General features: G+C 41.1%; 1 protein-coding gene across 1 annotated transcript; it reads right to left on the bottom strand.

Annotated features, from left to right (window-relative positions):
* Positions 1-65,806: 65,806 nt before the first annotated feature.
* Positions 65,807-133,430, bottom strand: oprd1a (opioid receptor, delta 1a; the record flags this gene model as incomplete). Its single annotated transcript, XM_079828288.1, has 3 exons — positions 65,807-69,514; positions 69,635-69,990; positions 133,192-133,430. 3 exons carry the CDS (start codon positions 133,428-133,430, stop codon positions 68,985-68,987), a joined length of 1,125 nt encoding a protein of 374 aa, XP_079684414.1. The 3' UTR covers positions 65,807-68,984.
* Positions 133,431-144,179: the final 10,749 nt, after the last annotated feature.

Genomic DNA, 144,179 nt, shown 5'->3' with positions numbered 1-144,179 from the left:
GGTTATTGATAACATGCCTCTGAATTTTGACTTTTTGCTCAGTAGTACACATATGGTTCTTTAATGTATTTGCATTGTCCTAAAATGCGTTGATTTTCAATGGGAATATATGCAGCTGAAACGGGTAGCCTATGCATCTAAAAAATTTCAACATTAACTTTTTAATATAACATTATAGTCATTATGGCCTTTAGAAAAATTTTTTTTGAGGAGGTGGGGTATGCACTGTGGCGCGGCCTAATCTTTTGTCCTTAAAGGGATACTTCACCCAAAAATGAAAATTCAGTCATCATTTACTCACCCTCAAGTTGTTCCAAACCTGTATGAGTTTCTTTGTTCTGAAGATATTTTGAAGAATGTTTGTAACCAAGCAGATTATATGCAACCATTGATTGCCATAGCATTTTGCCCCTACTATGCCAGTCAATGGTTGCTCTATCTGCTTGGTTACAAACATTCTTCAAAATATCTTCCAAACTCATACCGGTTAGAAGTACTTGAGGGTGAGTAAATGATGACAGAATTTTCATTTTTGGGTGAACAACCCCTTTAATGGCATTTTTTTCCCTTTACATTACTTTTACTTTTATACTTTAAGTAGTTTTGAAACCAGTACTTTTACACTTTTACTTGAGTAATAAGCTTGAGTTGATACTTCAACTTCTACAGAAGTCTTTTTAAACCCTAGTATCTATACTTCTACTTGAGTAATGAATGCAAATACTTTTGACACCTCTGATGAGCAATAATGAATTGGCATAAATTCGAGGTTGTGATAAAACTGAGTCAACTAAAAGTTTAATTGGAGTTAAATTAGCCTACTTTATGACGCTGAAAAGACCAAACACGCAGAAACCTTCACCTACTTCGGAAACCGCTGTTGGGCCGAGTGGGCGAGCCTTACACAGCAAGAAGATTTTTTTTCTTTCAGTTTTGGTAAATAAGCAGTTTTTCTGTGTCTCATTCAGTTTTTTTTTCACTGATAGATCTATCCAATCAGTGTATATACATATTGTTCTTGAACCATTGATTACAGTTTTGTTTATCATTGCACTCATATTTGAATCTCTGAATAGTTTCTGATGCGTTTACCTTCTGTCGTAATGTTTTATGAGGTACATTGTTTGCATTTGCCTACTGGATGACATCTTGTGGTTACATTCTCTGTTCTTATGAGATTTAGAGCAGTTGAATGATTTTCCGGTAACACTTTAGAATAATGGTCATTTGTTAACATTAGTTAACTACATTAGTTAACATTAACTAATAATGAACTGCACTTATAAAGCATTTATTAATATTTGTTAATATTAATTTCAACATTTACTAATGCATTATTAAAATCTTGTTAACATTAGTTAATGCACTGTGAACTAACATGACCATGAACAGCTGGATTTATATTAACTAACGTTAACAACGATGAACAAATACAGTAACAAATGAACTGCTCATGGTTAGTTTGTGTTAGTTAATACATTAACTAATGTTAACTAATGACCATTATTCTAAAGTGTTACCGATTTTCCTTGTGGGAAATATTGCGGAGATTGGGACACTTATTATTTAATTTCATTTTCAGCTAACAGCATTGAAGCGGGCTGATGTGGAAGCAGTGATTCCTCGATATAAGGCTGTGCTGAATGCCATTTCCTCAGAATCTTTCGAATGAATAGAGCAAATGTGCGTGTAAGTACCACAACATGAACATAATGTCTCATGCAGACTGACACGAGCATGTTTGTTAATCTCAACAGACACGACAGACTGGAGGTCGAGTTGCTGTGTAGGCCTAATTGTGTTTGTGTGTCGCCGGGGTGTGTCCCAAATGTATCGGTTGTCCTCCTTCCTGCCTTTGCCCTAGCTGCACATCCTTTCCATCTGTCACACAGAGCTTGTACATCACAGATAGCTGGGATCAAAATTGCTTCTCACTGTGCAGCGTGTGTCCAACATATTCTCATTTTCTATTCTATACTCACCTGTGTCTGATTTGAATAACAGCTTTTCAATTTCAAATTTGCACTTTGAGTGTAAACAAGTGTGCTGACAGGAAATGATCAGATGAGTATGAAACTTTTGCATTTTGAGTTTAATATAATCAAGATAACTGTCTTTCCATGAAAAACAATGGTTACTGCTTGATTCCACATTTGGTAATTTTTTCTTTGTTGTTTTTGATCCACCAGAGCGAAAGAAGCAGATTTTTTTTTGTCCTCGTATAAACATACCAAAAGCAATGAGTCTTCTGGTTTGGTAGGACAATAGACAATTTCACAGTGGAATAATTTAAACTTTCACAAACAAAAAGTATTTTTTTTTTAGGATAGTGTATTTTAATCCCCCCAAAAAATCCAGCTTTACGGATATATATATATATATATATATATATATATATATATATATATATATATATATATATATATATATATATATATATATATATATATATATATATATGTGATGCGATCTGGGAAAACCCATCGGATGTCGCGCTGGAACGGTTTCAGCAAGGTCGAAGAATAGGTTGAATGTCCATTTTTTGGATTTTCATTAAATTATTATTCTATAACATCTTGTCAATCATTTCTAAAAAAATATCTTGGCAAGTGAAGAAAAATAGCAATTTATATCAGCAAGCTGAAAAGACAGTGTCTTTCTCTAATGTTTTAGAACACACCCCGCGGAGGTGCAAAAAAAAACGACCATAGTTTTCGCTCTGTGAAAAAAATTCTAGTTTTCATGCTTTGTTTACATCTAGCTACCACAATTCCTTGCGCTCAGGCAGTTTGGCATTACTTTGCCTGGAACGCTACAAAGTCGTGAGTCGTGGTTTGAGCTCAAAAACCTACCTGGAACACAGCATTAATCAAACAAATGTGGTATCATGGGGAAAAACCATTGAATTATGGTTGCTAGGTGATTTTGTTTCGAAACCTTCAGAAAACGTTTTCTCAAAATTGACTTTGCTGACTCTATCGACTTCAAACAGGTGTAGCTCAGTCCGATTTAAACCAATCATACCTCATTTTGAAGGTTTTTTTTATTAGAGAACGTGAAAATAACAATTTTTAAAAAAAGATTTGCTAAATTGCAACTCATTGCCAGCACGTGTCACATATAATAAGACGTGATGATGTCACTGTTTTTATATTACTCAGCAACAAGGTGGCACCTCCTGTTTGTCTCCACATTGTGCATTAAAATCATGTAATGCACACCTAGCAATGGATTATCCTTTATATATACAATTAAAAGTACTTTAAAATTTATTTGAAATTACATTGGAAGTCAGTGTGATATGCTTCATTTTCTTGGTATTGGTTCGGAGCCTGGCAGCAGTGTTTTGTATTAGCATTTTGTATTTTGGGAAGGCCCATGAGGAGTCTACTGCAGTAATCTGCCCTGCTGGTAATGAATGGATGAATAAACTTCTTTTGTTCTTGTTTAGACACAAATGATCTAATTCATGCTGCTTTTTTATATGGTTATAGGCTGATTTAGTCATTGCTTTAGTTATTAATTTATTGCTAAAAATATCTAACCAGCTTATTTAATTATAATTTTCAGAACTGCTCAGCAGATAAAACATGTGGATCGAAGCCAGCATCTCTTCTTGCCCAGAATGCAAACACATCTGCAAATGTTTCAGGGTAATCAAGTTGACATCACTATTGGTTATTTCTGCATTAATTTTTCTATCGATGAAGCCATCCCACGCTAAGTATGTTTTCTTACATCCAACTCCACTCTGGCAAATGATTTGTGCAATGCTGAAGAGCTCCATTACCTTCTCTGTTTGCATGGGGAGGAGCGCGTCGCATAATCACACAAGCTCTCTTGCTAATGCTAATTCAGTGCCGGTGAATGATGGCCTTTCAGGTGGAGTGCTCTGAAGTAGCCCACTATCTATTAAGTCTTCACCTTGCCGCATAAACTGGGTTCATAATGAAAAACAAAGAAGTGAAAACAAGAACAGGAGCTGCATGGGGAATGGCTGCTTCAGGAATAAGGATGGGGTTGCTGCTGGTCACAAATGGATGCTGGGTGATTGACTGATGTGCCTTAGGCTAAAAATACCCTGTGCTGTTCTTCAGAGAGGCTTCATATGGGAAGTTAATAGGGACCCTTTTTAGGTTCCATCTGTTAGTTTACACTACTTATTACTTCCAAAGAACATAATTGTGCGCTGTAAACCCTGTGAATTCTGTGTACTCTGTGAACTGTGATAGAGGTGCATCACAACTGTAATGCGTTGACATGTTTAATACATATAGAGTGTATTTGAAGCATCAAAAAAGGCAATGCCATTTGAAGTAGTGGACATTGTGTTTTAATACTTTGTGACTGGACAACTAGTCAACATTGTATTTCAACAGAGCTCAAAGAAATTGTACCATGACTAATACTTGTACAAATACCCACCCCCAAATATCTGCAGGAAATACCAGTTTCCACACAGATATTTAATGGTTTAACTGTCTTCCCAAATTAAAGCATTGCTTGGAGGGTGCTCTTTTATGGCTCAGGACACTTAATTGTTTACTCAATTGGGTTTCACTTAGAAGTATTAACTTAGTCTCAGAGGAGCGTTTTTTTTTTTTAAATCTAGAAATAAAACTAACACTAACACATCCAAGCTCCTCCGTGAGAGATATGAGACCAGTGTAGTGTGCAGCTGGCGCTCATTATCAATAATGCCACCGGCCTTGTGCCGTTCTCTCACGGTCCCTCTACCTCAACTGATTGCCACATACCCCCATCACCCCTCGCAGGCCAGTGGGTACTCCCAAGACTGCGCTCTACTCCCCCCCTCCGGGGGACCGATCACGGTGGCCATGAGGTTCTCACTTGCGTTGCCATGCGATGGTACTGGATGCTCGGTGGACGGCTCGACACTCCTCCGCCTCCTAGTGGTGGCCGGCAATGGCTGCTCCAATTGAGGGCATTGAGTCCCCCGTCTCCTGCTCCTCCCCAAACATGGCAGATGGCAGCAGGCTCCGACCCACGGTGAACAGCGGTGACTCCTCCACTCCCTCTCGTATGGCAGCCACCCCACATCGACACAGGAGTGCAGCGGTGAGCTCTCTGTCCCACCTGGTCTTCACTTGCTCCAGCACCCACTCGCAATCTCCTCTCCTCCATGCTGCCTGACCTTCTCAGCTCCGCGATCCCCCTCAACAGCGATGGCTCTCTGATAGCATGTCCCTCCTTCCTTCCGGGTTACGGCACCAATGTAACACTGTTCGTTGTTATGGGCAGGAGGAGGCAGGAACCGGCGAACATTCAAAGACTTTAATAAATAAATAAACACAAACTGAAAGTAATGCAGGCAGACAACATAAAACACAACGTAAAGTCCAGGCCTGGCCCTCTCTCATCACTGTCGTCGCTTTTATGCATCCAAGCTCCTCCGTGAGAGATACGAGATCGATGCATCGCGCAGCTGGCACTCATTATCAATCATGCCACCGGGATCTCTCACGGCCCTCAGCCTCGACTGCTTGCCACAATTTTCTTAAAGCTGCATTCCGTAACTTTTTCAAAATGTATATAATGAGACAATACATCATGAATCCATTTTCCAAACCTTTTTTTTGTCTTATCCTGAATCGCTACAATACACCTATAATAAGTGTTTATATTCTGACTATAGACCAGTCGGGTCATCACCGCTGCGGAGTAGCCCAGTAGCCAGTCAATGTATAGAAAAATAATGTAGGAACTACATTTTCTACTAGATCTGAAACATGTGCAGTCAATTTAAACAACAGGAAAACAATGGATAACAGTGACATTTGTTGTTTTTTTTTGTTTAGTTTTTTTATTGAGCAAAATTGCACATTAACAAAACAGTAGCTTATACAAGGTAAGAGATCAATGACACACATACACATACAGAAGAGAGAAAAACAAAAACAAAACAAAAACAAAGAGAAAGAAAATAGTAATAGAGTTGTAGAAGAAGTAGTAATCATTCTAATAATAATAACAATAATAATGGTAGTAGTGGTAGTAGTAACAACAATAATATCCATGATAATGATAGTAGGAGTAGTGGTAGCATTAGTAATTTATAATAATAATAATAATAATAATAATAATACATTTAGACCAGTCAATACAATTATTGTAGATATACACTATTCTCTAGGTCTGGGAGCCGCTCCACAACTGCTGGTGACCACAAACAAAAGACCTTCCCGACATAGACACCAGTTTAGCAAAATTAGGATTTCTAGTTTAGCAAAATTATACTGTCTTGGCGATAGTTAGTGAAATGAGGAGGGTTTTTTTATATTTGACTGGGAGATTATCGAATTCTATGCTGTTACTGAGTGACACTAGCCGCCTTTCCATTACCCTTCAAATTGTGAAAATTGAAATTGCGAATTGAAAATACGCCCAATGGAAACGCGTAAATTTCGCAAAAACTCCCATATATCGCAAAAAAAGTTTTTAAGCTTGCATGAGGTGATATTTCAGGCAATTCGAAAAAGGAAATTTTCGCAAAACTGCAATGGAAACAGTTTTTTTGCATTTACAGGTCACCTGGTACGGTCACGCATTGCTCTCACATAGGGCCTACATATAATTTTTTTCCCACTCAAGTATGTACGAGATCTTATGTCGTTAAAACGACCTATATTTTCTCCTAATAAGGAAAGTGGCGTAACTTTATAATGACGGACCCCGGTGCAACCACAAATATATAACTACATATAGGCCTACTGTAATTATGACATATATTCAAGAAATGTATTAAAACAGAAAGACGCTATAGTTTCAGCCTTGCTCAAAGACTAGGTCTATCCATTCCCGACGATCTTGGTTTGCTTCTTAAATATAGGCTACAGCCAAATAGTTGATTAAACATTGATCAAAATTAAAATACAATTTATACAAAACAAAATTAATTTTAAAGAAAGACTTTCTAGAAAACAATTCAATTGTGCTCAAAATCCATGTCTCCAGACATATGCGCATCTGATTATGTGCTTTACTCATGCTGCTCACTTTTCATAATCAACATATTAAATTAAAAGATTATAATATTTAGACATAGCCTAACTATATGAAACTAAATAGGCTACGTTTTCTTTAACCCTCTTTCCGACGAAGTCGTTGTCGCCTTTTGATGATTTTTTTCCTTAGGCTATTCCAGCGGAAACCCTTTTTTTTTGCCATACAGATAAGTGCAAGACATAATTATAAACTATAAACTGTCTACTTTTATTTACCCCTTATTACTCACTAACTTATTACTCCCTTTTATTACTCACGATAACAGCAAAGGCCGTGGACTCAGGGAACAGATTATTTTGCACTCCACTCCAAACGCTGTCTTCATTTCAAAAATATATTTTGTTTATTAAACGCAAAGTTTTTCATTTCAAAAGCATTTCTAAATTCAGTTTATATTTCCAAAAAACGAAATTCCGAGCCAAAATAACGAAGTGGTAAAAAAAACGTTGAGTTACCACCATGCAAATTCAAACTTTTCGCTCGTCTCTGTATGTGGCAATGCGTCACAATAACCTGGCGTATGTAAAAGTCGATCATTCTTTACAGATGATGGTATGTTTGGACAGAAGACGATTTCTTTATTAAACTCATAAAAAAACAATAGAATATAAAATGCCACAATTTATCATAACACCTCATATGTGCTCAAGTATAAGGTGCTTTCCTTGCCTATAACACGCACGTCCCTTTCCATTAATAATAATGCCGTGCGGTGGCTGGGATATACATAAACCTAACAAGAACCAACATAAACCTAACAAGAACCAACATACGTAGCATGATTTTTGGAATGATTTATCACGAGAGGAAAAAAAATGTTTTAGTCGCATAACAGCAGTTAATGGAAACGCTGTCATTTCGCAAAATTTTTTTGTCGACTTTTAGAAAATATCGCAAAAGTTTTGCGCAAATCTGTAATGGAAACGCGGCTAGAGATGGAGGGATTCTATAGCCCATGATAATGGAGAGTTTTGTGGTCACTAGGGGTGTGAACGAATAGCCAAATATTTGAATATTTTATCTGTAATTGATATCACATGAAACATCATGGCGAATGAGGAAAGACAGCTGTCCATCACTGCGTTCACAAGTGAGATGATAACTTATATAATAGCAAAATGAGACAAATGCTTCCTTTAAGATTCGTTGAGGGTTTAAGAACAAAAAACTCAATGTTCTGTAAACTTAATTTAACCGTTATCTTTGTGTCTGCAACGTCTGTCAGTGGGGCACGTTTTTCACCCGAGAATATCACCCACATGATAGTATTGCTTTTCTCAACATAAAAATGTGAAACAATATAAACACAACAACCATATTCTGACTCGAGTGTACGTTCTGCACGATGACTGGCGTTCTCTGCTTTACTAGCGTTTTTTTCGTGCTGACGCTGCTTAACCTTATAATACTTTTGTTCTCTGGGCCTATATTTTTTGTTTATACACATTGTTTAATGTTTTAAATTGAAAGAAAACCTTAAGATGTAACGTAAACTTGTTATGTACACTAACCTAAAGGATTATTAGGAACAGCATACTAATACTGTGTTTGACCCCCTTTCGCCTTCAGAACTGCCTTAATTTTATGTGGCATTGATTCAACAAGGTGCTGAAAGCATTCTTTAGAAATGTTGGCCCATATTGATAGGATAGCATCTTGCAGTTGATGGAGATTTGTGGGATGCACATCCAGGGCACGAAGTTCCCGTTCCACCACATCCCAAAGATGCTCTATTGGGTTGAGATCTGGTGACTGTGGGGGCCATTTTTGTACAGTGAACTCATTGTCATGTTCAAGAAACCAATTTGAAATGAGTCGAGCTTTGTGACATGGTGCATTATCCTGCTTATCCTGCTGGTTATTTCAGTCAAAGTTGCTCTTGATCAACTTGAATCAGTGGGCCCATTCTCCTCTGACCTCTAGCATCAACAAGGCATTTTTGCCCACAGGACTGCCGCATACTGGATGTTTTTCCCTTTTCACACCATTCTTTGTAAACCCTAGAAATGGTTGTGCGTGAAAATCCCAGTAACTGAGCAGATTGTGAAATACTCAGACCGGCCCGTCTGGCACCAACAATCATGCCACACTCAAATTGCTTAAATCACCTTTCTTTCCCACTCTGACATTCAGTTTGGAGTTCAGGAGATTATCTTGACCAGGACCACACCCCTAAATGCATTGAAGCAACTGCCATGCGATTGGTTGATTAGATAATTGCATTAATGAGAAATTTAACAGGTGTTCCTAATAATCCTTTAGGTGAGTGTATATTGCCTAATCGTAAGCTTGTTCAGAAATGGTGACAAAAACTTTCTCAAAATAACATCATTTAAATAAATTAATATTCAATTTTTATGAGTCCAAATATTCAAATACAATATTTTGGGAAAATGCCCATCCCTAGTGGTCACTGATATCCAAATTAAGTGAACTGGTTGACAGGTCCATGTGGCATGAAAGTAGTTGTCTGTGCTCCCCAATGTGCACTGTAAACAAATATCTGTGTCCCTCAAGCCCACTATAAATGTCTTTCTTTCGGTGATGCGAGTCCTGTGAATAATCTTGAACTGTATGAGTTGGAGGTTTGTATTGTTAGTTATTGAAAATGTATTGTTACAGATTTCCTTCCAGAGGTCAGTGTTGAGGGAGAAGGCTAAATCTTTTTCCCGTTTGGTCATGGGTATTATAATTGTTGCATCATTATTTTATATAAGTTTATGTAGTTTGAATATTAATTTGTTGGAGTTAGTCATTTTCATTGTGTCTTCCATTAACTGAGAGGGATGAAGTGAGTTATTGATTATGTTGATCTTGGATTTAACTATGGATTTTATTTGTTGATTGGAGAAACTGCTCTCCCCAAGACCATACCTCTGGGCTAGTGTTTTTAATGATGCAAATTGGTTATTTTGAAAAGTGATGGTTACTCCATCAAGTGATGGAGGTGAGTATTTCCTTTTTGTTGCCATGATGGAAAATTGACAGGTTTATTGCATAGTTGGAATACAGGGTTGGACCAGATGGGGGTGTGTCTACATGGTTGGTGTTAGTAGTGTATTGTTAGTGGTGTGTTGGTGTCAGAGTGGATGCAGTTGTAATATTCTTGAAAAAGTGCATTTTCTTAATTAATTTTGGTTGGAAGGCGAGGTCTGAAACTAAAGTATTTTTGCACTGTTTTTTTTTTTCATCCATAAATTATTATGACTGTTTTTATAAATCCATTTATATAAATATTGTAGCTGGTTTGCTAAAAAGTAGCAATATTTTAGGTGTTTTGTTCTTCCAATAGAAGTGAGAGGTTAGTGAATTAAGTGATTTTAACCATTTATCAGTGGGTGTTGTTGGAAGCATGGAGACCAGATAGTTGACTTGCAATGACATTTTGGACGCTGAGGAAATAGTCTATTAATACTTGTATGACGGACCACAGCCATACAATTATGAGCCTGCTATGCAGCCAAGAGAGCAGGGACAGGACAGAATTAGACAGAATAACGGTCAGAGGAGAAAAATTGAGTTGTGGCGTGAGGAGAACCATTGGAGAACAGGGCAGGTGACTTGGTGAGAGACCAGTGTTAGCTAAGAATATTTAACATTGTGCAGCACACAGTTAAGTGTTGGTTAAAATGTTCAGGAACAGTGTTAAAAATTTTAACCACTGTTTTCTAAGTTTGTCCATCTTAGTAAGGCCAAACAAAAGGGTGTTGGAACCGTGGTGGAAAAAATAGCATCTCTTCGACATGGCAACAACACGCTACTAAAGCAGGTCTTCTTTTTCGTCTTCTCAAGCGCAGCTCAATCTTTTTTGCATATTCTGTGGGCAATGATTATTTAAATGAGTGACATTGTGACTGTGCAAGATCCTGAAGAAGCGTGGTATAGTCCCAACAAGCCGTTTGTTGTAGTTCTAGAAAAGTGTTTGCTGTTAAAGGGAATATCTCCCTTTGGAGTGTACTTTGAGCTTTGTAACCTTGCAGATATTTTGTATGCTTAAATAGCAACTTTACACAGTAACGTTGAAAGCGAGAAAAGCATAATAGGACACCTTTAATATAAAGAACATCTCGGCCCTATCATACACCCTGCGCAATGCGACGCCAGGTGCGACGCAAGTATTTTTTGCTAGTTTCAACCTGACACAGTTACCCCCGATAATAAAGTTTTAGAAGCAGCCATACCCCTAGTAGAATGCGCCCGAACAGCCAAAGGAGACAGCTGTCCGGCCGCCTCATAAGCAAGTGAGATGGCCTCGACCACCCACTTACTCATTCTCTGCTTAGGTGCAGGGTAACCCTTCCTAGGTGACCCAAAGCACATAAACAATTGTTCAGCTTTTCTCCACAGGGAAGCTCTGTGAACATAAGCAGCCAAAGCCCTAACCGGGCACAGCAGATTCAGTTTCTCTTGGTCTGATGTCCGAAAAGGCGGAGGACAAAAAGCCTGAAGTACAATAGGACTCACAAACCCTTATGTTGACAATTACACCAAGTGCCGTGACGTCGCCCAGCATGGCGCAGCCGGGGCCCCACCCTGGAGCCAGGCCCGGGGTTGGGGGTCGTATGTGAGCGCCTGGTGGCCGGGCCTCCCCCCATGGGGTCCGGCCGGGCTCGGCCCGAAGGAGTGACGTGGGGCCAGGCCAGGCCAGGCCCCCGACGACCCGATCTCTGGACACGGAATCTGGCTTTAGGGACGTGGAATGTCACCTCGTTGGCGGGGAAGGAGCCGGAGCTTGTGCAGGAGGTCGAGAGGTACCGACTAGAGATAGTCGGGCTCACCTCCACGCACAGCTTGGGCTCTGGAACCACACTTCTTGAGAGAGGCTGGACTCTCTACCACTCTGGAGTTGCCCATGGCGAGAGGCGGAGGGAAACTTATGAGAAACTAAGCATATTGTATTATTTCTGTTTATTGATTGAGGAATTGGCATTGAAAAGGCAGCAACTCAACCTCCATCCTTGCGTTTAATCCATTACAATCTGACCAATCACATCGCCGAATCTGCCGTTTTGTCCAAACTTTTTTGTATTGTACAATTACTCACACTAAACTTACTCTTTAAAAAATACTTCAGTAACGTTCTTTTGACGGTTTTAATTTTTTCTGGGGTGGCATTATGCTGAAATGAGATGACAGAACATTTTACTTTTGCTAAGGTTACTTAACAGAGATATCGATTGCCAGCTATAGTATCTTTGTGGCTAGCTATCTAACGTAAAGTTAGTTAGCACCTCTCGCAAAGCATAAAACACATGCCATTCAAAATTCCATTGTTGATTTAATCGTCCATAATTCAATTTTAAAAAGCTTGCTAATTTCAACCGCTTGACTGAGACTAATTTACCTCATACAAAGTTGAGTCGTATTCCAGTTCAAAGCTGGTGCGCACCGGTAACGTATGTTGCTAGTGTAATGTTAACTTCTCTCTACCAATAAGATGCTCCGAGTCCGACAATAGGTGAAAAGTGAAGAATATGAAGCTGGTGATTGGCGAATGGTGATTAATCAAACATAGCATGAAATGGGAAGGTTTGACCCATCACTCTGGGTTTGTCTTGCTGGCAAAACCAAATATCTTCTTTGTTGCGCTTTCAAAATAAAAGTTCCACATGTACAGTTTTTGTCCCTGCGGTATAGGCTAATTTTTGGGTGGGACACATGCAGCATTTTACAAAATTGGGGGGGACATGTCGGGTGCTTTATAGTTTCCAGGTCTATGACGTCACCCACATATGACGTTCCATCTTGCCATTGGACTGATTTCACACGTGCTTCATCTTGAAAGGGAACTCGTTCTGCGCTTTCGCTGCGCTATTGAAGTGATAATAAGTGCCAGGCAGTCGCTTTATCCATTTGAATACAAGCGCAACATCATGTGCATAGTAAAGGCTCTGTGGCGAAACTAGCTGAACCAGACTGAACACCTCCAACCATGTAAACTGAAGTGTTTAATGTTACCTGAAGAGGTAAACGAGGCTGCCTACACGACTGTAAAGGCCAATTTATACTTCTGCGTCGAGTGCACGCAGAGGGTACGGCGTACCCTACGCATAGACGCGTTGGATACGCCGTACCCTACGCCGTAGCCTGACGCGCACCTCTCCAAAAATGTAACAACGCGTCAATTCTACGCGGACCGCAAGCGCTGTGATTGGTCTGCCAGAACCCTTCCCTCAGGTCAATAAATAAATAAAAAATCTGCGATAGGAGTGTGTGTGTGTCCAGAAATTGGATGATAGTTCCTTACGTCTGCTATAACACACTATTTTGCAGTCCAGCGATTCTTTATGGTAGTAAATAAATACATAGATCCGCTGAATATAGTTTATTTATTTTCTCATTAAAACCAAAGATGTTAATCAGTAATTGTATATCAAGAACAGGGACACATTAGGGTATATTTCGTGAATGAAGTCTCCGCAACAACAATCGCTTGCTGAGCCACCGCTGCTGAAAACAGCGGCCACGAGCTCCGCATGGTTTCACAAATGCATTCCAGCGCCAGATCGCCTTATTTAACTTTACTAATCAACTAGAGGTGCTTAATTTGTATTAGATACAACAACTCAAGCTGCAAGAAAAGCCGCTCTCTCACTGCTGCTGATATTCCGACATGAATGTACAGATTCTACACATCAAGCTGCTTCTTCTTCGGCCGTTCTCTTGATTACACCAACATGCCCGAGGACACTGCCTTCTAGTGTCTGCATGTGGAATTGCACATTGACGCAGACAACAGCGCAGAAGTATAAATGCTCACGACGGCGTCGGCTACGCGCGTAGCCTACGGCGTAGCCTACGGCGTACACTCGACGCAGAAGTATAAATGGGCCTTAAGTGTAATCATGGCCGTAGCCAGCTATAGGTTACCAAGGATCCGGCCTTGGTGCTTCAGATGTAAGTAGCTTAACGAAACATTTCATATTTGAAAGTTGTTTTAGGATAGAAATGTTAAGCAACCGACAAAAATAATAAGGCAAACTTTTTTTTTGTCTAATTTCACCATTTTGAATTAAAAAAGGACATACACAAAGCCGATTTCATCAGATAGGATAATGAATGTGTGTGTATATTGTGAATTAATTTATTAAATGTATTTATGTATTTAATGTATAATGTTCGTAGCCTTCAGTGAATTAACTTGTCTAAGAAAATGCTTAATAAAATATAGGCTAAATATCAGTTGACCCTATGTTTACTTTCTTCTCTGACACAGTCGAAAAGACTGTATGACTATCAGTCAGAGCTCAGCTTTTGGAGGGGAAGAGACAGGGCAAGAGAAGGAGACTGAGAGAAAAAGAAAGAGTGAAAGAGTGATGGAAATGAGGAAAGTGATATAAATGAGAGAGTGATGAAATGAGGAGAGAGCAGATATGACAGATAATCTACTGCCCACTAACATGATTTTGAAAGCTATTTATAATTATTTTTTTTAGCCTTCAAACATCCTAAAATGCACATATGTAGATTAGAGAAATAAAATGTTCAGCTGAAAAGTTGTTGCTGTTTCTTGAAACTTTTTTGCTTTTGCTTTGACCTCATATCTGGAGTTGATGCATTTATGCTGTTAATGTGTTGCAGCCTGGAATATTTAGGCCTACTTTATATTAAAATTGAATATTCAGACAGTATATACTCATTGTATCTCTGTGCTTTGAAGATTTTGTTTTTTAAAAATACTAATTATTTCTGTGGTAGAAGACGTTGTGGCACCAAGATTGGCAACTATGGGGCCCCTGGGTTTGTTATAGGGCCCTACGTGTTCTTAATCCGGGCCTGTGAGTTAAAAGGACAAATCAAGTCACAGAACCAGTCAATATGGGAGCTATTATGACTGGATGTGAGAATAGCCACAACATTTGGACCATCGTACATTGTTGTTTTGTTGTTTCCTATGTTTCTGATACAGCAAAACTTCTGCATTTTGACATTGACTCTGCAATAGGTCTATCTAGGCTGTGATTTTTATTTAATTTTTTTGTAGTTTTGTCTTCAGCCATTTTGGTGAGTACAATTTTAATCAGTTTTGGACTTCCCATTTTTATGTTTGAATTTACATTGTGAAAAACAAGGTTGTGTTCCATATTGTGGTGCTCAGCAATTTTAACGTAGTATCGTCATCATATCCGTGTAGATGTAGATGGACCAAAATAAAACCATTAAAATATAAAGTAAATAAGTATTGCTATAACGGCTAAAAAATGTTGTTTTAACACGTTACTCAATATGTTGTCCCACAGTGAGTCATTTTCCCCTGTTACACCTACACAACATTTTAGGGTTCCGCCACCTGCCAAATCCCACTTTAACCACTGAATAACATGCATACACTCTGTTTATTACACAAACAGTGACGCATAGCAGCACACAAACATGCCAAATATTAAAAATAAATGGATTATAATGTAACAGATTATTATTGTGTACATACAGATACAAATGCCAATTTATCATGATGGATTGTCATTGCATGTATCAGAATTACCTATTTGCAGTAATTAAATTGGCTACTTATTTAACCAATCGTGGCAATACATGCATGTATTTAAACTGATTTGTCAGGTTGAGGGTGTCTATATTCCGCCATGTAAATAGTGAATCCACCATGGCGCGAACACAACTGGCTTTTAAAAGGAATGGGAAATGAGACTCTGATTGGTTTGTTGCACGTTACCGCGAAAACACACCCAGTGAATAGGGACAAACCGTTTAGACCTGTTTAGACCATGTACCGTGCGTGCCGACCATTTTTCCTGTCGTTAAACTAGCAAAAGTGGATTCCCTAAGTGCGCTTTAGACCATGCACTCAGATCGTTAAAATAGGGCCTCTCATGTTTAAGATGACTAGAAAAAGCAAAATAGGACACCTTTAATATAAAGAATATGTCATGTTTAAGACAACTTGAATCGTGCAACAGCTCATTCTGTGTCTTTCTTTATGTTTCAGATGTGTTCACGCAAAGATAAATATTTATGCTCATATTGAGCTTTTTAATTGCAGACTTTTGTGTCTTGGCAAATCTGGGCATAGTTTGAGACTTTGTTGAAATCTCTTCTGAAACTCTAGAGAGACAGGTGACACTACAGGAGAAGCAGGAAACATAAACAAAAGTCTTAAAGTCTTCTCCATTTAGTCTTAAACTGCTGTCTAGGAGAAACAACGGAGATATTAAAAAGATATTTCTTTCCTCTGGGTGTATATTTTTTAATATCTTCTGAAGCATTAACAGAATTCTCCAGTAAACTGTTAACCATTACAATGCTACCGGGTTTTGGCTTTCATCTGTGAATATTGCTGTCCACACTTTAACAAGTAGATTAATTAGAAACCCCCTCCATCTCAGGGGTCTATCACTCATGCCACCAACATCTTCTGCCCGCCCACAAGTCTCGCAGATGCAGCCGTTACCAATGGCAACATTTTTAATTGGTTTGCAGAGACGGTTAGCAACAATCAGGATCTGTGCAGCTAATGTGAGATTTACTGGAGCATGTGAACATAGTGTATCTGTTATCAAAGGTACTGCCTGCTTGAACTTTATGAACACATATGTTTCTCATTGGCAGTTTAATATCAGGGAGGCTCTGAATACTTAATCTTCTGATTTAAACTAATTCAATTTGATCCGCCACAGCTATTTTTCATCCACTGTAGCAATGCTTGAATCATTGCACAGCAGGAATCATTACACCATACAACATAAAACAGAATTAGTTGCTCCCAGTAAAACATTAAGCCACTGAAATCCCCTTTGAGGGATATTACTGACTGAGTTTGTCCAACAGTGGTCTAATTGTTTGGACTGTTATAATGGAAAAGTACCATATTAAATGACCACATATTCAAAAAGAGAGGAGAAGTGGTAATAAACAACAGCTATATTATTATTATTATTGTTATTGTTATTATTATTATTATAAGGCTTTACAATCTTATGTGCAATAACACATTTTTTGTTTCATATTTGCACCATACTGAGGCCTTTCCAAACATAATTTACCTATCAGTATTTTTGTCTTGTTATATCCTTGATACAACTGAATTATAAAACTCACTAAAATGTATTAGATTTTTTTTTAATTGTTAATTGGGTAAGAAAATAAACCTATTTTCTAAAATTATTTAGATTCTCTGAAAACAATTCTTCATAGTTTCCCTTCTAGCTAGGGCACACTTGGAATAGTTAATGGAGAGGTGGTGGTCCAGTGGGTTAAACCACTTAACTGATATGCAGAAGGTTGCTGGTTCTATCCCAGCGGTCACCACCAGTGTGTCCTTGAGCAAGGCACTTTACTCCACGTTGCTCCAGGGGGATTGTCCCTGTAATAAGTGCACTGTAAGTCGCTTTGGATAAAAGCGTCTGCCAAATGCATAAATGTAATAAATGTAATGGTGAGACCCGCCTCCTGAATTCGATTCAATACCTCCTTCAGATGTTGGAGATGTTGCTCCCAGGATAAACTATACACAATAATGTCATCCAAGTATGCAGCTGTGTAATCAGAAAGTGAATCAGAATCAGAAAGGCCAGACAACACATGATTCATAAGTCCCTGAAATGAAGCAGGAGCCCCATGTAGCCCAAAGGGCATAACAAAAAAATGAGTCCCCAAGGAGTGCGAAATGCGGTCAGCTCTTTTGACTACACAGTCAAGGGGACCTGCCAATAACCTTTACATGGGTCAATTGTGGTTATCCATTTAGCTTGACCTAGTCGATCAATCAGTTCATCAATCCTGGGTGTTGGATAGGAGTCGAATCTAGAGACGGAATTAAGATAACGAAAGTCCACACAAAAATGGAAACCAATATCCTTCTTTGGAACCAACACCACAGGACTACACCAATCACTTCAAGAGGGTTCAAGGATGTTTATGGTCAGCATTTGATCCAGTTCTCTTTGATCCAGTTTGATCTTCAGTCCTCTTTTAGAGAGGTTAAAAGCCGTTCAGGTACAAGATAACTCCTATGTCGAGGGACTGCTCCATTACAAAGTACTATGTCATGCTGTACCAAACTGGTTCTTCCAGGTGTCTATTTAAACACCTCTTGGTTACAGAGATCTTGAACCTCAGCATGTTGATGTAATGTAAATATCTAAATAACAATCTAAATAACCTTAGAAGGAATGGGCAAGTACTGTTCACAAGCCTCTTCTTCATCTTCCACCCAAAGAAGCATTAGGACCTCTACTTCTGTATCTGCCCTCTCATGCCACTCTTTTTATAAGTTGATATGGAGTACCCATTTGGATCGACTCTGCCCTGGTAAGGCAGTCTCATAGGTGGTACCCCAGCTTCTGAATCACCTCAAAGGGTCCCTCCCATTTAGCCAGTAGCTTACTGTTGTCACTAGGCAGCATCACCAATACCTTAGCTCCTGGCTGAAAACTTCTGGCTCTGGCCTTTTGGTCTGCCTGTCCGCTGTCGATTTTGAGCTTCAATAAAATTCCTGTGAGTAAGTTGTGTCATACTCTCCAGCTTTTCCCTCATTTGGAGGACATAGGAAACAACACTATCGGAGCCAGTGATCATGTGGTCGCCTTTCCAGGCTTCCTGCAGAAGGGCCAGGGGTCCTTGGACATCCCAGCCATACAACAATTCAAAAGGGGAAAACCCCAACGAAGCCTGCGGTACATCCCGGTATGCAAATAATAGATAAGGGAGCCTCTGTTTCCAATGGGCCAAAATATCATCAACAAATGTGTGTAGCGTTTGCTTAAGGGTCTGGTTGAATCTTTCCACCAACCTGTCTGTCTGTGGATGCTAGGGTGTAGTTCTTATGCCTTTTATCCTTAACAACTGATAGACTTTTTTGTAATAGTTTGGACATGAAGTTGGACCTTGATCAGTCACTATGGCCCTAGGGAAACCCACTCTAGAAAACAGCTGAACAAGGCACAGATTTCTGGCCCTTACTGTCTTAAGAGGAAACACCTCAGGAAACCTAGTGGCATAATCAGTGATAACCAACATGTACCGGTTCCCTGTCTTAATACGCTCAAGGTGCCCTACCACATCCATTCCCAGCTATTCAATGGTATGCCTACCACAGGAAGTGGTTCTAAAGGAGCTTTAGGGGGACCTCTACTGGCTGTATATTGGCACTCGGGACAACTCCTACAAAATTCACCCATATATTTTCTCAGATTGGACCAAAAGAAATGTTGGCCAATACAAGGTCTTAATATGGTCTTTTGTCTCCCTAAATGACCCGCCAATGGGACCGAATGGCCTTACTGAAGCACCACATCTCTTGCCTTCTGTGGTACTACCATCTTTGCAGTTAATCTGTACGAACCAATAACTGCATGTTACATGTATTCACTAAGGCTCTTACTTCCTGACCATTAAGGATTACAACAGCATAGTGCAAAGGGACAACTCTCAGGACAGGTCGTGGCACACAACACAAATATGTATTGGTAGCCGGATTGTTGGGACACTTAGGTTTAGTGTGACCCACCTGACCACACTAATAACACACCACAACCTTCCTACTATTAAACTTCTGGTTAGGGCTTTGATTGACAGGACCACCCCGATCACCCACAGACTTACCCTCACTGGTGGACTTGGTCATCTTCGCTTGACTTTTTGATTAGTCACTGATGGTAAGTCCATACTGGGTTCTTCCGTCGAGCTGACAAATAGAAATACGCCAAAGCTGTAGCCTCAGAAGCAGGTTTTGAGGGCATTTCTCTATTTTCATGTGTTGTGGACTTTTTTAGCACATTTCTCTATTTGCACGTGTTGTGAGTATTTGCAGCACGTTTCTGTATATGCATGTGTTGTGAACTTTTGTAGCGCATGTGTTGTCAAACTGATGAAGATGTTTTCTTTATTTGCTGGTGTTTTTTCTATTTGCATGTGTTTTCTTAAGTTGCAGCACGTTGAGCTCTCTTGGCCATATGTAATCTACCTCTAACAGCTGTTGCAAGTGTGGCTCTTTTTGTATTGCAGGTTGTCTTAACCCGGGGTAGACATTTTGAGGAGGAATTGGTGATGCGGCTGGCTGTCTGCTACTAGAACTCTGCAGGAACACTTGAAGTTTGTTCGGCAGAGTTATCATAAGTTCTAGTGTCGAGCCCTGGATTAGGTACAGGAGTGGTGCGGCCATGTACTTCTTGTTGAAGCAGGCTGAACTGGTGGTGCAGGACTTTCCATCGGCCTTCCTGATGAGCTGCTTCTTGATCCATATGGCTGTCTCGTGCCTGTTGCATGGTAATGTGTGTCTGAAACAGATCTTTGAGCTCTTGGAGAGAAACATCGTGAGGAAGGTTACCCATTTCCATTTCAAAACCTTCCCGTTCTCCTGAAGAAAAGAAAATGAAAAAAAGACTCACTTCTGCCCCTAGTGGCATCCTACCGCTGCCACCAGTTGTGATAGATCTGCCATGAGCTCAGCAAATCACAACAACAACAACAACAAAAAGTTCTTAGCCATAAACAGGGAGCAGAGTGATCTTCAATTGTGAGTCTTTATTGAATCATGCTTAGGCAAAAAAAGGGGGATCTCAAGCCACCTTGGAGGAAAAAAGATTCATGGGGCATGAATGACATACCCAAAATAAAAAGGCTGCTGTTCATAAGTTATTCTGAATAGACACATAACCAACATATATTTAGAAAGCCAAAACTTGAGAGTTTACAGTTCAAGACTCAGAATTACTAAGACTGTTATTAATGTGATCCAATCGAAGAATAGGTCGAAGAATAGGTTAAATATCCATTTTTTTCCAGAGTTCAGAACAGCCAGCCGCATCACCAATTCCTCCTCAAAATGTTAGGACAACCTGCAATACAAAAGGAGCCACACTTGCAACAGCTGTAAGAGGTAGATAACATACAGTATATACTGTGGCCGAGAGAGCTCAACGCGCTGCCATATGTGACTATGTTGTTGTGGCGAGGGGGCGTGGTGTAGTGAGGTCTGTGACGGGAGAGAGAGCGTGCGTCTAAATCAGCTCCCTAGTTCAGTAGTCAGGGCACGGATCAGGACATAAGTCAATGGACTGACTCCCTGATCAGTGCCCTGACTTCGGAACTAGGGAGCTGATTGAGACGCACCCATAGTCAGAGGATGAGTGGCACGTAAGTGAATCAAGTGCAAATTATGAACACCCGTCTCTTGTTTCAGTAATTGGTGTGGAGAGACAGGTTATAAGCCATGCAGGAAACAAGGACCAGAGAGAGAGAAGCTGGACACACGCTGGGACTCGAGCTGGAACACTGCAGAGAGGTACTGCTTAAAGAGAAACCGGAGAAGTTGCTGAGAAATTGAGTTTATGATTTGTGCGATGTGCACCCCAATGTAGCAAAGTTTGTGTGTGGGTAGGGAAGAAGACAAGGGGTCAGCTTGCTGGAACTCGAACAGGTTTATTATCTCAATAACTCTGGTAACAACAGGGTGCACATCGCACAAATCATTTTAAAAGAAACACAATTTAAAAGATTTAAATTACACTTTCACTCACAACTCACTTTAAACCACCACTGAGTGTTTGTATTACCTTCCGACTGGATATAATGTGGATTTCAGTCATATAATGATGTTAAAATATGTTATTTAGCCTTTTATATGTAGCTAATTGCTACACCTGCTTAGCATTTATAATGTAAATATCCATTATTGATATAAAAATAGCAGAAGTCGCATGAAATCACACACAAAACATTTGCCATAGTTATCTGTGTTTATTAGCTTCTTATTTCACATGTAGAAATATAGAATGGGTTCGTTCTTCACTGAGCACAGGATGAGGAAGTGTGCAGAGGACAGCGTCATGCATGAAGGCAGGATTATGCTCACGTTGACTCCCGTAAAAGATGATTGACAGCTGGAGAGATCGAATGAGCGCATGATGACTCATATGAAGCAAATCAGGAAGAAGAGATGCACCGCTCACTGTGAACACTGTTTTAGCTCTTCAGATCGGATAATTCAGTGGGAAATTAATAGAAATGGTATTCTGTATGACAAAATATTTTGCTAACGTGATAAATCATTATTTCTCAAAATATGCATACTTTTGAACTAAGAGCCCCAACGAACGCTGTTCATTGCAGCTGTGTGGACACAATGAAACCGCAGCAGAGGTGACTGACTTCATATGCGTGTGCAAAATAGCATACATTACAGATTTATTATTGATCACTCCTCACATAAATTAATAAATGAATGTCACTGAAACCTAGTTTTATCATTAACTGTGGTCAAATATCGAGTCTTTAATGTTTCTAATGATACACAGTTTGTCCAGATCAAGTAAGAGTGTGATGTTTTAATGTGAGATGAATGTTTAACAATAATCTGGGGCCGTCAGCAATCTTTGACTGGAAAGGGGTTAAAGATCCAGAATCTTAGTCCATTCAGGTTTAATCACAGAAAAAATATATTCCAAGGGACATACAGTGAGGAAAATAAGTATTTGAACACCCTGCTATTTTGCAAGTTCTCCCACTTAGAAATCATGGAGGGGTCTGAAATTGTCATCGTAGGTGCATGTCCACTGTGAGAGACATAATCTAAAAAAAAAAATCCAGAAATCACAATGTATGATTTTTTAACTATTTATTTGTATGATACATCTGCAAATAAGTATTTGAACACCTGAGAAAATCAATGTTAATATTTGGTACAGTAGCCTTTGTTTGCAATTACAGAGGTCAAACGTTTCCTGTAGTTTTTCACCAGGTTTGCACACACTGCAGGAGGGATTTTGGCCCACTCCTCAACACAGATCTTCTCTAGATCAGTCAGGTTTCTGGCCTGTCGCTGAGAAACACGGAGTTTGAGCTCCCTTCAAAGATTCTTTATTGGGTTTAGGTCTGGAGACTGGCTAGGCCACGCCAGAACCTTGATGTGCTTCTTACAGAGCCACTTCTTGGTTATCCTGGCTGTGTGCTTCGTGTCATTGTCATGTTGGAAGACCCAGCCTCGACCCATCTTCAATGCTCTAACAAAATCCTGCAATACATCCTCTCCTTAATACAGTGCAGTCGCCCTGTCCCATGCTCAGAAAAACACCCCCAAAGCATGATGCTACCATCCCCATGTTTCACAATAGGGATGGTGTTCTTGGGATGGTACTCCTCATTCTTCTTCCTCCAAACACGTTTAGTGGAATTATGACCAAAAAGTTCTATTTTGGTCTCATCTGACCACATGACTTTCTCCCATGACTCCTCTGGATCATCCAAATGGTCATTGGCAAACTTAAGACGGGCCTGGACATGTGCTGGTTAAAGCAGGGGAACCTTCCGTGCCATGCATGATTTCAAACCATGACGTCTTAGTGTATTACCAACAGTAACCTTGGAAACGGTGGTCCCAGCTCTTTTCAGGTCATTGACCAGCTCCTCCTGTGTAGTTCTGGGCTGATTTCTCACCTTTCTTAGGATCATTGAGACCCCACGAGGTGAGATCTTGCATGGAGCCCCAGTCCGAGGGAGATTGACAGTCATGTTTAGCTTCTTCCATTTTCTAATGATTGCTCCAACAGTGGACCTTTTTTCACCAAGCTGCTTGGCAATTTCCCCGTAGCCCTTTCCAGCATTGTGGAGGTGTAAAATTTTTTCTCTAGTGTCTTTGGACAGCTCTTTGGTCTTGGCCATGTTAGTAGTTGGATTCTAACTGATTGTATGGGGTGGACAGGTGTCTTTATGCAGCTAACGACCTCAAACAGGTGCATCTAATTTAGGATAATAAATGGAGTGGAGGTGGACATTTTAAAGGCAGACTAACAGGTCTTTGAGGGTCAGAATTCTAGCTGATAGACAGGTGTTCAAATACTTATTTGCAGCTGTATCATACAAATAAATAGTTAAAAAATCATACATTGTGATTTCTGGATTTTTTTTTTAGATTATGTCTCTCACAGTGGACATGCACCTACTATGAAAATTTCAGACCCCTCCATGATTTCTAAGTGGGATAACTTGCAAAATAGCAGGGTGTTCAAATACTTATTTTCCTCACTGTAAATGTGCTTAAGCCTCTCAAACTGACAGAGGACAAAAAACAGCACCACCTTTCCAGGGTACAATAAGTCAAGGCCGTAACCATGTCTTGAACATTGGGGGGACCAATATTTTAAAAAAAATTATAAAACATAAAGAAACAGAACAGTTAACGAAATTCTAGGTCTAATTCTGGTTGGGACTATTTCCAGGTTCTAATCCGCCCTCAAATAGTTTTTTTAATTTTTTTATCCTTCATTAAAATCAAACATGTTCATCAATGATTGTATATTAAGAGCAGGGACAGACTGTGCACGAGCCAAAAGAGAACGTAAACCCTGCCTACTATGATTTGATTGGCCAGCTCAATCATTTTGACATTGACGAGTGCTATTAGACCACTGAGGCAAACCAGGCTAAAACTGTAACTTTTAAACCTTTTTTGTCATCATAACATAAAGAGTGCTGCATTATGAAGTGCAGCAGAGCAGTGCAAAAATGTCCTCAATGTCTATGGTGGTTACGGTCCTGCAATAAGTAACAAGACTCTGAGTGCACTGACTCAGTACAATGACAAATAAAGATTTTAACAAACCAATGAAGTAATATATTTGTATTTATTTATTGATCAATGCAATGATGATAATTAAATAAAAACTGGCTATCACAGTAAAGCCCTATTCGGACGGTGGGACAGTTGCAACGTGTGGCAGTTGCAACATTGCTGACTTCTCCAATCAGGAATGAGCTGGAGTCATGACACTCCTACTGCACATGCTCAGTATGCCCCTCCTTCTTTCTGGAAGTTAACAGCCACATATTAAACTTCCTTACGGGAGAACTGAAAAGTAACTTTTTTTACAACTAGATTTTTTGTCATTCTGTCTAAACTGTCTTGTCTTTATAGTTTCATAGTTTCAATGTGCAGTTTCTTAGCTCTTAACAGATTTAGGTACAATTTGTTCAAGCTAATGTGTAAAGCTAAGATGGCTGCCAGGGGGTGGGACAGTTGCAACGTATTGTCCCCACATGGTTTTGCAACTGTCCCTCATGACAATAATAATGACAATTAGATAAAATTGATATAAAATGCAATTCAGTGGTTTGATAAAGAACATATTTCAATAGCCAGGTGTCTCCTCTTTGTATTTCAGCAAATTGCTTTATTAAAAGTCAAACTAGGCTGCAGTGTATCCTACATTTTCTGTTCTGTTTTTTTCAGTATGCCACGAGACAAGAAAAGGACAACAGATAGGGGTTTCCCTCTACCTATTTTGTCCTTAGCTGCTGCTGTAGTGAGCAATGACGGCAGGACACTGAGGTCTGTGGCAAAACAGTATTCATTTTGCCACACAACCCTCTACCGCTTTATTAAAAAGAGAGAGGCTGAGTCCAGGAGAGGAGATGAGGACAGGTTACTGGACCCCGAGGAGGGTCTTCTCAGTCCAACAGGAAGATAGCCAGGCAGAATACCTAAAAATACTTTTTACCTTTTCTATGGTCTCAGCACTAAATAGGTAGGCATGAGGAAGGTATTAAAGCAGAGTGTAGGCTTAAAGCGAGGGCTGGTAGTGATAATTATATAGGAATATGGAGACTGCGAAATAATAAGATAAGATAAATTACCATTCTACCTCCATTTTCATTTACCATCCATTCACAGGCTCGTCGATTGGCCTTCCAACTGGCTGTCTACTACAGGTGCCCCTACCCTGAAACCTAGTGCTCCCTGGCTGGCTGGGATTGGTTTATGGGGTTCATGAAAATACAGCCCAGTCTGTCTATATGGTGCTCTCAAGCTACCAGTCTCACATGGAACACAAGCTTCAACCGTCACAATGTATCCTTGTTTTACGACAATCTTGCCAATGTGCTCGACAAAAACAAATGTGAAGGGAAGGACATCTGGAATATGGATGAGACCAGGGTCACAACTGTCCAAGAACCAAAAAATGTTTTTGCTGGCGCAACGTCAGACAGGTGGGGGCAGTAACCTTCGGGGAGAGAGGAACATCAGTAACAGTTGCATCTGCAGGCAATGCATTAGGGTACATGATTCCACCCGTGTTCATATTCCCACGGGTTAACTTCAAGGACCATTTCAACCACGATGGCCCACCTGGATGCATTGGAGCCGCCAATAAATCAGGGTGGATGATGGAGGACCATTTCCTTCAGTTCCTTAAACATTTCCACCACCACACAAGGGCCTCATTGGATGCCAAAGTCCTCTTGATCCTTGATAATCATTCTTCGCATTTTTCTGTAAGAGGAATATATTTCTGCAGAGAAAATGGCATTGTCATGCTATCGTTTCCACCCCATTGTGCCCACAAATTACAACCACTGGATCGTACCATTTATGGCCCCCTAAAACGTTATGTCAACACATTTTGCGATACCTGGATGAGAAGTCACCCAGGCCTGACGATGTCCCTCTAGGACATTCCTGGAATTGTTAGGTTGGCCCTCCCATTGGCTTGAAAACCAGGCAATGTGCAGAATGGGTTTAGCAGCACTGGAATTTGGCCTTATAACCGTGATAAATTCAAAGACAGTGACTTTGCACCATCTTTGGTGACAGACCGGCCGCCACAACCAGTTCTTCCAGAGCAAGCTGGGACATCTGCTTCTTCTGCAGTTCCTCCAGTGCAAGCTGGGTCTTCTGCTTCTTCTGCAGTTCCTCCAGTACATGCTGAGACTTCTGCTTCTACTACAGTTCCTCCAGTGCAAGCTGAGTTCTCACCTGAGACTGTTAGACCTCACCTCAGAGCAGGACCACGGAAGATAACGAAAGCAAACGGTAGGACAAAATGCAAATCCGCCATCTTGACAGACACCCCCAAAAAGGAGGCTTTGGAGAGGGAGAAAGCAAAAGTTAAGAGAAAGCCAACAAAAGTTAAGAGAAAACTGACAAAAAACACACTGGAAACAAGCCAACAAACCAAAACTGAGAAGAAAAAGTGTATCCCCTCCTGTTCGAACCGCCCGCTCCAAGCGGGACTCGAACCCGGATCCGCCAGCATGAAAGTCGATGCTCTAACAAGGAGGCTAAAGGCTGCAACCTCCAGCATCAGTTGCTAGAGCGTCTCTTGAGATCAGATTAGTGAGGTTTACTCGCACAGCACTACTAGCTGGCCTCCGTTACAAAAGCATACAGAGAAGGACAGTGACTCTGAGAAAGAAGAAGATTTTTGCATTGTCTGTTTGGAGAGCTACTCCAGACCGGGAGAGGTGTGGCTTCAATGTTGCCAGTGCAAGGCATGGGCTCATGAAGCCTGCACTGATGGTTCCATTTACATTTGCCACAATTGTGAGTCAGATGGGGAGTTGACCTATCGGTAAGCCCCTCCCCTCGAACGCAGTTGAGCCAATAGCAGTTGAGTATCAGTTGCGCTGGGACCGGAACTTGGACATCTTTAGGTGTCAGCGCCACAGAGAAACATTGGAAAATCCGAAGCTCTCATTGGTTTGATAATGTTTATGCTACAAAAATGCTAAAATGTCGTGCCTGAGGTACTGTAACACTGATTCCAGGTATCCTGAGAGGATTTTCTGTTTGTCATACTCTCGTCAAGTTACGATTAAAGTCCCTGCTAACATACAAACCGAAATAACTAACTGTTCTTACGTCATGTAACACTGTAGGTCAAAAACACGAAGGTCTACATTTCAGTGCCTTATTAAACTCCATATTAAACTGGTTATATGTAAATTAATTTCATTTTAGATATGTCTACATTATCTGTCCTACTAAGGAGGACTCCTATTTTGATGGGTATTATAGTCTACGGGTAACGTAGTGAAAGGAAGAGCTCGCACGTAGTTTATCGGAGTTGTTTTGCAGATACAAAGTTTACCAGTTATTAACTGCACCCTCGAAAAGGCATAAGTCACGGTCTGTGTATATGTTTGTTTACTGTTAGTTGTATGAGAGTTTTTGTGTAATTTGCTCTGTATGTTAATGGTAATGCAACGGAGAGAGATAGTTTGTGAATGAGACGTTAATGCGCACTTCGTATGCTTTGTTTGCTTGTTTGTTTTTTGGAGTGAAAAAGGACATAATAAACTTGATAAACCATCAGTAAAGTTTGGCCATCATTCGGACGGGATATACGTTACATTCTGTGTCCAACAACATCTAGGGATAAGGTTTTCACACTGACAGCTGTCATTGTAAGATAAAGCAACTCTGTTTGTTTGTCCGTGTTAGCAACAGTAACTAAGGGGGGCGGGGCTTACCGATATGTCAATTGTGGATACTTGATGCTATGAAATAATCTGTTTGTGTGCTTTTGGAGGTGTTATGAAATTGTTACTGCTTGTTACTACAGTTGGGCCTATATAAATCAGTTTGTGGGATTTTGACAAAGGTGTTACATGGTTGTGTACTTGTTTTTTACTTTAATGAGTTAACTCAATGAACGGTTTCAAATAAACTAAAAAAAGATTTGAAAAATGATGGCGAAGTATTAGTTTTATTACATCTAATGACTGTTGCAACTGCCCCTCGGTACTGGGGACAGCTGCAACATTTTTCAGGGTCCATTTAAGTACAAATTACTTTCATATTATCATATGTACATATGCTGCAACAGTATGGACAGGTAGGTGACATATATGGGTTTAATAAATAAATAAATAAATAAATATATATATTTGTCTTTCTAATACAAACAGTCGCTGATAAACTGAAGGAAATGTAAAAAGTGTTGCAACCGCCCCCACTCTGTTTCTCACATGGAAGTCCATAAAACTAAATTTACATGCCACCTCAGTGGTAAAACATTTGGATGGTGATTTATTCACCGTGGAGCAGCGAGTTTTGTGATCCTGCGCACCTGGGAACGCGCAGCTCACGTTGTCAATAACATGATTGTATGCTGTAAATAAAATGGCATATGCTTGGTATAATAAGAAAAATTTATAATGCATATTATATTTAATAAAATAGTAAGATATATAGCGTCACATTATAGTTAAAATGGTTTTCTGTCTTTTTTTATCTCAAAATAAATGATGTCATTTTATTTCACATGGAAATGAGCCAAAATAAGTTTATACGGCCTCTTATTTACATGAGGAAACATAATGCTGCTTGGTTATTTTAACATATAATTGCTGCCATAATAATGGCCCATTTCAAAAATTTACGTCCTTTTTTTCTTTTTATCTTTTGAGTGGTGATAAAATATATTGCTCTTGTAAAATACTTGCCAGCATTTCAGTAATAAAAGTCTAGATCTTTCTTCCAAATTATTGCATCCAAATTAGAGCGAAGCTCAACCGTATGGGGCTCTGCAGTGGTCAAAAAGGATATAAACAGTGAATTTTGAAGTGATATATTCTTGAAAATTCAGAGATGTGGATTCTGACAGCAATTAAATGACCACACAACCTTGGTGTTTGTCAAAAAACTGTGGGTAATTTGTCCGGGGACTTTTACACGGGTGGTGGGAGAAAAACACTGACATCCTGGATTCAGATGGCATAAACCTGAATAATACCTGACTAGCCCCTGTCAATGATGAAATATCTTATGACCCCACGAGAAACAATTACTGTCCGAATAGGGCTTAAGACACCAGTTTTTCTCAGTGTCTGTTCACCCATTGATTATTATACGATTTTGATTTGTATGCTAAATCCTAATTGTTTAAAGGGTTAGTTCACCCAAAAATGAAAATTCTGTCAGTAATTACTCACCCTCATGTTGTTCCAACCATGTAAGACCTTCGTTCATCTTCGGAACATAATTTAGTATATTTTTGATGAAATCTGAGAGCTGTCTCACTCCTCCATAGGCTTTCAGAGGGACTGAAACTTGATGGCCCAGAATAGTAAGTAAAAACGTCATTTAAGGAGTCCAAATGACTACAGTGGCTCTGTATTAAGTCTATCATGCGACGAAAATACTTTTTGAGCGGAAAAACAACAAAAATAACGACTTTATCACACTATTATTGTTGTTCAATTTGAGCCTCTGACGAGAGTTCGCGGGAGTGCCACGACGCATGCGCGAGAACTGAGATTACGGCGTTCTTCTTCTACTACTACTTGACTGGCTGCTCACTCTTTCGGAGTAGGGTTAATCTCAGTTCTCGCGCATGCGTCGTGGCACTCCCGCGAACTCTCGTCAGAGGCTCAAATTGAACAACAATAATAGTGTGATAAAGTCGTTATTTTTGTTGTTTTTCCGCTCAAAAAGTATTTTCGTCGCATGATAGACTTAATACAGAGCCACTGTAGTCACCTTAAATGACGTTTTTACTTACTACTAGTATTTCATTTTTGGGTGAACTAACCCTTTAAATAGCCATAACTATTCATATTTTCTGCTTGCAATTTAAATGAACTAATGTAAGTGTGGTTGACAAAAGGAACAATTTCCATCATTCAGTTTGTTATTGTTTAAAAACCTCAAACACAATATGAATATTCTGTAAAAGACTTACATGTATGCAACCAGTTGTACTTATTTCTCTATTTTAAAAAATGGAATAAAGAAAATGCAGTGATTAGGCTATTCTTATTGTTCAAAGGGAAAATTAGCATTGCAAACTAAGCAGTGTCTGATCAAAGCCTTAGTTCTGTCAACTCAAAGTTTGGTAAAGTCTGACAATTTTCCTTTTAAGAAGTTTTTTTCTCCAAGTTTATGCCTTAGTCTGATATTTTGAAGCTATATTATGGATTGGCTAACCCTTGAAGAGACAGCTATCAACACTAGTTCATTAGTGGGTCTGCATTGATTCAGACTGAACAGAAGTATAGCCTTTTTGTGTATGCTGCAAGAAGACTCATAGAGTTTTGTTATAATGAGGGTGACTGAGAAGACAAAGTGTGAGTCGAGGAAATAACTTTATGTATGAATCCCAATTATCTGCTGCACACATTAGAAATGCTGTAGCCAACACTTTGTTCACATTTGCTAGTTCATCACATATTTTGATGCTCATATATGCAAAATGTATGACAAATATGAATCCGGTACTGCCTCTATGCGCTCCTCATTTGTAGGTCACTTTGGATAAAAGTGTCTGCTAAATGATTAAATGTTAAAAAAAAAAAAATCTTTATACTTTGCTAATATCCCTCAAACCACAAGGTTTTACCCATTTGTCAGCAAGAAGTTTTTGTAAAGAAGTGAAAATCATTTCAAATAAAAACATTTAGTATGATCATATATTCTTTAATATATAAGTACAGGTCAGAATAAGTATACCATTTCGTTTTTACATAAATATATCTGTTATGCTGAATGACCATGGTTTGTTACTCTGAATGATGTTTTTCCAAAAAGGGAGATAAAATTGTCATTGTTCCTAAAATTATTATTTTTTTAGTATTAGTCTGTATCATTAAATTAGTTTTAATAATATTCCTGAGTAAATGATGGCAGAAGCAGTGTCACAGACACGTCAGGTTCCACCCTCCACCAATCACAGCGCACTCCTTCCCCAGAGTACTGATCACCATCACCTGCACCTCATCACCACACTCATCACCAGCACTATAAGACTCACAACCACACAGCACTCCACGTCCGGTCTCGTTCGCATATACTACAGGCTATGCTTACCTCAAGGACTCCTCTACAGATACTTACCTGTCTCCAGCGTGTCTCCCTCCTTCCATGTTCCTAGTCTGCTGTGTGGGTGTGCTCCTGTCCGTCCCTCAGTTCTCCAGCGATCTCCAGGCTCCGGCGTCCGTCCATCTACTAAACAAAAGACAGTAACTCTCTCTCTCGTATCACCTTCAAATCTACCAACAACCGGTTAACTCACCTGTTCCACAACACCTGCTCTACTGTGGTCTAATAAACTACCCTTGCCTGCTAACATCTGTGTCTGCCTCCTGTGTACTTGTAACAGAAGACCGGACCTTACCGAAGACCCAGTATGAGCCAACTGGATCCGTTCCAGGAATTGGTAGATGCGCTTCGGCGTACATTTCCTCCACCATCCACTCCAGTTACTGTTCATTCACCTGCACCAGCGAACACAAACCACTCTGTCAACAACCCTCCTTCACTACCTCCGTATGCAAGTCCCATGGCCAAACTGGCACCCTACTCAGGATCGGCAGAGAATTGCAGCAGGCTTCCTGCTGCAATGCACACTGGTCCTGGAGATGCAGCCGCACTTGTACCCGAGCGACACTTCCAAGATCGCCTTCATAATCTCTCAGCTCAGCGGCAAAGCATTAATGTGGGCCGATTCCATCTGGTCACAACAGGGTGCGGTAACGCAATCATACGCAGCGTTTATTTCCCACTTCCGCGAAGTGTTTGGAAAACCGATCACAGATTCTTCAGCTGGTGAGAAACTTTATAATTTAAAACAGGGATCCATGTCTATTTACGATTATGCTTTGCAATTCAGAACGCTTGCAGCAGTCAGCGGATGGAACGAACAGGCGCTGATAACTACATTTCGGCAAGGATTGGAACCTCGGGTACGGCTGCATCTCGCTGCATGCGAGGACTCCATCGGCCTTGAGAAGATCATCCAGCATTCCATTCGCTGCGCCACTTGCATGCAAGCGTGCATCCAAGAGCACCAGGACCAGTATCCCTTCAACGTGCCCTTCCGCCAATCCGAGCCCGTCAGCACTCCAGAACCAGCCCACGAACCCATGGAGTTAGAGAACTCCCGCCTAACCTCTGAAGAACGCCACCGTCGGCTGACCCTTCGTCTCTGCCTCTATTGTGGTGAGCCTGGACATGTCATTGCTGCATGCCCCACACGACCCCCGCGACCCATGGTGAGTGCCATTATTCCTGCTGATCATAAAATGAAACCACTCACCACTGTCGTCACCCTTACTGCCGCTAATGTCTCCCTTTCAGTGGTCGCGCTCCTCGACTTGGGTTCAGCCGGCAACTTCCTCTCCGGTGCCATCTGCCGCCAGTTACGCCTCAAGACCACTCCGTCTCCGACCACCTACAGGATCAGCTCCATAACCGGCAGACCCCTCAGTCGCAAGCACGTCCGTACCGTGGCTGGACCAGTCACTCTCCAAGTAGGGCTATTACACCGGGAAGAGGTTCACATGCTGGTTCTGGAGGATTCGACTGCTGACGTGGTACTGGGGCGCCCCTGGTTGGAGCAGCACAACCCTACCATCTCCTGGAAGACGGGCGAAATCCTGAAGTGGGGCGACACTTGCTTCTCTCGATGTCTAACTGAACTTCCTCGTCTCCGCCTGATCTGACTCTCTGTGCCACATCCATCGAAAGTCCAGTTGAACAACGCTCTGTTGATGTCCCCAAGTGTTACGCCCCCTTCAGCGATGTCTTCTGCCCGCAACGGGCTTCCAAGCTGCCTCCACACCGGCCATGGGACTGTGCCATCGACCTGCTTCCGGGTGAACCAGTACCAAAGGGTAAGATATACCCACTATCCATCCCGGAGGAGAGGGCCATGGAGGAATACATCAAGGAAGCCCTCGCCCAAGGTTACATCAGGCCGTCTACTTCCCCTGCTGCATCCAGCTTCTTCTTCGTGGCAAAAAAGGACGGAGGCTTGCGGCCATGCATCGATTATCGTTCACTCAACAAAATCACTGTTAAGTTCCGGTATCCCCTTCCTCTCGTCCCAGCAGCCCTCGAACATCTCCGTGGTGCCACTGTGTTCACCAAGCTGGACCTCCGCAGCGCCTACAACCTCATCCGGATACGTGAGGGGGACGAGTGGAAGACTGCCTTTATTACCCCTACTGGACACTATGAATACCTCGTCATGCCGTATGGATTGGTAAACACCCCCTCCGTATTCCAGGATTTCATCCATGAGGTGCTCCGGGAGTTTCTCCATCGATTCGTCCTAGTCTACATCGACGACATCCTCATAAACTCCCGGAGCCAGGCCGAACATTGCCAACACGTTGCGGAGGTCCTCAACCGTCTACGTCAGTTCCACCTGTTCCTCAAGGCCGAAAAGTGTTCTTTCCACCAAGCATCAGTTTCCTTCCTGGGTTACCACATAGATCACAGTGGCATCCGGATGGACGAGAGGAAGGTGGAATCCATCACAACCTGGCCAGAACCCACTACCATAAAAGAACTCCAACGCTTCCTAGGCTTCTCCAATTTCTACAGACGGTTCATCAAAGGTTACAGCTCTATCACTCATCCACTCACCAGTATGTTACGCAATAAGCCCAAGTCTCTGTCCTGGAACCCGGCAGCCACCAACGCCTTCAGCCAACTCAAGAAAGCCTTCACCACCGCTCCCTTACTAGTCCATCCAGACCCGGAAAGGCCCTTCGTCGTGGAGGTGGATGCTTCCACAACCGGAGTGGGAGCGGTGTTGTCACAGCAGCAGGGGACGCCCAGTAGACTCCATCCATGCGCCTTCTCCCGCAAGCTCAGCCCGGCGGAAGTCAACTACTCCATCAGTGACAGGGAACTTCTTGCAGTCAAGCAAGATCACCAAAACCTAGAGTATCTTCGATCAGCCAAGAGACTAAACCCCAGACAAGCCCGTTGGGCTATGTTTTTCTCCTGTTTCAATTACACCATCTCCTATCGTCCCGGTACCAAGAATCTTAAAGCTGATGCTCTCTCCCGTCTCCATGCTCCTGACGAACAAACCGAAGAACCAGAACCCATTATTCCAAGTTCCCTCATCGTAAGTCCTATTACCTGGTCCGAAGAAACTATCCCCTCCTCCAATGCCTCCACAAACCCTCCGCCGGGCTGTCCACCAGGCTTGCTCTACCTCACTCGGACACGACGCACTCCCACCATTCACTCAGCTCACACGTCACTTGGTACTGGTCACCCGAGGGTCAATGAAACCCTCTCGTTGCTAAAAGAACGCTTCTGGTGGCCAGGGATGGCTAAGGATGTCAGAAGGTACGTACAAGGCTGTAGGGAGTGTGCCATTTCCAAGTCTCCGCGTCATCTTCCAGCTGGTAAACTCCTTCCTCTGCCCGTTCCAAAACGCCCATGGTCACACCTAGGAGTGGATTTAATCACTGACCTGCCGGTCTCAGACGGTAATACCACCATTCTAGTAGTGGTAGATCGTTTCTCTAAACATTGTCGTCTGATCCCACTCCCAGGTCTGCCTACTGCCATGGAAACAGCTGAAACACTCTTCAACCAAGTTTTTAGATACTTCGGAGTACCAGAGGACATTGTATCAGACCGAGGTCCCCAGTTCATATCCAGAGTATGGAGATCGTTCTTCTCACTCCTAGGTGTGGCCGTTAGCCTGACGTCGGGGTATCATCCACAGTCAAACGGGCAGACGGAAAGGAAGGTACAGGAAATTGGCCGCTTCCTACGTACCTTCTGTCATGACCACCAGGACTCTTGGAACCAGTTCCTGGGTTGGGCCGAGTACGCCCAAAACTCTCTGAAACAGTCGACCACAGGACTCACCCCGTTCCAGTGCGTACTCGGCTTTCAACCTCCACTGTTCCCCTGGGATGGGGAACCCTCCGACGTTCCTGCAGTGGACTACTGGTTCTGAGAGAGCGAGAGGGTCTGGGACTCATTCCACCATCAGTTGCAACGGGCCCTGCGCAGACGCAGGATGGTAGCTGATCTCCGACGTTCTGACACCCCTGTCTTCCAGCCTGGTCAGCTGGTGTGGCTATCTACCAGAGATATCAGAATGCGTCTGCCTTGCAAAAAGCTAAGTCCCAGGTTCATTGGCCCATTCCCCATCACCAAGCAGGTCAATCCAGTCACCTATCAACTCCGTCTGCCACAAGGGTATCGTATACATCCCACTTTCCATGTTTCACTGCTGAAAGCTCACCACCCCTCTGTTTCTCCCACAGGACCTGACGTAGTTCCCGCCGAACCCCCCCTTCCACTCATCCTGGAGGACGGTACGGCCTACAAGGTTAATGAAATCTTGAACTCCCGACGTCGTGGTGGACACCTGGAATATTTAGTGGATTGGGAAGATTATGGTCCCGAGGAATGCTCCTGGGTCCCAAGGAACAACATTTTAGATCCCAGTTTACTCCAGACCTTTCACGACAGTCATCCTGAGAAGCCAGCTCTGCGGGGTAGAGGACGTCCACCACGGCGTCGGGGTTCTCGGCCCTCTGGAGCTGGCCATGGAGGGGGGGTACTGTCACAGACACGTCAGGTTCCACCCTCCACCAATCACAGCGCACTCCTTCCCCAGAGTACTGATCACCATCACCTGCACCTCATCACCACACTCATCACCAGCACTATAAGACTCACAACCACACAGCACTCCACGTCCAGTCTCGTTCACATATACTACAGGCTATGCTTACCTCAAGGACTCCTCTACAGATACTTGCGTGTCTCCCTCCTTCCATGTTCCTAGTCTGCTGTGTGGGTGTGTTCCTGTCCGTCCCTCAGTTCTCCAGCGATCTCCAGGCTCCAGCGTCCGTCCATCTACTAAACAAAAGACAGTAACTCTCTCTCTCGTATCACCTTCAAATCTACCAACAACCGGTTAACTCACCTGTTCCTCAACACCTGCTCTACTATGGTCTAATAAACTACCCGTGCCTGCTAACATCTGTGTCTGCCTCCTGTGTACTTGTAACAAGCAGATGCTGAAAAATAATAAGCCTTTTATTCTACTGTTCTGATGCTCTCTGCCATGCTTGGTTGTCACTTTGTTTCTGACAAGCTGTGCCCCAAAACTGCCGCTTGCAGCTATATTTACGAATATGTTTTGTTTGCCAAAATAAATTACATTATTTTGGGGTGGAGAAGCCCCTCAATGGCCTCTCTTGAACTTGTGACATAGTAAGGGGGACTCTGTGCAGAAATTTTGATAAGGTATTATTCTGACAATTGCAATACTCAATACCTTTCTTGTTAAAGGCCCGTTCACACCAAGAACATTAATAAACTAAAAACATAAAATAAGCATAATGAACTATACAAAAATCATTTAGAAATCTCCATGTTTTATAATTACTTAAAAATCAAATATAGTGCACCCCTTATGCACGTTATCATGTCTGTCATAAACTAGGGCTGGCTTTCCGGTGGAATATTACAGAACACACTCATGGGCATCAATCACTTCACTAAATACTTGTCGACTAAGAAATAATTCTTACAATCCATCGGTTTTCAAATCCACATCATTTGAATATAACTACATCCGGTGTCTGTCAAAAAATAACATACACAATACCTGGCAGTATTTACGAGAAGCAGAGGTCCAGCGAGTACACATTTCCTGGAAAATATCCAGCAGTTACTGGACGTTTTGAATGTGTCATCGCTTTCCGAGAAGAGGGAGAAAATGGCGTTCTGTACGGCTTCAACATGCTGTCTGTCAGAGACGATAACGTTCGTAATACATAACACGTGAGTATAAATTTGTTGGTAACACTTTACAAAAAGGTTCATTAGTTAACGTTAGTTAACTACATTAGTAAACATGAACTAATAATGAACTGCACTTATAAAGCATTTATTTATCTTTGTTAATGTTAATTTCAACATTTACTAATACTTTATGAAAATCTTGTTAACATTAGTTAATGCATTGTGAACTAACATGAACAAACCAAAAATAGCTGTATTTTTATTAACGTTAACAAAGATGAACCAACAATAACAAATGTATTGCTCATGTTAGTTTAACTAACATTAACTAATGAAACCTTATTGTAAAGTGTTACCAGTTTGTTCTTCACTCACTGTAATTGAATCAGAATGATCAGGAAACTGAGTGAAATACTTCACACTGCATGCTGGGAGAAATGCTGCTTGTCTAGAACACACAGAGAGAATAAGCGGAGTGATAAAAACGATAAACAGTCCTAGTGCTGATACTGGTGAAATTTTGGAGGACTATTTAGATGCTGTATTTTCATACTTCGTTTATTTTACTCATATGCCCCTTTCATTGTAGCCTGACCTTACCAGACTATCGTACATTCAAATAACGGCCCAATTCAAATGTTTACGTGCTTTTCTTCTTTTTATTTTTTTAACGGTGATGAAATATATTGCTCTTGTAAACACTTGCCTGCATTTAAAGAAATACAAGTCTAGAAAAGCATCCAAATTACAGCGCACACGACCGCAAGGTGGTCTGCAGTGGTCAAAAAGGTTATATTCTGGTCAAATATATAGATAAGATATAAGATATATTCTTAAAAACTCAGAGATGTATATTCGGAGAGCATTTAAATTACCACACGACCTTGGTGTTTGTCTAAAACAGTAGGTAATTCAGCCGGGGATTTTAACGTGGGTGGTGGGAGATGGACGGCTTCAGCCAACTCCTTCACCACTAACGGAACGAGCTGGAAAATCAAACTTTTCCCGGGCCACAACATCATGGCCACCAATAAAACTCAGCAAAGATTGTTCTTGCTCTGGCTTTAACTTCTGGATATTCGGCAGCGGTGCCAGGAATGAATGGCTTCACTCGCATCTTTCTCCGCCGCCATTACTGAACTTCAACTCAAACTAGCGCAAGACATCAACGTCATCGTTTTCAGTCACTCCCTCTGTTCGCTGACTGGACCGGTAAAAAATTGTTTGGAGAAAACCTAAGCATATACAGCAGTCCCAGATGGAGTACTGAAGGAAAATGAAAATTGAGCGGAAGTACGTAGGAGGGTGGAGCCAGGCTACTTTCATTGGCCATGACATTCATATATTTTTATCATCACATTGGATTTAAGTCTAATCATCATGTTGTCGTCATGCAATTTTTTAAATCATGTGATCAAAAGACTGTGAATATGTCTTGGGTAATATTGGGTAATTTCTATAATTACCGGTGGTGTAGTATAATTACCATCTCTACAATGTGCATTCCTACCAGGACTCATCTAACTTACAACAATGACAAACCGTGGTTCACTGCAAAACTCAGACAGCTCCGTCAGGCCAAAGAAGATTCCTACAGGAATGGGGACAGAGTCTTGTATAAACAGGCCAAATACACACTAAAAAAGGAGATAAAATTGGCAAAGAGGAACTATTCCGAAATACTAAGGAACCAGTTCTATTCCAACGACTCCTCATCAGTGTGGAAAGGTCTGAAAGCCATCACCAACTACAAGTCACCATCCCCCAGCACTGTGGTGAATCAACAACTGGCAGACGAACTGAACGAGTTCTATTGCAGGTTTGAAAGAACACCATTAACACCTCCAACAACCCCCCTCTCCCCCACTCCTCCACTTCAGATCAGTGAAGATGACGTGCGCCAGGTCTTCAGGAAGAACAAAAGGAAAAAAGCACCAGGCCCAGATGGTGTAACACCAGCCTGTCTGAAAACCTGTGCTGATCAGCTGGCCCCCATCTTTTCACAGATCTTCAATAGATCTCTGGAGTTGTGCGAGGTTCCCTCCTGCTTCAAACGCTCCACCATCATCCCGGTTCCAAAGAACTCCAAGACAACAGGACTTAATGACTACAGACCTGTGGCGCTAACGTCTGTCGTCATGAAGTCATTCGAAAAACTGGTTCTGGCTTATCTGAAGGACATCACCGGACCCTTACTGGACCCCCTGCAGTTTGCTTACAGAGCAAACAGGTCTGTGGATGATGCAGTAAACATGGGTCTGCACTTCATCCTGCAACATCTGGATAAACCAGGGACTTATGTAAGGATCCTGTTTGTGGACTTCAGCTCGGCTTTCAACACTATCATCCCAAACCTCCTCCTGCCCAAACTAACTCAGCTCTCCGTGCCCACCTCTGTCTGTCAGTGGATCACCAGCTTCCTGACAGACCGGCAGCAGCTTGTGAGGCTGGGTAAATTCTCATCCAGCACCCGCACCATCAGCACTGGAGCTCCTCAAGGCTGTGTTCTCTCCCCACTGCTCTTCTCCTTCTACACCAACGACTGCACCTCTAAAGACCCCTCTGTCAAGCTCCTGAAGTTTGCGGATGACACCACAGTCATCGGCCTCATCCGGGACGGTGACGAGTCTGCTTACAGACAGGAGGCTAAAGAGCTGGCTGTCTGGTGTAGTCAGAACAACTTGGAGCTTAACACGCTCAAAACAATGGAGATGATCGTGGACTTCAGGAGAAACCCCCCTGCTCTCCCCCCACTCACCATCATGGACAGTACTGTGAAAACAGTGGAGTCATTCAGGTTCCTGGGCACCACCATCTCTCAGGACCTGAAGTGGGACATTCACATTGCCTCCATTGGGAAAAAGGCCCAACAGAGGTTGTACTTCCTCCGCCAACTGAGGAAGTTCAATCTGCCACAGGAACTGCTGAAACGGTTTTATTCTGCCATCATTGAATCCATCCTATGCACTTCAATTACCGTCTGGTACAGCTCAGCTACCAGATCTGACCTCAGGAGACTACAGAGGGTAGTGCGGTCTGCTGAGCGAATCACTGGTACAACCCTCCCTACTCTCCAAGATCTGTACTTATCCAGAGTACGTAAAAGGGCTGGAAAAATCACTCTGGACCGCTCTCATCCAGCACACTCCCTCTTCCAACTGTTGCCATCCGGTCGACGCTACAGAGCACTGAGCACCAGAACGACCAGGCACAGGAACAGTTTCTACCCTCAGGCAATCCATCTCATGAACACTTCACAATAAACAAGAAACTCACACACGTATACACACACACACACACACACACACACACACACACACACACACACACACACACACACACACACACACACACACACACACACACACACACAATTGTACATTCCTTTTATTCACTTATTTTTAACACACTTATTTACATTTCTAATTTAAACCTAAAATACGTGTACATAGTATGTTGCTTATTTAATTTCTTTTTAATTTTTATATTGGGTCTATGCTATTTTGTACATTGTCTGTATATTTGTATATTGTAATTTTTATTTTTTATTTTTATTATCTGTGTCTTGTCACTGTCATTCTGTGCACTGTGGAGCTTCTGTCACTACAACAAATTCCTAGTTTGTGTAAACATACCTGGCAATAAAGCTCATTCTGATTCTGATTCTGATTCTGATTCTGATAAAAGGTCATTAAGAAAAAAAAAATTCCTCACACTCATCCATTTCCTCATTACTCATCCACGTATCATTCTCCATTAAGCCTTGTTTTTTTTTTAACTGATGGCAGCTGTCAATCAAAAACCTCCCACAAGAGAAGCCTGTGGAGATTAATGAGATGGTGTCAGACAGTGTTCACATAAAGAAAAGATGAAATGTTTCACTATGAAGCCCCTGCATAACAAGTGACTTCTCTGAGATGCCTTTATCAGGTCTCCTCATTCATGGCTAAATGTGGATGATGGCCACAGGACCAATTACCAATGAACAGATATTAAAAAATGGGAAGCAACGAATTTATATGAATCTTGTTAGTTGTGGAATAGAAAAAAAGAATGTATAAAGAAAAGAATGTATAAATTGTGTTAGGATAGATCCAAAATGAATGTCTAAAATAATGAAGAGCTGGGTGATAGTACCTCTGAAAAAAGAAAAAAGCACAAAAAAAGTAATAATAATAATTTATAATATTTCCTTACAACCCTGCACACTGTCACTGGATCCGTACAGTATGTAATCAGTGAATATGATTCTACACTACATTTGAGGATTTTACAACTGAACAATTATATCATTGTATTTTTTAAATTGCTTTTGCAATTTTTTTTTCATTGGTATTGTCAGTAAAGTGGTATTGTCAATGATTGCATTCACTTTACATGCTAAAAACATGCATCCAGTAAAACATTACTTATTTAAACCTAATCTATACTGGTGAAATCAAGCATTATGAGTACTAATATAAATTATATTTACTATTATATAGTAGTTTAATAGTATCATCACCACTAGAAACTTTCATTCCACCTTTTGGAATAGGATGGCAAGACAATAGAAAAATGTAGGCCATGAATGAAGGATTTGGAGAGATTACTTGGAAATATTAAATTATATTGTCTCTTATTGGCTTGCCTCATAGTCAATCTGACTTTGTCAAAGTTCCGGTGCTCTGTCCGTCTCTGCTGACTTTTAAATACAACACAGCAGCAGAACCAACACAATCTCATGGCAATTCATAAATATTTTAAATTTCAGCGAATTGTTGGCTATTTGTATGATTTCAAATGATCTCATTCTTACGTTTTCGTATTACCTGCCCACACCCCAGTGATTCTGCAGGTAAATCAACATCTATTAAAAGAGTTATGACATGAAAAATATAATTGTACTTATGTTTAACATGTACATTTGACAGTTTAGTTGTCTGTTTCTTGTATTTTAGTTTATTTAGTTGCCATGGTTACTGATTAGTTTCACCTGTATCTTGTCTAGTTTTGTTTTCCCTGTGGATTTCAGTTTCATCCTGTGTTTCAGTTACACCTGTTCAGTTCTCGTTTGTTCATGTGTGGTATGCAATTTCCTAAATTCCTGTTATTGATTTTGCTGGATCCTGGTCTGATGGCAATATTTGATGACATCATCCTTTGGATGAGACGTTAAATCAAGGTCCTGACACTCTGTGGTCATTAAAAATCCCATTATACTTCTCTAAAAAAGAATTTGTCCTGGCTAAATTCCCTCCATTGGCCTTTATCAATCATAGCCTCCTAATAATCCCTGTAGACTTAAAAAAAAAACAAAAAAAAACAAGCTTTTCCCCTGTGGTTTAATTCACAGGACCAGACACCAGTTATTTTGCCAAGAGATTTTCTTTTTTATTATTTTATATGTCATCATAGGAGAGAAAGACAATTTTTTCTTCATTCCAGCTTTCTCTGTGTTCCTGGATACTTTGGATGTGATTTGGATTTTATAGGTTGCATAAACAGAGAAATTAATTACATTACCAGAAAACAGGTTGTTTACGCTATACCCCGTGGCACAATATACCCTTGAACATATGCATAGAGAAACTTGTTCATTGTTCAAAATAGATGTCTTACAGAGAAATGAAGCTAGCGCAAGTTCTGCCAGGAAGACTCAATCGTTACGTCACTAATTACCTTTTCTTCTATCCAATCATATCCTTTTCTGTAGCATAAAAAGGTAGTAATTACTCATGTCTGAGTTCGCAGATACTGTCGCTTCAGCACCACCATCCTCCCCACCACCACCAAGATGGGACCTTTCCTCCATCCCCCCCTACACCACCAGTCGGGCCCTCCTATCATCCTCAACACCACCAGATAGGCTCTCCCCTCTTCCCCGAAGACTTCACGATGTTCTTTTCCTCCATCTACCCCACCACCACCAGATGGCCCCCTTCCTTACTTCGCGGGGGTGGGCTGCGCCCATGCCTTCGTCTTCAGGCAGGATACGCAGATTCCGTACCCTCGGAATGCGAATTACGAACGGGGCTTATGCCAGAGAACTTGATTGCTTGCTGAGCTCCTAAATAAATGTTTATTGTTACAGCATTAATTCTCCCGAGTCTTTCTGGTAGAACATGTGACATGTGTCATATGCACTGGTAGGAAAACAACATCATGCTACACAATTCTTCCTGATAGAGAATTTCAGTTACATGTGCATAATTGGAAAACTTATGCTACATATTCATGTGTTCAAAATTATCTCCTCTCTGTGTCTCTCACACTCATGTGCTCAGACTCATCACACTCATGTGCTCAGACTAAATAATAATGATAATATAAATGATAATTAATATTGAAAAAGAATTATACTGAAAATTCTATTAAATAATAAAATCTTAGTCTTCAATCCCAATCAATTTAACAAAAAAACTTTGTTAACAGTATAAGTGAAACCCAAGGAATTTTTTTAAATAATAAAAAAACATGTGTCCCCTAAGATTTAAGAGATTACTGATGGTAAATATATATATATATATATATATATATATATATATATATATATATATATATATATATATATATATATATATATATATATATATATATATATATATATATATATATATATATATATATATATATATATATATATATATATATATATATAAACATTTTCAAAGGGGCCAGACCTGCAACGTTTTCAGAGATGTAAAGGTTACTCAGCTTCATCCTCACAGATCATAGGACTGTTTCATTAAGATTCTGTCAGGCTGCTCACATCCCAAGAGTAACGTTCATCCCAGTCTATTACTTGTCAAGCAATAGAGTAGTGGTTCCCAACCTTTTTTACTCAAAGGCCCACCAACCCCCCCGACCCCCCCACCCACCCTTATTTATTTTTTTAAACAAAAGAAATTCAAGATATATTAATCTTCAGGGTTTTTTTTTTTTTTGCAAACATACTTTGCAAACATTCTTTACAACTTAGAAGTACTTACTCTGCTCAGTTATACAGTACAATAAGTGAAAATAAGCACAAGTCAATCTGCCATACAAGACCACAGGGAGATACTAAAGGGCCGCATATAACTACTATACGGATCCATTCATAATTAATAAACACACTAAAATACAAATGAAAAATACAATAATTCTGAATGTGCGGAAACTTAGCCATCTGAAGTCGATGTCATCAGTGAACAGTTCCTCTGTCAGAACAAGCAATCACGTCTATGTAGCTGATGCCCATGTGTAAACACCACTGATACTCACAAACTTCTCCAAAACACACTTCGGCGAGCATCCGTTATAAAACACTCACAGTACATTCATTTTGACAACTACGTGAATATATTGAACTGTGTTCATGCAGAAATAGGATGTTATAGCGATCAGTGAGCTGAGAGCGCACATACACGGTTTGTATGGGCATCAATAATAACATACTTGCACATGCCTATATAATGGATGACTCCTGCATGCCACTGTAATCGTCTTTACCTTCATTACAATCCTCATCCAAACAAAACTTTATTCAGTGAGCCGAGAGCGCACATACACATTTGCACATCAATTATAACGTACACGCACGTGCCTAGTATTTCACTGCAATCGTCTTTACCTTCAAACCGTCATCCATCAAAACTTGTTAGCGATACTGGTTTGCTTTATCCAACTGATCAATGTGTAGATTGCGTATCCTGTGTTCATGAAGTGTTTGCGTGTTTTGAGCCGCCGTTCAGTCTGTATTTCATCACAGAGTGATTAGAAATGCCTTGGGCTGCTCCGAATCCAAAACAATCACAGAATACGTATGAGAGAGGTGGTTCTTTGTTGTAATTTATATTTTTAATTGATATCATTTATCTTTTATTATTTAACATATCAATAATAAAATTAATTAATTATATTAATATATTAAAATTAATTTTAAGTTATCTCACGGCCCACCCGAGGATCACTGAGGCCCCCTAGTGGGCCGTGGTTCACAGGTTGGGAACTGCCTTAGAGGATTATATTAATGAGCCAATTGCTTTAGGTTTTATTCTGCCATTTATTTATATGATAAAACATGTAGCAGATTTTAATTAAATTATTATTATTATTTTACTGTGCTCATCGCCACTACTGTAAATAACTATTCACATTTCCCATTAGTCACATTAGTAACACGGTAGTCTGCCGCTTCCAAGCCCTCTAAAGCAATACAATCACTTTGCATGATATACAGAGCCAGATTTAAGTGTTTATTCACTTTCAGCTCAAATCAGTTAATCAATTTATGTTTACTCATGGCCAAATCAAATATGGTGGCATGTCAATAATATAGAATTCCTCTTATCAAATTTGTTCTAAAAAAGAGATTCTTGTGTTAATTTTGACAGTTGCGTGGTATCCAGCTGCTTTCAAAACGTTTCCTTTGTGAACATCTGATTACTCATCCGTTCTCCGCTGCTTCTCTCAGTTAGTGTGGTTTAGTGAGGTATGGAGCTGTGTTGATTCAGAGCTCGCCAAAACATGAAGGTGGTATTTCAAGCTTGAAATGCTCACATATAGGGAAATTCCTGGTTTTTATTTATTGGTCAAAGGGCATGAATAATAGTGTTTTTTTTATTTTTATGAATTAATCAGAATATTAACACGTCTTATTCTACAAATTAGTGTAAATGAGAGGATGTTCTTCAGAGAATTTGGCAGCACGAGCACAAAAATATGACTATCCATTGATAATAGCAAGTGCTCACATATGAGAACACACATTTTTCATGAATATGGGCCTGTCTTCCTCCTGAGAGATAAGTTCTCTTTGAGCAAAACAACACGCTGGCTTTCTTTGATGCGTTCCCCACTCTTGCTCGCTTTCAGATTTTGTGTATGTGCCAGATGTGGAGTGTGGCATGTTTTTATTTGGTCTCGCTCACAGCTTCTCCTTATCCCTGGTAGACAGCAGCTCAACATTTCTTCCCTTTCATTCTCCCTTTCTCCCTAGTGTCCTGGCTGCGTAACCCTCATAAATGATGCATACAGCTTTTTTTTGAATAGGGACCTGATGTGGATCCAGAAGTAAAAAAATGGCAAAGTAAAAACACCTCTATGGTAGTCAGGAGGAGCAGCTTTAATGTTTCTTGTTTCCATTTAGATCTTTTGGATTTTTTTAAAAGATTTTTCCTTGTTAGATTTGGGGGATGAAATATCAATGTACATGGTTATAAATTAGGCTTATAATCATAGGCCTATACAAATTTGATGGCAGTGTATATGGGAAGTTAATTTTTGATATCTGTTATCATAATAGGGTTGTTACTGTTATGCAGTACAGTTTCAGTAATAATATATATATATATATAAGCTCCTCAAGCGGAGCACTTTAGACATTCCAATTGGTTGCCGCCTGGTTACCGCCGAATCGCGTCATAGCTCATTACCATTAAGTTGACCTGATTTCAACTCTCAACGCCCAAATCGTCCAAAACACACCCCACCACACCGCGCTGCTCTCGCCGGAGCTCGCCACCGGCTCCCATTGAAAATGAATGACTTCCGGTCACTTTGACGTTCTCGCCGCCGGCAGGTTAGAGACCCCAGTGGGTCAATGTAAAGAAAACTAATGTAGGAACTAGATTTTCTTTCAAATTGAGCATCAGCGTCAGTTCTGGCAGGCCAAGTAGTCAAGACGATGCTAACGCTATTGGTAACAACACTGTCTCATCAGCTGTTTCAACTCCCCTCGCTACTAATGGCTACGCTAAAAGCAGGGCGCCTATTTAAAGCAGATCCAGTTCGCTCTTACTACTAGCTGCTCGCTGCTTTGCAACCAGGATAAGAATTTATTGGTTTTCCTTTGCTTATCACTATGCATTTTGTGTGGTCTGCTTTAACAAATCATCGAACATACACAAGGCTCTTTTAAAGTGCATTGCCTTTCACTCTGTGTTCTATGGAGTGAGATAAGTATGTGTTGGCTAATGATTCAATCATGCAATGTGAGCATTATTTTTGCAAATAATGTATTCAATATTACATACAAACGCCAGCAGCTGCATTTTCAGCAGAATTATATCAGGACTATTTCATAACTATGGGAGCAGCAACAATTATGACCATGTGTTGGATACTTTCGTCAGCTTATTTCTAGACTAAATGCTGTCTCGTAAGAATGATTTTTTTTCTTCTCCTCCAGCTTGTCCGAGTGTGTCGGTTCAAGTTCTAACGTTACAAGCTATTTTCTCAACGAAAGCAACCCCGCTTGAAGAGCTGTAATTATATAATTTGGCAAATGTTTCACTGGGTTCTGTGTCTCGGGCTCTGGGATACATTGGGTGTTCTATTTGCGGCGTGTTTAGCAGCTATGGGCGGCGGCCGATCATCACGGACGTGATCCTGAGAGGTGGCCGTCAGAGAGGTATTTATTAGTTCAAATCACTCACTGCTCAAGTGCATGTTTTGCTTTAATACAAGATTTGTCAGGAGCTAATTTAATGGGGAATACGGCAGGCAAAACAGAATCATATCACAAGGATTTGTGCAGTGCGAAATATAGCGAGAGCAATTTGCCCCCACACGGTTCACCTCTCATTCATTGAGGTTGTAAACTTGAACTTGCGATTTTGTCGCATGGTTCATAAACTGTCTAATTTGGAGTTTGCATCGCTGCATTATTTTCATGGACTCTCTGAAGTTATACTTAAAACTTTGTGACTGACTCAAGAACAATTTCAGAAAAATCTGCACTCCACAAGTTAAGTATATCAAGCATATGTCTCAGCTGGCAATTTTCACTCTCATTCATCTGCGTCTTCATGAAGCTAACTTCGTTTTAAAACCCTGTTAAAAATTATCAGGTAATTGGCAACGTAATTGACAATGGTATCTGCATTGCTTAAGCTAGTCGTTTTCAGTAAATGCTAGGCTTATGGATATTGTTCTTATCTCTATAGTTGTATTTGTAAATGTGTAACTCATTTGAAGCTAAAGTTGCTATTGGATATTGTCTTAAGCTATAGTTGAGATTGGGAATGCACTTGTTCTTAAAGCTATAATTGATATCTGAAGTGCTCGTTATTAAAGCTATAATTAATATTGGAAGCATTGTATTAAAAAGCTAATATTGGAAATGCTTGTTCTTAAAGCTGTAGCTAATATTGAAATGCTTGTTCTTAAAGCTTTAGCTAATATTGAAATGCTTGTTCTTAAAGCTTTAGCTAATATTGAAATGCTTGTTCTCAAAGCTTTAGCTAATATTGAAATGCTTGTTCTCAAAGCTTTAGCTAATATTGAAATAATTGTTCTCAAAGCTTTAGCTAATATTGAAATGCTGTTCTCAAAGCTTTAGCTAATATTGAAATGCTTGTTCTTAAAGCTTTAGCTAATATTGAAATGCTTGTTCTTAAAGCTTTAGCTAATATTGAAATGCTTGTTCATAAAGCTATAATTAATATTCGAAGTGCTTGTTCTTAAAGCTAGCTTATATTGAAATGCTTGTTCTTAAAGCTTTAGCTAATATTGAAATGCTTGTTCTTAAAGCTTTAGCTAATATTGGAAGTGCTTGTTCTTAAAGCTATAGCTAATATTGGAAATGCTTGTTCTTAAAACTATAGCTAATATCGAAAGTGCTTGTTATTAAAGCTATAATTAATATTGGAAGCGCTGGTTCTTAAAGCTATAGCTACTATTGGAAGTGCTCGTTCTTAAAGTTCTAATTAAAAGTGAAAGTGCTTGTTCTTAAAGCTATAGTAAGATTGAAAATCGCGTGTTCTTAAAACTATAATCAATATTAAAGCTATAACTAATATTGGAAGTGCTCGTTCTTAAAGCTATAATTAATATTGGAAGTGCTTGTAGTTTAATTAATAGTTGATATCGGGAACATGCTTGTTTAAAGCTATAATTAATATTGGAAATCGCTTGTTGTTAAAGGTATAGTGTCTGATGCATGCTTGGCTTAAAGCGATATAGCTACTGGAAAACAACTTTTTCTTGAGCTATAGATGTTGGAAATGTGCTTGTCTTAAAGTGATATCGTAAGCTATAGTAGAGTTTGGAAACATGCTTGTTTTAAAAGCTGTAGGTGCTATTAGAAACACACTTGTTCTTAAGTTATAACTAACTTTAGAGTAGAACTTTAGAGTTAGAAGTTACTTTTCAGATTTGATTAAAGATTCTTTCAGAAATTCTTTCTTCAAGCTAAAGTCGCTATTGGAAATTTGGAAATATGCGTTTTCTTAAAGCTATAGGCACAATTGGGAATATGCTTTTCTTAAAGCTATAGGCACTATGGGAATTTGATATTATTAAAGCTGATAGAGGTGTTTTGGGCCTTATCCTGATATATTGCTAAGATACGTTTTACTTGCGGTAACATGACCTCACATTTCTTATGTATCAATTTGTTCCTAGCACTTCAGCATAATTCTAAGCACACTAAACTGATAGGAAAGGGGATGAATGGCGTTTTATCTCTGAATCTGACTCTGCTTTTATGTCATCTATGTTAGCCTACCTGAGGAGTCATCCACAAGCTGGTCAGCAGGATCCATTATTTGCCTTGGAGTACGGAAAGCTCGTGTCCAGAGCCTGGCTTGCCTCCTGTCTCCGCCGCTATGCATACCGCAAGCTTCCCTCAGAGCGTTATACGGCTCATTCTTTGTGCATAATGGCTGCTACAACTGCAGCTTCCTCCACTCTTGTCTCTACATTTGAAGGCCATTCATGCGATTGTCTTCAGCTGCTTATGAACGTTTTATCTGGCCCGATGCTCGAGCCATCCATTAGAAAAGCTATGAGTGCTGCTCTCTGATCGTTGCATGAGAAATTTTATATTATAGCTTCAGTAGCTGTCGACGTATATAAATTACTTCTATCAATTAGCTGGTTACATTCATCATGCTAGCTTCACGTAGATCGATTGGATCTTTACAATTAAATTCAGTTCGATTGCCTTCTCTCGAAACACTCTTTTGGATCCTCCGTGGCTCTTCGATTTAGAAGGAAGAGCCTGGGAGGATTGCCGGTTATGGTCTATTGGGGGGATTTATGCTACTCTCCAGTCTATAAAATAGGATGATTGCCCCTAGAAGCTGCTGCTGTTCCCTGTTTTGGATTTCGTGGAGCTCCCCATGATAATGAAGGGGAATTTAGAACAGAGCCATATCGCCTTTTTACTATTTATTTACTCATATCAATAACCGTAGCTACATCCTCGTGCTAGATGAAATTGCTTTTTATCCTCTGCTGTCTCTTCAACTAGCTGGAAGAGCCAGGGAGGATTGCCTGGTATGGTCTTAGTTCAGCTCCCCTAGTCCTAATTCATGTGAGCGTCCACTAATGCTGCTGCTGTCCCCTGACTCAATGCTATTTCATGGTGCTCATGAAAGGTCAGGAGACTCATCTGAACAAAACCATATTGCACTAATTCGTAATTCATTCATAAGACGTCTAAGAATTTGAATTGTCTAATTCCATCCTCTTGTTTTATTCTCAAGAGGATTGCCAGGTGTGGTTTGTTTGGGGGGAATAGTTAAGCTCCCCTAGTCCTAATTCATGTGAGCGTCGACTAATGCTGCTTCTGTCCCCTGACTCTCTGCTATTTGATGGTGCTCATGAAAGGTCAGGAGACTCATCTGAACAAAACCATATTGCACTAATTCGTAATTCATTCATAAGACGTCTAAGCATTTTAATTGTCTAATTCCATCCTCTTGTTTTATTCTCAAGAGGATTGCCAGGTATGGTTTGTTGGGGGGGAATAGTTAAGCTCTCCCAGTCCTAAACTGTGTGAGCGTTCCCTAATGCTGCTGCTGTCCTGTGACTCTCTGCTATTTCATGGTGCTCATGAAAGTTCAGAGGACTCCCTGAACAGAGCCATACCGCCAAAAACAAATTTAATTCAGAATTCATCAACTGATTGCAATTCAATAAAAATTTCTAAATAATCTTTATTGTCATGCGTGTTCTTGACTTAATGGACCTGACAGAAATATAGTTATAAACACGCTAATAAGGCTTCTGGGATCGTTTTTGTGAGAAAATTTTACTTCCGCATCTGAAAACCGCTAAACCGGACATAACGTAACGAGAGGGAGTCTGGGCAATTTGAGCAATAGGAAAACAATGGATCGCAATGAGGACACTGAGGAAATTGTTCATTTATACTCGTATGATGGACCACAGACGAACCCCGACGCTACGTCATATTCTCGCGCATGCGTCGTGGAGGCACACACGGAAGGCAATAACAAGTTGGATAAAGGTGTTATTTTGATTTTTTTTTGCGCACAAAAACTATTGTCGTCGCATCGTAAAATGATTGTAGAGTCACTGTGGTGAGATGGACTTTGTAACGACGTTTTAAGTGCCTTTTCTGGGTCTTGGTAGTATTAATGTACTGAATGCCGATGGAGGCCTATCTGAAGCCTTTCTCAGCCATCAGCTTTCAACTAAAATATCTTCATTTGTGTTCCGAATATGAACGGAGGACTTACGGGTGTCGAACGACATGAGGGTGAGTAATTAATGACAGATTTTTCATTTTTGGGTGAACTAACCCTTTAAGCACCGTAGCGCAGCAAGCCGACAAGAGCCGGGGCCTCTAAGTGCTTCTACCCGTTTGAGGTAAGAACACAGGAGGAAACCGGCTCTACAGGTAGGCTATTGAATCTAGCGCAGCTCTACAGATGTATGACAGCGAGGCACCACGTGCCAGCGCCCAGGAGGATGCAACACTTCTAGTAGAGTGTGCTCGCATCCTGAGCAGACAGGGCACACCTTGTGCTTGTTAAGCCAAGGTGATGGCATCCACTATCCAGGGGGCTATCCTCTGCTTGGAGACAGCCTTTCCCTTTTGCTGGCCTCCGTGACAGACAAAGAGCTGATCTAAGGTCCTGAAGCTTTGAGTTCTATCCACGTAGATCCGCAGAGCACAGACGGGACAGAGCAAAGCTAGGCCTGGGTCTGCCTCCTCCGGGTACAGTGCTTGCAGGTTCACCACCTGGTCCCTGAAGGGAGTGGTAGGAACCTTGGGCACATAGCCAGGCTGGGGTCTCAGTACCACGTGGGTGTCACCCGGCCCAAACTCTAGGCACGATTCGTTGACCGAAAATGCCTGCAGGTCCCCTACCCTCTTGATGGAGGCCAGTGTAGCCAACAGAAAAGTCTTCATAGACAGAATCTTTAGCTCTGCTGACTGCAAGACTCAAATGGGGCATTCTGAAGTGCTCGGAGAACCAGAGCAAGATCCCAAAAGGGTATGGAGGGAGGTCGAGGAAGATTTAACCGTCTCGCCCCCCTAAGGAACCTGACGACCAGGTTGTGCTTCCCAACCGTCTTACCTTCTATGTGGTCGTGATAGGTGGATATTGCAGCAACATAGACCTTGAGGGTGGAGGGTGACAGCCTACGCTCCAACCCTTGATGTAAGATGGAAAGCACAGACGCAATCGAACATCTTCGGGGGTCTTCTCGGCGAGAAGAACACCACTCGACGAACAGGTTCCACTTCAAGGCATAAGCCTGTCTCATAGACGGTGCTCGTGCCAAAGTGATGGTTTTACCTCTTGGGGTAAGTCACCTAGAAGCTCCGCATCCCGTCCAGGGGCCAGACATGAAGCTTCCACTGGTCTGGACACGGGTGCCACAGGGTGCCCCGTCTCTGAGTCAGAAGGTCCTTCCTCAAAAGAATCGGCCAAGGAGGGGCTGTCGCGAAGAGCATCAGTTCTGGGAACCAGGTCCGGTTGGGCCAGTACGGCGCCACCAAGAGGACCTGCTCCTCGCCCTCCCTGACCTTGCACAGTGTCTGTGCAAGTAGGCTCTCTGGGGGAAACCCATATTTGCGCAGGCCCTGGGGCCAGCTGTGCGCAAGTGCATCCGTGCCAAGTGTGCCCTTGGTCAGAGAATAAAACCACTGGCAGTGGGACGTTTCTGGTGAGGCAAACAGATCAACCTGTGCCACCCCGAACTGTCTCCAAATCAGCTGGACCACCTGGGGATGGAGTTGCCACTCCCCTGGGAGCGCTGCTCGTGAAAGCTCGTCGGCCACACGGTTGCACACACCAGGGACATGAATGGCCCGAAGCTGACAAATGTGTCTACAGCTGTCCAAACCCCCTTGGGACCCAGAGATAGGAGGAACTGTTCTTTTTTTTTTTTGAGAGAGAGAATTTGGGTACCACTGGTTGTGACACCAGCGGCAGAACAGAATTTTGTGCCACCTTGTGAGATGGGAGCATCAAGAAAGCTTACTTTGACGACCACTCACACCTCAGCAAGGCAAGCCAGGAGGTTTTTCTGGACCACTGAGGTGGACATCGTCTGGCCGAGGGTCTGCTCCATGACTTTGATCATGGTTAGTCAACATGCGCAGCTCAACCTCGACTCAAAACTACCCTCGTGCAATTAAGAGTGCAGGGCGGAGGTGGCCTGCGCACAGCCTCCCCACCGTTAAGGGTAGTGTGAGGGGAAAAACTTATGCAATGTTGGCCCCTTTGGCGTTCCATATCGAAAGTAATGCCATACTGCCAAGTTTTCCATGCACATCCGGGAATGATCCTGGGAAAGCATGGCTGTTAACTCTGAATCTGATTCAGCAAAGCACACACCATTATAGTTGGCTCAGCATCATCCTCATTTTCAGAGCACAACAGCCCTCTCTTCGATGCAGCGATTGACATCTGATCCTCAGCTGGAGCCCTGAATGAAACGCTAGGTTCCCCTATAAGAAGGACAACAATTCCATCCAGAAGCTGCAAAGCTTGCAGTGTGCTAGAGGGGGCGGGGCCCTAGGGGGTTGGTTCCCCCAAGGAGAAGCCCTCCTCTCCTCAGGTCACCCCACCTATTTCACAAAAATTAGACCTCTCCTGTTGCCAGGGAGGGGGCTACAATGAGAAATAGGCAAGGGGACAGCGCACCTAGAGCGCAGCCCTGCAGCTTGACGGCACACGACACGCAGAGAAGCGAGAGGTCCGTCCAGGGTTCCCCCGGCAGCCACTCTTGCTGATTGCCGCGGTCTCCCAGAGTGTTGAGCAGACCCGCGGCTGTGCTTTTACACACGAGCGGCGGCTAGCCAACCACAAATGGGACTCAAGCTTCCCGGAGAAAGATGAGTCGCGACCACCGTGCCAACGTGGTCATATTCTCAGTAGAAAACATGAACCACCAATGACCGCCGTATCAGAATGCATACGCCCAGACATGTGAAACAGTGTTCATGGTCGTCAGTGAGGACAGGAAACAACCGCATCCAGAAACACACAGATAGAATGTCATCTTTAAATCTAAAAAGAAAGAGAGAAAATTGACCCTGCTGCAGTGCCATCACTCCAACACCAAACGAGAAGAGGTCCACCGAAGAGGATGACTCGTTATAATGTTAACACACGTTTTGTAGAGAGGGATTTCAGGACAACCCATCCACCACTCAGCTCTGAAGCAAAAAGCTGATTTTATGCAAACACCTGTGTCTCATTTATACCCACGCTGCGTGGCTTGAGAACCTGGTGCAATCATTGAATGCCACTGTGCATTGGCTCATTTACACTCAAAGTAGATTGGCTTGTCGGTACTCTGACGTGGCGTCGAGAGTGACCGACTGAATGGGAACATATGGTTACATACAGTACTTGCTCACTTAATAATTGAATTTCCTTTATAAAAAAATATTAAACATATATATATATATATATATATATATATATATATATACATATTAAAATATGTGGATTCAGCTACGCTATGTGGATGCTATTTTAAATAACTGTAGAATATGTGACAGGACAGCATATGGGTTTTTAGAGACTTTAGTACCTTGTAAAATATACAAATGCTGAGCAAAAACGACTTTCAGTCAAATCAGCCAATCATTGTGTATGTACTGAAGCTCTGAATATAGCAGCTCTAATGTTGTCACATAATAGACCGGCAGGGACTCTGTGGACCTTGGGAGCAAAAGCACTTAATGGAGCAAGCTGCATCATTAAGAGGGCTGGGGTCAAGGTCTTGCTGTTCAGTTCTGTATGCCTCTGTGGATTTAAAAAAGAATCAAAAGTGCTCCTCAACAATTATCATTAATATAATTGTGGTCAATAAAATAAAATGCATTTGAATTTTAATTAATGTGACAACGTGCACAAAATAGTAACTTTTCATTTAAAAGTCATACAATTCCTTGTACTGATCTGCCGTCAGACAGTCATGCAGGACTGAATGTAATTGTTAAATAACCATTTAACAAGTATAGATATAATAATGTACACTACACACACAAAATGGTGCTAAATAACACTGAAAGTAGTTCATTGGCTTGCAATCATAGGGGAACCACCATCTTTGTCAAATGGTGCTATGTAGAACCATAGAACCACCCCATTCTGCCCCATATGTTACTCCACTCTCATATGTGTACTATGAATGGGAATTTACTACAATGGCAAAAGCTGTTTTTAATCACTTTTATGCTTTTCTGAGCTCAAAATGTCTTGTGTGGGGGCCCTGGAATATTTCTTTATACGGGGACCTTGGCAAAATGTATTTCCTGAAGATAACATGGTTTTCAACACTATTTTAATGTTGTTTTTTAATCCTTTCCCCAACTAAACTAGGCGATCTGAACCGTGCCTAGTGTGTGTGCTCCGCCATGCCCGGGCGCGGTTCGTTTAGCCGGCCCTGGTCTGCTTGGAAGACGTGGGCCAGAAAACAATCGCGCTCGGGCAAAGTACAAGGCAACCGTGCCTAATGTGTACACCCTAATGGTGCGTTCAAACCAGATGCGAATGAAGCAAATAACATTTGAACATTTTGAATTTATTCGCGTGTGACATTCACTACACAATAGACGCGAATTTGCATCATGGGAGGGGTTTCTGCCAGCTGGCTCGTCTCGTTGCGAAATGGCTGACATGACATGTCACGAATAAGCTCAATTTGCCGGCTTTAACTAACTTGTAGTCTCATTAGGGTGAATTCAGGGTGATTGGGACACTTTTTCCAATTCATCTCAATGGCAAAAAGTGTCCCAATCACCCTGAAATCACCCTATGTATAGCTCAAATTGAGTAAAGAGTGTTTTTTTACAACTTACCAGATTGTCCGACCTCCTCACTCACTTTCTTCCAAGCAAGATCATTTTTATTCCTGTTTCTATAAAGTACGTTACAGCTCCGGGTATCCACATATGATTTTGTCCTCATTGTTGTCACTACTAGAGCAAGCTCCTGATTGGTTAATGCGGCACGAATATCCGCCAAAGTTCAGATTTTTCAAATCGGCTGGAACTTTACTTTATAAAGTTTTAAATATGGATATTTTTCTTACACAAATGCATCGATTCGCTTCAGATGGCCTTTATTAAAGCACCTCAACCACCCCAGAGAACCCCTGAAGAATACATTTTTGGTGTGTGTATCATTACTGTTTAGCTAAAAAAATGGAAGTTGAAAATTTAACCGTTAAAGCATGAAATAAAGTACCACGAATCAGTGAATTTGTGTTTGATGTGGGTATATTGTCAGTAATAAAATAATCATGAAAAAATGTGTAGTCATTCCAAAAAACTATCAGCCATTTATATCAATGCGATTCAGAGATGAATACTAATGTTGGGAGCCACATGATAGCAAATCAGTTTAAAGACTATGAAGATTGTTCAATAAATTGACTTATAGTAAGCATAGCATATAAATGCACTATATAGTTTAATAAGGTTTAATAAAGCCCAATATAATACGTTTGCAAAAACTGTGATCTCCAAAATACTTATAGACCATTAATTTCGTTATCTTTAATGATATTGACAACATATTTGTCAAGTTGCAGACATGACTTTATGTATGTCCAATTGAAGAAGAGACTGTATTTTTTTGTCTATTTTTAAATAGTACATATAATAATACTCTGAGGGTCTGTTGGGAATGTTTGGCTGAGCCCCCTGTCAGAGAGATCTTCAACTCCCACCTCCGGCGGAGCTTCGACCGGATCCCGAGGGAGTCTGGAGATATTGAGTCCGAGTGGACCATGTTCTCCACCTCCATTGTCGATTGGGCCGCTCGGAGCTGTGGCCGCAAGGTCTCCAGTGCCTGTCGAGGCGGCAATCCCCAAACCCGGTGGTGGACACCGGAAGTAAGGGATGCCGTCAAGCTGAAGAAGGAGTCCTATCGGGCCTGGCTGGCTTGTGGGACTCCTGATTCAGCTGACAGGTACCGGCAGGCCAAGCGGACTGCAGCCCGGGTAGTCATGGAGGCAAAAAATCAGGCCTGGGAGGAGTTCGGTGAGGCCATGGAGAAAGACTATTGGTTGGCCTCGAAGAGATTCTGGCAAACCATTCGACGCCTCAGGAGAGGGAAGCGGTGCCCTACCAACACTGTTTACAGTGGAGATGGGCAGCTGTTGACCTCAACTGGGGATATCGTCGGGCGGTGGAAGGAATACTTCAAGGATCTCCTCAATCCCACCGACATGTCTTCCATTGAGGAAGCAGGGGCTGAGGGCTCAGAGGTGGACTCGTTCATCACCCGGGCTGAAGTCATCGAGGTGGTTAAAAAGCTCCTCTGTGGCAAGGCACCGGGGGTGGATGAGATCTGCCCCGAGTACCTCAAGTCTCTGGATGTTGTGGGGCTGTCTTGGCTGACACGCCTCTGCAACATCGCATGGCGGTTGGGGACAGTACCTCTGGACTGGCAGACCGGGGTGGTGGTCTCTCTTTTCAAGAAGGGGGACCAGAGAGTGTGTTCCAACTACAGGGGGATCACACTTCTCAGCCTCCTCCGGAAAGTCTATGCCAGGGTACTAGAGAGGAGAATTTGGCCGATGATGGAACCTCGGATTCAGAAGGAACAGTGTGGTTTTCGTCCCGCTCGTGGAGCACTGGACCAGCTCTATACCCTTTCCAGGGTGCTGGAGGGTTCATGGGAGTTTGCCCAACCAGTCCACATGTGTTTTGTGGATTTGGAGAAGGCATTCGACTGTGTTCCTCGTGGCATCCTGTGGAGGGTGCTCTGGGAGTATGGGGTCGGCGGCCCCCTGCTTAGGGCTGTTCGGTCCCTGTACGAATGGAGCAAGAGCTTAAGAGCTTGGTTTGCATTGTCGGCAGTAAGTCAGACCTGTTCCCGGTGCATGTTGGACTCCGGCAGGGCTGCCCTTTGTCACCGGTTCTGTTCATAATTTTTATGGACAGAATTTCTAGGCGCAGCCAAGGACCGGAGAGTGTCCGGTTTGGGGACCATACAATTTTGTCGCTGCTTTTTGCGGATGATGTTGTCGTGTTGGCCTCCTCAGACCAGGACCTTCAGCATGCACTGGGGCAGTTTGCAGCTGAGTGTGAAGCGGCTGGGATGAGAATCAGCACCTCCAAGTCCGAGGCCATGGTTCTCAGTCGGAAAAGGGTGGATTGCCCACTTCAGGTTGGTGGAGAGTTCCTGCCTCAAGTGGAGGAGTTCAGGTATCTTGGGGTCTTGTTCACGAGTGAGGGAAGGATGGAACGGGAGATTGACAGACGGATCGGTGCAGCTTCAGCAGAAATGCAGTCGCTGTACCGGTCTGTCGTGGTAAAGAAGGAGCTGAGCTGTGAGGCAAAGCTCTCGATTTACCGGTCGATCTACGTTCCTATTCTCACCTATGGTCATGAGCTGTGGATCATGACCGAAAGGACAAGATCCTGGATACAGGCGGCCGAAATGAGCTTTCTCCGTAGAGTGGCTGGGCGCTCCCTTAGAGATAGGGTGAGAAGCTCGGTCACTCGGGAGGAGCTCAGAGTAGAGCCGTTGCTCCTCCACATCGAGAGGAGCCAGTTGAGGTGGCTCGGGCATCTATTTCGGATGCCTCCTGGACGCCTTCCCAGGGAGGTGTTCCGGGCACGTCCCACCGGGAGGAGGCCCCGGGGAAGACCTAGGACACGCTGGAGGGATTATGTCTCCCGGCTGGCCTGGGAACGCCTCGGGGTTCCCCCTGAAGAGCTGGAGGAAGTTGCTAGGGAGAGGGAAGTCTGGGCGTCTCTGCTTAGACTGTTGCCCCCGCTACCCGGCCCCGGATAAGCGGAAGATGATGTATGGATGGATAATACTCATCATAAAGAGACACTTAAAGAAGATATTTTATTTGAAAAGAGACATGTCCATTGTATAACTATATCATCTACACAAGCCATTGTGCTTGGACCCCGATAATTGCCTCAAGTTAACCTGCTTTGTTTTATTTACTATCTGAGCCATTGCCCACAATGCTTCAGTGACAGGACTAAAAAAGCCTGACTTACATCGCATCCAGCTAGCCAAATCCATCCATGATCCTTATTTTCTTAATTTGAATGCTTTGTGAAAGGATTTTTTGTAAAGATAAAACAGAATTAAAATTAATCTAAATAGAGATATTGCATCTACTTGAAAGTCGAGAACAATATTGATTCACTAAAAATAAAAGTGGAAGGGTCTACAAGCATGTCTGCACTTGGGTTTTGTTAACTTTGATAGTTTCATGAAATAGTAAACGGTGTATCACTATACATACATACAAGTGAATTTAACACTTACCATTAATGCGACTTTTACTGCTGCATGGTTTTGTGCAGGGATTTGTTTGTTGTCAGTTAAAATCCATTTATTCAGTGATGCAATTAATAAAATGAGACAAACCGCTGGAAGTCGTTCCACAAATGTTAGTTCGTCTGTCCATGTAATTTTCAACCGATTTATGAATAAGAACAGAAAATTACCGCTCCACTTCACATCGCCCAATGGCATTTGAACTTGCTTTGCCAGATCACGATTGGTTGGTGTATATACATGACAAACGGGCATTGGTGAATTGTGTAATACTTTAAAATATATAATATATAGATTTGTAATTAAATCAACACATTAGCTCTGATTATGGTTGAAAAAAAAAAATTTGGTTTACTTTTTTCCCGTGATGCCACACACTCTGAATGGATCATATTTGGCTCGAGAGCCTTTTACGAACAGTGGAAAATCATCAGTCAATCAAAATGCACGCAACGCAACCCATAGCAACGCGTTATGGCAACGCCTCAACAGAAATTGTCCGACTTTTGGGCCGTTCGTTACTATTGTATACATTGTCATATTATTATAATCACATTTATACATTTATTTAGTTTTATTGACCACAATATTATCATTGATATTTGTCTGAGAGGGGCACTTTTGATTCAGCACCCAATTTGTCATTACATAATGTACAGTTAAGACATGCTGTAAATGTTCTTTTTAGGAAATCCAGGGTGCCAACCAATATAGCAAGAAAATACATACATGTGACAATATTTCAGGTGGGGATCATCAACATTTGCTTATTAGACATCTTACAGACTGTAAAAATACAAAAGTTAGAAAACATATATCAATAAGGTCCATAGGGGAGGAGTTCCAGTGATCCAATGTCACCATTTTGTTTAAAATTTTTTGTTGTTTATTTGAGTTTTTTTATGCACTATACATCATCTAATCATGACAATCATATCTATCAATTCCTCATGCAAAGATGAAGAGAAAATGGGGCTGGATTGTGTCTGTAGGATGTATTGTTCAGATTTTATGTAGATTTAAAGTTTTCATTTTTCACACCCGAAAATCAAGCACGGACACAAACGATGATACAAAAAAATCACATATGGGACAATAATTTGCGTGGGGAACATCAAAATTCCTTTTCTAGACACCTTAAAGATTACAAAAAAATAGGTTAAAAAAATATAGCTTTCGGGTGCAGGTGAACCCCCCCCCCCCCTCCTCCTACCCTACTAAATGGGGTATACTGTGTTAACAGGTTAATAAATCAAGATTTTTGGTCTTTAGTGCTTTTTGCTTTCATAATATCCCACCTAAAACATAACTTAACCCTTTAACTGACATCTCTACGGTACAGTAGACCTTAATTAGATAGGGGAAAATATCATATTTTATAAATATCTTAAATATCTTATGCAAAAATATTGAGGACCCTTCATCCAGTTTGGAATGGATGAGTTTCATTCTAATCGGTCAAGGACCCTTTAAATAGACCCTTTATGGACTTTAAAGAAGAGGAGAATTTTATTATCTATATTTCATCATAAGTATGTCTCATTTACATTCGGTTAATGATGTGTCCCTTCTTGGGTATATTAGACATGTTTTTTGAAGTGTTTCTGGATTATGAACATAGCTGCATGTTGCTAATGATGCTACACTGTAAAATCCAACAGTTGTTCTTACTGACTTTTGTTCTACTTGTTCTAAGACTTTTTTAGTAAACTTTACTTAATGTCCAATAATTTGTTGACCTTACTTAAAACAAGTAAGTAATCTGAACTATTTGCATGCTATGCCTTCGTTACTTAGAAAACTCAAGTAAACATTACTTGACTGGTTTGAGTACCATTTTGCCAAAGCAAAAAAACAAGCGGGTGGACGGGCAAAGTGTTTTTGAGGCGGGGCAATTTTTTCTAGACTTATCACTCATTTCCTCCACTTCTTCTCACCATAATTGTAATTAGTGTTCCCTTTGGTTGGACACTTGGAACTTCATTCATATTATAGTAATTAACTTCCTATTAATGCAGCAATGCAACAAGAAATTGATTTCAAAACAAGGGAAGTAATATATATATATATATGTATATATATATATATATATATATATATATATATATATATATATATATATATATATATATATATATATATATGTATATATATATATATATATATATATATATATATATATGTATATGTATATATATATATATATATATATATATATATATATATATATATATATATATATGTATATATATATATGTATATATATATATGTATATATATATATATATATATATATATATATATATATATATATATATATATATATGTATATATATATATGTATATGTATATATATATATGTATATGTATATATGTATATGTATATATATATATGTATATGTATATATGTATATATATATGTATATATATATATATATATATATATATATATGTATATATATATATATATATATATGTATATATATATATATGTATATGTATATATATATACATATATGTATATATATATATATATATATATATGTATATATATATATATATATATATATATATATATATATATATATATATATATATATATATATATATATATATATATATATATATGTAATATTTGTCCATTAATGATATAGAACATAACTATTTTTCATGTCAAATAATGACCTTTTAACATTTGTTTTGCTAATATTTATGGCATAACCTTTTAATTGAGTTGATATAATCCCTCTATGTTTGTCACAATATCATTTGACCATGCTCGAGTGTGTCACACACACACTTCAACATTCAGCATGCAAAACACAACAATGGTAACAAGGATTTTTTTTTTTTTTTTTTTTTTTTTATTATTAATACGACCTTTACTATTTTACTTGCTGTCATTATTGGGGTTATACTGACAAAAGACAAATAGTAAAATAAAGGCAAAAATAGTAAAACGAAGCAATTAATTTATTCATGCCACAATGCACTCTGGGAGTACACTTCCTCAGATCCCAGATAGAATTAAGTTGAAAAAACTTAAACGGTTTAAAAACTTAAAATGTTTGATTTTAAAACTCTGATATCATGTTTTTATGTGTGAATATTCCTAAACTCTCTAACAAAGGCGATCTCTCTGTGGGTTATGTGATTGTTGTCATATTTATAAAAATATATATATAAAAACATGTATGTAGGCCTAATTAAAGTAAAAATTATTGATAAACACGTCTTTCGAATGGAAATAAGTTAAAAAACCTTATTAAAGGGGTGGTAAACCACGATTTCACTATTCTAACTTTAGCTAGCATGTAATGTTGCTGCTTGAGCATAAACAACATCTGCAAAGTTACAACGTTCAAAGTTTAAAGCAAAGGGAGATATTTGCTTTTAAAGAAATCAGTTTCTAAGAACTACAGCAAACGGCCAGTAGGCGACTACACACATTCCTCCAGGGCTTGCTGACATCACCAGGCCCAATATTTACATAAACCCCTCCTCCGAGAATATTAAATAAGGGGGGGTGAGGCCATTTTGTATCGCGGCGCTGTTGTGGTATAGTTAGGCTGGAGTGTTGTTGCCGCGATGCCGAGGAAACGCTGTTATATTCATCCGTATTGCAGGTCTGGGGTACTTGCTCTGTTCAGCCTTCATAGGGACGGGGGTGCGTTGCAGAGCGTTTAACATACAGCATGTTATATGCACATATGTGTTTGAGTCAGCGGGGAATCAGGCGCGCGCAGGGCTCCCTGCAGAGGAGTTCTAACATCTAAGCACATCTAACAGAGGAAAACATCCACCGTCTTCGCGATTTCAATGCCAGATTTGCACAACGTCAGCTGCGTGAAAAAAACACTGCCGGTGCGTGGATGCAGGACGCGCGCGCTGCACATTTCACGGAGGACAACACAAACTTCCACAAACTTCGCGAGTTCAATACAGGATATGCACAACGGCTTGTCCTGAAAGCTGGATTTACAAACAGAAGCTGTTCACGGGCCACAACCTGTAAGTCTGATTTATTTTTCATCGATGTGTTTTCCTGTAATAGGTTGTAGCAAGGAAGTAAACAGATGACAACACTGTTCTGCAAACCAGTCTGTTAAATGCTCATTCATACTTAACGATATCCGACGAACATCTAACGTTACAAAGACTAACGTTAAAATCTCAACAGCGAACCTGGCATTAGTGTAAATGATTCTTTGATTAGAGCTTTTATGTATTGTTTATCTTCAGGCATGCTAAACATGGTTCTGTGTGTGATTTGGCTAACTTACTAAAGTCAGTGCTTAGTGTTCGTTTTGGGTTAACGTTAGTTCTTGCGACAGATATTTGGCTATAATCGTTCTAAAAATACAAAAGTTAAAGTGCCATTCAGTAGCAATCATTATAGATCCGCAGTCTTTACTCTCGAGGACTGAACAGGTTCTGCTCGATCATCTTCACTCAAATGTTCTGGGTCTGATTCGAGCTCATATGGTTTTATTGACGCCGTTGTTTCTAACACTGAACAGCCTCCGGTAAGGGGCGTGACGTTTCCGACGTGCACTGCGGTTAGCGAATCAGAACACACTAGGCCAGCTAACCAATCTGAGCCCATCGCGTATTTTTGAGGGACTGGCTTCATACAACCCGGAAAGCATCAGACCGTTTTACAAGGAGGGACAGAGCAGTGTAGAATAAAGGTCAAATATATGACAAATAAGGCAATTTTTTTTAAAACGAAGCATGAACACATGTTACAGTGCACCCCACAAACACAGCCAAACCTTCAAAAGAATGTGTTTTACCACCCCTTTAAGCATCAAACAAATTGATGAAAGATTATTTATTATTAACTAGCATCGCCTATATTACCTCTAATGTAAATATAATATCATATACTGCTTATATACAACAATGCCAAAGTCTCTGGAAAAAGGTTTGATAAAGTGATATCCACATGGTTGAGTGAGCAGTTCGATGGCAGTGAAGTCTTCCACTGGTTATGCTGTGTGACAATGCAGTGGGGAAAGGAGCCATAATCCATTTCAACAGCCTTGAACATAAAGATCTGTGGGATGCTGATCTCCTGGAGCACCAAAGGGTCCTAAAAATCTGGAACACACAGATGATGGAACCTTGAAGTGAAGGTTTGCACTCCTGAGCTTAACCTCGTTGCAAATATCACTGTGTGTCTTCTGCCTCTCTGGGCCAGACACTCAGACTTGGTCAATCCGCTTTTCTCTCTCTGGCATCTGGTCGTTACTGTCTCGCTGGATGAAAACTCTGAACGTAGTGTTTGTCTCTTTCCTCACATACTGGAGGCTCAGAACGTGATCATATCTGACGCTGCCTCACAAGCTATAGACCCAGATCATAGAATCTGTTGTTGTCTCTCTGGATGAACTAGTCTCAGAACGGTGTATCTGTCATGTCTCACCTGATGGGAGACTCAGAACTTATATCTGTTGCTGCCTTCCCAGAAATGGGGCGCAGACTCAGAACGTTGTTGAATATGTTACAGTCTCAGACTTGCAGGCCGGAACTCAGAACATGGTATCTGTTTCTGTCTATCCCCTTACAGGACAGATTCAGAATAAGAATGAATCTGTTAATTTCTCACTGGATGAACCATACACTAGGCCCTGGAATTTGGTGTTCACCACACATTCATAATTTTTTTTTTAATTAATTAGTTAATATTAGTTTTGGAATGTTCAAAGAACATTCAAAAGTAATATTCGCAAAATGATCAAATGTAACGTTCCCTTATGTTCGCATTACCAAGATGTTTTTTTTTTTTTTTTTTTTTTAAACAAACAGAAAACATTCAGAAATATGAACATTCATAACTTAATGGAAACCTTAGCAAAATGTTCTTGGAGCACATTTTTGTTAGCTGGGCTATAATTAGTCATAACAACTTATACTTGAAGCAGGAAAGTAAGCAATGTTAGGGTTAATCAACCAATATATTTCTAGTCAATCATTCACACAGAAAGCCCTGTCGAAAGAGTTGTCAATTATCAATTATTAGTGAAAATATAATCATAGGAACATATGCTTTTATTTGATTGAATATTAGCTTTTCAAAGTTTTACAGTATGAGCAGTTGTTCAAGCTAATGAGAAATTCTACAATTATTCCCTGCTGACTGAAGCAATTATACACTGAGCACTGCAGCACGACCAGTCTAGAGATATGCAAACAACACAAATATACCTTATGTTCTGCCACATATAAACAACCAGCAAAGATAACAGGAAGCAGACTCTTTGCTATCTTTTGATAATAATAATAATAATAATTTGATAAGAATCTTATCAAAAATTTAGCAAATGCAGAAAAAAGGCTGAATATTCTGTTAAATGGCATTGTGTAAAGACAAATGAAGGCTTTTCACACCCTGATTTTAACCCTGGGTAAAGTAGTTTCACACTTGTAATTTTATAATCAAGGTTAGCACCCCGGGATGTGAAACCCCAGCAGGATTAGCACTGCTAACCAACATTGGCATTCAGTCAGCATTGACAACGTGTACTGTTTGAAATGATGTAAGAATGTTACATGTTGCCTGACAAACAACAACCAATCTTGTGCCTCATATTCATGTGTTTGAACAGTCATAAATTGCATGTTATATGGGGAAAAAAAAGTCAAGTGGTGACGGAAAACATGTCAATTGGAGTGAAGAAGAGACTTTATTTATACATGTCAATAACCTAACCCTAACCCTAACCCTTTTGTTCTTATCTGTATAGTCCAAAAAATCCCATTAAGAAAAAAAATTATAAAATAAAACACTTGTCAATACAGTCTGCAGTGTAATATGAGGATGCACAATGTTTTTATATAAACAGGTTGTGTGCTGCGTTTGTTCAATCACTGACATTGCAAATATGCAAATAAGGACGTTGAACCAGGGTTTAGGAATGCACAGTGTGAAACATCAGTTTATGAATACCCAGGATAATTGTTAACCCCAGGTAAATTATGAACAATGTGAAACATGAAACAAGATTACCCAGGATTCAGTTTTCTTGGGGTTAGAATGACCCAGGGTTAACTATTTCAAGTGTGAAAAGCCCTTTGGAGTAAAGTATCACAATTTCAAATACATCCCCTTATGATTACTATTCCAATACAGATTATGCTGTCTTTATGGTGAGTGTATAGAGCTGTTCAGTTTGCAGTCCAAAAGAAGACATTTAGCATTGAATTTTGATACATACCAACTTGCATTTTTTGAATGCACACAATGCTTTAAGAGATAGGACTGTAAAAAATGTATGTTGTGGAACAAAACATGCATATCTTTCCTAGTAATGTTAACTACAATCCTACAAATTGATACCTGAACAGCTCTATTGGCAGTTTAACACCATATTAAATTGAACATCATGTACATTATCCTGCAGACCTTTACAATCTTTCAAAAAACCTCCTTATTCAAAAACTGCAACACAAATACTAAAAAATGCAACAATTTCACTAAAATCACTTATCATCAACAAAATGACAGCTCAGTACAATTATCAGTCTCATAACAGTAAAACAAGTGACTCAATGAGCTAGTACAACTAGAAAATATCCAGAGGCAAGGCATCAAAAACACATACTCTTTAGTTGTGAGTCATCTAGTCCTATGTTATTTTTGGTTAAGATCAAAATCAATCAATTTAGTCGACTAAATTACTAGTATGGGTTGCAATTCATATTCATCAAGCATTTATGAGGTATTTTCAATTCAAATGGCAGAACCATCTCTTGAAATTTTGAATGGAACTTAACAAAATTGAACTGCCAACCACAATAAAAGATCCCAAATAACAGAATGTACTTATCTATGCACGTTCTCTTATGACACTTTTGACTGAGCACAGTGATAAGGTAATATAAGCTATAACACTGATCAAATTGCTCATTGCATTTATTACAGGTCAAAATCAAGACGTTCAAAAATTATTGTAGGGTCCAAGGGATATATTAAGTTCCACAAATACTCAAAAAGTCAGTAATGTATATCAAGAACTCCAGTGAAAAACAGTACTTGTAAATTTTGACTTTACTTTGTGGACACAATATCTTCCAAAGTAAAGCCAAGCAGTTTTTGGTATGACATTTAATGGATTATATATTTCAACACTCTAAATGGTCCTTTAAGTAAACGTTGTTGGAAATGTCCTGGAAACTGAAGAAATTTGTCATGTACATATCACTGCACATAAAAAGTTTTGAAAAAAAAAGTTTGTCTGAAAATGTGTTCATGGACCACAGTGATGGAGTAAGTTGTGGAGTTGATGCAGAGTTTGGTATCACAAGATGGTCTTCAGCAATAATGGCTAGTCCATCAATATCATGTCCATAATTTATTTGTCCATATCCCGACAATCGGGTTCAGACCATATACTCTCTGGTCTGCATGTCATCCATTCTGCTCCAATCTGACAGTAGTCTATTCTGTGACAAGACATTTTTTCCCCATCATTCCCACAGAGTTTCAATCACTAGGGGTTAACAGACATTTTAGGAGAGTTTTTACATCTATGTCCAATGTTTGTTTTATTTTTTTCTATTTCTTCAAGGCTCTACAGTCCAATCTCTTGAAGGTAGATAACATGAAATATATAATCAACTGCTGAAAATACTTTTCTTTTTCAGCCAGTTTCCTCCAATTGGACCTCAGCTCCACTGTTTGCTTTTGTACATTTCAGATTTCATTTCTTGAAGCAGTTATTTTCAGTCACAGAGAATTTTGTATCCATTGTTTACAGACTCCATTTCAATTCATGGTCATTCATTCCTATTTGGGTTATGTTCTCAGTACCATTATGATTTCAGACCCTTAAGGTCCACCAGACCCTGAAAGTCTGATAATACTTATGTAATTTACCCTGTTTTGGACATGGCTTGTCTAATAGCATTGGGCTCAGAAGAGGCTTAGCATTGTGTATGCATTTGTTTATTTCAAAGAATACTGGGGCCAGTCAACAAAACAAAGTAATAAATGATGCAGGAGAAGATCTCAGTCTCTCTGGTTATGTTCTGAATATACACAACTTGAGATAGTATTGAGTACTGCGGAGCTGTATGATTTCCAGGGTGTAGGAAATGGCCCTTCCATTCTGTTCCTAGAATTCAGTAGTGGAGATTTGGGTGACCTCAGATTGAAGGTCCTGCTGAACTCTTCTGGACTGGGACCCCCGTGGGATCCTCTCCAGGCCTAGTCATACTGGCTTCTTTCCTGCCTCCGAAGGTGCACAAACTGACACTGGCTCCCTTGTGGCATTTCTTGCTCGGTTAAGACTATTCCGGGCAGCTCTGGTTTGGAAGGGTGGGCAGAAGTCTCGGAAGCATCTCTTGAAATTCTCATCCAAGAAAGCATAGAGGACAGGATTGAGGCTGCTGTTGGTATAGCCAAGTGCGATACACAGGTGCCAGCTGGCAATCACAAAGGGGTTCTTTTGGTTGATGTCTACAAGTGTTTTGACAATGATGAAGATGTGGATGGGTGTCCAGCAGATAATGAAGGCAGCCACCACTACCAAAACCATTCGAGTGATTCGACGCATGTTTCTGTCCTTCTCCTTTGAGCCAGAGAGAAGACGGACACTTCTCAAACGTAGGATCATCAGACCATAGCAGATTGTGATGACTAGCACTGGTACCACAAATGCGAAGATAAACACACAAATCTTTGTCACTGTGTCCCAGTACCAGTCTGGATCAGGGAACTTCAGCATGCAGACAGTTGCACCTGTTATGGAATAAATTTAAAGAGTTTTAATTAGATCTAGCAGAAGGTGAACTTTGATTTTCTTGGTTATATCAAGACACATTATCCAACCGATCAATTTTTTTATAAATACATACGCACCTTGGTTGGTCACTTTGGTAACTGCCATGATTGTGATTGGTACCCCTACAGCAGAGGAGAGAATCCAGATACACACATTGATGATTTTGGCCTTGACCGGGGTACGGAACTCCAGTGCTCTCACAGGGTGGCACACGGCAATGTAACGGTCCACGCTCATCATAGTGAGGGTGAAGATACTGGTAAACATGTTATAGTAGTCAATGGCTATGACCACTTTACATAGAAGCTCACCAAAGGGCCAGGTGTTCATTAGATACTTGGCGCTCTGGAATGGAAGAGTACTAGTGGCCAGTGCATCTGCCAGGGCCAAATTGAAGATGTAGATGTTGGTGGCAGTTTTTAGCTTGGTGTATCTGCAGAGACAGAATCAACAGAGCAGTTTGTTAGAACATATGTATGGGCTGACTAATGTGATCCTATACTTTTTGTCTATGTGGTTTATACACCGATCAAGCATAAGTAAATTACTCTATTTTGTCGGTGCAAAGGAGCTGGTGGGATACTTTTTGTTGGAAAGGGAGTCCGATCATTGTGGAAACATACAACTACATGAGAGTAGATCTAAACACCAGATTTACTAGATAACAGCTCAGCTCAGGTTACTGCCAGTTAATAGCTACAAGTGAGCATTTTTATGCTGTCATCTACATAACATGAAAAGGTACATCTTTGGTAGGCACCCCTAAATAGTACATATTAGTACCTTAAAGGTACATATTTGTACTTACAATTTAAAAAGTACATATTAGTATCTTTACGCTTTTGTACCTTAGGGTACTGCCCCATAGCCTGGCTCTGCCCTCCTACGTACTTCCGCTTAATTTTCATTTTCCTTCAGTACTACGTCTGGGACTGCTGTATATGCTTGGTTTTGTTGGTGGCCATGATGTTGTGGTCCGGGAAAAGTATTTTTCAGCTTGCTCCGTTAGTGGTGAAGGAGTTGGCTGAAGCTGTCCGTCTCCCACCACCCGCGAAAAAACCCCAGGCTGAATTACCGACTGCTTTTGACAAACACCAAAGTCATGTGGTAATGTAATTGCTGTCCATGTAATCCACATCTCTGAGTTTTCAAGAATATATCACTTCAAAATTCATGGTTTATATCCTTTTTAGACCCCTGCAGAGCACCGTGCGGTTGTAATTTGAATGCATGTCTATTTCTTTAAATGCTGGCAAGTGTTTACAAGAGCAATATATTTCATCACCGCTCAAAAAATAAAAAGAAGAAAAGCACGTAAACATTTGAATGGGGCTGTTATTTACGGCAGCATTTTTTATTATCATACCAAGCATATGACATTTTATTTACAGCATATACAATCATGTGATGATTGCACGAGATATGCACCACGAGAGCAGCGCGTTCCAATCACAAAACTCTCCTCTCCACCGTGAATAAATCACAATCTGAATGCACAAGGTTTTATCACTGACACTGAGGTGGTGTGCACAGTTAATGTGAGAATCAAAGGTGAACAGCGCGTGAAATACGTCACAACCAAACGTTAGCGATTGGTTATGGCAGATCCAGAGTGACTCTTGGCAGATCCAATAGTTTTAAACTTCAACAGAGTACCTGCCTTCAAGGAAGTAAACGCTTGTCAATGGAGAGTGGCCAGACTCTCTGTACAATGTATGAGAGTCTGGAAAGACCAGGCTAGGAATAATCTACCTCAGAAGAAAAGCTGTTTATTTCTGTTTATTTTTGGAGAGTGGCCAGACTCTATGTACAAATGAAATGTACGAGAGTCTGGTAAGACCAGGCTAACTGCCCCAGTGACAGTGCCGTAAAATCACAGTGAAACACAGTCTGTTGGATGTTTTCCATCTATTCATCCATCACAGCACTTCTTATGGCCTTGTCGTGATCATTTTGTTGTATTACTCTTATCTCAACATTAACTTTTAAATAAGTAAAAGCATCTGCTAATTGAGCAAATTTATGTAAATGTCTCCATAAAATGCATCTTATTAACAATCGCTCAAGCATGGTTACGGAGACATGTTAATAGATTGCACCACTCAAACATGGTTATGAAGACATGCTAATACACCCCACCATTTCTTCATTATTAACCATTTTTATGTCATGTTTTTTCTTCTTCTTCATTTTATAAGCATAATGTGCTTGCGAAGTTAAACATGAGTTTATCCTGAGGCAGGTGCGAACAGATAATGTTATCCAGAGAGTGAAATTTTTTTTTTCTTCTTTTTTTTCTTCCAAACATGCATTCACTAATAATTTGAGCTTGATTCATTAAATTAATTTGAATGCTCTGCTAAAAGCATAACTGTAAATGTAAATTATTCATTCTTTTTGGACCACTTTCAAACCTCTAACAGCACACTATCACTATTTGCATACTGTGCATGTTGCATATATCAGATGATGGAACAAAATAAACAAAACTATTCAATTGAAAATAAAGCACTACCTGTGTAGATACAGTATATATATATATATATATAGTTTTAAACAAAGAAAACAGACACACAAAAAAACCCTGCAATATAGGCTACATGGGACTCAAAACATAATACAGAGATGTTTCATCTTGTGTTGAAACTTTATCTTGCTTTCTACATGTCAATGAGGCAGAACATAACAGCTAAAGTAATTAATATGAACACATCTGGTATCATATAACCAAATAGATATGAGTGCATATTTCATAATTTCCCAATCATATAATAAATTGTGGTAAAGACCACAGGTTGTGGGTGGGGGTATTTTTGTGGAATGCAGGAGCAATGTGATTTCCCAAAGGAGAGGAGCATTTTCATGGATTATATTACAGCTCCATTTATTTCTCCCAGTCGTACGTCTGGTTGACATGAATCTCATCCTCAAAACCACTGGAGATTAAGACCCCCAGGAAAGTCTTTTAATCATACATAATATTTGAGGATGTAATTGGAGAGCTTTTTTAGTGTTAATTGACAAGGCAACACAAGTTCAGTATCAAGCTTGAATTAAATTCTCCTCTTTGCTCAAGCGCAACTGGCTTTTAACTCTCTGAAGTCTGCAAATGCGCACTGATTTTTTTCTTATCAGTGTGAAAGAGACTCAAAATACTCTGTCGATTTTTGTCATACAGGCAAGTGTTATACATCATTATAATCTGTTAAGTTTCTACTTTTATTTGTGTATACTCACAATAAAAACAAAATGTTGTGCTTTTTACAAAATAAAGAAAACAAGTAAAGTAAGCCAACACGCAAACTGCCGCAAGTGAAACTGAAAATAGGCTACGTCTTATATGCTCAAAAAAACAATCTTCTTCATTAAAACGAATGAGACTAAATGCTTGGGTCACTCTCTCATCTTGAAATGAGCTGATGAATATAATGCAGCTCATATCTGTTGCTTTCTTTGACGTGAACTCTGTTAAATGTGCATATAGCGCGGGCCGGGAATTGAAGATCGATTTTATATTCATTTTGTAGAGAGGTGTAAGGTAAGACAAACAGCATGTTTTTTTGTGTTTTTTTTTTTCCGATTAGCCCGTTTTGTTTGTGAGCGCCGTTGCGAGCAGCCTGCCTCAGCTTGTCAAAAATGCTAAACGTTTAAATTTTTAGGCTAAACGTTTTAATTAACATTGTGATGCTTGAAATGTTTTATATCTATGGATTTTATTATAGGCAAGACAAGTCCAGTGTTGATTTGAGAGGCTAAATTGATCAAACATGTGGTTAACTCACTGTCGGCCGATGGCCACTTGGTTGTTAGGGCCTACTTTAAAAAACAAAAATTCTAATTTAACAAACAAAAAAAATGCTTCAAACATTTTTCTAAATTAACTTAATAAAGAAACTAAACGAAATGTAACTACTTTAGCAATTAAAAACAAAACTGAACTATTTTAATGGCTGCAACAATGTGTAATAGGGCAACATGACATACACGGCACTTTCTAAAGCCAAATGGCGTGTTATCTGTACGCATTTTGAGCTATCCGCTTGTATGTCTACGCCGTATGATTCCGCGTGTATGTGCACGCGAAACGTACCATCATCTCTGCGTGTATGTCTATGCCGTGTGATTCCGCGTGTATTTCTACGCCGTGTGATCCCGGTGTATGTCTACGCCGTGTGATTCCGCGTGTATGTCTACGCCGTGTGATTCCGCGTGAATGTAAATGGATTTATAAACATACTAAATTATGTTTTTTTGAAAACGTAAAAATGCAGAATGTTTCTTGTGATGGGTAGGTTTAGGGGCAGTGTGTGTGTGTGTGTGTGTGTATGTGTGTGTGTGTGTGTGATGGGTAGGTTTAGGGGTAGGGGCAGTGTATGGGGATATAATGAAACGGCGTTGATAAACACGCTAAAAAGCGATTATGCGTCTTGATAGCACGCCAAAATGGCATAGCGAATTGGCGTGTCATACATACGCCATTTCATGAGATCAGTCTGAATAGGGAGGATAAAAAATAGAAAAAAACACGGGCTTCAGTCGGACTCATTTTGATAAGCTGTCGGACATGGGCCAGGCTAGGGCCTCAGTGCTTGATAATAAAAGCACTCGCTCAGTGCTTGATAATAATAATAAAAAAACCTACTTTAGCTTTTCTTCTAAAGCAAATTGTATTTCCTATTATCACTATAAAGCTGCTTTGAAGCAATCCATGTTGTAAAAAGCGCTATATAAATTAAGGTGACGACATATAATGCAGTGTTTTCAACCACATAATGTTTATTTTAGGTTTCAAACATTTAAATACACATAAGTACTAGTAAAACAATACATTTAGAGTTTGTAAAATACTCACTGGTGTCACTGGAAGCAGCAATAACAATCCATTCAAAAATAATTTGCCGACGTTTTATTCATATAAGATACACATAGTGTAAGTAACTATAAAGTTTACTCTATTCTTCTCCAAGTTCACCGGTCACTTACTTGCATGTATTTCGGGAGAAACTGATAAATTCACGCAAGGTAAATCCGACTGACAGGACTCTCTGAACTGCGATGCAAACAAACATGGCGGCACCATGTTTAAAGGTTTTTAAATGGCAAAACACATATAAACACAGAAACACATATATAGATTTCCCTTACATTAGTTATTTGTAGTTATTCATGATCCCTTAGCCTCTCTAAAATAATATGATAATGCAGTTTAAAAATAAACTTGTTTGTTTTATTGTCACAACAGAACAGAGGAACATACACATATATTAAAGTTCTGATAAATAAAATGTATAAAAACTATGAAATGCCAACACTCATAATGTGGTTGAGCGGTGTTTCGTCCGTTTTTATAATTTTTTTAAATAATTTATCGGCCATCATAAATGCTGATACCGATAGTTTGGAAAATGCCTAATATCGGCCGACAATATCGGCCGGGCTCTAATGGAAACATTAAGGGGAAATGTTCTAAAATAATGGCCGCCTTAAAAAAAACTCACTCTGGGGGGGTCAGCTAGAATATTTTAAACATACGCATGAAAAGGTTCAAATGTGATGTTGATAAAATAAATATTAACAGGTAAACTTAAAGCCTAATTACCATTTTGTTGGGGCGATTGGGGACAGGTGGGGCTTGGAACCCTTCCCTACCTCAAAAGTGGGGAATGGCAGAAAAAGTTTGAGAAACAATATCCTTATATCCTTTTTGACCACTGCAGAGCACCATGCGGTTGCGCTGTAATTTGGATGCATTTCTAGACTTGCATTTCTTTAAATGCTGGCAAGTATTTACAAGAGCAATATATCTCACCACCGCTCAAAAAATAAAAAGAAGAAAAGCACGTAAACATTTGAATTGGGCCGTTATTTACGGCAGCATTTATTCTTATCATACCAAGCATATGACATTTTATTTACAGCAATCATATTACGGACCACGTGAGAGTTCCCGATTACAAAACTCTCCCCTCCACCATAAATAAATCACAATCCGAATGCAGAAGTTTTAGGTTATATCACTGAGGTGGCGTGCAATCTGCACAGTTATTTTTATGGATTTCCATGTGAGAAACAGAGGCGAACGGCGCATGACATACGTCACGACCAAACGTTAGCGATTGGTTATGGCAGATCCAGAGTGGCTCTTGGCAGATCCAATAGTTTTAAACTTCAACAGAGTACCAGCCTTCAAGGAAGTAAACGCTTGTCAATGGAGAGTGGCCAGACTCTCTGTACAATGTATGAGAGTCTGGAAAGACCAGGCTAGGAATAATCTACCTCAGAAGAAAAGCTGTTTATTTCTAAGAGTAACTGATCCAGGCAAGTATTGTGAGGTAAGTTTATTCTGTTAGTGTCTGTGAATATTAAACAACAAAAGACCGTTTAAATATGAATCCTGCTGCAACATAAAATGTCATAGAAGTGAGACTGTTTAGACAAGATTTCTTTGGCTTGTTATGGACAGATTATGAAGTGTGTATTGTAAAATAGTCTAATGTCACATCAATAAAGTGTATAAAGCCACAATAAAAACAAAAAGTTTTGCTTTTTGCAAAATAAAGAAAACAAACATGATGCGCGATCTGCAGCCTCTCTCTCAAAGACATTCATTCAGATAGTCTTCAGAAAAGGACCTCTAGCTTAGTGAATACTTGTCTCACAAACATGAGACATATGTCTAAAGAAACGCTACAATGTCAGGTTTTAAACAATGTAAACCAAATCGAAAACAAATATGCTGTGTTTATGTAATCTGGTTGAAAAGTGATAGATGTCAGTCTTTCGCGAGCCAGTTCATTATGCGCTAATGAGACCACGCCCACGCAGCACGCGCTCTATTGAGATTCAAATGCTGAGGCGATCCAGAGTCGACGCCCACACATCAACTCATACAAACACATCAAGTACTGCTATAGCCTACTTCAGCTACATCCTTTTGACATGCATTGAGAAGAAAAGCGGATGAAGAAACCTCATGAAAAGCTCTTCATTTCTTAAAGCAAGGGCTGATTGTAAGGTAGGCTTTATTCTGTGAAGTTTATTCTGTTAGCATCTATGAATATTAAACGCACAAAGACCATTTAAATATGAATCCTGCTGCATGTAATACATGCAAGACTGTTTAGACAAGATTTATTTGGCTTGTTTTGGACAGGTTATAACGTGTTTATTTTAAAAGAGCCTGTCACAGCAATAAAGCTTTTATTCACAAATGTCTGTTCAGATGCTATAAATATAGTACCAGTCAAACCTATTTTTCTTCATATTGATGTTTTAATATTATAGCTTAATGTTATTTTTTTAATTTAATATCAAAGTTTGTTTTATCGAGTTAATATCGAGTTTTGTTTTGTAGAAAGTGATTTTTTTTGTTTTGTAGAAATTGAATTGCTTTCTTTAAAGTGAATTTCGTTTTGTATAAATTGTATCTTAATTTTAATTATTTATTATTTAATTTTTTAGCATGAGACTACTTTCAAAAACAAACAAAAAATGGTACAAAAATATGTAGAAAAAATGCTCTTAGTAATTTGTCTTTTTTCTAGTCTAAATATTTAAACATTCTTAAATCAAGATGCATTTACTAGATAAGTACAATTAAATACTAAATACTAAATAACTAAATAAGAATAGCATTTTTTGCAGTGTAGTCAAATCTTTTGATCATTTAAAATATAATAGGCCTTTGTTGACTGCATTCTAAATAAATGATTCTGGAGTTTTTTTTTGTAGAAAGTGTTTTTTTTTTGAAGAAAGGGAATTGCTTTCTTTACAGTGAGTTTCGTTTTGTATAAATTGTATCTTAATTTTAATTATTTATTCCTTAATTTGTTTGCATGAGACTACTTTCACATAAGTACCTGAAGCTCATTCATTATGCTGCTCATTATTCGGGCTATTATGTTCTTTTGTTATCTCAGGTGTTATCTCATCATTATTCATTAGATATCACGCCTCCTCGCATATGAGCTTTGTGAAGAAAAACTGTCTTACAAATTTTAAATCATTGTTTTATGTGAATGAGTAGGCTCAATGATTCTCACATCAGTCTTGTGAACACATATCTCTTGTGCGTTTTTGTTTTTTCAAAAACCGTGCATAAACATTTTTCTCTCAAAAATACAAGTATGTACATACATGTTGCTCACATATTATGGTAGCCCAGTTTGTGCTCAATACAGTATAATTACACTTTTGCCATTAATGTGTTTATAAGCAACTGAAGAAAACACAAATGTCAGAGCATGTCAAAACTTCTAAAGGGCCCCAAAAGAGCTCAGACTCCAGAGGGTTAAATATATAAATTTGTGGTGTCCCCATTTACTCAAATAACAAAAGAAAAACTTCACAATAGTGATGTTACAACTTTCAAGGGAAAAATAGAATGAGCTTGATAATGGTAGTGAAAAGACAGAAAGATGTTAATTTTTACCATCAGTCCCATAGACGCTTTATTAGAAACACCCTCACAGGAGCAGTAACTTTTTTTAAAAATTTGATGCAAAAGTAATATATTGCAAAGTATTACTGTTATAAATATACATACATTTAAAAAAAAAAAAATAATAAAAAAAAAAACTTTGCAGGATTTACGATATTAATGATCATTAAACGCATCATCACAGTGTGTGAAAAGGGTCTATTAGACTATGTGGGAAAAGCTGCTTCACATTGGACACTGAATGATATTTATTTAATATGTCAAATGTTTGTCATTAAACCTTCACTCATGAACCTTATGCTTAAAGCTTTACCTGATTGAATTATGTTTTTATTTTTCATTTTTAGCTGCTGCCACATTTTTTTTTTCACCTTTTGGATACCATGAAATTTAAACTTAAACTAATTAAGAATTAAACTTATGAATTGACCGTAAGTATGCAAACGTCTTTTTGTTGAGTGCTGTTGCCATGATGAATCATAATTTCGGATTTCCCATTTCAGGGTAAGTCAACTCAGAGTTCAAGTTTAAACTCAGCGTTGGTTGAACTTCCTTATTGAAAAGGGGCCCCAGATGCTATAAATATAGTACCAGTCAAACATTTTGTGTTCAATACGCTACATGTTGTAGCCATTACAATGTATTTTGTCAGAAAAAAATCCATTTAAAATAATGGTTTTCTATTTCTATTATTGTACTGTAAAATATTTATTTCTGTGATGCAAAGCTGAGTTTTCATCGGCCATTACTTCATTTATTCATCCAAGAATCCGTGAAAAAGTATCACAGGTTATAATTTTTTTTTAGAAGCACAGCAGTTTGCAACATTGATAATAAATCAGCATATAATAATAATTTCTGAAGGATCATGTAACACTGAAGACTGAGTAATGGCTAATGAAATTTCAGTTTTACATCACCAAAATCAATTAGATTTTAAAGTATATTAAAATAGAAAACAATTATTTTAAATTGTAATCACATTTCACAATATTAATGTTTTTTTCTGTATTTCTGATCAAATAAATACAGGCTTGATGACCATGTGTAACGGTTGGTGTGCACAGGAAGAGGTTGAAGATCAGGAGATAATAAGCAAACATACATTTTAATCCAAACTTCTCAAAGAACTCAAACAAGGCAACAGGAATCCAACTTAACATAACAGGTTAACACAACAGTGACTAGTTAATGACAGAGTGAACAAGATGGAACATAGGCCCCGTCCACACGAAGCTAGAGCTTTCCCTATCTGATCTTTTTTTCCTCGTTTCAAGAAATATTTGCGTACACACGGGAGCATTGAAAACGGCTCAAAACGATGTAGTATAAATGCCAGACCAGTAGCTGGCGGTGTAATTCTGGCACAGAAATACACTAAAAACAGAGAAGAGTTGTGGCTAGAAGGGGTACAGCAATGGTAGGAAGTGAGGCAAAAACTCACAATAAAATAAATGTGCTACTTACCAGATGTGTTTTATTAACTCCCACACCTACCCCAACCCTAAACCTACTCTTACAATAATGCAAATACAGTAATTAAATGACGCAATATTGACGTGTGCATGCCCAGTGCCCGTAGTTGTATCCTTCTAGTCTCGCCCCGCGCAGGACGTGGTGTGATGACATCGTTTCACAAAATATACGGATCGGCAAGAGTGTCATTTTCAGATTTATCCACTCTGGGACCTGGTTTCAAAATATATCGGTTTCATGCTCCCAAACCGCCGGATCCGTGTGGACTAAACTCTGATACGGTACAACATTGTAATGTATACAGTTAAACGCATCTCCGTATGGACGGGGCCTTATATAGGAGACAGAAACGAGATCATTAACTAAACACAGCTGAACAGAACTTAACTTACGAGGGTAACCAAGGAAACAGACAAGTGGTGGGAAACTGAGACAAAGGAACATGTGACAGAATCAAAACACAACTGAAAGATCAAACAAACAGACAGACATGTGACACCATGAGACTTCTTTCAAAAACATTACAAATAGTAATGTGTCCAATTGTTTGACCGGTACTTTATATAATCTAAATATAATATACCTATACAAAATTTTGTTCACATGCTGTGCAATATCACCAATCATGTTTTCTGTTACGAGTGGAAATTATATTAAGGTTAATAGAATAGTTGATCCTGTTATCAGTATCCTCGCAGATTATCAGTTTTTTTTCTTTTATCTCACAGATTTGAGAATCATAGTTACTTGATACTAACCCACATAGGACATTGTGTCTTTGGCTCTCACTTTATTTTGTTGACTATATTCTAAATAAACTACAAAAAATATATTTCCTTTGTCCTGTTCCTTAGCTCCCTTTCAGTCACATACCTGACTCAAAAGCTCATTCCTTTTGCGGCTCATTATGCATTATTTTGTTCTCTCAGGTGTGAATCACAGCATTATTCATGATCGTTCACGTCTCCTTGCATATGGGCTTTGTAAAGAAAAAGTGTCTTACACAATTTAAATCAATATACTGTTTTATGTGAATCAGTTTGAACCAAAAACTCTAGGCAACAACACCCATTAGTCAAAAGTCTCATGAACACATATCTATTGTGTTTTATGGCCATAATTCGGGGACTTACATTTTTTTTTTTTTTTTTTAAATAACGCATAAATATTACTCTCTCAAAAATACAAGCATGTACGTACATGTTGCTAACATTTTATAGTAGCCCAGTTTGTGCTGTATACAGTGTAATTACACTTTTGCCATAACTGTGCAGACCTGTAAGAGTTAAAGGGAATGGGAGATGAGACTGATTGGTTTATTGCACGTTATGCCCAAAACACAGCAATTACTCATTAAGGAAAGGGACAACCCTTTTAGACCATGCTCCATTAAACTAGCAAAAGTGGATTCGGACACACCCTAAGTGCATTTGCGCCATGCAATTTAGACCATGCGCTTAGATCGTTAAAATAGGACCCACTGTTTGCAAATCTCATGCACTCTTTTTTACAAAACTCTAAACACATTCTCACTCACATACATTTTGCTCTGTGATGCACTTACGTTTCAAAACGCTAAACACAGGCAGGCAAAAGTTAAACACAACTATAACCGTAACAATACAGAGGTAACACGGAGAACTGATGACGGGTAAACAGAGTTTATTGAACAGAACCAGGAAGTGAGCAGATGAGGTGAGTAACAGAAGAGGTAATCCAGCGAAATGGTAATGTCAATGGTAATACTGTACATCTGGTTGCAGGTGACTGGGAGAGCAGGACGATGGAGACAGGGAGCACGGAGACCAGACGACACTCAGGAGACTGGGAGAACAGGTAGGTAATGCCGGTACGTCCGTAGAAGCCAGCAGTAGCGTGAGCATGTGCAAACGAGACCGGACAGTGACTGAGTAGCTGTGTCGCATTTCGAAAGGCTGCATCCTCCGGAGGTTGCATTTGAAGGCTGCATGCGTCTGAAGGCTGTCTCATTTCAAAAAAGTAAGTAGGATACTCCGAATGCGACCTTCAAATGCGCACTTCTTTTCAGGAATTCGGAGTGTGCATGAGATGTATCCTTCGTTGCTGCAGATAACCCACAATTCTTTGCGTCGCCATTAACAACCGTCATGTTTTTTAAATATTATTTGAAAAAATGGTGCCGCCGGCAGATATACATGCAAGCGAAGATGTGGTGTTTAAACTTAAGTAGTTTAAAGCTTGTTTTTGTTTTTAAGCTGTATATATACCTCAAATAGATAGTTGTGGTAAACAGGATTACAAGTGTTGTGATTTTTTTTTTTAAACGTTTAGAACAGTACTTTGCTGGCAAGGCAAAACATTTCATAGTCATTTTCAAGTTATAAATAATTTTCATTCATATAACTGGTGTGAGAGCGCAACTCCACGGTGAACGTGTTGGCATAGCAACGTGATACTTCCTGCCTGTGTGTCCTACGGAGGACGTCTCGTTTAATTCTGATTAAGGACTCTCCGTATACCGCATCCTTCATAGGATGTGTCCTCCAGAGGATGCAGCCTTCAAAATTAAATGAAATGAGACACAGCTAGTGAATGCGTGGGGCTTGATAATGACGTGCAGGTGCGTGTAATCAGTATTCTGGTGACTGTGAACTTGTGTCTGGGAGAGGGTGGAGCCTAGCGTGCTTGTGACATTAACACAGTTGTCTTCGTTTACACACAACAATTCAAAATGGTTCACACTTCTAATGATGTGACCAAACCAACTATACAAAATACAAGTCAGTTCAGAGTAGGGTTGGGTATCGTTTGGGTTTTTTACAATACCGGTGCCAAACCGATACTTTTACATTGGTACCGGTGCCTAAACGGTGCCTGAACCGATACTTTAAAAAAAAGAGCCACAAAACGAGGTGGATGATATTAAAGAATGGCTTTTTATTGAATTTGTTTTTAAATTATTTAAATTGAACAGTTTATTAAAATTTTAAAGTATACTTAAATATATAAATATAAATATATACAAAACACAATTTACTTCACAAATTCACAGTAAAACCTAAGCCACCTAACCCAACTACAATAGCCCTTATTTAACCCTAAATAACAGTTACAGTACTAATAACAGCAAAGTAGTTGGTATTGTTGGTATGCTACAAACCAGCGTCAAATATGACCATATTCTCTGGCTAAATATTTTAGAACGCATCGCCTTATTGTTTCCACGGCGATGCGTCATGCTTCTCACATGACACACAGCAGCCACAATAGTGCTGTATGACAGCTGTATTGGTGTTATTTGTTTTTGTCTTTTTTTTCAAAATATTCACAAACTTATTAACTATGTCATGAACTATATGCTATTCTGATTTTCAAATATGTGTAAGTGAATGTGTGTTAGTTGTTCTATAATGCGTGATGGGGGCCGCCATGTTAGTTTGCACCTCATAGAATCGGATCTGTTGGATTTACATCACATAAATTCGTCCTCGTCTCAGGAAATACATGAAAGTAAGTGGCCGCTGAACTGGGAGAAGAATAGAGTAAACTAGGTGGTGGATGAGGAGGAAGAGGCTGAGGATGAGAAAGAACATGGTGTAGACAGTGTTTTCAAGGCTGGATCTGGCACACCAGAGGGTTTTTCCCATTGCCTGTCAAGAGACATCATTGCCTGTGATGGAAAAAGTCTTCAGGCCAGACCCAGCATTAAGACGTGTTGCTGAGGCAGAATAAATCTCTCATTGACTTAGCAGTTGCACAACTATTTTTAGTGTACTGTAACATGCATTTCCTTTAAAGATTTGGCTTTTGCAGTTGGGATACTGTATTTTCACAATAAAAGATATGTCATAAGTGCTGAATATACAGACATTCAGTAGGCCTACTATACAATATTCAAAACAAGACTGGCAGTACATATAGTATGCAATAAATTTACCTTACTACTGTAAGTTGTGATTACTATATATATTTTTACATAAGGCATACATCACTTTACATAAAAGAAAAGTCTGGTATACGATATCTGTGTTTACAATAATTCCTGGCCAAAATGGTTGTCGGTGCACGTAACTGAACATTAAACATTAACAAACCAACAACATCTTTCCCTTTACTGAAAAACACATAAAATGACACTTACTCTGTGTCTTAACTAGACGTGATGCGATAAGATTCCAACGTCAAGCTGAAAGAGGGAACGGAGACGTATGTCGGACGTCACAGACGAATTGGGATCACTTCAGAGAGCCCCTTTCAGCTTTGAGATATAGAGAACAGGCCAATGTGCCATTGGCATGCGAGATTTGCATCTCGCGCTCCACCCCGTGCCGCGGGTATAAACCGGAAGCGAGAGCAGCGCACTATTGTTTTTCACTGAGGAGCCGAACTAGTGACTCTGCCATGCAGTGATGGTACAGCAACTGTGGCGACGGGACGTACGTCTCTGTTCCCTCCTTCAGAGAACGAGGGTTACCATACGTAACGAGACCTTCCCTTTCAATCGGTCACGTTCGGCGTTCGTCGGACGTCACAGACGAATTGGGATCCCTTTGGAAAACGGCACATTTACTACCACTTCCAGCGCCCAGCGAAGAGCCCCTCAGATCCCCGTCTGTTCCGGGCGGGAAAACTCACGCAGGGAGAGTCAACTGCTGTTCCGCAAGACCCACTCAGCCGACTATTGGATAACGCTGGGAAAGCGTCCTTGGAGGGCCGCTGCGGAAGCCACATCATGCCCAGAGGGAGTTAACATGTGGAGAATACACGTATGGACTGACCTTGGGCAGTACAACATACGGAAGTCCCAGGGGTGGCCCCGGCCTGTGAACAACACCGTACTGAGACGGCAGAGGAAACTCTGCCGAGGGAAAGACACAGGCTCGCCGTAGGGAGCCGTACCGTGGAAGAATACACATATGGGGCCGTCGTGGGGGTCACAACATATGGAACCCAGCCTAACACAAGTTCCACCAATGCATACAAGTGTTAGACCTGGCGTCGAACGCTCCGCCACATCCGACTGCCGCGGGTTGCGGAGGACTCGACAGGGTTCGCCGTTCTGGGGAACTCGACTGGAGCAATATCTGCACACATATCCGTTCCATGGGGAAGGGAGTGGCGCAGCAAGCCGACACTAGAACGGGCACTACAGTGTTACTGATATAGAATTACTATAGAATCTAGCGAACGTGTTAGGTGTCGCCCAGCCCGCAGCTCTACAAATATCTGTCAGCGAGGCGCCTTGAGCCAGCGCCCAGGAAGAAGACCTACACCCCTGGTGGAGTGGGCTCTTAACCTGAGCGGGCAGGGCACGTCTTGGGTTTCATACGCCAAGACGATGGCATCCACTATCCAGTGGGCAATCCTCTACTTGGAGACAGCCTTTCCCTTCTGCTGGCCTCCATAACAGACAAAGAGTTGCTCTGAGGTCCTGAAGCTTTGCGTTCTGTCCACATATGTCTGCAGGGTGTGGACAGGACAGAGAAAAGCTAGGGCTGGGTCTGCCTCCTCCAAAGGCAGCGCTTGCAGGCTCACCACCTGGTCCCGGGAGGGAGTGGTGGGAACCTTGGGCACATATCCAGGCCGGGGTCTCAGGATTACATGAGAGTTACCAGGCCCGTACTCCAGGCACGATTCATAGACCAAAAATGCCTGCAGGTCCCCTACCCTCTTGATGGAGGCCAAAGCAGTCAGGAGTACTGTCTTCAGAGACAGAATTTTTAACTCTGCTGACTGCAAAGGCTAAAAGGGCGCTCTCTGTAGTGCGGTTAGCACCAGAGTTAAGTCCCAAGAGGGTATAGAGGGAGGGTGAGGCAGATTTAGTCTCCTCGCCCCCCTCAGGAACCTGACGATCAGATCGTGCTTCCCAACAGACTTACCATCTACCATGTCATGGTTTGCGGCGATTGCGGCAACATACACTTTGAGGGTGGAGGGAGACAGCCTTCGCTCCAACCCATCTGGTAGGAAGGAAAGCACTGAACCGATCGAGCATCTCCGGGGGTCTTCTCGGTGAGAAGAGCACCAATCGAAGAACAGGTTCCACTTCAACGCATAGAGACACCTCGTAGAGGAAGCTCTAGCGGAAGTGATTGTGTCTACCACATTCTGTGGTAGGCCACCTAGTACCTCCGCATCCCGTCCAGGGACCAGACATGGAGTTTCCAGAGGTCCGGACGCGGGTGCCATAGGGTGCCCCGTCTCTGAGTCAGGAGGTCCTTCCTCAGAGGAATGGGCCAAGGAGGTGCTGTCGCAAGGAGCACTAGTTCCGGTAACCAAGTCCTGTTGGGCCAATACGGAGTGACCAACAGGACCTGCTCCTCGTCCTCCCTGACTTTGCACAGTGTCTGTGCGAGAAGGCTCACTGGGGGAAACGCATATTTGCATAGGCTCCGGGGCCAGCTGTGTGCCAAGGCATCCGAGCCGAAGGTCCCCTCAGTCAGGGAATAGAACAACTGGCAGTGGGTCGTGTCCGGAGCGGCAAGCAGGTCTACCTGTGCAGCCCCGAAGTGAATACAGATCAGCTGGACCGCCTGGGGATGGAGTCTCCACTCTCCAGGGAGCACTGGCAACCGTGACAGCTCGTCGGCCGCATGATTGAGCAGGCCCGGAATGTGAATGGCATGAAGCAACCTCATATGCTTCTGACTCCATAAGAGGAGATGGCGGGCGAGTTGTGACATGCGACGGGAGCGGGAAGCCCCAACTGGCTGTGGTGCCTGAGCACCATGTCCCTGTGTTCTCACAACTGCTGAGGATGCGAACACCACGCTCTCTCATGGGAGCAATGGCCGCCTCCGCAACTTTCGTGAAGACACGGGGCGACAGGGACAGCCCGAAGGGTAGGACTCTGTACTGATATGCCCGTCCCTCGAGCGCAAAGCGTAGGACCAGTCTGTGTCGAGGGAGAATCGAGACATGAAAGTATGCGTCCTTCAGGTCGATCGCTGCCAACCAATCTTGGGGACGGATGCACCTGAAGATGCGTTTCTGCGTTAGCATTCTGAACGGCAGCCTGTGAAGGGACCGGTTCAAGAACCGCAGATCCAAGATCGGCCGTAACCCGCCGCCTTTCTTGGGTACAATGAAGTACAGGCTGTAGAACACGGACTTCATATCGGCTGGAGGGACCAGCTCTATTGCGTCCTTCGCCAGCAGGACTGCGATCTCTGCCCGGAGCACAGGGGCGTCCGCCTTCGCCACGGAGGTGAAGTGAATGCCCCTGAACTTGGGGGGACGCCGGGCGAACTGAATCGCATAGCCGAGTCTGATGGTGCGGATGAGCCAGCGAGGTGGGCTGGGGAGCGCTAGCCAGGTCCACAGTGACCGCGCAAGCGGGACCAACGGCACCACCGACGTACCCGGAGCGGGGCAGCATAGCGCCGTGCAGGGACCCGACTAGGACAGCATGGGAGCGGCCCGAAGTGGGGTCTGAGTGTGCTGTGCAATCCTTACCTGCTTCCGCTGAGGGGGTGTGCGAGTGTGGGAAGGCCGCTTGTGTGCGTCCCCACAGCCGGCACCCCCTGCTGGTGATTGGAGAGGCACTTGAGGGTGACAGGGCATGGGAGTGTCGAACTCTGCCAAGCTCGCTTTCTTGGGGCCCAGAGATATTGGAAACTGCTCTTTTATTGAAAATTTGGGTGCGAAACAGAAATCAAAGGTGAAACAAGGATTCTCCCCTGGCCCCCTCCGGGGGAAGGAGTTGAGCTGCAGCCATCTCCTGAAGAGCAGTTTCCTCCATCTCTGGGCAGCCCATCTCAGGGTCGCTTGCGACGGCGCTTGCCACCTGCCTTGGCAGCGGGCTGGACGTCCTTCCCACGGCCGGCTCCACGCCGACGCCCGTGTGGAGGCTGCTGCTGGGCTTTGGCGGGAGCGGAGGTGGTGGTGGGCCGCTGGGGCAGGATGTGTTTGATCGCCTCCGTCTGCTTATTGGTGGCCGAGAACTGCTGGGCAAAGCTCTCGACCGCATCGCCGAACAACCCGGCCGTGGAGATGGGGGAGTCCAGGAAACAATATTTATCGGTCTTCCCCATGTCGGCCAGGTTGAGCCAGATATGACACTCCTGGACCACCAGAGTGGATATCGCCTGACCGAGGGGAACGGGTGGTGACTTACATTGCCCATAGGGCGAGGTCCTCCCGGAGGACCTCTGGGTCAGGCCTACCCAGCATGTCCATGAGTGCTTGGGCTTGGTGCACCTGAAGCAGTGACATGGCATGCAAGGCAGACGCGGCCTGTCCACAGGACCTGTAAGCCTTCGCGGTCAGACCGGAATAGAACTTACAGGCCTTTGACGGGAGACGCGGGTCACCACGGCAGTTGGAAGCGGTTGCCGGACACAGCTGCATCGCGATGGCCCGCTCAACTGGTAGGATTCCCACGTAACCCTTGGCCTGCCCGCCGTCAAGGGTAGGGAGGAGGGAGGAGCCACCAGGTTGGTTCCGAGCACTGAAAGCCGTCAACCACGACCTGGTAAGCTCCTCATGCACCTCCGGGAAGAAAGGCACCGGGGCGGGACGCTGAGAACCAACGCGAGAAACCAATCATCCAACCTAGAAGGTTCGGGACGTGGTGGAGGGTTCCACTCCAGCCCGACCTTTTCGGTGGCCTGGGAAAGCATAGCCGTCAACTCCGGGTCCAATTCGACCGTTGCCACTCTCCCAGAGGGAAGCAGTAGAGCCGAACCTTCATCCCCAGAGGACTGGAACTCCCCCTCCGATGCAGTGATCGACATCTGGTCGTCCGCCGGAGCCCCGAAAGTCACCGCTGGGCGCCCATGGGAGGGGCCAGCGGTTTCCTCCGGAAGCTCTACCGGTTGCAGCGCTTGTGAGGGATCAGGGGCCCGCGGAGGCTGGCTCGGCGGGTTTGCCCTGAATGTAATCCTCAGATCACCCTGGCCATCCATCGAAGTAGGTCTATTCTGCGGGGCAGGAATAGCACTAGATCCAGGTATGGGGAGGGGGACTCCGCCTTCCCGAAGTTTAGGTGAGTCTAGACCTAAGCGCCGAGATAGTCATGTTCCCGCAGTGGGAACACAAACTATCCACAAACGCTGCCTCAGCGTGCAGGATGCCCAGACACGTGATGTCAGCAGGCGACAGGGAACGACCGCATCCAGAAACGCACGGATGGAATGACATCTTTTTGTGAGGAAACGCTCTTTTTGTGCTGAAGCACACAGGGGATGACCGCGACAGGGGGAAGAGCAGCCTGTATCTGTACTCAGTGTGTTCACGGAACGCTCTCACCAAACCAACAGAAAATAACAAAACAGAAATTCTGTGCTGTGAGAACAGCAGTTTTTGCTGCTCGCAGCGGTGAGCACGCGGTCAAGATTCAAGATTCAAGAGTTTTATTTGTCACATACACAGTTATATACACAATATACAACTGGCAGTGAAATGTAAACAGGTCCGCTCCATGGACAGTGCAAATAACAGTTACAAGAAACACAAGGGGAAATTGAAATAGAAATAGAATAAAATTAGAATAAAAAGTATTAACATAAGTAGAGTTATAAATAAATCAAGTAAAAGATAAAAATAGGAAATAAGATAAAAATTAAAATATAAAAATATAAAATAGTGGATATGATAAGTGAGATAAACTGTAGACTTAAAAATAAGTGGTTAACATAAAAAAATAAAAAAAAAAATAAAAAAAAAAATATATATATATATATATATAAAGAAGTATAATGTGCAAGCAATAGGTATAATTGCAAATAGGAGTATAATGTGTAAACAGGAGTATGATGTGCAAACAGGTTTATTACAGGTTGTTACGCAGTAACAATAGGAACGTAAAGTGCAGTGCAATGGCAGTATGTGGATGTTAATGTTAAAAAACTGGATGTTTATGCGTGTGCGGGGTGAAGTGAAGTCACGTGACTGAGTTCAGGAGTCTGATGGCCTGGGGGAAGAAACTCCTTTGAGTGAGTGCCGTCACGCCAACACACAAGCGTCCTCGTGAGCGTCCTCGTGAGCGTCCTCGTGAGTCTCTCTCTCTTGCTGAAGAAGGTATATTTATACTGAATATATTTGCATATATATTTTTTGTCTTGCTCTCCGTACAAACGCCTATTCGCGTTCCTGAACTTTGAAAAAGTACTACCTCAGGAGCAGGGCCGTTCGGAGGGGGAAATATTTACCTGGAACTTCATTTAGACCCTGGTTCCTGCGGTCGAAAAACACAGAGTATCACCTAGTTCCTAGTTCCTGGGGAAAGTTCCTGCGGTGGAAACGCGGCTATAATCAAATTCACAAATATTACACCATTTAAACATTACTAAAAATACATACTAGGCCCTATCTTGCACCCAGCGCAATTGACTTTGTACACCGACGCATGTGTCATTCCTATTTTGCACCCGCGCAAAGCGCGCTTTTCCCTCCACAGAAGCACGTCGCTAAACTAGTGAATGAACTTGCGCTACCTGGGCGGTTCAGCGCAAAAAAGGAGGCGTGTTCCGGCGCAAACAATCCCTGGTGCTATTTTGCTGTTCCATTAAACAATTGCGCCACTGACCAGAAAAAACCTAGTCTAAATTCAGTGGCACGTTGCGCGTTGTTCATTATGCTATTTTAAGGGCGCATGCTTGACCATAATGTATAGCGTGCACTAGAGGGCTGCATTGGGATTGAGTCCCGCCGGGTCCCGCGGGACCCAACGTAAATCTCGCGGGAGCGGGCGGTTTGAATTTTGCTGCGGGCGGGAATGGGCGGCTAAAAAAAACACTGCGGGAATCGGCGGGATAGGGAGGTTGCCTAACGACATGATGGAGAAGATGTCAATAGATGATGTAGAAAAGAACCTCAAAAGAGGTATTTATAGCACAAAACCTAAGCAAGGAAAGTCTGACATTTGGAGAAGTTTCTCAATTGGTTTGGTAGGCAAAGTCATGCGGTATAACGTTATATGTATCCACATATTGCGCAGCTGGCAAATACATAGCTACTTGATCATACCTCACCAAAAACGCTCAGCACTCTCTGCAGGTCAAGTTGACTGTTTGGTGTTTTTGACAAACAATACATAGAAGTTTAGTGAGTGGAAATGGATTGTTTCTAAATGTCCGTTTGCTATTTTGTGTTCACATTACGTTCTGTTGAAGCATGTTTTCTCAGGTTTCCTTTCAGTCGGTCACGTTCGACGGAATTGGGATCTGTTTTTTGTTTCTCAATCTGGTTTTCTGTTTTGCAAAGCAGTCTATTTTTAGGTGCAAAGTTTTTGATAAAAACGAAATTATATTTGAATGTATTTGTCTTTCTTTTTTTTTTTTTTACATGCAGGCCAGGGAAACGAAACAAACAACCCCATGAATCTCTTTAATAATATCAATACAAATACGTGTTTTTTTTCCCCTGCGGGACGGGAGAAGACACAAAATCAATGCATCTCTATTATTGTGCGGGAATAAATTCTCAGAGTTCTGCGGGTGCGGGCGGGAGTGGACATACATATTGCGGGAGCGGGCGGGAGTGTAACACATACGTTGCGGGAGCGGGCGGTAATGGTCAGAAATTCGGCGGGTGCGGGCGGGAGCGGGATGAAAAAAACAGTCCCGCGCAGGGCTCTAGCGTGCACAACGCGCATACACTTTGCTCATGTAATCTACACAGATGCAACAGTTATTTTTGCAAATCATAAATTGTTACACTAAAAAATATTAACACATGAGATGACGGAAATCATTGTGGTGTGCCACGAAGATGTGAAAAAATAGGCATAAATCTAGCTTACAAATTATTCAGGCTAATTGTAGTCTAATAATTAAGGAGACCTGTTTGCCCAATAGTGGCAACTTCTGGCAAGACATATATGTATATAAGGACATCTAACAAATTGGTTTGTCCGTCAAGAACCAGGAAAAAAAATCGGTGAGGGTGGACTCAGCGATGTCCTCTGCTGGCGTCAGGTCCTGAGTAGAGGCAGATCCACCTCCCGTTACACGGCGTGCCCGATTGATGCTGGCAAGCTTGGACTTTCCCCGTCTTCTGATGTCATTGTAGTGCTTGCGGCACTGGTGCGACGTCCTGGGGATGCCAGCTGATGAAACAATTGTGGCTATTTCCTCCCACGCCTGTTTAACCGACGCTATTTTGGGTGGGTTTCTCCCATCCCCATACAACACAACTTCTCTGTCTTTCACTGCTCTTACAAGAACATCAGTCTCCTCGGCTGTGAACCGCTCCTGGCGTGCGCCTGGTAAATACGCCATAATAATAGCAATCCATAATGGAACTTGCGCACCTGCTTTTACAGGGAATGTTGGATGACGCTCTGATTGGTTTATTCACGTTACGCCCAAACCACACCTATGAATAATGAAGCTACTTCAGACCAACCCATTTTAGATTTGCGCCGGGCGCAAGAGCCATTTATCCCGCCGGGAAAATAGCAACAGCGCCGAGACCCACCCACAAAGTTACTTGCGCTTCGCGCTTTGACACTTGTGTTTCAGATCGTTAAAATAGGGCCCACTGAGTTACTAAAACAATCTTTGTCAAAGAATAAACTTGTTTGTTCACAGTTTGAACTCAGCAATTTTAAGTTGACTGAACAAACACTTATTAAGTAAATCTAACAATACAAATTTTTATTATACTTATTAAGTAAAGCTGACAATACTAATTTTTAATAGTAGTATACAGTTTTTCCCTTGAGTTCCTCGGTTTCCTTAATTTCTTTAATTTCTTGTGTTTGTATTCTTTGTTGTTTTATTAGTTTTGCTATTAAATGTGCCCTTGCATTTATATCCTGCTTTTCAGGGGTTCCCTGAGCTCACTTTGCATTACCTTTCTGTTCTTTATTCTTCAAATTATAATATTCTATTTTTTCCATATACTCTATTATACCTGAAACTACATCATATCACATTTTACCTTGCATTAATAATCTTTTTTTATTACAAAGGTAGGCAGCAATATTTTCTAAAACGTACACCTTTATCTTTTCAAAGTCAATAAAGCTGAACTGCATGTGCTCTATTCTGTTTTCTCTTGTTACCCATCACTGAATCTCTAACAACAGCTGAAATTGTCCTCACTCTGTGCCAACCCAGCAGTCAAGCGTGTTAAGCCACCGTCAAGAAAGCATTCATCTTTTGACATCTCAGACATTCAGCTGAGATTCAGTTGAGCAGTTCCTCTAAACACCCGTGGGATGCGAGAGATTTGGATGACCTGTGTTCTGACACAATCTGAGGTGGATTCTCTGAAAAGCTGCAGAATTGTATTGTGTGCTGTGTCAGCAGAAAAAAACAACAACAACTGGCATGGTCACATTTCAAAATGAATCCATGCAATTTGGAATTTTGTGTGAGGGTGAAAAAATTACCCACACAGATTTTTCAAGGTGTTTTAAGTTGTTCACGGACAGTTGAGATCCAGCACTACTCTCTGTCATTATCAAGTGCTCTTGAAGATATAAATTAGCTGGTTCATTTGTGTTTGATCAGGGTTGACGACGCTGAACTTTGCAGGAAGGTTGATCTCAAGGAACAGGATTGGCCAACCCTGCTAAAAACAATGAATTTTTTTTTTCAAAATTGAACGCATCACTATTCACTAACAACCAAAAATCAAGTTTAACCTTTTGCACGTACAATCACGTCTTGACTGGTCCCTGGAGCGTACGAACACACCAGTATGATTAGAACGTTAATTGCATTACGTGATCAACTGCTAAATTCAAATGTCAGAGAAGGACGCGGTCAGCGTTTGTCATATTCTACAACTTTTCAGTGTTTTCAAACGCATAATGTTTATTTTAGGTCTATGAAAGTGGCAATAATAAGGAAGCTGCAATTTGCATTACTTTGCATTAGAGCCCGACCGATTAAGGATTTTTAAGGCCGATACCGATACAAATATTTGGTGATTTAAAAATCTGATATTCCGATATACCAGCCGATATATACTAAAAATAAATAAATAAATAAAATAACAGAAACGCATAAAAAAACTTAAACAGATTTCCCTTACATTAGTTATTTGTAGTTATTCATGATCCCTCAGCCTCTATAAAATATGATAATGCAGTTTAAAAATAAACTTGTTTGTTTTATTGTCACAACAGAACAGAGGAACATAAAAATATATTAAAGTTCTGATAAATAAAATGTATAAAAATACAAACTTAAGATATGAAACTTAAAGTCCTTTGGACGAAAACACAATAACAAAAACAAAACAAAAAATCAAAGTTACCAGTATTAATAGATGTATTAATAGATAGAAGCTTCATAAATATAACTTTGAGCAAGACTGTAAAAAAATATTCAGTTCAGTTCTAGAAGTTCTGATAAATAACAACAGTAATATATAAACTATATACAGTAAATATGAGCTACCTTATAATTACAATGTCAACTTGCTTATCCCTTTACATGCACTCTTTTAATTCTATCCATCAAGCTACAACAAACCATTTTCAATCATCATTTGGTGCCTGCCTTCTAAAACTGATGATGCGGTAAATCCATTAAGTGACTCGTTAATGATGCGTCTGAACGAAGTCACGCACTTTCGTTCACTCATGTGCTTAACTTACGATTTAGAATGCAGGGACTGGAACTACAAATATACTAACGTTAGTTATAAATACACAGTAATCATTACGATTAGCTAGCTTTGTGGTTAGCGTCTATGATAAGTCATAATTTAGAAATATGTATACTTTTTCAAAATAACGGGCAGGGGAGAGATGATACGTCTCATGCTGTCATACTGTCAGACTATTAAAGAAATACATCTTATTCAGTCACATTGTCCGTGTTAAACTTACAGTCAGTCAATTGTAACAACCTAACGTAATTACCAGCTCTCTTGGCTTACATGTAACAGCAAAACTGGACTTGGCAGTTACAAATTTTGTCATGTTATTTGAGTTAAGAGAACTGATGGGGATGTTCTTTTAATTGTTATTCAAGCAATGTATGTCTCGTTGCCAACTTACATGCACTTCACGGATGATCTCCGTTGTGTTGTGAATGCAGCGCTCAGCATGACTGGATCAGCTGGTGTTGTCAACCTGGCACGCTGTAGAGTGCCCTCTGGTGGACAAACTATGAAACGCCAACACTCAATGGCCCTCATTTATCAAAAGTGCGTACACCAAATTTCCAGCGTACACCTGGCGTACACCCAAAACCACGGTGACTTTGAGATTTATCAATATGGACGTTGGCGTACGGCACGCTCAAATCCTACGCCAGCTCAGGAGGTGGTGTACGCACATTTTGAGTTAGTGCGAAAATGCGCAGAAAAACAATTCCTAACACCACAAAACGCACTGACAAAGATATGCTATATAATGACCCACTGTGAAACAACAACAACAACAACAACAACTAAAGCCCTATTCGCACGGGATATGTAGGCTATTATCTGGGGACCTCGTGTGATTTAGAAATTACTCCCCCACATCTGAATTTTGCGTGGCGCATTCGCACGGGATAAGCTGTGATTTTACTCGAATTTACTGATTTATCTCCCGGATATGATGTAAAGACTTGAAAATGTTTTTTTCGTTATAGATATAGCTGTATGAAATTATAAAGTCATCGATATAATTTTGATTGTTTTATAGTAATACAAATAATTTCGTTCAGTTAGAGAACAGACGCAATAAAAAACTGAACTGAGCAATATAATAACAATATACGACGGAAGATTCAGTTTCAAAGCTAAATGTAAAAGTGCCCATTTAACCCATAAGAACCCACAGTGACACGGGTGTCACAAACATTGGTGATTATCTGGAAAGGTCTTTTTAAAGCAATATCCCTAAATTTCAACTCAGGAAGTCCCTAAGTGAACACCCAGGTTCAGTCATGTGATAATTTGTGCATTTTCTGTTGCCATGGCAACATTTCCAAAATGGTGGTCTGTCTGGTTAGCACATGTTGCAGTGTGAGCAATTTTTTAATATGCTTGTTTTTGTTACTAAAGGTATGTTTCAACCCATGCAACAATTCTAACATTTTAATAACTTATCATAGATTACACTTAACCTGATTTTAATACATTTCTTAAACAAATTGATATAAAACAAGTTATGAAAATATTGTGGTGACATGTATGTCACATCGGGCTGTCAACCTTAAAACAGTGGTGACATATATGTCACATCGGGCTGTTAACCTTACAACAGTTGGTGGAATTTTGATGTTATGTATTTGTCATATTAAGAAAAATATTAATGAGCTGCTCAATTAATTTAGCAGATTCAATATTTTTTTTAGTGTTATATATTTTCTCTATGTTTTGTATAAAATCTGGGACTCAAAAAAATGTTAACAGCACTGTTTAATATAATTGAAAATTGATTGGTATTGATCTGCGCATGATCTGCACCAAATGTCAGGAAATCATGCATACTTGGGAAAATGACAAAATGACATACCATGGTGGCTGACAAAATGTTACGCAACTGTTTTCAGACTCTACTAGCATGTCTACATCTCACTGACAACAATGATTCTTAAAATCAGCAAGCAGGGGATAAGTGTTGGAAGGTCTGTCTATGGCTTGATATGTTTTGTTCATAATTTTTTTATAATATGCATAATTTTGATAAATGTTGTGGAAAAGAAAAGAAACAGAAAAAAACTGCTATTTAGCAAAAAAAAAAATTACATTTTTTTTTTTTTAAACTGATAAATAAATTCCCAATGTGACATATATGTAACATAAAAAATGTATCATAAACGCCCAATGTCACATATGTGTAACATTACAGATTCTCACAAGGAGGGGTTGTATTTCAAAAACAACTGCAGAGACATGTTACAAGTGGTCCATTAAGCCTGTTCTCTTTCATAGGTTCACTCGACGCTGCGTCACTTTAATGACGTAATGGGACGCCCTCTGGGTGTGCCGATTGTCTGAAGCCCTTATAGAATCACGCCAATTGATTGGCTGATGGCGCGCACGACGCCCCACTTGACGTAGTCACCTATATTAGCGCGCACGATTTCTCAGATTCTCAGATTCCTCAGATTTCTCTGCCTTCACGAAGCGGCCATTACATGCCCTTCGGTTTTCGATTTTTCTGGCCCAAATTCTAGGATTTCAGTCGATATCTACCTCAGCACTTCAGCGACCACGGATTGTGGAACTTTGTTCTCCTTGTGGTGAAGTGCTATGGAATTCCGACGTTGCCCATCGCCGTGCACTCGCTTCATCGCGATCGACGATCCCCACAGTAAGTGTGTTAAATGTCTGGGATTTCCTCACGCACGCGACGCGGTTCAGGGGTTCTCTAATTGTAAATACTGCGATAACCTCCTTCTCAAAACCCTCCGCTCGAGGCTCGCGGTTTTTGAGAGGGAGTCATCCGTTTTTCCCCATCGCGCTCCTGAGGCCGCGCAGGCCTCTCTTGGATCCGCGACCTGGGGTTCGGATGTAGAGCTCGAGGATGTGGAGTGCGAGCAGACGGGCCTCGCCCTTTCTCTCCCTCTCTCCCCTGAGCACGTGCGCGGGACTCCGCCTGTGGAATACTCGCATGATTATCTCTGTCCCAGCCCGGAGGCACGCAATGCGGTTTCCTTCGGGCTGGAGGATGTCATTTTCACTGCAGCATCCGACTCCGAGGATTTTGGTGCTGCAAATACTGACGACGCTCTCCCGCCAAGCGGCCAGGAAGCGCGGCCATCAGCGGCATATAACGAGCTCGTGGATGTACTCGCGCGCGCTACACAGAAGCTCGTGATCGAGTGGCCGGATGAACCCCGCAAAGCTCAATCTTCTCGGTTGGATGAGAGATTCCTCAGCGGCCCTAATTCTAGGCCTCCGCGGAGGAAGCTACCATTCTTCAGTGATCTACACAGTGAGATTTCCAGATCCTGGAAGTGCTCGACTCATGCAGTGGATCCAGTTAACTGCCCGGTTGGTTCGGTCCTGGAGTTCCTGCAGGAGAAGTTTGCTGCTGGAGCAGCGGCCACCACCCTTCGGGTCTATGTCGCAGCTATCGCTGCCAGTAGGGAGTCAGACGAAATCCTTCTAGGCAAGCATAGATTGGTTTCATCTTTCATGCGAGGGGTTAGGCGCCTGAGACCAGCACGCTCCCCTGGTATTCCCTCTTGGGACCTCTCCATGGTCCTTGAAGGGCTAACGTTGGCTCCATTTGAGCCTTTGGAGTCAGCTCCTGAGCGAATTCTGACTCTCAAAGTTGCTCTTTTGTTAGCTCTGTCCTCTTTGAAACGAGTGGGCGATCTACAGGCTCTCTCTGTTAACGGGACCTGTATGGATTTTGCCCCTGGCCTAGTCAAGGTTACCTTAAGACCTAGGCCGGGTTATGTGCCCAAAGTTTTGTCCACGTCATTTCGCTCTCAGGTTATTACTCTTCACTCCTTTCACCCACCTCCGTTTGACTCGGAGGAAGACGAGAAACTTAATTTGCTCTGCCCAGTTTGAGCGTTGAAGTGTTATGTTGACCATTCCGACGGTTGGAGGAAATCTAACCAGCTGTTGGTGTGCTTCGGTGCTGGCCGCCGCGGGCTTGCCGCTTCGAAGCAAAGGGTTTCCCATTGGGTGACAGAGGCTATTTCCTTAGCTTATGAGGTGCGTGGTTTACCTTCACCTCTTGATATTAGAGCGCATTCTACTAGAGGTGTGGCTTCCTCTCAAGCACTTTTTAGAGGGGCTCTTTTGGAAGATATTTGTGTGGCGGCAGGTTGGTCCTCTCCGCACACTTTTGTGAGATTCTATAGTTTGGATCTCGACATGGCTCCGGGTTCGCATGTCCTGTCTGCTTAACCTAGTCATGCAGGTTATCTGGTGTTCTTTGAGCCAGATACGGCAGCGCTTTAGCTTGGCGTGCTTGGTATATCGTTCCCATTACGTCATTAAAGTGACGCAGCGTCGAGTGAACATATGAAAGAGAACGTCTCAGGTTACTTGCGTAACCTATGTTCTCTGAGTAGGGAACGAGACGCTGTGTACGCTGCCAAGCTCCTCGCGCTGCCGACAGGCCTTCCTTTTCGGCAGAGAAATCTGAGGAGCAGATGGCGCGCGCGCAAGCTAATATAGGTGACTACGTCAAGTGTGGCGTCGTGTGAGCCATCAGCCAATCAATTGGCGTGATTCTATAAGGGCTTCAGACAATCGGCACACCCAGAGGGCGTCCCATTACGTCATTAAAGTGACGCAGCATCTCGTTCCCTACTCAGAGAACATCGGTTACGCAAGTAACCTGAGACGTTTTATATGCCCCATAATTTTCCTATAAGGATAAATTGGTCCGGGTTCTTATGGGTTAAACGAGTTGTCATTGTACTGTTCTGTTTTTGTGTTTTATTAAACACACTTATTTTATTTGTATTTATTCTTTTATTTTGTGTTTAATATTAAACACACCATTCAAGCAATTTACTCCCAAATTGGTGCTCATTCTAAAGTGAAAGTATAATCCGCGCGGCCGCACGGGACTTCATAACGGTGCGCGTTATATGCAGCCTAGCTCCATTCTTCGTGAAAGATAAAGATAGAAATGCGCACAGGACACAAAAACCTTGCAAAAATTATATACGATCCGCCTAACCCGGCCAAATCACAGAGATGCCGATTCGCACGGGACTATGTTATCACAGGACCTCGGTGTTTGGCGAAATATGGTAGGTCATTTGCGGGGGAATTTTTACTTTACATATTACAGACATGGCCGATTCGCACGGGATTAAGATCACAGACATTCTCTGCAATTATTACAAATCACCAGAGGTCCCCAGATAATACTAATCCGGTGCGAATAGGGCTATAGTAGTTATAAACTTCAGTGTTTATTTTTGTGCAAATGGACTTCAATGTTTAATTTGTCTGACTTAACCAAACCATTTGATTTGTAGGCATATGTATCCCTCCGGTTGCGAGCCTGTGCGCTTTACCTGACGTTTCAGGGTTAGGCCCAGCAGCTGCGCACGGACTGGGACTGAAAATAATTCAGACTGACAAAATAATAAAAATTCTTCTTCTTTTAAATAATAATAAAATAAAAATTAATAATAATGATGACATTGTTCTTCTAAATAACAATAAGCGTCATTTATAATACAAATCATAATAAGAAGAAGACGAAGAATCTTACAAATTGTCATGCAATTATTAATGTGAATGAATGGTACTCCACATCACATCATCATCACTATTTTACACCCCAATATATGTGACGTGATACGAAATTAAATGCTAATTATTTCAAAACACGTGCTGTAAAATAATGAATTGTAATAGGTAATTTCTCATCCAAACAGCTATTTAAACTGGATTTCCACCGTACACCTTTTTGTGAGCGCCTTTAATCCCACTCTTTAAACTCCCAAATAAAACAATTTAGTTTTTTTTCCACTTCCCTGGTGATGGTCTCGATCTCCACGTCAGAGAAGTTTCGCTTCTTTGCCGTCTTCCGTGTGTCCATGGCGTAAAATGAGGGCGTGGGGGAGGCAGAGACTTGAATATATAGGGGCATGTTATTCTAATGACGATCGTTTTCAGCCGCGGCATTTATCAAGGGCAGGTTTTGCGTACACCTGGATTTCAGAGCTGTGCAAAGCTTCATAAATCAGGCGGTGTAAGCATAATCTTACACCAACATATACGTCCGTTTCTACGCAAGATTGATAAATGAGGGCCTATGTGTTTGAGCGGTGTTTTGTCCGTTTTTTAATTCTTTTTTAAAATATTCATTTATCGGCCATCATAAATGCCGATACCGATAGTTTGGAAAAAGCCTAATATCGGCCGATTATATCGGCCCGCCGATATATCGGTCAGGCTCTACTTTGCATACTAAGTGCAAATAGCAATAGATTCTATTTACACTAAGTGAAAATATCTTTGCAATATGTGTAAATAGTAATTAGATGCTATTTATACTTTATTTTGATAGATACATACTATTTATTTGCACCTCAGTATTGTTGTACATTAACAGGATGCAATAATGTAAATAGTGTAAATGAATATATGTATTAAAAGGTAGCGCTAAATAGCAACTTAATATAAACACGTTAAAATTTTAACACAAGATAAAATAGCAATAGATTCTATTTACACTAAGTGCAAATAGCGATATATTCTATTTACACTAAGTGCAAATAGCTGTAGATGCTATTTACTAAGTGAAATTGCATACTAAGTGAAAATAGTGATATATTCCAGTTGCACCATGTAAAAGTAGAATAATAAATAATATAAAAATAATTTTTAATTTTTAATATAATTTCAACAAGTTTTATTCATATCAGATTACAAGTATTTTTCATGTATTTCGTGAGGAGTGGATGAATTCACGTGTTGTAAATCAAATAGATCCGATTCTCTTTCACACACTAAAATGGTGGCGCACATCGCAGCTCAACTAACACGATCGTTATAAATGTGTTTAAACAACAAAACACATCCAATTGCCCATATTTGACAATCGGAATATCAGATATTTCATGCAATAATTAACAAATTTGTGTGTGTTTTATTCATGGTCATACAGATAAAAGCAATATATCATTCGGAATTCTACTTTTATTTGTGTCTACTGTGCTTTTGTTGTCACATGCCTGTCCTGTCTTGTGGAGCACTTGGTGTTTTGTTGTTTTGGGCTATGTGCTCGTGTCTCTGTCTGATCCCTCCCCCTTGTTATTTGATTAGTGTTTAATTTCTCCCACCTGTTCCCTCCTGATTTCTTCCCCTTTATATAGCTCCCTTGTGTTCACTGTCTTTGTCGGAGTGTGTGTGTCCGGTCGGATGGCGGAAGCAGCAGCGAGAAGTTGGAAAGGAACGGCGGTGAGGCACAACTGCTCCGTGAATGGATCAGAGTGGAGTGAGAGGGGAGATAGTGAAGGGAGTATGGATGTAGTAAGTGAAGAGGAAATTGAAAGATCGTCAGAAAATTGCTGGAATGAAGCAAGAAGTCGGAAAAATCGGGGAGAAAAACGGAAAAAGGAGTGATGTAGAAGAGTCTGATGATAAGAGTAGGGATAGTATAAAATGCATTGTAAGGTTTGGAGATCAGTTTGAGGTAAGCAACATTAATCCAATTAAACTGACAAAGATCATAAATAGAGATATTGGAAATATTGATTTTGCTAAAGTTCTCTCTGATGGAAATTTGCTTATTGGATGTAATAAAGAAGATCAAGCAAATAAAGCTCTCAAACTGAAGGAAATTGGAGGAATTAAAGTAGTCAGCACAAATAGAGTTGGAAGAAAAAGTCAAAGTGGCCGTAAAGGGATCATTTTTGGTGTGCCTCTTAATATAGGTATGGAAGAGTTCAAAGGTAACTTAAAGGGAGGGAAGATAGTAAATGCACAAAGGCTAAAAACAGTTGCAGATGGAATCAGAAAAGACACTGAAACCGTAGTAATAGAATTTCAAGGGGATGAAATTCCAAAAAGAGTAATGTTGGGTGTGATGAGCTACATGGTAAGAGAATATATACCAGGACCAGTGAGATGTTTTAAATGTCAAAGATTTGGGCATCTTGCTACAAGATGTAGGGAGCAATGTAGATGTGGTCGTTGTGGAGGAAATCATGAATATGGAAAGTGTGAGGATGGAGTACAACCAAAGTGTTGCAATTGTGGAGGGGCACATAGTGCAGCGTTCAGAGGGTGTGAAGTACAGAAAATGGAAATGGAGATTCAGAAAAGGAGGGTGGAGAAGAAGATAACATATGCAGAGGCAGCAAAACAGGTTAAAGGACAAACTAAAGATCAAAAAGATCAGTCAAGGATTTCAGTTGAAGGAAGCAATGAAGCTCCAAAAGAACATATGATGATAGAAAAGAAAAAATTAGTGACATTTATTGCAGGAGTTATAAATAGTACAGCTGGGATTGAATCAAAAACACAAAAGACTCAGTTAGTTGTTATAGGAGCAATACGCCAACTTGGAATGATAGGTTTGTCTTGGGAAGAAGTTAGAGATGAACTTCAGATAAGATCAAGCCAAGCCAAGAGACATGTGGATAATACATAGATGATAACAATAATTCAGTGGAATGCAAGGTCTCTGATAGCAAATGGTCAGGAGTTCAAACATTTCATTGAAGATTTAAGTATAAAACCGGATGTAATATGTGTACAGGAAACTTGGATGAAAAGTTGTTTAGATTTTGTTTTATTAGGGTATAGTATAGTACGGCACGATAGAGAACAAGGGAATAGTGGTGGGTGTGCAACATTCATTAAACAAGGAATTCCATATAGAATACTAGGAAAAGGAAGGGAGCAAGAATATATTGTGGTGGGGATATGGGGTAGAGATCAGGAGATAGTTATTATAAATTATTACAACCCGTGTAAAAAATTGATATTAGAGAAGTTAAAGGAAGTACATGGTCAAGATAATCATAGAGTAATATGGTGTGGGGACTTAAACGCTCATAATACACTATGGGGAGGAAGATACATAAATGCCAATGGTCAAGTAGTTGAGGAATTAATAGAGGAGAGGGAGCTGGTGTGTTTAAATGATGGGAAGGGAACGAGGATAGACGTTCATACAGGAATAGAGTCTGTGTTGGATTTGACATTAGTTTCAAATAACTTGGCTAGTAAGTGTAATTGGGAAGTTTGGGGGGAATCTAGCATTGGGAGTGATCACTACCCAATAATTATAACATTGGATATTGAGACATGGAAAATGGGTTTTTGAAAAGGCAAATTGGGATAAATTTGAAGAATTGTGTGAGGAAAAAATGGTTGCAATTGATTCAAAGGAAGATATTGACATCTTTAATGAAAAAGTGTGTACAGTAATATTAGAAGCAGCATTAGAATCAATTCCAAAAAGTAAGGGGAAAATGACAAGAAAAGCTGTTCCTTGGTGGCCAGAAAAGTGTAGTAAAGTTGTAAAGGATAGAAACAAGGCTTTTAAACTGCTTAAGATAACACATAACTATAATAATCTAATTTTATTCAAGAAAGCTCAAGCACTAGTGAGAAGAACTATAAGGCAAGCCAAAAGAGAAAGCTGGAATGTTTTTTGTAGTGGAATTGGAAGAACAACTCCAGTAGGTGAGGTGTGGAATATGATTAAGAGAATGGGAGGTAATAAGAAAGAGTGGGAATATCCGGTATTAGAGTCGGGAGGAGAAATAGCTGTAATAGACAAGGATAAGGCAGAAATGCTAGGAAAAACATTAGCACAAATTCATGGATCAGGGAACTTAAGTGAGGAAGGTAAAATGAGAAGAGAAATAACAAAGGGGCAAAATATGGATGTGATGGTAAGATGTGGGGGAATGGAAGGCCAGCCAATTAACTTTCAGTTCAATAGAGATGAATTGATGAGAGCTATTTGTAATGCAAACAGAAAACTTTCATCTCCAGGGAAGGTTCAGATTGGATATATAATGCTGAGACATCTGAAGGATAGGGCTGTGGGGAAAATTTTAGAATTATATAATAGAGTATGGGACGAAGGAAAGCTTCCAAAAGCTTGGAAAGAAGCGATAATAATACCTATAAGAAAGCCAGGCAAAGATCCTTCGAATCCCTCTAATTATAGACCTATAGCTCTTACATCAAATGTTTGTAAAATTATGGAAAGGATGATTACGGAAAGGTTGTCATATGTATTGGAAAATAGAGGATTAATATCAAAATATCAGAGTGGTTTTAGAAAAGGTAGAGGAACAATGGATCCTATAGTATGTTTAGAAAATGAAATTAGAAAGGCGCAGGTAAATAAAGAATCTGTGATAGCAGTATTTTTAGATGTCGAGAAGGCCTATGATATGATGTGGAGGGAGGGACTTTTGATAAAATTAAGAAAGATGAATATTGTTGGAAGAATATATTACTGGATAAAAGATTTTCTGGAGAATAGGAGTTTCCAGGTAAAAATAGGGAATGAAGTGTCAAGTACGTTCCAGATAGAAAATGGAACTCCACAAGGGAGTGTAATAAGTCCATTATTGTTTTCTATAATGATTAATGATGTTTTTAACCAAGTAGAACCAGATATTGGTAGGTCCCTGTTTGCAGATGATGGGGCTCTCTGGAAAAAGGGTAGAAATTTATTATTTATTAATAGGAAAATGCAAGAGGCAATTAGGAAAGTTGAAAAATGGGCATTTGACTGGGGTTTTAAATTCTCAGTGGAGAAAACTAAAACAATAATTTTTTCTAAGAAGAGGGTTGTTCCAGAAATCAGTTTGAGGATGTATGAGGAAACATTGGAAAGGGTAAAGGTGTTTAAGTTTTTAGGTATTTATTTTGATGTTAAACTTATATGGACTGAACATATTAATAAAATAGTTGAGAAATGTCAGAAGGTTTTAAATATCATGAGATGTATAAGTGGAGTGGAATGGGGGGCAAGTTTTTCTTCTTTAAAAACTATATATGTAGCAATGATTCGGTCTGTAGCGTCTGGAGTCTCTCTGTCTCTCTCTCTCCGTTTCTCTCTCATGGGATCAAAGTGATGCGAAACAGCAGGGATGCCTTTCGCTACCCAGCTCTGCAGGGAAATCAGATCCCGGCACCCATAAGTCTGGGGTGAATGGCCCTCAATGCCAGGCTGACGACCCACCAGAGAATGGCCAGGCCTACGACAATTGCTCTGGGGGGGAACTTCAAAAGATCCCTATCACACACACACACACACACACACACACACACACACACACCCCGGGCCACTAGCTCACACCTGCAGAGGGGCCGAGAACTGACCTCCACACACACAGACAGCCTGTGCCATGTGGCTTGAACTATTTTAATTAAACCATCCCAGAAATATATGTGATGACCCCTTTTGTTGTATGTATGTTGATCACAAAGTATATATTTATGTATTTGTGTGATGTTAATCTTAAATGCTCAAGATGGCTCTGTAAAAGAGATACACCGTCTTTCATGCATTTAAACTAGCATGTTTGGTGTCTATCCGTTCCTCTTTCTCTGCCTTAGCCAATTATGTAAAAAGTATGATTATGACATGTACCGTTAATATGCTTAGCCCTTTTGGAGCAAAACCTCACTCGTTGTGTTTGCCAGCATTAACATTCCAGTGAGTGATAAAAGTCCAAACAAAGGAACTTTCCCGCCTCCAATCCACATCTACGATTGGTCATCTCAGAGAAGGTGGGCGGAGGTTACTGGACTTTAAAGTACAGTAACTCGAGCACACCCGGGCTCAGTCATCTTGCAAGAACCCCGGACGAGACAAATTCCCTTTTCCTCCCATCTCATCAGCGCGGCTCGCGGGTTTTCGACCTGCGAGCCGGCGCGGTCCAGCCAAGCTGATGTTTCCTTTGAAGATCGACGCGCTCCGCGACGCAGTCTGCGGACGCACTTAGCTGGACGAGATGAACTTTCTCTTCCAAGACGACACCTTTAAAAGTCCCGCGGACCAACGAAGCTCTGGAAGAACCAAACGGAGAGAACGCTTCAGCGCGCAAACTCTCTGAGAAACGCCAACGCACGCATCTTGCTTTACACAACACCAAGAAACCATGCAAGTATCAATTCTACCGAAATTTAGATGCGTTTTAAAGATTGTACCCCTGTTTAAGGTGATATTTCTTCCTGGCTCCAATGGTTTTGTCTGGGAAGGTGTCGGATCGGACACGATCTTACCCTCCTTCCTTTCCTTTCCCTTCCCCTCATCCTCCTCTTTACTTTCCACTATTCTGTAAATACATGTATTCTTTATGTAGTCATATGTAATCGTAGTATTAATCTTTATTAAAACCATGATATTCACGTTTTGATTGTCATTGTTTGCTCACGGAACACCAGCCCCTTTAATGTCAGATCTAAGCTACGAGCTCTTATAAGCATCATTGAATGCTTTAATTAATACCATAACTCGGAAAGTTTGTCCTTTGTGGCCAGAGGGATAAACTTCCCGAAAATTGGGTAGGAAGAATAGACCTGGTGAGTGGATAAGGAATCTCCGCTCGTCCTTTAAACGGAACGGAGAGGAATTTTGAATCAACTCCCTTGAGGTTATTCTGTGATTATTTAATATAGATATATCTGTAGTTAATTACAATAAATTGTTGTTAACCATATATATATATATATTATATTGCATAAATACCGAGGTGAGGTATTCCCATTTTGGGTGATTTTGGAGATTGGTGATTAGATTATAACCCGTTATGATTAATCATAAATCCCTAAATATTAATACCCACAATTCCCTATTGAGCTAATTTTTAATTTAAATATATATGTAACCCTAATACGCTACAGGTCTGTTTTTGATTATGGCTGTATGGTATATGGTTCTGCCTCAAAAAACCTGTTAGGAAAACTGTGTAAAATCCAAGCTCAAGCAATGAGACAATGTTGTGGAGTAGTAAAGACTACACCCATATCAGCTTTACAAGTTCTGGTAGGAGAGATGCCACTAGAATTTAGAAGGAAACAATTAATGATTAATTTCTGGGCTAACCTCCAGGGGCATAAAGATGAACACCCTACAAAAATGGTTTTAAAGAATAGTTGGGAACAAAATGTAAGATGTGGAACAAGTTTTGGGTGGTGTAGTAAAATTTATGCAGAAGAATTACAGGTAAATAATATCAAGATGAGTCCAACAGTTGAAATCCAGGATTATGAACCATGGGTTTATAAAACACCTCATATAGATCTGCATCTGTTGGAGGTTAAAAGAACAGAAAGAGAAGTCGACTTTAGTTATGCTTTCTCAGAATATATCAGAGCCCAATATCCTCGACATATACAAGTATATACAGATGGATCAAAAGATCCAGAACATCAAACAACTGGGGCTGCTTTTTTAGTCAAAGGTACTAGTGATCAGTGGATTAGTGGAGTAAAGCGAACATCAAATCATTTGGCAGTTTATACTGTTGAATTGATAGGAATCCTTTTGGTATTACAGTGGGTAGAGGAAATAAAACCTGACAATGTTTTAATTTGTACGGATTCAGTTTCAGTTTTAAAGAGCTTGAGATCTTTCAAATCTAGTCACCAAGATATTCTTTTTAATATACTACATATGCATTCAAGAATTGTCCAAAATGGTATATCAATCAGTTTTATGTGGATTCCAGCACACATAGGAATAAATGGAAATGAAGAAGTGGATACATTAGCAAAACAAGCGTTACAGAAAGATATAATAGAGTTACAAGTTCCATTAAGTAAATCAGAGATGAAGGTTTTAATCTGGAGTAAATTGATAGAAGAATGGCAAGTAGAGTGGAACAATGGGATAAAGGGTAGATTCCTTTTCAGCTTATTAAGCAAGGTAAATCAAAATATAAAGTGTATAGGTAAGTCAAGGAAAGAAGAGATTATTTTCAGCAGAATATTATTAGGGCACTCAAATTTAAATAGCACACTTAAAATAATAGGGAAACACCCAAACGGGTTATGTGAAATATGCAAGGTTCAAGAAACAGTAACTCATGTATTTCTTGATTGCAGAAGATATGAACAAGAAAGAGTAACAATGATAGAAGAAATAAGAAAGAATGTAAAGCAGGAAATAAATTTTAAGGTTTTAATAAAATGGGCAAGTGAAATAAATAGAAAAGTCTTTTTTGATTTTATTAGAAAAACGCGTTTGGTGAATAGATTGTGAAACTCTGTTCCACACTCCGGAGCAGAAGGTGGCGGTAATGCACCTACTTAAGTTGGTTGCCAGCCGCCGTTAAAAATCAAAAAGAAGAAGAAGAAGAAGACTGTCTTTGTCGGTACGTTGTTTAACGTCTCCCTTCCCCGTGGTCCGCTCACTCTCCTTGACCTGTTTTTGGTATGTTGTTTGTTTTGAAATGTTATTTTCTTGTTTCTAGTTTTGTTATGTTTTTCCCCCTTGTGGGTTTTTGTTTTTGATTATGTTTGTTTGGTAATAAAATCATCCCTTCCTGCAATTGAGTCTTCACCCTAGTTTGCCTTTAGTGTAACGTAACAGAACGTACCGACCATGTTGAAGACTCAGCGGAGGAGGATTTCGGCCCATCTACCTGCTCCTACTGCCTCATGCCCCCAATACGAGCGTATCTTGAGGTTTCAGACCTTAGCATCCCTCTGCCAACAAGGGACGATCTGAGGAAATTTGCGGACGAGTTCCTTACAGCCGTGGAGGGATTGAAACTAAATGAATGACCTTTTCTTTCATGCAATCGACGGACCCATGGACTGGCTGTTTAGGAGGATGTTTGATGGGAAAACTTTTGAGGCAATGGTGGAGGGTCTCGCTCGTGTGCAGGAGTGAGTGGCCAAGGCGTTGATGACATCTCCGGTGGTCCCATTTCCGGTGGATACCGTTCCGAGGGATCCAGTTCCGGTGGTCCCAGTTCCGGCGGTCCTGAGTTTGGGGGGTTCGTAACGGAGGAAGAGGAGAAGGACTCCTTCCGCGCCTGTTCCGGTGGTCTCTGTTCCGGTGGTCTCTGTTCCGGTGATCCCTGTCCCGGCGGTCGCTGTTCCGGCGGTCGCTGTTCCGGTGGACTCTGTTCCGGTGGACTCTGTTCCGGTGGTCCGTGTTCCGGTGGTCCGTGTTCCGGTGGTCCGTGTTCCGGTGGATTCTGTTCCGGTGGATGCTGTTCCGGTGGTCCGTGTTCCGGTGATCCCTGTTCCGGTGGTCCCTGTTCCGGTGGACTCTGTTCCGGTGGACGCTGTTCCGGTGGTCCGTGTTCCGGTGGTCCGTGTTCCGGTGGTCCGTGTTCCGGTGGATCCTGTTCCGGTGGACGCTGTTCCGGTGGTCCGTGTTCCGGTGATCCCTGTTCCGGTGGTCCCTGTTCCGGTGGACTCTGTTCCGGTGGACGCTGTTCCGGTGGTCTCTGTTCCGGTGGTCTCTGTTCCGGTGATCCCTGTCCCGGCGGTCGCTGTTCCAGTGGTCCGTGTTCCGGTGATCCCTGTTCCGGTGGACTCTGTTCCGGTGGACGCAGTTCCGGTGGTCCGTGTTCCGGTGGTCCGCGTTCCGGTGGTCCGTGTTCCGGTGGTCCGTGTTCCGGTGGTCCGTGTTCCGGTGGACGCTGTTCCGGTGGTCCGTGTTCCGGTGATCCCTGTTCCGGTGCACGCTGTTCCGGTGCACGCTGTTCCGGTGGACCCTGTTCCGGTGGTCTGTGTTCCGGTGGTCTGTGTTCCGGTGGACGCTGTTTCCGGTGGACGCTGTTTCCGGTGGACGCTGTTTCCGGTGGACGCTGTTTCCGGTGGACGCTGTTTCCGGTGGACGCTGTTTCCGGTGGACGCTGTTCCGGTGGACCCTGTTCCGGTGGACCCTGTTCCGGTGGTCCGTGTTCCGGTGGTCCGTGCTCCGGTGGACCGTGTTCCGGTGGACCGTGCTCTGCCCGCGCCGACCCGGCGCCATGGTCTGACTGCGCCGCCCAGACGCCCTGCTCTGACTGCGCCGCCCTGGCCGCCTGAACTCTGCGTGTCGGCCTGACCGCTTAAACTTTTTGTTTCCCTCGTTCCTCCCTGGTCTGTTTCCCCCGTTCCTCCTTGGTTTGTCCCTCCCGTCCCGCCCTGGTCAGTCCCTCCAGTCCAGCTCGGGTCTGTGTCGCCATGGTCTGTCCCTCTCGTTTCGCCCTGGTCCGTCCCGCCCTGCCTTTGTGGAGCGTCTGGTAGCCGCTCCTTAAAGAGGGGGTAATGTCACATGCCTGTCCTGTCTTGTGGAGCACTTGGTGTTTTGTTGTTTTGGGCTATGTGCTCGTGTCTCTGTCTGATCCCTCCCCCTTGTTATCTGATTAGTGTTTAATTTCTCCCACCTGTTCCCTCCTGATTTCTTCCCCTTTATATAGCTCCCTTGTGTTCACTGTCTTTGTCGGTACGTTGTTTAACGTCTCCCTTCCCCGTGTTCCACTCCCTCTCCTTGACCTGTTTTTGGTATGTTGTTTGTTTTGAAATGTTATTTTCTAGTTTTTTTATGTTTTTCCCCCTTGTGGGTTTTTGTTTTTGATTATGTTTGTTTGGTAATAAAATCATCCCTTCCTGCAATTGAGTCTTCACCCTAGTTTGCCTTTAGTGTAACGTAACATTTGTAAAATATAGAAAACAAGCAGGGTGTGCTTTCTGCTGTCTCGGTCTCATCACAAAAATGAAACAAAACTCAGCAAATACTTGTCACATGAGCAATATATCTATAGAAACATTTAAGTGTCTACTTTTAAATAATCATTCAATTCAATATCACTCATTCGAAATAAAATAAAATATTCTCTGTTTATGTAAGCTGTATGACAAGAGCGAGATGTGCAGTCCTTCCTGTGTGAGCTCATTACTGCACATAAATATTATACATATGTTTTAAAGTAATATGAATATTTAGAAAATATTTCATTGGCCTTTTTTGGATAGTTTATAAAGTGTTTACAGTAAAATACTGCCTCATCAATGCAGCTTTTGTTTGTGCATTTCTGCGCAGATGTAGATGTTTTGAATGTGCTAAACAATAGGTTTCTATGATATAATATACAAATGTTGTACTTTGTACTGTGCGATAATTCATGTAAGCGTGTATGACGTAACAAAAATCATGTTTTCTGTTATGAGTGGACATTATATTAATGTTAATACTATAGTTGATGTTGCTATGATCCTGTTATCAGCATGCTCACAGATGTTATGAATTAATAATTTTAACCACAATTATAATACATTATAATACTTATCAAAGGTAAGGTATAATGCATTAAAACACACAACGAACAAACAATTTCAAACTGAAATTTATATAGGCCTAATGCATGTACACTTTGGTTACAATTATTTATGAAAATATATAATTCATTATAACGTACATTATGTATACTTTTATAATGCATTGTACATAAAGGCTTTAAGTAAAGTGTTACCCGATGTTGTAGTTGGCATTTTATTTTAAAAGAAATGTTTGTATATATATTGTAGTACTTTTGTTGCACAGTACAATAACACTGTACAGTAAAGTATGTCATGTAGTCTGCTACTGTACAAGATGGAGAACTTCACATGCAAATTGTGTTAAGCACTTATTTATTGGAAATGTCTGTGCAGATGACTAATTTGCATAATGAATTCTCTGTAATTCTGTTTATGAATCAATAATAATGTGGATTAATAATTATGGACTTCAACATTTTTGGATTAGCAATTTTTGGCAAACAATTCAGCTTGCTTTTTAGCCCAATATCAGATGAAAATGCCTCCTCATGTCTGTGCTCATGCTAAGTTTGTGAAGATGAATGATATAAAGGGGTTTTGTTTTATTCAGAATTAGCTCGACGTGAGGTTTGTTCACCTTGACTCTCCTGTGAACATATCCGTCAGTATATAGAGTTAATTACTGCACAAACATAGACTCCTGTCTTATTATCACAGAACCAGAACAAAGCCTGAGAGCATATGAAGCATATGTGTGCTTAGTGGATGGAGTAAGAAAATATGGATTATTAATCCGTATATGTGCATTGCTTTACACAATTTTTCAAGGGTTTTTAGGGTAGAACTACGTCGCAGCAAGTAGGTCCCTAGTTCAAGTCCCGACTGAAGAATGATGCCTTTTAGATGGATCATTCTATTTTTCTTTTCAGACAGTCGGAAGGACTAAACTGTGGATGACTAAACTGTCGGGGAGAATCCCTTGGTTTTGAGGCACCACTGCAGAGGTCTCATGTACAGCAGGCCAAAAGTTATCACGTTGGACGCAGCTCTCTGACACAGTTTTACAGTAAGTGACTGGCCTAGCTTCACTTTGTTTTCCGGCTATGAGAATCGCTTTTACCTGAGCGGGCGCTAGATGAGCCCTCATGGTCTTTGAATCCCAAACTACACCTAGAAAGGTGGTACTCTGTAGTCGAGATAAAACACTTTTCTTGGCGTTATAGCCTTAACCCCAACACTTTCATGTGAGCAAGAACAGCATCTCGATGCTGAACCGCTAACTGTCTCGACTGTGCCAGAATGAGCCAATCTTATATAGTTTAAAACACGGATTCCCTGGAGTCGCAACAGAGCCAGAGATAACGCTAGTCCTAAAGGAAAAACACCTTAGAATGTTCTTCAGCCAATCAGTTTCAAGCACTCAACAGCCCTGTAGTATAAGCACTGATAATTATCCCCATGACACTCAAATTTCATCATTTGCACAAGAAGCATTATTAAACAGGATGATCTTTTTTTTAATAAAATGAGATTTGCATACATTAAGGGAATCAAGGGAAGGCTTAGAGGGGATGATTAACACAATAAATGTAATTCTTCCTCACACAAAATTATTACGATTATCAATATTATCACGGTTTCGTTAAAATGAGATGAACGCGTTCAAAAAGAACTGATGCACACACTGAAAACATTTCAACAAGTTTTATATTTGAAAATCAACAAACAACAAATAAAACAAGCAGCTCTATACACTTTTTTTAAACAAGATTCTATTCTGTGGCATTTCCTTCCTTATAATGACCGTCGTCAATAGCAACGCATTATAAAGAAGCATTATAAAGAATGATCGGGCAAGAAGTAGGACCCATGTAAATATCAGATCAGCTTTCCAGCGCTGGAGAGAACTCAAGGAGCAAAGGCCAAGGTGCTTTATTTCTTCTCGATAGGCGAGTAACATTGATTTTGTTTTGTTTCACAGAACTAACATATGCTAGCTTTTGCGTGAATATGCTCATGTGTCATGTTTGCTTGCTTGTCCACTTGCAATCGTATTGTCGTACACTTCAGCTATGATAATTACCCATTCATTTCCACACTGTATAAGCCTGGAATGTCTAAACCTCCTCACTGTCTGTTTCAAGCGTCAGCTCCCAAAGTGTGTCTGATAAGTAAGATAATATACTCCTAATATATGTTTTTTTTCCGTTTGGTTTCTCTTTTTGTGATCGATATAACCCTCTAATCTTGTCATAACTGTAATGTGTTCGTTAGTCGTGAATGTGCTATCGAGTTATTCATGGGAACTGTGTTTGTGTTTTTGGGATGTAAGAGATGGCTTTTTCATTGAATATTCGACCTGGATTACCATACTAACACACATTGCTTTCACTTATTGATGACATCATACCCTTGGCTGGCTGGCACAGCAGATTCCGCAAGTCGTTGCCTGGGTTACATATGTGTGGGGCGGAGCTATCAAAATAGGGGAGTGTTTGTTTTGGTGATTTGAAATCAACATCGTTTACCAGAAACATCGGTCTGAACTTGTTAGTTCGTCTTTGGCTCAAAGCCACTTGCTGCAAACTTTTCTTTGCGGAAGGTTCACGTACATTTCAAGTGAGTGAGATAAAATATTTAAACTCAAAACAACATTTTGTGTCCAATTATTTCCCAGACGTAGATTTGGTATTGAGGTCAAAGTTAACTTGCCTTGCGTTCGCTATACAACAGTGGGTGATGGTCACCAAGGGGACTCGGCAGATTTGAAGTGTTTCCCCCTATTGCAATTTCTTTTTGCATGTTCTGCAGACAGGGTGACCATCCTCGATTAAGTTTTGTAAAAGCCAAAATATTACCGTCTTGAGCGCTGTCACTGCCTTCTGACATTTCTTCTCGTTCAAAAAAACGTTGCTGATGCTGGCTGGACAGGATTAACAATCCTTTTTTTTTTTTTTTTTTAAATCACGATAATCAAAAACAGTTTTAATGATAATTACATTTTAAATGATAATACTAACCATCAGTACATTTAATTGTGGTTTATTGTGAAACCTCTAATTGTCCCATCCCTATAGTGGATATACACGCACACACAGGTTCAAGTTCAGCTCTCTAACTTTTAGGCCACAACTGCCCTCAACTTACTGTCTATTTGTGAGTATATTGCTTATATATAAACAGTAACATTATAATTAGTTGCATATAAAGTTAATTCAGTATACTTTTTTTGTTATTTTTGTTCATTTTGAATTAATCTGTTCTAACCAATTTATTGTCTGCTCTCAAAATAAATCCAAATAAATCTGGTATGCATCCAGTAAAATAGAACATGTCTATTGGCTCTCAAATACAGGGACACTGGCTCATGGCCATATGCTATGCTTGATTCTGAATACTGTGTAATTGAAAGGCTTATAAATCAGTTATAAGCATCAGTGCAGTACAATGCATTATATTTCACTAGGAGAACAACCACTCTATTCACATGTATTAAAGGGGTGGTAAACCACGATTTCACTATTCTAACTTTAGCTAACGTGTAATGTTGCTGCTTGAGCATAAACAACATCTGCAAAGTTACAACGTTCAAAGTTTAAAGCAAAGGGAGATATTTGCTTTTAAAGAAATCAGTTTCTAAGGACTACAGCAAACGGCCAGTAGGCGACTACAGACATTCCTCCAGGGTTGGTGACATCAACAGGCTCAATATTTACATAAACCCCTCCTCCGAGAATATTAAATAGGGGGGGGGGGGGCATTTTGTATCGCGGCGCTGTTGTGGTATAACGTTAGTTAGGCTGGAGTGTTGTTGCCGCGATGCCAAGGAAACGCTGTTATTTTCATCCGGATTGCAGGTCTGGGGTACTTGCTCTGTTCAGCCTTCCTTGGGACGGGGGTGCGTTGCAGAGCGTTTAACACACAGCATGTTATATGCACGTGTGTTTGAGTCAGCGGGGAATCAGGCGCGCACAGGGCTCCCTGCAGCACATCTAACAGAGGAAAACATCCACCGTCTTCGCGATTTCAATGCCAGATTTGCACAACGTCAGCTGCGTGAAAAAAACACTGCCGGTGTGTGGATGCACGACGCGCGCGCTGCACATTTCACGGAGGACAACACAATCTTCCACAAACTTTGCGAGTTCAATACAGGATATGCACAACGGCTTGTCCTGAAAGCTGGATTTACAAACAGAAGCTGTTTACGGGCCACAACCTGTAAGTCTGATTTATTTTTGATCGATGTGTTTTCCTGTAATAGGTTGTAGCAAGGAAGTAAACAGATGACAACACTGTTCTGCAAACCAGTCTGTTAAAAGCTCATTCATACTTAACGTTATCCGACGAACACCTAACGTTACAAACACTAACGTTAAAATCTCAACAGCGAACCTGGCATTAGTGTAAATGATTTTTGATTAGAGCTTTTATGTATTGTTTATCTACAGGCATGCTAAACATGGTTCTGTGTGTGATTTGGCTAACTTACTAGTTAAAGCCAGTGCTTAGTGTTCGTTTTGGGTTAGTTCTTGCGACAGATATTTGGCTATAATCGTTCTAAAAATACAAAAGTTAAAGTGCCATTCAGTAGCGATCACTATAGATCCGCAGTCTTTACTCTTGAGGACTGAACAGGTTCTGCTCGATCATCTTCACTCAAATGTTCTGGATCTGATTTGGGCTCATATGGTTTTATTGACGCCGACCAAAGCACAGCCTCCAGTAAGGGGCGTGACGTTTCCGACGTGCACTGCGGTTAGCGAATCACAACACACTGGGCCAGCTAACCAATCTGAGCCCATTGCGTATTTTTGAGGGACTGGCTTCATACAACCCGGAAAGCATCAGACCGTTTTACAAGGAGGGACAGAGCAGTGTAGAATAAAGGTCAAATATATGAAAAATAAGGCAATTTTTTTTAAAACGAAGCATGAATACATGTTACAGTGCACCCCACAAACACAATCAAACTGTGGACACACACACCCACCCACACCTGGAGCAGCCGGCATCCATTTTTACTGTGGTGATTGGGGGTTAGGTGCCTGGCTCAAATCCACCTCAGTCATTTCCTGCCGGTATTGAGTATCGAAACCACAACCTTCGGGTTACCTGTCTGACTCTCTAACCTCTAGGCCACGACACCCAATAAATGAAACAATTATATTGCATATTTTTCATATTTTATTTTTTGTATTGAAAGTATGGTAAAACTTAGACTGGGTAAACCCAGCCTGATCTGACAGCGATTTGATTTCGCCCTGCAGCTCAGTCTGGAAACCTGTACATTAATTTCTACTGCTTCTGTTACACTTTTTTGCGGGAACCAATCACAGACTGGCTAATCCACTTGGTGCGCTATTGGCGGGTTTAACACGATGACGGATAGAGAAGCGATGGGTCGTTGCCCGTTGATCACGCCTCTTGTGGTCTAATTGGTTGAAGGACTATCCAATTGCGTACAGAGTCATTTGAATTATGCTCGTTTATCACACCTCTTGTGCAGTAGAAAATACATAGCAGACTACCAAATACCAATGTTCAGCTTGGTCTGGTGATAGCCAGACAAGTAAATACTGGTAAAATGTACAAACGTTCACATTTAAAAATAAACACTTTTTGTCAAACCATAAAAACAACATGTAGCCGATCTGAATTGTATAACAATTAAGCTATCCAGATCATTGTGAAAACCATGTAGCCTACCAAAATTTCACTAAAAGTAGAAGTGAAATCTTATTGTAGTATTGTAGAAATCTGGGTACCGTCTTACATTTTAAAATCACATACAGGGCAAGTTTGGTCCCGTCAGCGAGACATGCAAACATGACAGCCAAGTGTCTCTTAGACGGTAAGCTTTTCTTTGACTGTTTGCATTTTAAGACTCTTTATGCACTAGGGATCTTCTAACATAACACTCTGACACACCGTATTCCTTAGCACACTCATTTTACGTGTATTTGGCACCACCTATTGTTGCAGCTGTATTATTGACATGTAAAAGCCTAGACCCTGAATATACTATACAAACCCGTTTTTTCAGATGTATTTCTAAGAAAAAAACACTGCTCATGCTCAAAGACATAAAATTAAGACATTATGCAGTGTCTCTCAACTGCATGTAAAACATGCATGCATCTGCAGTCTTTATCCTTGCCTCATTCAAAGGATTATTTCTACAACATTTCTAACCAAAAATTAAATATCTGAAAATATACACTTTATATCAGTACAGCATTTTGGCTCTTACAGAGATATATTACTACTCCCCTCAGTTCCAAATTAGCATTTTTTTCTTAAATAATTGATTGATTGATTTTTTTTTAGGTACAGATTCTTAAGAATGTACTTGCTGCTTTTTGAAACCAGGCACAGCACATCTGTCTGTATTTGAAGTGAATTTGTCTGGTGGAGAGAATTGTGCACATTTCTCAAAAACTTTGTTACACTGAAAATATTGTGGCATGCAGATTTCGACAATATTGGGAAAATGTGCCTCTACTACATGCAAAATTCTAAAACTGTACCAGTTTTCAGAAGCAGATGATCAATTAATGAAGAATTATTTACACACTGTTCTTTGCGTAATACTATGTTATGACCTAAAAACACATTTTCTATAGTGCATGACTTGTAAACTAACACATTTTAATGTGTGAATCACATAACCAGCTTTATATGACATTTCTGATGTAGTAAACTTTCTTGAAAGCTCACCGACAGAATTGCAAATGCCGTGGAGTTTTTGCATAAATCTCACCACAGGCATGTTTTTCAATGAGCTTGGGTTGGGTTTGGAACATCAGGGAGACTAAATAATAACAGAACTTCCATTCATATTCCTTTAAATAAACATCAACCATTAGGTTTCCAACAAAAATAATAATAATAATAATCTAAATGTTTCTCCTCGTCTTAGAAATGGTATTTGGCCAGAGCATTAATATGTTGTGGCTGTAGATGTAGTTAATAGCGACCACTATAAGAACAACAGAACAAGGCAATTACATGAACACCAATTACAGTACTCTTTCCATCATAAAGCTGCCCATTGCATCTTATATTCCAAACTATAACTTGTGTAGTTATGCTGTAATTTTACCAGACAGACTCACTTGCTGGACAAAATAATGTTGGTGTTCTTTTAGAATTACAAACAGACTTTCTTGTCCACCCTCAGCTTAATAACCAGACGCAGGGCTCCTCATTTGCAGAGTTCTCAGTGATGGGTGATAAAAAGACCCTCAGACAGACCACTGACAAGTGCCTTGAGCTTCAACTCAATTGTGTGATCCAAGATCATAATCAGCTTTATAGCACCATTATGTGATGACAGACTGTATGAGGGTATAACCTGGTCGTACTCTAGTGTATTTTTCATTTCCCTTCATTCCAAAATGAGCACATTTTATGTTTCTCTCTCGCTACTCCCACAATCTATTATGTCCTGTGTTTAGTCTGGCTCATAAAATAATGCTTTGAAGATTGAATTTGTACAGCTGCAATTTCAGCAAATTTCGTCCACGCCAATGTGCTAGTGGCCACTACTGTGACATTATTTATTTGTTTATTTCTTCTTTTCTTTTTTTTTGGATTTTCTTTTTTACAATAAAGCACTATTTGAATGAGAGGAGAGCCTTCGAATCTTGAGAACATTTTAAAGCAGGGTTGAGAGTAATTTAAGGCTCTCATAAACTGAATTTGCTACACCACAGAAGATGTTGAAATGGAAGTAGAGGAAGAGGAATTGGAATAAAAAAAATCCCCAAATCTAGTCCACTATATATATATACACACACACTCACCTAAAGGATTATTAGGAACACCTGTTCAATTTCTCATTAATGCAATTATCTAAGCAACCAATAGCATGGCAGTTGCTTCAATGCATTTAGGGGTGTGGTCCTGGTCAAGACAATCTCCTGAACTCCAAACTGAATGTCAGAATGGGAAAGAAAGGTGATTTAAGCAATTTTGAGCGTGGCGTGGTTGTTGGTGCCAGACGGGCCGGTCTGAGTATTTCACAATCTGCTCAGTTACTGGGATTTTTCACGCACAACCATTTCTAGGTACAAAGAATGGTGTGAAAAGGGAAAAACATCCAGTATGCGGCAGTCCTGTGCGCGAAAATGCCTTGTTGATGCTAGAGGTCAGAGGAGAATGGGCCGACTGATTCAAGCTGATAGAAGAGCAACTTTGACTGAAATAACCACTCGTTACAACCGAGGTATGCAGCAAAGCATTTGTGAAGCCACAACACGCACAACCTTGAGGCGGATGGGCAACAACAGCAGAAGACCCCACCGGATACCACTCACCTCCACTACAAATAGGAAAAAGAGGCTACAATTTGCACAAGCTCACCAAAATTGGACAGTTGAAGACTGGAAAAATGTTGCCTGGTCTGATGAGTCTCGATTTCTGTTGAGACACTCAGGTGGTAGAGTCACAATTTGGCGTAAACAGAATGAGAACATGGATCCATCATGCCTTGTTACCACTGTGCAGGCTGGTGGTGGTGGTGTAATGGTGTGGGGGATGTTTTCTTGGCACACTTTACCTTTCATTTCAACCAGATGATCCCACAGTAGCTGTACGAATCTCAAGCTGTCTAGCGGACAACTCTGCATGGATGAATGAACATTCCTACATCTCAACCTGGCAAAGACTGAGCTTCTCGTATTCCCTGCCAATCCGACTATACAACACAACTTCACCATCTAGCTAGGTTCATCTTCGATCACCCCCTCTGGGTTGGTCAGAAATCTTGGAGTAATCTTTGATGACCAGCTGTCCTTCAAAGACCACAGCTCGGTCATGCAGGTTTGCGCTGCACAACATCAGAAAGATCAGACCATTCCTAACAGAGCATGCAACACAGCTTCTCGTCCAGGCCCTGGTCATTTCTAGGCTACAATGCGCTTCTTGCTGTACTTTTGTCATGTGCGATCAAAACACTTCAAATGATCTAGAACGCAGCGGCACATCTTGTCTTCAACAAACCCAAAAGGGATCATGTTACACCTCGCTTCATCTCTTTGCACTGTCTACCACTTGCTGCTCGCATCAAGTTCCAGGCACTGACGCTGGCTTACAGATCCACCACGAGCTCAGCTCCTGCATACTTTGACTCGCTACACGAGTCTACACCCCGACCAGAAGCCTTTGCTCAGCTAAGAAACAACGGCTTGTAGTACCATCACAGAGAGGCATGAAATCCCTCTCCAGAACATTTTCATTTACCGTTCCCTGCTGGTGGAACGATCTTCCCACCTCCATCCGAAAAGCAGAATCACTGACAACATTCAAAAGACAGCTGAAAACTCACCTCTTCCGTGAGCCCTTATCCTCATTTTAAAAAAAAATAGAAGTCTTTTACTTCTATTTCCCCCTACTTCCTCCCTACCTTGGCGTATGATGCTCTGAGTAATGTCCAAAACTTGATACTTCAAGCACGTTTCGCGTTTCTTTGCCTCTTCATGACGGATCACTTCCTGTATTCATCAGTTGTAAGTAGCTTTGGATAAACTAGTCTCTTAAATGAATACATGTAAATAAATGTAAATGTAAATCATACAAAATATTGTTTTTACAAAAAAAAATGTCATCTGGTCATAGACAATTATTTCCGTTATCTTAGACAACACACCAAAGATAGAAACAGGCCTGTACTTAACCATATTTAACTTACTGATTACTGATTATATATTTGTTTGTTCCTATGGTTACATATGATTTTCACCTGTCTGTCATTATCTGCTGCGTGGATCTGCCTCGGGTCTCCATCTTGGCAAGGAGATCCCCTAGATCCACCTTCAGCTGCCAAGCCGCTCACTCCACCTTGGCTTGTTGACCAGTCGGCTTCACCTTGGCTCCTCCCTCCCTTGGCTCTACCTGGGACCATTTTCCTTATGGCTTCACTGGGCTCCCTCATCCCGCCGGCTACGCCTTGGTCAGTTGTTGCTCCACCTGTGCCACGGACTTCCAGCTGTGCTTCATCCCTTCACCCCTTCGTCTCCACCTTCTTTTCTGGCTCCGCCTTGGTTTTCAGTCCCAACAGCTCTGCCTCAGTCTTCTTGCACCCTGGCTTCACCTTGGACGCTTGTTGCTGTGGCTCAGCTTCGTTCTTTAGATCAACCAATGTCGCTTGGTCTCATCAGCTCTTTGGCTCCGCCCGGGTCTCCACCTCCATCAGCGCTGTCTCCTTTTGTCGTCTCCCTGGGTCTGGCTGCCAAATATTCCCCATGGCCCCTCCCTCCCTTGACTCCGCCGTGGGACTTCTTCCTGACTGTGCTCTGGGTTCCAAGCTGGCTTAATCTGTTCTCGTCTCTTCCCTGGCTCCTTCCGTCATCGTCACCCTGATCTCTCCCGATGTCATCTCCTCATGTATCCTACCCTCTACCAGCCCCTCGTCCCCCTCCTAAGCCTCTCCCTCCTCAGTTAGACATTCCACGAGGGAGAGTCTACTGTCACAGTTATGGACTATTTTTTGATCATCTTTTTTGTTTCCTTTAATTCCTGTTTCTCCTGTCTGTCTGTACTCTTTGTTACGTATAGTTCACTTATCGGTTCTTGTTTTCGATTTAATGTGTGATTTATTCTCCTGTGTACTCATAACATATGCATAAGAATACAATTACCCATCCTCATTGTTTGACGTATTTTAATAATATATTATATCTAATGCTCAGAGGTGTGTAGGATTATCCATTGAACAGGCATTGATTCACACAAACATCATATTCCAGAGAGCCGAAGACCCCCTCCCTCGCCCACAATTAGCAAGTAAAGCGAGTAAATAAAGCTAAGCCATGGGGCCAAATGGCCCGAGACAACATCCTTTCTCCCCCTTTGTCTGTCTTATCAGACAACTTGAAAGGACAACGTTGGACAATAAGAAGACTTTTCTTTGTTCCAAATACATAACCCCTGACTGAACCGTAGGGACAACAAACATCTTCATGACCCCATGCACAGCCTTATCGGGACATGAAGAGCCGCTAAAAGCCTTCTGAAGGCCCAAATCACAATAGATCTTAAACATTGACAGTTATCACATCTTAATCTTTATTAAGCCTTCATATATGGGAAGTATATGTTATTTGGTATCTATGAGATGGATAAATGATGCCCAATATTTTGGTGCAAGGTAGATTTGTTTAAAATGCACCATAATCACACTATGAAAGTTGGTTTCTTAAAAGTCTTTAATCAAACTCGCAAAGAATGCCAGCACGTGAAATGTGGACATTATGCTAATGATATTACTAGCACAGCGGAAGTGGGCGTAAGACACGCCCAAAACAACAGCCGATTGGTTGGGGACACTTTCAAGGACAGACTTTGGGACACGCTTCTAAACAAAGGACAAACAAGATGTGTGGTGATGTCTGCTTTAGTCCGTGCTGGCCTTTCCATCTGCCTACACGTTTCACTGACTTTGAGCTACCAAGAGCTTTTCACGAAACTCCGAAACTCCGTTCGAACCTCGTCGAAGAAGACTTCCTGGAGTCCACGCAGCCGCTCACCCAGACTCAGAGAAACTCCCGTTGTGTAGCAACCAGCTAACGCTATCCAGGATCCGGCACTACGAGGCTACCCTGCAAAACCAACAATCCATCCAACCACCAAGTGTCCCTCCGAACACAACAAGTTTTCCCCAGCCAAGCAACTACATCCTGAGAGGAACCCATGCTCATAGGAGCATCCAAATGCAAGTACATAACTCTCCATTTTGGCTGAACTGGTGAAAATCGTATCCAAGCGAACAAACTAAGGTTGATTGGCTAGTATATTGATTCTCTCAGGTTGCGGTTAAGAAATCGTGTCTGAACGAAATCGTGTCACCCTAAAATTGTGGGCGTTACATGTTTGGCCACTCAAGGGGGGCTCGAACCTCCCAGTGACTTGAGCACCATAAGTGAAGCTAGAGCTCCATCTACTAGACGTCTCTAAGCCTTTAAATGGTCAGTGTTCTCTGACTGGTGTTCGGTCAGTGTTCTCTGATTGATGTTCAGTCAGGAACTATAACCCAGTGTCATGTGAGATATCACAGATTCTCGTTTTTCTACAAGAGATGTTGGATGCAGGACACACTCCATCCACACTCAAAGTCTACACGGCAGCTATCGCCACATCCCATGCACCGATAGCGGGCCAGTCAGTGGGCAGACAGGACATGGTCATAAAATTCTTAAAAGGAGCCAGGAGGCTTAACCCCCCTCGCCCGTTGCAGACGGCTGAATTAAGCCGCTTTCGCTGAAAACTGCCCTGCTATTAGCACTCGCATCTGTTAAGCGTGTCGGTGACATTCAAGCGCTAGCTGTGAACGCGTCATGTTTAGAATTTGGCCCAGGCGATTCTAAATTCATCCTCAAAGGCATGGTTATGTACCTAAAGTGCTTTCAACACCGTTCAAAGCACAGGTAATCACTCTCTCTGCCCTCCCCCCTTCGGAGGATGAGAGACAGTTACACCTGCTCGGCCCTGTTAGGGCGCTTAGAGCATATATTGAGCGGTCCTCCCACTTTAGACAGTCGGAGCAGCTTTGGTGGCCGAACTAAGGGACTTCCGGTTACCAAACAAAGCCTAGCCAGATGGCTAGTGGTCGCGATAGCGTTAGCATACGACACTATGGGCCTCCAACGCCCCATAGGTGTCATAGCTCACTCCACCAAAGGCATGGCCTCCTCCTGGGCGTGGTCTAGCGGAGCTTCTATGGGTGAGATTTGTAGATCGGCAGGTTGGTCCTCACCATCTACTTTTACCAGATTCTACAGTCTGGATGTCCCTGCACTGCAGGCACAAGTCCTCACTGTATAGAAAAATACTAAGCTAAACAAATATTTGACGGCCTTGTAAGCCCGTCCCCATCATAAGTTGGCATTTGGGGCCTTCATATGCTTCAATGCTTACACATTCCTTATAGTTACCGGCCTCTATGAGCCCAGTAGTATAAGGCTCATATATATACTGTGTATATAATGTGTACATATATATTATTTATAGAAATTATGTGTCAATAACTCTAGTCTTGAGCCCTTTCTAATAAGTGTTCAAACTTGAGGGAGTACATGTCACTGCGCTTATCATAGCACGGCGGGATTTTACAGGTTCCGATGGCGTCTTCGACGCAGTACGAACTGACCGTTCGAAAGGGAACGTACTCGGTTACTTAACGTAACCTCGGTTCCCTGAGATAAGGGAAGAAGTACTGCACTCAGCTCCGCAGGCTTTGTGCCCATTAGTTTGCTCAGATTACGCTGTTCTGCCATTGGTTCAGCCAATAGCGTGCGAGATGTCTTGACGCTGTTTTGACTGGGCACTGCGTGACTTTTGCACTGCGTGATTTTACAAATTACTTCAGTATATTCGAGAATAGGAGAATTCCCATGGCGTCTTCGACGCAGTACTCCTTTCCTTATGTCAGGGAACCTAGGTTACGTTAAGTAACCGAGTACGTTTATTTTATTAGTATCTTTGCTCAAAAGTATTTATTTGTGCTGCTGCTTGTATTTAAATTATTTGTTCTTATTATGTTCTTTATTTTTATTTGACAGTAGTCCTTTTTTCTCTGAACATAGCAAATACTGAAGCGTAACGTATGCGAGGGGGTGCCACAAAATGGAGAACATTTTCAAAGGGTGCCATGACCGAAAAAAGGTTGGGAAACACTGCGTCTGCTAATGTCCGATTCGCGACCTGATGACTCCTTTGAACTGAATCATTTTAAAGACTGGTTAGAACAACTGATCTGTCCAACACTGAACTCACGAATCAGTTTAATAATTTACTCTGAACACATCTGAAATGAGAACACAAGTGTGCTTACACAATTTAGCAAAAGTGGGTGTAAGAGTTAGTTTTAATTATCCACAGTCTTTCAGCTTATTTATGTTCACAATGTGTAGTAAAATAAATAGCCTAAAATCATCTAGTTTAGACTGGAGTGAGGTGAACCCAGAACAAAGTTGTTATTAGCTTGCTGATGAAATTGTATATGGCAGAAAATTAGGCTATTTGTTAATTTTTTTAATACTACTTTTTAATATTGATATGATTACATACCACAACAATTATCTGTAAATAGTGTAAAAATGAGGAACAAAAACAAACATCAAGGTATCAAAATAAGATAAGCAAAAATTACAAACTTTCTTTGAATTTATTTAAAATGTATTGTCAGTATTGCGCTTGCAGATCACGTGGGTAGGGTACTTTTTTACTGTGTGTGTGTGTATGGATGACCATGTCTGTCAGCCACCACCGAAGACCATTTTTGACCCAGGAAAAACCCTGGAACCCAAGGCGTTTTTTTTTTATTTACGCTTTTACGCCAGGCGTTTTGCACGTCGGTGTGCTCACATCGGCGCCCTTTGTTTAGTCACAAGTCGTTAAACGTCGTCGATAAACGCGCGTGAAAATCGTCCCGGTGTGAACAGGCCTTTACACTCGTTACTTTAGTTTAATGCAAAACATGTTGAATGTGTAAGAAATGCGTAGTTTATTCCTTTCTCTTTTTTCTGCAACATGACCGATGCCCTATTCACAAATGAATCACACTTTTGAGTCGATTCTGTTCAAAGACTTGATAAAACAAGTTGTCAAAACTGTCTGAATTGATTTGCGAATCAGTTTGAATGATTTGTTCAGTTCAGTTCAGTTCAATCTTCTGAAGCGGGTTCTCACCCACTGACAAAGTGGCAGTGAACCTACAGTCAGTTAAAAGCAAATCTGCAAATGCATCCTATTGTTTTCCAGCAATGAATATATTTATAAGTTGAACTGTGTGAGCTGTCTGTGAACGATTTCACAGGTAGGCCTATAGATTCGATTCCAAATCATACAGCTAATACATTTAACAACCAGAGTATTATGCCATGATAACACCACTACAAAGTGTGTAGCATTTCTTTAACAGTTTTTTGGACATATATCTTAATTTATACATTAAATAAGCTACCATTGTTCACAGAGTATGAAATGAACACCCGTCGTCCCGCGGCCATTTTTGGGTAACGTTATTGCGCAGTGGCGGCGCCTGTGACCTGTTCGTCTTAGAAACGCTTCGGTTACTAACGTAACCTTGGTTCCCTGAGAAGAGGGAATGAGTATTGCGTTTAGCTAAACGCTAGGGGAATTTCCTTTCCTCGAGATTTTGAAGCAAATTTTTATCCTAAAAATACCATGTAAAACGCAGTGCAGCTGCACAGCTCTCAGCAGGAAGCAGCTGCGTGCTGATTGGCAGTGCCGCTGCAACTGCAGGAACCTATGGCGAGCCCGCTGGGCGGGAAGGACCAATCAGCTCCCTCTAATATTCCCGCCACAAGGGGCAGCAGAATTTGCATAGCCGAGGGTATAAAAGACCCTCGCCAGGTTCGTCAGGTTAATCGACTGAAGGGACTCCCTGAGCAAGCGAAGCACGGCAAGCAAACGCTATACTCGTTCCCTCTTCTCAGGGAACCGAGGTTACGTTAGTAACCGAAGCGTTCCCTTTCGGGAGTACTCTCGTATTGCGTTTAGCTAAACGCTAGGGGACACAATGCAAAACGCCGTGCTCGCTTAACGGCTCTGAAAGCCTGAAGACACCATACCCAGGCCGACATAAGTGGGCCCGTAACTATGATATTATAAAAGTCCCAATATGAACCAGACCTGAGTCGGGCCATTTAATGAGAATAACACGCAAGATACGTGTAGTATATATATATATATATATATATATATATATATATATATATATATATATATATATATATATATATATATATGTATGTATATATATGTATATGTATAGACCAGACATAGTCGGGCCAAAAATATTGAATGACCAGAACATTCGAGTCGTATAAGGAATGTGCTTATGACTTATACAAATACTTAACCCAGACCAGACTGTCGAGCCTTAAGGGGTTAATATGTAGTACACAGCGAGAAGCCCAGCCTGTAAGGCAGGGACATCCAAATTATAGAACCTGATAAAAGTGGACAGGGAGGCCCAGCCTACCGCCGCACAGATATCATTCAGAGAAATGCCAGTAAACCAAGCCCATGATGAGGCCATGCCTCTAGTAGAATGAGCTTTGACGCCTATAGGGCAGCTCAGATCTTTAGACTCATAAGCCAGCGAGATAGCATCCACTATCCATCGTGACAAGGTCTGATTTGTAACCACGCACCCGCGGGTGCGGCTGCCAAAGCACACAAAGAGCTGTTCAGTTTGCCTGTAAGCAGCGGAACGCTCTATGTATATACTCAGCGCTCTGAAAGGACAGAGCAAATTAGCATCTTCCTCATCTAATGATGATGAGAGTGCTGAAAGTGAAATGACCTGTGCTCTGAATGGAGTTGAAAGCACTTTAGGTACATATCCATGTCTTGGTTTGAGGACGACTTTAGAGTCGTTTGGCCCAAATTCCAGACAAAAGGCGTGCAGGTCACCCACTCGCTTAACTGATGCAATCGCTAGCAGAAAAGCGGTCTTGAGTGATAGGAGCTTTAAGCTCACCGAATGCAGAGGCTCAAATGTTGAGCCCTTCATAGCATCCAGGACCATGGACAGGTCCCATATAGGGACTGAAGGGGGGCGAGGTGGGTGAAGGCTTCCAGCCCCTTTAAGGAAGCGCACGATGAGATCGTTCTTCCCCAGTGACAGTCCACTCACTTGAATGTGATACGCTGCTATAGCAGCCACATAAACTTTGAGCATGGAGGGGGAACGACCCGCGTCCATTAGCTCTTGTAAAAAATTGAGCACTTCTGACACTTCACAATTATGTGGGATCAGACCTCGTGCTTTACACCAGTCCGAAAAGACTGACCATTTGCCTGAATAGAGCCGCCTAGTCGCGGGGGCTCTAGCTTCAGAAATAGTGTTTAAAACATTTTCAGAGAGGTTCTCATGTACCCGTTGATGGGCCAGACATGAAATGCCCATAGATCGGGACGGGGATGCCAGATCTGCCGTTTCACCTGCATGAGGAGGTCTCTCCTCAGCGGTATTGGCCACGGAGCTGTATCTGACATCCGACTTAACAGTGAGAACCATGGTTGATTTCTCCAAAGCGGGGCTATTAAAAGCACAGCGCATTTGTTCTCCCTGATCCTCTCTATGACCTGAGGTAACATTGAGATTGGGGGAAAAGCATAAAGAGGAAGGCTGGGCCATTCGTGGGCCAACGCATCCTTGTGCTTGGAGAAATATATTAGGCATTGAGCATTGTCTTGTGAGGCGAAAAGATCCACTTTTGCCTCTGCAAACATGCCCCAGATTGTCTGAATCGTATGTGGGTGAAGAGACCACTCTGCTGGGGACACTTTGCCCCTGGACAGCATGTCCGGACCCAAATTCAGAATGCCTGGCACATGAGTCGCTCTCAGCGAGCTCAGGTTGTGCTCTGCCCATATTAGGGCTTTTTCCGCCATTGTGTGTAGACCAATAGATCTTAGACCGCCCTGGCGATTTATATAGGCTACCACTGACCTGCTGTCTGTTCGGATCAGGACATGGTGGTGCTTTATGTACAGAAGGAAAGCTCTTAGCGATAGTGTGACCGCTTTCATCTCTAGACAGTTTATGTGAAGGCTCTTTTCCGAGTCTGACCAGAGACCGGAGATTGGCCTGCCCTCGTGAAGGGCTCCCCAACCTAGGTTGGATGCATCTGTCGAGATAACTTTCCACTTCGTAACAGTGCCCAAACTCACGCTCGTCTGATACCAGACGGGATTTTCTCCAAGGAGCCAGAGCCCACACACAGCTGTGGTCTACCTTGATTTTTAATCGGGCCGAGAGCCATGCAGTGAGCTGGAACGCGGCGATTCAGCCAGTGCTGTAGGGGGCGCATGTGTAACAGACCTAGTCTGAGAACTGGCGCCACCGAGGCCATGAGACCCAACATCCTCTGAAAGTGTTTGAGAGGAGTGAGTGCACGGGACCTGAGGGAAACCGCTCGGTTCTGAACAGAGAGCGTGCACTGTGACGTCAGTCGCGCGTTCATCTGCAGTGAGTCTAACACTGTTCCCAGAAACAAAACGTTCTGTGTGGGAGACAATGAGCTCTTTGCCACGTTGATTCTGAGGCCCAAGCATTTCAAATGATTGAGAAGCCAAGATCTGTGGTTCAATAACTGTATCTATGACTGAGCTATTATGAGCCAGTCGTCGAGATAGTTTAAAATTATCATTCCCCGAAGCCTCAGTGGGGTTAGCGCCTCTTCCATGCATTTCGTAACCGTGCGGGGAGCCAGAGATAGACCAAAGGGTGGCACCTTGTATTGGTATACTTTCCCCTCGAAGGCGAATCTCAAGAATGGCCTGTGATGAGGGGCTATTTGTATGTGGAAATAGGCATCCTCTAAATCCACAGTGAAAAACCAATCTCCCGGGCGAATGTGCGTGAGGATTTGTTTCATTTTCAACATTCTGAACGGGCGCTTCATAAGGGCTTTGTTCAGATGTCTGAGATCTAGAATGGGCCTGAGACCACCGGCCTTTTTTGGCCTCAGCGTGGCCTCAGCGTCCACTGAGGTTTTGCTGCCGCTGGCAGTCCGCGTCGAAGTGGCGTGCTCTGAGACGGTGTCCGACCACACGCTTTCAGGTGCAGCAAGCGAAAGGCTGTCATCCTCCTCTTCTTCCGGTCCGCCGAAGGAAACAGTAGCAGCCGCCAGACGAGGGGAGCTGTGCTGATCCTCTGCGAACGTGACAGGCGATGGCGAGGCATGCGGGGAAATGCCCGGCGTGTGCTTGTCAGAGCGCTCCGGGGGCCTCTGGTCGGCGCGTTTCTTCTTACGCGGCTCAAGAGGCTGAGAACAAGGGACGGGATTCGGGTCCAAACTGGCGAGTCGAGCCTGAAGGGTCTGCAGCGCCAGCTCGTCGCACTCCGGGCAGCCACCCTGGTTGAATGCGGCCTGCGCGTGGTCTCGTCCGAGACATGAAACGCAGATGATGTGCCGATCCTCGTCCGAGAGAAAACCTCTACACGAGGCGTAGGGACAAGAAATTTGAAACAACGTCTCGGCTCTTTTTGAGTGTGTAGCAAACACACGGAGTGGTATTGAATAAAAGGATATGTGCCGGATGGCGCAGCTGGAAGGCAGGCTGAAGGCGGAGAGTCCGATGTCCTCAGGCTGCAGAGTTCCGCTGGGTGCGTGTCGACGGCAGGCTTCGATCCAGAGCTCAGCAAGGTGAGTCACTGAAGAAGAAATAATCTGACGAACCCGGCGAGAGAGGGTCTTTTATACCCTCGGCTATGCAAATTCTGCTGCCCCTTGTGGCGGGAATATTAGAGGGACCTGACTGGTCCTTCCTGCCCAGCGGGCTCGCCATAGGTTCCTGCAGTTGTAGCGGCACAGCCAATCAGCACGCAGCTGCTTTCTGCTGAGAGCTGTGCAGCTGCACTGCGTTTTACATGGTATTTTTAGGATAAAAATATGCTTCAAAATCTCGAGGAAAGGAAATTCCCCTAGCGTTTAGCTAAACGCAATACGAGAGTACTCTCGAAAGGGAACAAACGCCATTGCTTAGACACAGTTAACTAGTTAACTCGGGCTACAGATTCCATAAATGTCTCCTCTGTGTTTGTTGCAAAAATATTTATGAATAATAATAATATACAAATAATTTAAATTAATATCTATCTAATTAATAGCTTGCAATTATATTGTTGTTATATATACTATATATATTGTGACGAGTCTCTCTGGGCATATCAGCGTCGCCCTGGCAACCAACGCACGGCACCTGCACGACCTCATCACGGGCTGATCGGTCACAGCTGCACCCGATCAGCGAGAGGGTGTAAAAGCCGCTGCCGCTCTCACTTGAGCAGACACCCGTCTCATGCTGAACGTGCTGGAACTAACCCTTTCTCTCTTACCTCACAGAAGGCAGCGAGTGACCGACAGCCCGACTGAGCACGCTTGGACACCCACCTTCACGAGCACGAGGACTTCACAGGGACACCAGCCACGACGACAGCACGCACCTTTGTTTCACCGTTTGCACCTATTCCCCAAAGTGTTCACATTAAATCCACCCTCCGGGGTTCACTTTCACGAGCTACCTTGTTGTGTGATTTCTCACCCGTGACTATATATATATATATATATATATATATATATATATATATATATATATATATATATATATATACTATATATACACTATATATATATATATATATATATATATATATACTATATATATATATATATATATATATATATATATATATATATACACAAACATGGTTTTACATATTTTTCTTGATATATTTAATCTTAATAACGATTGAGATGTAGATTACAAACTCAAGCTTTGTAAACGACAAAAATGAATAATTGTTGCTTATGTTTTCACTGCACTCCTAATATATCTTTATCAGTGTGCAACTTATAATTTTCAAATTATTCAAAGTGAAAGCACCCTGTGTTACAGCTAAGCTCTACTTTACTCTGAAGCAGAGAATAATTAGCGCTCAATTAGTATGTTGATTAAAGCTGTCTGTGTAGAAGCACCTCAGTACCAGGAGAACAGAACAATTACTGTCATTTTGAAAATGCACAGCTGGTGCAGTTCTTTTTACACAATGTAATTTTCCAGACAACCCACCGACTTGAAGACTCTCGCTGTAGTTGTCAACTGAATACTGATAAATTAAAAGGATATTCTGCCTTGCACAAACTGTGCTTTTTGTAATGGAATGAGAACCAATTAAAATTGTGAATCATGGCCCACAGCGATGTTTGATAGATTTTTTTTTTAAAAGGGTGCGGTAGGAAATATAATTTGAGCATCACCTCTTCGCCTCCACTCACAGAGAACATATATTACCTCACAGCGAGATATTCATCACATCTAAATGCCACAGTCTGGAATGAAATGGAACAGGGTTCACAAAATATGAGATGAGCCGTCTCTTGAGATATCCATGGCTGTGCCCCATAATGCTATTTCCATCAGATGATACCAAAATGAGGTAATTTCTAGTCCTAGCTCTCCCTTACTGATGGGTTCATAAGGACCACAACACTGTGCACCCCACTCATTACAATTTGTTCACGAAAAAGCCTATGGCAAATACCTAAGGTTGCTAATCCCCTGGTCTAAGACATGATACAAAATACGTAAAGTAATGCATGACCTGCATCCTGTGGTTTCACCCTGTACTTTTGAAAATGGTGAGGAATTTGCTCCAATTATTCATTTTTACAAAGTACACTTGCTTCTTTACACAGGATATCTGCATCTAATTGAATATGCCCAAAACAACACACAACGTAAAATAGAGACAAGGGGCAAGTTGTCACAATGGCTTTACCTCAGTAACTATGTTTACAGTGCTTGTTTTCTCTAGCAGTGTTTTTTTTATATCATGGAGAATAAAATATGTTTTTATCTCATAAATTATATTATATATATTTTTATAATGGCTGTAGGTACACAAGTGAACATAATAAACCCACATGGCCAGACAAGAGTAGGCTACACTACATAGTAAATTATTGAACAGAAAGGTTGAACTGTTCTCATTTTTCCTAAATGTCAGGTCGAGGCAGGTTGATATGTTGTATGGTTTTTATGTTGTAATTGTATGCAGTTTATTCATTTCTGTAGACCATAACATTGGTGTGATTTTTTTAATGCTGTCTTAAATATTTTGTCTGTTTCATGAATTTATTTGTGCTTTGTAATTGCTTTTTTACATTTTGATTCAAAGTTTTTAACAGGCTACTTAATTGCAGGTTCCCATTGTGACAGCATAGTGTAGCAACATGCGTCACTTCTGAGTCAATGTAGTGTGTGTGTGTGTGTGTGTGTGTGTGTGTGTGTGTGTGTGTGTGTGTGTGTGTGTGTGTGTGTGTGTGTGTGTGTGTGTGTGTGTGTGTGTGTGTGTGTTCAATGAAGTGTAGGCTATCTTTTTTGGGGTTTTTTTTTTCACCAAGGCAAATTGTTCAGTTGGTTTATTTCATAGACAAGACAATACGGTAGCCTATATAAACTAAACAAAATACATATCAGGATAGATATAAACTAAGATAGATAGATAGATAGATAGATAGATAGATAGATAGATAGATAGATAGATAGATAGATAGATAGATAGATAGATAGATAGATAGATAGATAGATAGATAGATAGATATTTGAAACGTCTTCATGTTTTGTCTTGCTTACCTGACCACCCCGTACATCACTAGGATGTTTCCCAGGAGTCCTACCACGCAGATAACGGAGTAAAGAGCAGTGATGGAAATGGCGATGATGATTCCCGCGGGACTCTTTACCGGGTTAGGCTCGGTGTAGTTCCTCCCGTCGGGTACGAAACCCATAACGTCGTCGGGAAAAGTAACATTAAACGGGTTAATGGAGTAAAGGTCGGACATGTCGCCACCGGGGATAACGGACGGCTCCATCGCTTCAGTGTCGCTGCCCGCTGAGGGGCTGGAAAGTTGCGCCTGACGATTTGAACTTCTCGATCTCAGAGCGGGGAAAAATGTAGAACTATAAGCTCGGTTTGTGCAGGATTCGTCAGGCGTTTAATATAAACTAACGTCCATCAAGGGTGAGTGACCGTAAGAATGAAAGATTTCCTCTGTTCAGCTTCCGTCTACAGGTGTAAGAGCTCTGCTCTGTGCTCTCTCTGAAGGGATCTGCTAGATGGCTCAAACTTGAGCTTTTTATGTGAGGGGAGTGAATCGGAGGGAGAGCTTAATAGCCTACGTCAACCTGCTACCTATTCTGTATTCGGATTCCCGACATACACTTGACTACTTAACCCCAGATTTTGACAGCAAGACTGAATAAGCGGAGAACCAGAAGGGGAAATTGCTCACAGTAAAACGAGAGAACCTTGCCAGAATTCCGTTCTTCTGAGAATGTTCCCTGTTAGCTGGGATCATGCTAGAAACAGGTCCCGTTTGTTTTACAAAATTATAACATTAGGCCCTACCATAAACCAACGTATAGCTGATGACAGCTTTTAGTATTTATTTTTATAGTAGCCTATATAGCCTAATTCCATTTTCTTCGTGAGGATAAACAGTATTCACAGCAAGTTTCAAATCTGATTCCATACAGAAATGTAGGATTGGCTATATGACTCCATACCTAGTTGTCATATATATTATAGCAATATATTATTATCACACATCCTTAGGATATATGCAAATATTTCATTGTAAGTTTATACAATGTATGAAATTCCCATAGTATAAATATTATTATGCATAGCCTATATTGAATTTATTTATATGATAACTTTTTATATGGCACTGTTTGTTAAGCTCATATGTGTGAACAATATGTCTAATTTATATATGCAAGTTTATTCACAGAATGCAAACATTAGATATGCTTATATGATTTTCATATGGTATACCATATCAATACCCATAGTAAAATGATATGTACATACATTTAAAATATTTATATGATTATTATTATTATTTCTTTTATTTGAACAGGGACAGTGCACAATAAAAACATTAACCCTGTATATAACAAGGAGAGATGCATTGCACCGGGTTTTAGCAAATTGCTATTTTCCACCCGTAGTTCCTGGGCAGGTAAATAAAACATACAATAAATTAACAGTTACTAAATTCACAGTTGTGCAAAATGTCAAGTACAAAATTATCAATAGACTCATTTCCACATAATTAAAACAATTTTACCCCCCTCCCATCACCTTTTATAAATTAATAACTCCCCCCCCCCCCCCCCATCTCTCACACACACCAACTCACAAATGGCCACAAATTTGTTGTGACAGGATCCAATGTTTTGTGTGACATGAAAATTTTTTAAAATCCGTACATGTAATCATAGGGCAATTCATATGATGAATTGCCCTATGGTACTGTATGTTAAAACCATATGTGTAAATTATAAATTGCAATTCTATTTAAACAACATATATGCAAACATGCTTATATAGGATTGTATATGTTTTATATAGGTTGTACCATATATGAAATACCTGTAATAAATAGTATATATTAGGGATGTGACGGTGAGGACATTTTCCCACCGGTTAATTGATGTGTGACAACACCGGTAATACCGGTATCACCGGCGGAGGCTTTTAAATCACTAATTCTATCTAACCGAAAGTAACATGCACACGACCGCTCTGAACTGAAAACGCGCCAGTGTTGCGTATTCACACACCGTGAATGACAGCTCGTCTGTAAATGCGCGCTCTGTGAGGCCATGGGTGCGTCTCAATCAGTTCCCTAGTTCAGTAGTCAGGGCACTGATCAAGCATTGATCAGTCTATGATTGAGATGCACGCCATGAATGAATAACAGTTCGTCCGTGAAGCCTCGTTTATACTCGACGCGCCCGCACGAGCGCGAGGGTGCGCGCGGCAAAAATAAATGCGCGCAGTCAGCGTAGCGGAGCGGAGCCAGGCGAAAGTAAACAATGCGCGCTCTGTGCGGCCGTGCACATTTAACTTTCGGTTTTGAATAAGCGCCAATTCGGCTGCGGGTTGCTTGAATTATGGGTTCATTAGTCTATTATTTTTAATGAAAAGCACAACAACAAAACAAATGACAAACTCCCTTAAATAGGCGCTTTTACGTTTCGCTTTGAAACCAAATCTTCCGCGATCATCTCAGTCAGCTCCTCACTAAATCTGATGAATGACTCCTGCCGCTGCCGAGACTCACGGTCATCCTGCTTTATTAAGCAGATACGTTCAGCTTTTTATTCGTATTGTCTGTTCTCTAACTGAACTAAATTATTTTATTACTATAAAAAAATCAAAAAGACGGTGGGCGGTGCCACGGTGGGCAAGTGATGTAACCGGTGTTGAGTCTGAACACCGACTATCGTAGCAAGCCTAGTATATATAGATTACAATTATTTATATGATACATTTTCATAATGTATAAGACCATATATGTCTAATTTATAAATGCAAGTTTATTTACAAAACATGCAAACAAACATTCAGTATGCTTAAATAGGATTTTAGAGAGGTTTTAAATAGGTTTACCATAGTGAAATACCCATAGTAAACATAGTATATGTACATATATAAAAATATTTATATGATACATTTTGATATGGTACTGTATGTTAAGACCATATCGTCGCTGTCCGATGAAAACCACGTATGTCCATTTTGCCGATTTTGAGATTTTTCGATGGATTGAATGTCCAGGTTCATTTCCGTATACAGTATGCGTCACATATCTAAATGGCCAATGAAAAGTTGTGAAATCATGTCATCTGATTTTCATGTATATCCATTTGGTGTCAAAGCTGTCAATCACGCCGCGTATCTCCCGCCCTGTGGAAGCATCTCGCCGGTCTCGCTGGTCTCGTGAAGTTGTTTCATCGAAGCTCAGCACTGTATAGCCGAAAGTACGACATTGAAGCTCTCCGCATTTTAGTTCTAATCTAGTTCTTCACAGATTAGTTTGCTTGCTAGTATGTAAATAAACTCGGTCTCTTTGATAAGATTCAGCCTTCTTTTTCTCAGTCAAACTGATCAAATTATAGCCTGTAATGCTACTGTCATGATTGTCACTAGAACATGCCTCACTCATACTGCTATCACCGCTTGCCAGAGGCTGAGAACATCCAGCACGTATTCCTCTGTATTCCTCACGTATTCCTCTGCTGAAACGCGACTTTGCCATTCTAATTAATGATCGGAAGAACGCGTATCGACCACCGTTACTGTAAAATATCCACGTATGTCCATTTAAACTCAATTTTGGTCAAATGTGGATTATATCATTACACTGGCAAGAATATGGTTACATGTAAAGATGCCGTACCAAGTATGACAACGCTACATTTAACTGCTTTTGAAATACAGTGTTTTTTTCACTTCCTGAAAAGTAAGCGTTTTGGACATACGTGAGTTTCATCGGGCAGCGACAATATACTATATGTTAACAATATACTGTAAGTCTCATTTAAGTATAAGACGTTTATTTTAACAGCATATATGCAATGTATGCTTATAGGATTCTCTAATTATTTCTCTTATTGATTTTGAACAAGTCCACACTTTTTAACATGTATCCAATTTCAAAACTGTCACCATTTTCTGTTAAGAGATTTTTGATTTTGTTTTGTTTTCGATTGGATTGCATGGGTAACTGCAAACTCTCCAAATGTGTGACATCGTCGGCGACCTTGCTGCGTTCCTCTTCGAGGAAAGCGCCGCAGGAAAAGAGGTAGTCATGGTGGTGTTCGGGTGAGAATCAGGCGGACAATTGTCTCTTCCAGACAATCTTCGATGGAATTTCCCTTAGAAATTATGAGCGCGGAGGGTCTCCATTTGATGCGGCGCTCATGGGATTATAAATATGCTTTTCATCGCCCTGTTTTCCCGGACTTCTCTCATTCATCTATTCACTCAGCTCCTCCGCGTTTACGGATTCGCAAGAGAGGAGTGAACTGTCAATCTACGTCAACTGGACTTTGTTCAACTGGATGTGGGCTTGTCATCAGAGCCTCCTCTGAATATGGCCCTAGTTAATGCTAGGTCCAAATGTGTGACATCGCTACCCTAACCGTGCATCTCTCAACCTCAGCGTGAAAAAAGATCAGCACTGACAAATGTGCACTGTGCTTCTGCTGTTCTAACAAATGATAAACAGTGCAAGTCGCTTGATCCATTCAGATTTGACTCAGGGTTGTGTGTTATACAGTGGTGTGATATGGGAACATTAAAGGTTCTGTGGTGAATCTAACTGAAAACAGTTTAAATCGTGTTGACCCCCGGAAAGAATTATAGAAGTAGAATTAGAATTATCACTACCTTTCAGCCCTCAAGCAACGGTCCTACCATGATCTTGGGCAATAGTGACAAGTGACAAGATGGCGCCAGTGTACCCGGCTTGCCGTCTCTCTCGTTTGTCCCAGTTTGTTGTACCTGTTCGTCTGACATCTATTCTGTTTGTATTATGCACGGTGTTGCACTGGCATAATGTGGTCTCAGTGCTGACCTATGATCGACAAACCTTACTCAACATCCATAGCTGTATGGGAGCTCACCATGGATTTTGTCCTGCTCTGTATTCTCGCTTTAAATCCTCGTTCAGCCAACCTGTGGTGGAATGTGTTCGTCGGCGACCTTGCTGCGTTCCTCTTCGAGGAAAGCGCCGCAGGAAAAGAGGTAGTCATGGTGGTGTTCAGGTGAGAATCAGGCGGACAATTGTCTCTTCCAGACAATCTTCAATGGAGTTTCCCTTGGAAATTATGAGCGCGGAGGGTCTCCATTTGATGCGGCACTCATGGGATTATAGATATGCTTTTCATCGCTCTGTTTTCCCGGACTTCTCTCATTCATCTATTCACTCAGCTCCTCCGCGTTTACGGATTCGCAAGAGAGGAGTGAACTGTCAAAATCTACGTCAACTGGACTTTGTTCAACTGGATGTGGTCTTGTCATCAGAGCCTCCTCTGAATATGGCCCTAGTTAATGCTAGGTCCATATGCAACAAAACTTTTATCTTAAATTACTTTTTTACTGGACGCGATTTGGACACTTTATTTTTGACGGAAACCTGGGCCGGCGTTGGTGAGTTGTCAGTTTTTGACGAACTTTGTCCATCGAACTGTTGTTTTATTAGTACCCCAAGGACTACTGTTAGGGGTGGTGGTGTTGCAATGGTTTTCAAGCAATCACTTAAAATACACACTGTTTCTGTTCGAAGTTATTCGTCGTTCGAGGTACAGTGCGTAGCGTTACATTCTGCCTCCTCCGCGCTGCTCTGTGCTCTAATTTATAAGCCACCGAACTCGGACAGTGCATTTTTAAGTGATTTCTCTGAATTTTTAACTTCTGTTGTTCCGTTGTATGATCGTATGTTAATGCTGGGTGATTTTAATGTACATGTTTGTTGCCCCGGACGTCCCTTGGTTGCTGAGCTTTACAATGTTCTGGACTCATTTGGTTTTACCCAACATATGAATCAAGCAACACATGTCCTTGGTCATACTCTTGATCTTATTATGTCATATGGTACATCTGTAGATAATGTATATATTGAAAATGCTTCCTTCTCTGATCATAAGCCCATTTTATTTACGATCCCTAGTGTGAGCTCTGCCGTTATCGTGAATAAGCCGGTAGGCTCGTATTCTCGCTTTATAAACCCACTCACTGCCTCTCAGTTTAGCGAGAAATTTTTCGTAAATGCCTTTGAAATTTCCATCTCAAATGCTGTGTCTTCCTCTGGGCCTGACGATTTAACCTCTCTTTTTTATGCAGCTTGTTCTGATATTTTAGATGCCATTGCACCTCTTAAATTGAAACAACCAAAACGAAAATCATATTATTGGCTGGATGACGATGCTCGTTCTCTCAGACAGGCTTGTCGTAAGGCAGAGAGGAGATGGAAGCATGATCGCTTAACTGTGTCATTAGAGATTTTCAAAGAGTGTCTGGCTAAGTTTCAGACTGCTGCAAAGTCGGCCAGAGCAAGGCATTTTTCTGAGTTAATTTCTACACACTGTCATAGACCTAGAATTTTATTCTCTACGTTAAATTCAGTAATTAATCCTAGCTGGCAATTTCATCAGGAACCCTCGGCTGCTCTATGTGAGAAATTTTTAACATTGTTTTCTGATAAAGTGATAGCTATTCGTTCATCTTTCAGTTCACAGCTCTCAGATCAGTCCCTGGTTTTGCTGGCTAGTTCAGTCTTTCATAGTTTTCAGCAGGTCTCTCTACTAAAGCTTTGTGATTTGGTAAAAAAGATGAAGACAACTTCCTCCTCACTTGACGTTATTCCCTCAGAGATTATAAAAACTGCTTTTCCTATAATTGGACCCAGTATCCAAGTGTTGATTAATTCATCTTTGGACACTGGGGTGGTCCCGAAGACTTTTAAGCATGCAGTTGTTCAGCCCTTGCTTAAGAAACAAGGTCTAGATGAGGGTTGTTTAAGTAATTATCGGCCTGTCTCTAAGCTATCATTTTTATCAAAACTTTTAGAAAAAGTTGTGCAGTCTCAATTAATCAATTTTTTTAAATGCAACTAAGTTATTAGAACCCTTTCAATCTGGTTTTACCTCCCATCATAGCACAGAGTCGGCCTTACTGAAGGTGTTCAATGACATTTTGCTTGCAGTTGATGCTGGTAAAAATGCTGTTTTGATCTTACTTGATCTTACGGCTGCCTTTGATACTGTTGACCATGATGTTCTTATTTGACGTTTAGAACATTTATTCGGTATCAAGGGGACAGCTTTACGGTGGTTTAGTTCATACCTTATAGACAGGTCTTTTTCCGTAGAGTTAGGTAAGTTTTCTCCATCTTCTACCCCAATTATTAGTGGAGTACCTCAGGGATCTATTTTGGGTCCACTTCTTTTTAACTTATACATGCGTCCTCTGGGGGATATTATTAAGAAGCACAATGTTTTATTTCATTTTTTCGCTGATGATACACAGCTGTACCTTCCATTGAAAGCTGGAGATTCCATTCAACCTTTAATAGATTGTATCAGGGACATTAAAGAATGGTTATCGAATAATTTTCTTCAACTTAATAATGACAAAACTGAAACAATTGTTTTTGGTCCGCCAAAATTAAGGAGTTGTGTTATTAAGGAGTTGGGAAATAATTTTTCATCCCAGGTTAGGAACCTTGGTTTTATCTTGGATTCAGAATGATGTTTAACCAAACAAATTAATTCTGTTGTTAAGAATAGTTTTTACCAACTGCGGGTCATTTCCAAACTCAAATCATTTTTGTCATTCAGAGACATGGAGAATGTTATTCATGCTTTCATTACTTCACGCTTAGATTACTGCAATTCATTATATCTGGGTCTTCCTCAGTCATCGCTTGCACGCCTCCAGATGGTGCAAAATGCAGCTGCAAGGCTGTTGACCGAAACAAAGAAATATGATCATGTTACCCCAATTTTGGCCTCGCTTCATTGGCTCCCGATCCATTTTAGAATTCAGTTTAAGCTCTTGTTGTTTGTTTTTAAAGCTCTTAATGATCAAGCTCCTCATTATCTTAAAGATCTTCTTACTCCTCAGTCATCATTCAGATTTTTAAGATCCTCGGACAGGGCTCTTTTATCAATCCCTCGCTCTCGTCTTAAAACTAAGGGAGATAGAGCTTTTTCTGTTGCCGCCCCCCGTCTTTGGAACCAACTGCCCCTGGACATCCGCCTTGCACCTTCCATTAATATTTTTAAATCAAAACTGAAAACGTATCTATTTTCTTTGGCATTTTAATATTATTTAATATTATAATATTTAATAATATACTTCTGTCCGATTGTTTGTTTGGTCTAGCTTCACCTTGTTTCTATTCTATTTTCTATTTCTATTTCCTTTTATAATTACTCTGTTCAGCACTTTGGATAGTTCTGCCATGTTTAAATGTGCTATATAAATAAAATTTACTTACTTACTTACTTACTTACTTATCTTACTAATAGGTCTACTACAGTTAAACTCTGGATTTTGTTTAAAAGTATGGTACATTTCATTAGGGCTATTACAAAGGACAATTTAACAAAATATCTTTAAAGCCTGGATACAGATCTACATTAGTGGAACTGAAGAATTCTACATTAGTGGAACTAAAGGTTTTAGAATAAACACAAAACACACATGATCACTGTCATGCGGTGAATCCAGCAAATCGTGGAACAACTTCGTTGTCATCAGCGCTCGTGCAGCCGCTCTGGAGAAGCTGCGCAAAATGCACCATTTGGCTGCTCTCGAATCGCTCTCGCGGCACTTTGTTGGCATACGTCACAATCACATGGTGTCGGCGCTGCCTCAAGTCTAACAAAATTTCTAACCAGCATGCACTGCGCATCCTACAGGCTGTGTGTCCATGTGCTCAACTGTCTATTGTCTTAACCCCGTTCTTCTTGCTACCTGATTATTGGCTCATTTGCCCCACCTGCTCTCCCTTGTTACCCTCCTCATTTCCTTCCCTATATATTCTCCTGCAGTATGTGCCAATTCGCATACTATCCATCCTAAATAGTATTTGAAAATAGAATTAGTACGTCCCAAATTGTAGTATGTAGAAAAAAAATTTCCGAAGGTACCCGGATGGTCTACTATTTCAGTTAGAATCTGAAGTGCATATTCGTGAACACTCTAACGGCTGATATTGCCAACCGTCTTACCTTCTATGTGGTCGTGATAAGCAGATATTGCAGCAACATAGATCTTGAGGGTGGAGGGCAACAGCCTACGCTCCAACCCTTGCTACAGGAAGGAAAGCACAGACGCGATCAAACATCTTCTGAGGCACTTCAAGGCATAAGCCTGTCTCGTAGACGGTGCTCGTGTGCCGAAGTGATAGTGTTAACTACCTCTTGGGGTAAGTCCCTAGAACCTCCGCATCCTGTCCAGGGACCAGACATGAAGTTTCCAGAGGTCTGGATGCGGGTGCCACAGGGTGCCCCATCTCTGAGTCAGAAGGTCCTTCGTAAGAGGAATCTGCCAGGGAGGGGCTGTCACGAGGAACATTAGCTCTGGGAACCAAGTCCGGTTGGGCCAGTATGGCGCCACCAACAGGACCTGCTCCTCGTCCTCCCTGACTTTGCACAGGCTTTTTGCAAGTAGGCTAACTGGGGAAACACATATTTGCACAGGCCCTGGGGCCAGCTGTGTGCGTGTGCATCAATGCCGAGTGTACCCTCGGTCAGCGAATAAAACCCCCGGCAGTGGGAGGTTTTTGGGGAGGCAAACAGATCATTCAGAATGAATGTTTAACACCTTATCAACTTATTCGTCCACTGATATGTCAATATCAGAGTATTTTATCAATTCTGGTCAAGATATTACTTCATGGCCAACGGTAATATTATAATTAATTTTATGTTTATTAATATGAGCACAGTAGCAAAGATCAGTTTGAGACAATAACTTATAAACACGAAGCCTGAGACACTTGTATAGATGAAAAGGTAAACAAGGATTTATTGAACTATTCTAACACACAATCTTATCTACTAAGACACACAAACTTACGCATTCATTCATACAGTTTGCAGGAAAAGTGATGTTTGTTAACAGAAAGGAATGGAGTCCCAAGTTTCGTTCAGTCACAGTTTCTTAACCAAAACCTGAGAGAATCAATATACTAGCAATTCAACCTTAGTTTGTTCGCTTAGATACGATTTTCACCAGTTCAGCCAAAATGGAGAGTTATGTACTTGCGTTTGGATGCTGCTGTGAGCATGGGTTCCTCTCGGGACGGAGTTTCTTGGCTGGCGGTCAGTTGTTGTGTTCGGAGGGACACTTGGTGATTGGATGGATAGTTGGTTTTGCAGGGTAGCCTAGTAGTGCAGAATCCTGGGTGACGTTAGCTGGTTGCAACGCGACGGTGAGCGGCTGCGCGGACTCCAGGAAGTCTTCTTCAGCGAGGTTCAAACGGAGTTTCAGTGTTTTGTGACAAGCTCTTGGTAGCTCGAAGGGCAGTGAAATGTGCAGGCAGGGAGGTGGAAAGGCCAGCACGAACCAAAGCAGAAGTCACCGCAAAACCATGGCAGTCAGCATAAGCACGAAGCAAAAGCAAAAAGCAAAGACATCTTGTTTGTCCTTTGTTTATAAGCGTGTCCCAAAGTCCGTCCTTGAAAGTATCACCAACCAATCGGATAGTGTCACTTCTCCTGTTCTTGCATATCATTAGCATAATGTCCATGTGATAACATACAAGCAAACTCTTTGGCTTCTGGCAAACCTTTCGAACACCCAACTTTCATATTGTAAATATGGTATATCCTACAGAGCTCTACTTTGCACCAAAATATGTGGCGTCATTTATCCATCTCATAGATACCAAATAACATATACTTCCCATATATGAAGTGAACGATAATAAAGATTAAGATGTGATAACTGTCTAGTCACACAGATAACTCCACAGGTTATATGAGACACACATAATACATCAATAAACGTTTACACCAGGCACCTACTGGTGATTAAATCATATTATTGGCATTGATTCTGAGGTTGTAATAAAGCCTGAGTCTTTGTGTGATGTTCAAAGGGTCTTTGGAATGTGCAACCTGAGGAGAGGGGGAGACAAGGTGTCAATGTTTAGGATCTGTGGTTATATCAGGACATTTGTTTCCTGATAAGATACTAGATCTGCCTGAGATTCACAGCAGGGTTGATGTTGTGGAAAAAAAGAAAGGTTTTCTTA

Source organism: Gobio gobio (assembly GCF_949357685.1).
Source record: "Gobio gobio genome assembly, chromosome: 11".
NCBI lineage: Eukaryota > Metazoa > Chordata > Actinopteri > Cypriniformes > Gobionidae > Gobio > Gobio gobio.
The sequence above is the reverse complement of the archived record's forward strand: the minus strand, read 5'-3'. Positions and strand labels throughout refer to the sequence as shown.